This window comes from Microcebus murinus, chromosome 16 (assembly GCF_040939455.1).
Source record: "Microcebus murinus isolate Inina chromosome 16, M.murinus_Inina_mat1.0, whole genome shotgun sequence".
NCBI classification, from domain to species: Eukaryota; Metazoa; Chordata; class Mammalia; order Primates; family Cheirogaleidae; genus Microcebus; species Microcebus murinus.
In genome coordinates, this window is record NC_134119.1 from 55790873 (window position 1) to 55925211 (window position 134339).

At 62.8% G+C, this 134339-nt stretch overlaps 17 non-coding genes and 17 pseudogenes across 17 annotated transcripts; all 34 read left to right on the forward strand.

The window, feature by feature from the left end:
• The first annotated feature begins 1543 nt into the window (after positions 1-1543).
• LOC142861313 (uncharacterized) lies at positions 1544-1662 on the forward strand (annotated as a pseudogene).
• Positions 1663-5560: 3898 nt separating this feature from the next.
• Positions 5561-5679, forward strand: LOC142861314 (uncharacterized; annotated as a pseudogene).
• Positions 5680-9563: 3884 nt separating this feature from the next.
• On the forward strand, positions 9564-9682 carry LOC142861315 (uncharacterized; annotated as a pseudogene).
• Positions 9683-13491: 3809 nt separating this feature from the next.
• Positions 13492-13610, forward strand: LOC142861316 (uncharacterized; annotated as a pseudogene).
• Positions 13611-17509: 3899 nt separating this feature from the next.
• On the forward strand, positions 17510-17628 carry LOC142861317 (uncharacterized; annotated as a pseudogene).
• A 3769-nt stretch (positions 17629-21397) lies between these two features.
• Positions 21398-21516, forward strand: LOC142861319 (uncharacterized; annotated as a pseudogene).
• A 3904-nt stretch (positions 21517-25420) lies between these two features.
• On the forward strand, positions 25421-25539 carry LOC142861320 (uncharacterized; annotated as a pseudogene).
• Positions 25540-29314: 3775 nt separating this feature from the next.
• Positions 29315-29433, forward strand: LOC142861321 (uncharacterized; annotated as a pseudogene).
• Positions 29434-33327: 3894 nt separating this feature from the next.
• On the forward strand, positions 33328-33446 carry LOC142861322 (uncharacterized; annotated as a pseudogene).
• A 3894-nt stretch (positions 33447-37340) lies between these two features.
• On the forward strand, positions 37341-37459 carry LOC142861324 (uncharacterized; annotated as a pseudogene).
• A 3893-nt stretch (positions 37460-41352) lies between these two features.
• On the forward strand, positions 41353-41471 carry LOC142861325 (uncharacterized; annotated as a pseudogene).
• A 3781-nt stretch (positions 41472-45252) lies between these two features.
• LOC142861406 (5S ribosomal RNA) lies at positions 45253-45371 on the forward strand. Its single transcript, XR_012912647.1, has one exon. It is a non-coding gene; the product is annotated as a 5S ribosomal RNA (ribosomal RNA).
• Positions 45372-49156: 3785 nt separating this feature from the next.
• LOC142861407 (5S ribosomal RNA) lies at positions 49157-49275 on the forward strand. The gene has a single exon (XR_012912648.1). It is a non-coding gene; the product is annotated as a 5S ribosomal RNA (ribosomal RNA).
• Positions 49276-53067: 3792 nt separating this feature from the next.
• Positions 53068-53186, forward strand: LOC142861411 (5S ribosomal RNA). Its single transcript, XR_012912652.1, has one exon. It is a non-coding gene; the product is annotated as a 5S ribosomal RNA (ribosomal RNA).
• A 3788-nt stretch (positions 53187-56974) lies between these two features.
• On the forward strand, positions 56975-57093 carry LOC142861422 (5S ribosomal RNA). Its single transcript, XR_012912657.1, has one exon. It is a non-coding gene; the product is annotated as a 5S ribosomal RNA (ribosomal RNA).
• Positions 57094-60879: 3786 nt separating this feature from the next.
• Positions 60880-60998, forward strand: LOC142861433 (5S ribosomal RNA). The gene has a single exon (XR_012912665.1). It is a non-coding gene; the product is annotated as a 5S ribosomal RNA (ribosomal RNA).
• A 3784-nt stretch (positions 60999-64782) lies between these two features.
• Positions 64783-64901, forward strand: LOC142861444 (5S ribosomal RNA). Its single transcript, XR_012912674.1, has one exon. It is a non-coding gene; the product is annotated as a 5S ribosomal RNA (ribosomal RNA).
• Positions 64902-68687: 3786 nt separating this feature from the next.
• LOC142861455 (5S ribosomal RNA) lies at positions 68688-68806 on the forward strand. The gene has a single exon (XR_012912684.1). It is a non-coding gene; the product is annotated as a 5S ribosomal RNA (ribosomal RNA).
• A 3787-nt stretch (positions 68807-72593) lies between these two features.
• LOC142861466 (5S ribosomal RNA) lies at positions 72594-72712 on the forward strand. The gene has a single exon (XR_012912693.1). It is a non-coding gene; the product is annotated as a 5S ribosomal RNA (ribosomal RNA).
• A 3805-nt stretch (positions 72713-76517) lies between these two features.
• On the forward strand, positions 76518-76636 carry LOC142861478 (5S ribosomal RNA). The gene has a single exon (XR_012912704.1). It is a non-coding gene; the product is annotated as a 5S ribosomal RNA (ribosomal RNA).
• A 3784-nt stretch (positions 76637-80420) lies between these two features.
• LOC142861489 (5S ribosomal RNA) lies at positions 80421-80539 on the forward strand. Its single transcript, XR_012912715.1, has one exon. It is a non-coding gene; the product is annotated as a 5S ribosomal RNA (ribosomal RNA).
• A 3788-nt stretch (positions 80540-84327) lies between these two features.
• LOC142861500 (5S ribosomal RNA) lies at positions 84328-84446 on the forward strand. The gene has a single exon (XR_012912725.1). It is a non-coding gene; the product is annotated as a 5S ribosomal RNA (ribosomal RNA).
• A 3789-nt stretch (positions 84447-88235) lies between these two features.
• On the forward strand, positions 88236-88354 carry LOC142861511 (5S ribosomal RNA). The gene has a single exon (XR_012912736.1). It is a non-coding gene; the product is annotated as a 5S ribosomal RNA (ribosomal RNA).
• Positions 88355-92138: 3784 nt separating this feature from the next.
• Positions 92139-92257, forward strand: LOC142861522 (5S ribosomal RNA). Its single transcript, XR_012912747.1, has one exon. It is a non-coding gene; the product is annotated as a 5S ribosomal RNA (ribosomal RNA).
• Positions 92258-96043: 3786 nt separating this feature from the next.
• LOC142861533 (5S ribosomal RNA) lies at positions 96044-96162 on the forward strand. The gene has a single exon (XR_012912759.1). It is a non-coding gene; the product is annotated as a 5S ribosomal RNA (ribosomal RNA).
• Positions 96163-99953: 3791 nt separating this feature from the next.
• LOC142861544 (5S ribosomal RNA) lies at positions 99954-100072 on the forward strand. Its single transcript, XR_012912770.1, has one exon. It is a non-coding gene; the product is annotated as a 5S ribosomal RNA (ribosomal RNA).
• A 3793-nt stretch (positions 100073-103865) lies between these two features.
• On the forward strand, positions 103866-103984 carry LOC142861550 (5S ribosomal RNA). Its single transcript, XR_012912774.1, has one exon. It is a non-coding gene; the product is annotated as a 5S ribosomal RNA (ribosomal RNA).
• Positions 103985-107792: 3808 nt separating this feature from the next.
• LOC142861266 (uncharacterized) lies at positions 107793-107911 on the forward strand (annotated as a pseudogene).
• A 3809-nt stretch (positions 107912-111720) lies between these two features.
• LOC142861229 (5S ribosomal RNA) lies at positions 111721-111839 on the forward strand. Its single transcript, XR_012912596.1, has one exon. It is a non-coding gene; the product is annotated as a 5S ribosomal RNA (ribosomal RNA).
• Positions 111840-115624: 3785 nt separating this feature from the next.
• On the forward strand, positions 115625-115743 carry LOC142861329 (uncharacterized; annotated as a pseudogene).
• A 3800-nt stretch (positions 115744-119543) lies between these two features.
• Positions 119544-119662, forward strand: LOC142861331 (uncharacterized; annotated as a pseudogene).
• Positions 119663-123465: 3803 nt separating this feature from the next.
• On the forward strand, positions 123466-123584 carry LOC142861332 (uncharacterized; annotated as a pseudogene).
• A 3807-nt stretch (positions 123585-127391) lies between these two features.
• Positions 127392-127510, forward strand: LOC142861267 (uncharacterized; annotated as a pseudogene).
• Positions 127511-131308: 3798 nt separating this feature from the next.
• On the forward strand, positions 131309-131427 carry LOC142861333 (uncharacterized; annotated as a pseudogene).
• Positions 131428-134339: the final 2912 nt, after the last annotated feature.

Sequence of the window (134339 nt, forward strand, 5' to 3'; positions counted from 1 at the left end):
CCTCTCTCAGCACGGGTCCCCCAGAAGGCTCCTTTGGGACCAGGATTCTCTTGCGGGTGACTCTTTAAGGTCTGGCCCCTGGATGGAGGGGCACCAGGAGTAGAGGAGCAGGAAGGGGAAGGGGGTGGCCATGCGAGGGGACACTTTCAGGCCAAGTCCCAGCTTCAGCCTGATCCTCCTGGGAACCCCGGGGTGGACATCACACCTCCTGGTTGCCCCGCTCTGAGACAAGGAGCCGGGCTTCGCATTCCCACAGCAGCCAGTCGTGGGCTGAGGACACCTGGGGCGTTGGGAACTCCCTGGCTTCTCCTTGGTTTAACATCTGGAGCTGCTTGGGAATCGTGCCGCCACACACGCCCGAGTGCAGGTGTCTTCTGCACAGACTGCGGGCCTGGCTCTTCTGAATGCCGCTAGCTCGCCACCCACCCACGGGTGAACCTGGTCAGGGTACTTTCTCTCAGGGGCAGACTGTGATCCGGGCGGGCTACCGGTGTCTCTGTTTGCTCCTTTCTTTCTTCCATTTCGGGAAAGGCTTCCTTACTGGGTGTGGAAATCTCCTATGCCTTTCCTCGCCTATTCTGTCAGCTTTCAAATTCTCTTTCGGTTGCCACCCTCACAGATGGATTAGGAAACTCTTTGCGGTGCACTCATTAGTGAAATGACCTCAATGACGCTGGAATCCAATATCTAATCGCCGATTTTTAGCGAGTCCACACGCCAGGGTGGTTGGGGTCCAATGCAGCCCCGGCCAGGCCCAGGCCCCTTGGACTGGGCCACAGGAGGACACAGAGGAGGGTCCCGGCCCCCACGGTAGCGGTGCGGGCAGTTCTCAAAGGGCTTGGGTGTTTTCCAGAGGGAGGAGATGGAGGGGACTGATTTCTTCAGTGCCCCACAAACCACGCCACCCCACCCCACCCATGGGACACGTCGAGAGAGAGAGAGAGAGAGAGAGAGAGAGAGAGAGAGAGAGAGAGAGAGAGAGAGAGAGAGAGAGAGAGAGAGAGTCACACACGCCCCATACACTCGCTCCCCTCCCCCGTGCGCTGTGCCCCAGCCCTGGCCCGGGGGAATAGGCGGCCGCCGGGCCACAGGGTGGGGGGCGCAGCTGAAAGGGGTTGTGGGGGAGGGCGGCCCCCGGCTGGGGTCAAAGGGCGAGCGCCCCGCCCGCCCGTGCGCAGTCAGCGGCCGCGGCGCGCTGGGGGTGGGGGGCGGGGAGGTGAAGGAGGCCAGGCGAGGAGAGGAGGGGGGCTGGAAGGGCTCCACCTTGGCGGGTCCAGCCGTGGAGGCGCATCTTGTGTGAGTGTGAGTGAGTGAGTGAGTGTGAGTGTGAGTGTGTGTGTATAGAGAGACAGCCCCCAACCCCGGCCCGCCGCTCCCTGCCCGCCCCGCCTGTCACCCCGGTCCCTCGGAGCCCGCCGGACCCGGCCGGCGAACTCAACAGAACTCAACAGGCCCGGCCCGGCGCGGGGCCTGGGGCGGGAGGAGGCGGCGGGGAAGCGCAGAGAGGCTCGGCTTCTTGAGCAGGGCAGGGGCGCCCTCCGCCGTCCACGGCCACACCACCCCGAACGCGCCCGATCCCGTCTGGTCTCGGAAGCTAAGCAGGGTGGGGCCTGGTTAGAACTTGGATGGGAGACCGCCCGGGAATCCCGGGTGCCGTAGGCTTCTTCTTCTTTTTTTTTTTTTTTTTGCCTCTGGTTCTGTCCCGTTTCTGGGAGTGCGGGGGCGGCCCGGGGTGGGGGTGACCCCCACCCTCAGCGACCGCCGCGGTGCCTGGCGCCCCAGCCCGCACCGTGGGGCCTCCTCTTGTCCCGAGCCGCGACACCGCCGCCACGCGGCAGCATGCGTGGCTTCTGGACTGTCAGGTCTCAGACCAAAGGTCTGCTCTGTGGGAACCGACACACGCTGGAGGAAACCTTGAGAGTCTGAGAGGGGAGGGAGTTCCAGAAGAAGGCCAGGATGTCATTTTGAGGGAGTATGTGACCAGAACTCGTCCCGTTGCTTTTGGGGTTCTATGGGCTACACGTAGGAATCTTTGGTGGTGGCACCTGATGTTGGGGGATCCGGAGTCACACCCAGACCTGCTCCACAGGCCTCCTTTTACTTTTCTCTTCGGATTCATTTTTTTTTTTTTTTTTTTTTTTTGAGACAGAGTCTCGGTTTGTTGCCCAGGCTAGAGTGAGTGCCGTGGCGTCAGCCTAGCTCACAGCAACTTCAAACTCCTGGGCTCGAGTGATCCTTCTGCCTCAGCCTCCCGGGTAGCTGGGACTGCAGGCATGCGCCACCATGCCCCGCTAATTCTTTATATATATATCAGTTGGCCAATTAATTTCTTTCTATTTATAGTAGAGACGGAGTCTCGCTCTTGCTCAGGCTGGTTTTGAACTCCTGACCTTGAGCAATCCGCCCGCCTCGGCCTCCCAAGAGCTAGGATTACAGGCGTGAGCCACAGCGCCCGGCCGGATTCATTATTTTTAAAAAGTGTCTCTTATCTCTATTATTGCATTTTCTTTCCTCTCTCTTTTCAAGCAGATGATGGGAGTCCAAGTATTAAGGTGACATGTGTTGCCCGTGCCCCCCTCCCCCCCCCGTGTTCTTATTCATTTACCTCTCATGTTGTTCCAGCATATTGTGGGGGCACCAATGTTAAGGTCGGGTGCGTTGCCCTCTCCCAGCCTCCCCCCTCGGGTCAGAGCTTCAAGTGCGCCCATCCCCCAGTCGGTGCGCACCCACCCCATTCCTAATGGATGTGTATGCCCATCCCCTCCCCCCACCCGCCCGACACCCACCCGAAGAAGGTGATTCCTCTGTGTCCACTTAGGTGTCCATCGGTTCGTACCCATTTGCTGGTGAGCGCGAGCACGTGGTGCTCGTGTGTCCATTCTTGGGATACTTGGCTTACTGGAACGGGTTCCAGCTCTGGCCAGGAGAACCACGAGAGGTGCCCCCTCACCGCTGCTCCTCATAGCCGAATAGCACTCCGTGGTATCCACGTGCCACATTTTATTTACCCACTCGTGGGTCGATGGGCACTCGGGTCGCTTCCAGGTCTTTGCGATTGTGACTTGTGCCCTGACTCTAACCCTAACCCTTACCCAGCCCGTCCCCTCCACGGCCCCTGCCTGACTGACTCCTTCCCGTCCTCTGCCCCTGCCTGACACGCTCCTCCCCGCCCGGGCCGTCACCGTCCTCGGCCCCTGCCTGACGGGGCTCCTCCGTCGCCTGGGCCTTCCAAGGGCTTGGTGTGGACGCTGGTTCCAGGACGCCCTCCCAGGAACCCGGTAGCAGGGCGGCCGCAGCGTCTCGCGCAACCCAACCGTACGCCGGCTGGCCGCCGTCGCTAAGTGGCCTGCGGGGGACGTGCTCCCGCTGTGCCGTGGGGGCCCAGCCTGGTGTCTTCTCTGAGGCCCCGCGGCTGCCGCTCCCCGCAAGGGGATAGCCGCGGAGGTGGGGACCGCCTCCTCATGGGGACGTACACCCAGCTCTCCACGTCGGATTCCGGGGCTCTCTGTCCTGCCAGAAGGCCCAGCTGGCCTGCGGGTCCTTAGAGTGGCAAAAACATCCGAAAACTGAGATTGAGGGTCCGGTGGGTGTCTGCACTTTTGTGCTGGGCACCCCAGGGAGGCCCGGGGGCTGGCTGGACAACGCGGTCTGCTGGGCTGGGGGGGGCGGTTTGGAGGAGCAACTGATGCCCTTTGCACTTTGGGTAGCAAGTGTCTGAGGTGTCTCTGGGCCCTGTGCCATGTGGGGGCGGGGGCGGGGGCGGGGTGGGAGGAGGAGGAGGAGGAGGAGGAGGAGGAGGAGGAGGAGGAGGAGGAGGTGGGAAGGGCCGTGGCCTGCAGTCGTGTTCCCCGGGGTGGCACAGCATGTGGCTTCTTCCACAGGCTGCTTGGCCTGGGCTCCCTGCACCTGGGCCTTTGGAGGACCGGCCCTGTGCTTGCCAACACTTCCTGCAGGGACCCAGAGCTGGGAGGTGGCATCTCTCAGCCCTGGGTCGGGCAGAGCCCCAGCGGGCCATGCCCACAACCTCTCTCAGCACGGGTCCCCCAGAAGGCTCCTTTGGGACCAGGATTCTCTTGCGGGTGACTCTTTAAGGTCTGGCCCCTGGATGGAGGGGCACCAGGAGTAGAGGAGCAGGAAGGGGAAGGGGGTGGCCATGCGAGGGGACACTTTCAGGCCAAGTCCCAGCTTCAGCCTGATCCTCCTGGGAACCCCGGGGTGGACATCACACCTCCTGGTTGCCCCGCTCTGAGACAAGGAGCCGGGCTTCGCATTCCCACAGCAGCCAGTCGTGGGCTGAGGACACCTGGGGCGTTGGGAACTCCCTGGCTTCTCCTTGGTTTAACATCTGGAGCTGCTTGGGAATCGTGCCGCCACACACGCCCGAGTGCAGGTGTCTTCTGCACAGACTGCGGGCCTGGCTCTTCTGAATGCCGCTAGCTCGCCACCCACCCACGGGTGAACCTGGTCAGGGTACTTTCTCTCAGGGGCAGACTGTGATCCGGGCGGGCTACCGGTGTCTCTGTTTGCTCCTTTCTTTCTTCCATTTCGGGAAAGGCTTCCTTACTGGGTGTGGAAATCTCCTATGCCTTTCCTCGCCTATTCTGTCAGCTTTCAAATTCTCTTTCGGTTGCCACCCTCACAGATGGATTAGGAAACTCTTTGCGGTGCACTCATTAGTGAAATGACCTCAATGACGCTGGAATCCAATATCTAATCGCCGATTTTTAGCGAGTCCACACGCCAGGGTGGTTGGGGTCCAATGCAGCCCCGGCCAGGCCCAGGCCCCTTGGACTGGGCCACAGGAGGACACAGAGGAGGGTCCCGGCCCCCACGGTAGCGGTGCGGGCAGTTCTCAAAGGGCTTGGGTGTTTTCCAGAGGGAGGAGATGGAGGGGACTGATTTCTTCAGCGCCCCACAAACCACGCCACCCCACCCCACCCATGGGACACGTCGAGAGAGAGAGAGAGAGAGAGAGAGAGAGAGAGAGAGAGAGAGAGAGAGAGAGAGAGAGAGAGAGAGAGAGAGACACGCCCCATACACTCGCTCCCCTCCCCCGTGCGCTGTGCCCCAGCCCTGGCCCGGGGGAATAGGCGGCCGCCGGGCCACAGGGTGGGGGGCGCAGCTGAAAGGGGTTGTGGGGGAGGGCGGCCCCCGGCTGGGGTCAAAGGGCGAGCGCCCCGCCCGCCCGTGCGCAGTCAGCGGCCGCGGCGCGCTGGGGGTGGGGGGCGGGGAGGTGAAGGAGGCCAGGCGAGGAGAGGAGGGGGGCTGGAAGGGCTCCACCTTGGCGGGTCCAGCCGTGGAGGCGCATCTTGTGTGAGTGTGAGTGAGTGAGTGAGTGTGAGTGTGAGTGTGTGTGTATAGAGAGACAGCCCCCAACCCCGGCCCGCCGCTCCCTGCCCGCCCCGCCTGTCACCCCCGTCCCTCGGAGCCCGCCGGACCCGGCCGGCGAACTCAACAGAACTCAACAGGCCCGGCCCGGCGCGGGGCCTGGGGCGGGAGGAGGCGGCGGGGAAGCGCAGAGAGGCTCGGCTTCTTGAGCGGGGCAGGGGCGCCCTCCGCCGTCCACGGCCACACCACCCCGAACGCGCCCGATCCCGTCTGGTCTCGGAAGCTAAGCAGGGTGGGGCCTGGTTAGAACTTGGATGGGAGACCGCCCGGGAATCCCGGGTGCCGTAGGCTTCTTCTTCTTTTTTTTTTTTTTTTTGCCTCTGGTTCTGTCCCGTTTCTGGGAGTGCGGGGGCGGCCCGGGGTGGGGGTGACCCCCACCCTCAGCGCCCGCCGCGGTGCCTGGCGCCCCAGCCCGCACCGTGGGGCCTCCTCTTGTCCCGAGCCGCGACACCGCCGCCACGCGGCAGCATGCGTGGCTTCTGGACTGTCAGGTCTCAGACCAAAGGTCTGCTCTGTGGGAACCGACACACGCTGGAGGAAACCTTGAGAGTCTGAGAGGGGAGGGAGTTCCAGAAGAAGGCCAGGATGTCATTTGGAGGGAGTATGTGACCAGAACTCGTCCCGTTGCTTTTGGGGTTCTATGGGCTACACGTAGGAATCTTTGGTGGTGGCACCTGATGTTGGGGGATCCGGAGTCACACCCAGACCTGCTCCACAGGCCTCCTTTTACTTTTCTCTTCGGATTCATTTTTTTTTTTTTTTTTTTTTTTTGAGACAGAGTCTCGGTTTGTTGCCCAGGCTAGAGTGAGTGCCGTGGCGTCAGCCTAGCTCACAGCAACTTCAAACTCCTGGGCTCGAGTGATCCTTCTGCCTCAGCCTCCCGGGTAGCTGGGACTGCAGGCATGCGCCACCATGCCCCGCTAATTCTTTATATATATATCAGTTGGCCAATTAATTTCTTTCTATTTATAGTAGAGACGGAGTCTCGCTCTTGCTCAGGCTGGTTTTGAACTCCTGACCTTGAGCAATCCGCCCGCCTCGGCCTCCCAAGAGCTAGGATTACAGGCGTGAGCCACAGCGCCCGGCCGGATTCATTATTTTTAAAAAGTGTCTCTTATCTCTATTATTGCATTTTCTTTTCTCTCTCTTTTCAAGCAGATGATGGGAGTCCAAGTATTAAGGTGACATGTGTTGCCCGTGCCCCCCTCCCCCCCCCGTGTTCTTATTCATTTACCTCTCATGTTGTTCCAGCATATTGTGGGGGCACCAATGTTAAGGTCGGGTGCGTTGCCCTCTCCCAGCCTCCCCCCTCGGGTCAGAGCTTCAAGTGCGCCCATCCCCCAGTCGGTGCGCACCCACCCCATTCCTAATGGATGTGTATGCCCATCCCCTCCCCCCACCCGCCCGACACCCACCCGAAGAAGGTGATTCCTCTGTGTCCACTTAGGTGTCCATCGGTTCGTACCCATTTGCTGGTGAGCGCGAGCACGTGGTGCTCGTGTGTCCATTCTTGGGATACTTGGCTTACTGGAACGGGTTCCAGCTCTGGCCAGGAGAACCACGAGAGGTGCCCCCTCACCGCTGCTCCTCATAGCCGAATAGCACTCCGTGGTGTCCACGTGCCACATTTTATTTACCCACTCGTGGGTCGATGGGCACTCGGGTCGCTTCCAGGTCTTTGCGATTGTGACTTGTGCCCTGACTCTAACCCTAACCCTTACCCAGCCCGTCCCCTCCACGGCCCCTGCCTGACTGACTCCTTCCCGTCCTCTGCCCCTGCCTGACACGCTCCTCCCCGCCCGGGCCGTCACCGTCCTCGGCCCCTGCCTGACGGGGCTCCTCCGTCGCCTGGGCCTTCCAAGGGCTTGGTGTGGACGCTGGTTCCAGGACGCCCTCCCAGGAACCCGGTAGCAGGGCGGCCGCAGCGTCTCGCGCAACCCAACCGTCCGCCGGCTGGCCGCCGTCGCTAAGTGGCCTGCGGGGGACGTGCTCCCGCTGTGCCGTGGGGGCCCAGCCTGGTGTCTTCTCTGAGGCCCCGGGGCTGCCGCTCCCCGCAAGGGGATAGCCGCGGAGGTGGGGACCGCCTCCTCATGGGGACGTACACCCAGCTCTCCACGTCGGATTCCGGGGCTCTCTGTCCTGCCAGAAGGCCCAGCTGGCCTGCGGGTCCTTAGAGTGGCAAAAACATCCGAAAACTGAGATTGAGGGTCCGGTGGGTGTCTGCACTTTTGTGCTGGGCACCCCAGGGAGGCCCGGGGGCTGGCTGGACAACGCGGTCTGCTGGGCTGGGGGGGGCGGTTTGGAGGAGCAACTGATGCCCTTTGCACTTTGGGTAGCAAGTGTCTGAGGTGTCTCTGGGCCCTGTGCCATGTGGGGGCGGGGGCGGGGGCGGGGTGGGAGGAGGAGGAGGAGGAGGAGGAGGAGGAGGAGGAGGAGGAGGTGGGAAGGGCCGTGGCCTGCAGTCGTGTTCCCCGGCGTGGCACAGCATGTGGCTTCTTCCACAGGCTGCTTGGCCTGGACTCCCTGCACCTGGGCCTTTGGAGGACTGGCCCTGTGCTTGCCAACACTTCCTGCAGGGACCCAGAGCTGGGAGGTGGCATCTCTCAGCCCTGGGTCGGGCAGAGCCCCAGCGGGCCATGCCCACAACCTCTCTCAGCACGGGTCCCCCAGAAGGCTCCTTTGGGACCAGGATTCTCTTGCGGGTGACTCTTTAAGGTCTGGCCCCTGGATGGAGGGGCACCAGGAGTAGAGGAGCAGGAAGGGGAAGGGGGTGGCCATGCGAGGGGACACTTTCAGGCCAAGTCCCAGCTTCAGCCTGATCCTCCTGGGAACCCCGGGGTGGACATCACACCTCCTGGTTGCCCCGCTCTGAGACAAGGAGCCGGGCTTCGCATTCCCACAGCAGCCAGTCGTGGGCTGAGGACACCTGGGGCGTTGGGAACTCCCTGGCTTCTCCTTGGTTTAACATCTGGAGCTGCTTGGGAATCGTGCCGCCACACACGCCCGAGTGCAGGTGTCTTCTGCACAGACTGCGGGCCTGGCTCTTCTGAATGCCGCTAGCTCGCCACCCACCCACGGGTGAACCTGGTCAGGGTACTTTCTCTCAGGGGCAGACTGTGATCCGGGCGGGCTACCGGTGTCTCTGTTTGCTCCTTTCTTTCTTCCATTTCGGGAAAGGCTTCCTTACTGGGTGTGGAAATCTCCTATGCCTTTCCTCGCCTATTCTGTCAGCTTTCAAATTCTCTTTCGGTTGCCACCCTCACAGATGGATTAGGAAACTCTTTGCGGTGCACTCATTAGTGAAATGACCTCAATGACGCTGGAATCCAATATCTAATCGCCGATTTTTAGCGAGTCCACACGCCAGGGTGGTTGGGGTCCAATGCAGCCCCGGCCAGGCCCAGGCCCCTTGGACTGGGCCACAGGAGGACACAGAGGAGGGTCCCGGCCCCCACGGTAGCGGTGCGGGCAGTTCTCAAAGGGCTTGGGTGTTTTCCAGAGGGAGGAGATGGAGGGGACTGATTTCTTCAGCGCCCCACAAACCACGCCACCCCACCCCACCCATGGGACACGTCGAGAGAGAGAGAGAGAGAGAGAGAGAGAGAGAGAGAGAGAGAGAGAGAGAGAGAGAGAGAGACACGCCCCATACACTCGCTCCCCTCCCCCGTGCGCTGTGCCCCAGCCCTGGCCCGGGGGAATAGGCGGCCGCCGGGCCACAGGGTGGGGGGCGCAGCTGAAAGGGGTTGTGGGGGAGGGCGGCCCCCGGCTGGGGTCAAAGGGCGAGCGCCCCGCCCGCCCGTGCAAAGTCAGCGGCCGCGGCGCGCTGGGGGTGGGGGGCGGGGAGGTGAAGGAGGCCAGGCGAGGAGAGGAGGGGGGCTGGAAGGGCTCCACCTTGGCGGGTCCAGCCGTGGAGGCGCATCTTGTGTGAGTGTGAGTGAGTGAGTGAGTGAGTGTGAGTGTGAGTGTGTGTGTATAGAGAGACAGCCCCCAACCCCGGCCCGCCGCTCCCTGCCCGCCCCGCCTGTCACCCCCGTCCCTCGGAGCCCGCCGGACCCGGCCGGCGAACTCAACAGAACTCAACAGGCCCGGCCCGGCGCGGGGCCTGGGGCGGGAGGAGGCGGCGGGGAAGCGCAGAGAGGCTCGGCTTCTTGAGCGGGGCAGGGGCGCCCTCCGCCGTCCACGGCCACACCACCCCGAACGCGCCCGATCCCGTCTGGTCTCGGAAGCTAAGCAGGGTGGGGCCTGGTTAGAACTTGGATGGGAGACCGCCCGGGAATCCCGGGTGCCGTAGGCTTCTTCTTCTTTTTTTTTTTTTTTTTGCCTCTGGTTCTGTCCCGTTTCTGGGAGTGCGGGGGCGGCCCGGGGTGGGGGTGACCCCCACCCTCAGCGCCCGCCGCGGTGCCTGGCGCCCCAGCCCGCACCGTGGGGCCTCCTCTTGTCCCGAGCCGCGACACCGCCGCCACGCGGCAGCATGCGTGGCTTCTGGACTGTCAGGTCTCAGACCAAAGGTCTGCTCTGTGGGAACCGACACACGCTGGAGGAAACCTTGAGAGTCTGAGAGGGGAGGGAGTTCCAGAAGAAGGCCAGGATGTCATTTTGAGGGAGTATGTGACCAGAACTCGTCCCGTTGCTTTTGGGGTTCTATGGGCTACACGTAGGAATCTTTGGTGGTGGCACCTGATGTTGGGGGATCCGGAGTCACACCCAGACCTGCTCCACAGGCCTCCTTTTACTTTTCTCTTCGGATTCATTTTTTTTTTTTTTTTTTTTGAGACAGAGTCTCGGTTTGTTGCCCAGGCTAGAGTGAGTGCCGTGGCGTCAGCCTAGCTCACAGCAACTTCAAACTCCTGGGCTCGAGTGATCCTTCTGCCTCAGCCTCCCGGGTAGCTGGGACTGCAGGCATGCGCCACCATGCCCCGCTAATTCTTTATATATATATCAGTTGGCCAATTAATTTCTTTCTATTTATAGTAGAGACGGAGTCTCGCTCTTGCTCAGGCTGGTTTTGAACTCCTGACCTTGAGCAATCCGCCCGCCTCGGCCTCCCAAGAGCTAGGATTACAGGCGTGAGCCACAGCGCCCGGCCGGATTCATTATTTTTAAAAAGTGTCTCTTATCTCTATTATTGCATTTTCTTTCCTCTCTCTTTTCAAGCAGATGATGGGAGTCCAAGTATTAAGGTGACATGTGTTGCCCGTGCCCCCCTCCCCCCCCCCGTGTTCTTATTCATTTACCTCTCATGTTGTTCCAGCATATTGTGGGGGCACCAATGTTAAGGTCGGGTGCGTTGCCCTCTCCCAGCCTCCCCCCTCGGGTCAGAGCTTCAAGTGCGCCCATCCCCCAGTCGGTGCGCACCCACCCCATTCCTAATGGATGTGTATGCCCATCCCCTCCCCCCACCCGCCCGACACCCACCCGAAGAAGGTGATTCCTCTGTGTCCACTTAGGTGTCCATCGGTTCGTACCCATTTGCTGGTGAGCGCGAGCACGTGGTGCTCGTGTGTCCATTCTTGGGATACTTGGCTTACTGGAACGGGTTCCAGCTCTGGCCAGGAGAACCACGAGAGGTGCCCCCTCACCGCTGCTCCTCATAGCCGAATAGCACTCCGTGGTGTCCACGCGCCACATTTTATTTACCCACTCGTGGGTCGATGGGCACTCGGGTCGCTTCCAGGTCTTTGCGATTGTGACTTGTGCCCTGACTCTAACCCTAACCCTTACCCAGCCCGTCCCCTCCACGGCCCCTGCCTGACTGACTCCTTCCCGTCCTCTGCCCCTGCCTGACACGCTCCTCCCCGCCCGGGCCGTCACCGTCCGCAGCGACTCGCGCAACCCAACCGTCCGCCGGCTGGCCGCCGTCGCTAAGTGGCCTGCGGGGGACGTGCTCCCGCTGTGCCGTGGGGGCCCAGCCTGGTGTCTTCTCTGAGGCCCCGCGGCTGCCGCTCCCCGCAAGGGGATAGCCGCGGAGGTGGGGACCGCCTCCTCATGGGGACGTACACCCAGCTCTCCACGTCGGATTCCGGGGCTCTCTGTCCTGCCAGAAGGCCCAGCTGGCCTGCGGGTCCTTAGAGTGGCAAAAACATCCGAAAACTGAGATTGAGGGTCCGGTGGGTGTCTGCACTTTTGTGCTGGGCACCCCAGGGAGGCCCGGGGGCTGGCTGGACAACGCGGTCTGCTGGGCTGGGGGGGGCGGTTTGGAGGAGCAACTGATGCCCTTTGCACTTTGGGTAGCAAGTGTCTGAGGTGTCTCTGGGCCCTGTGCCATGTGGGGGCGGGGGCGGGGGCGGGGTGGGAGGAGGAGGAGGAGGAGGAGGAGGAGGAGGAGGAGGAGGAGGAGGAGGAGGTGGGAAGGGCCGTGGCCTGCAGTCGTGTTCCCCGGGGTGGCACAGCATGTGGCTTCTTCCACAGGCTGCTTGGCCTGGGCTCCCTGCACCTGGGCCTTTGGAGGACCGGCCCTGTGCTTGCCAACACTTCCTGCAGGGACCCAGAGCTGGGAGGTGGCATCTCTCAGCCCTGGGTCGGGCAGAGCCCCAGCGGGCCATGCCCACAACCTCTCTCAGCACGGGTCCCCCAGAAGGCTCCTTTGGGACCAGGATTCTCTTGCGGGTGACTCTTTAAGGTCTGGCCCCTGGATGGAGGGGCACCAGGAGTAGAGGAGCAGGAAGGGGAAGGGGGTGGCCATGCGAGGGGACACTTTCAGGCCAAGTCCCAGCTTCAGCCTGATCCTCCTGGGAACCCCGGGGTGGACATCACACCTCCTGGTTGCCCCGCTCTGAGACAAGGAGCCGGGCTTCGCATTCCCACAGCAGCCAGTCGTGGGCTGAGGACACCTGGGGCGTTGGGAACTCCCTGGCTTCTCCTTGGTTTAACATCTGGAGCTGCTTGGGAATCGTGCCGCCACACACGCCCGAGTGCAGGTGTCTTCTGCACAGACTGCGGGCCTGGCTCTTCTGAATGCCGCTAGCTCGCCACCCACCCACGGGTGAACCTGGTCAGGGTACTTTCTCTCAGGGGCAGACTGTGATCCGGGCGGGCTACCGGTGTCTCTGTTTGCTCCTTTCTTTCTTCCATTTCGGGAAAGGCTTCCTTACTGGGTGTGGAAATCTCCTATGCCTTTCCTCGCCTATTCTGTCAGCTTTCAAATTCTCTTTCGGTTGCCACCCTCACAGATGGATTAGGAAACTCTTTGCGGTGCACTCATTAGTGAAATGACCTCAATGACGCTGGAATCCAATATCTAATCGCCGATTTTTAGCGAGTCCACACGCCAGGGTGGTTGGGGTCCAATGCAGCCCCGGCCAGGCCCAGGCCCCTTGGACTGGGCCACAGGAGGACACAGAGGAGGGTCCCGGCCCCCACGGTAGCGGTGCGGGCAGTTCTCAAAGGGCTTGGGTGTTTTCCAGAGGGAGGAGATGGAGGGGACTGATTTCTTCAGTGCCCCACAAACCACGCCACCCCACCCCACCCATGGGACACGTCGAGAGAGAGAGAGAGAGAGAGAGAGAGAGAGAGAGAGAGAGAGAGAGAGAGAGAGAGAGAGAGAGAGAGAGAGAGAGAGAGAGAGTCACACACGCCCCATACACTCGCTCCCCTCCCCCGTGCGCTGTGCCCCAGCCCTGGCCCGGGGGAATAGGCGGCCGCCGGGCCACAGGGTGGGGGGCGCAGCTGAAAGGGGTTGTGGGGGAGGGCGGCCCCCGGCTGGGGTCAAAGGGCGAGCGCCCCGCCCGCCCGTGCGCAGTCAGCGGCCGCGGCGCGCTGGGGGTGGGGGGCGGGGAGGTGAAGGAGGCCAGGCGAGGAGAGGAGGGGGGCTGGAAGGGCTCCACCTTGGCGGGTCCAGCCGTGGAGGCGCATCTTGTGTGAGTGTGAGTGAGTGAGTGAGTGTGAGTGTGAGTGTGTGTGTATAGAGAGACAGCCCCCAACCCCGGCCCGCCGCTCCCTGCCCGCCCCGCCTGTCACCCCGGTCCCTCGGAGCCCGCCGGACCCGGCCGGCGAACTCAACAGAACTCAACAGGCCCGGCCCGGCGCGGGGCCTGGGGCGGGAGGAGGCGGCGGGGAAGCGCAGAGAGGCTCGGCTTCTTGAGCAGGGCAGGGGCGCCCTCCGCCGTCCACGGCCACACCACCCCGAACGCGCCCGATCCCGTCTGGTCTCGGAAGCTAAGCAGGGTGGGGCCTGGTTAGAACTTGGATGGGAGACCGCCCGGGAATCCCGGGTGCCGTAGGCTTCTTCTTCTTTTTTTTTTTTTTTTTGCCTCTGGTTCTGTCCCGTTTCTGGGAGTGCGGGGGCGGCCCGGGGTGGGGGTGACCCCCACCCTCAGCGACCGCCGCGGTGCCTGGCGCCCCAGCCCGCACCGTGGGGCCTCCTCTTGTCCCGAGCCGCGACACCGCCGCCACGCGGCAGCATGCGTGGCTTCTGGACTGTCAGGTCTCAGACCAAAGGTCTGCTCTGTGGGAACCGACACACGCTGGAGGAAACCTTGAGAGTCTGAGAGGGGAGGGAGTTCCAGAAGAAGGCCAGGATGTCATTTTGAGGGAGTATGTGACCAGAACTCGTCCCGTTGCTTTTGGGGTTCTATGGGCTACACGTAGGAATCTTTGGTGGTGGCACCTGATGTTGGGGGATCCGGAGTCACACCCAGACCTGCTCCACAGGCCTCCTTTTACTTTTCTCTTCGGATTCATTTTTTTTTTTTTTTTTTTTTTTTGAGACAGAGTCTCGGTTTGTTGCCCAGGCTAGAGTGAGTGCCGTGGCGTCAGCCTAGCTCACAGCAACTTCAAACTCCTGGGCTCGAGTGATCCTTCTGCCTCAGCCTCCCGGGTAGCTGGGACTGCAGGCATGCGCCACCATGCCCCGCTAATTCTTTATATATATATCAGTTGGCCAATTAATTTCTTTCTATTTATAGTAGAGACGGAGTCTCGCTCTTGCTCAGGCTGGTTTTGAACTCCTGACCTTGAGCAATCCGCCCGCCTCGGCCTCCCAAGAGCTAGGATTACAGGCGTGAGCCACAGCGCCCGGCCGGATTCATTATTTTTAAAAAGTGTCTCTTATCTCTATTATTGCATTTTCTTTCCTCTCTCTTTTCAAGCAGATGATGGGAGTCCAAGTATTAAGGTGACATGTGTTGCCCGTGCCCCCCTCCCCCCCCCCGTGTTCTTATTCATTTACCTCTCATGTTGTTCCAGCATATTGTGGGGGCACCAATGTTAAGGTCGGGTGCGTTGCCCTCTCCCAGCCTCCCCCCTCGGGTCAGAGCTTCAAGTGCGCCCATCCCCCAGTCGGTGCGCACCCACCCCATTCCTAATGGATGTGTATGCCCATCCCCTCCCCCCACCCGCCCGACACCCACCCGAAGAAGGTGATTCCTCTGTGTCCACTTAGGTGTCCATCGGTTCGTACCCATTTGCTGGTGAGCGCGAGCACGTGGTGCTCGTGTGTCCATTCTTGGGATACTTGGCTTACTGGAACGGGTTCCAGCTCTGGCCAGGAGAACCACGAGAGGTGCCCCCTCACCGCTGCTCCTCATAGCCGAATAGCACTCCGTGGTATCCACGTGCCACATTTTATTTACCCACTCGTGGGTCGATGGGCACTCGGGTCGCTTCCAGGTCTTTGCGATTGTGACTTGTGCCCTGACTCTAACCCTAACCCTTACCCAGCCCGTCCCCTCCACGGCCCCTGCCTGACTGACTCCTTCCCGTCCTCTGCCCCTGCCTGACACGCTCCTCCCCGCCCGGGCCGTCACCGTCCTCGGCCCCTGCCTGACGGGGCTCCTCCGTCGCCTGGGCCTTCCAAGGGCTTGGTGTGGACGCTGGTTCCAGGACGCCCTCCCATGAACCCGGTAGCAGGGCGGCCGCAGCGTCTCGCGCAACCCAACCGTACGCCGGCTGGCCGCCGTCGCTAAGTGGCCTGCGGGGGACGTGCTCCCGCTGTGCCGTGGGGGCCCAGCCTGGTGTCTTCTCTGAGGCCCCGCGGCTGCCGCTCCCCGCAAGGGGATAGCCGCGGAGGTGGGGACCGCCTCCTCATGGGGACGTACACCCAGCTCTCCACGTCGGATTCCGGGGCTCTCTGTCCTGCCAGAAGGCCCAGCTGGCCTGCGGGTCCTTAGAGTGGCAAAAACATCCGAAAACTGAGATTGAGGGTCAGGTGGGTGTCTGCACTTTTGTGCTGGGCACCCCAGGGAGGCCCGGGGGCTGGCTGGACAACGCGGTCTGCTGGGCTGGGGGGGGCGGTTTGGAGGAGCAACTGATGCCCTTTGCACTTTGGGTAGCAAGTGTCTGAGGTGTCTCTGGGCCCTGTGCCATGTGGGGGCGGGGGCGGGGGCGGGGTGGGAGGAGGAGGAGGAGGAGGAGGAGGAGGAGGAGGAGGAGGAGGAGGAGGTGGGAAGGGCCTTGGCCTGCAGTCGTGTTCCCCGGGGTGGCACAGCATGTGGCTTCTTCCACAGGCTGCTTGGCCTGGGCTCCCTGCACCTGGGCCTTTGGAGGACCGGCCCTGTGCTTGCCAACACTTCCTGCAGGGACCCAGAGCTGGGAGGTGGCATCTCTCAGCCCTGGGTCGGGCAGAGCCCCAGCGGGCCATGCCCACAACCTCTCTCAGCACGGGTCCCCCAGAAGGCTCCTTTGGGACCAGGATTCTCTTGCGGGTGACTCTTTAAGGTCTGGCCCCTGGATGGAGGGGCACCAGGAGTAGAGGAGCAGGAAGGGGAAGGGGGTGGCCATGCGAGGGGACACTTTCAGGCCAAGTCCCAGCTTCAGCCTGATCCTCCTGGGAACCCCGGGGTGGACATCACACCTCCTGGTTGCCCCGCTCTGAGACAAGGAGCCGGGCTTCGCATTCCCACAGCAGCCAGTCGTGGGCTGAGGACACCTGGGGCGTTGGGAACTCCCTGGCTTCTCCTTGGTTTAACATCTGGAGCTGCTTGGGAATCGTGCCGCCACACACGCCCGAGTGCAGGTGTCTTCTGCACAGACTGCGGGCCTGGCTCTTCTGAATGCCGCTAGCTCCCCACCCACCCACGGGTGAACCTGGTCAGGGTACTTTCTCTCAGGGGCAGACTCTGATCCGGGCGGGCTACCGGTGTCTCTGTTTGCTCCTTTCTTTCTTCCATTTCGGGAAAGGCTTCCTTACTGGGTGTGGAAATCTCCTATGCCTTTCCTCGCCTATTCTGTCAGCTTTCAAATTCTCTTTCGGTTGCCACCCTCACAGATGGATTAGGAAACTCTTTGCGGTGCACTCATTAGTGAAATGACCTCAATGACGCTGGAATCCAATATCTAATCGCCGATTTTTAGCGAGTCCACACGCCAGGGTGGTTGGGGTCCAATGCAGCCCCGGCCAGGCCCAGGCCCCTTGGACTGGGCCACAGGAGGACACAGAGGAGGGTCCCGGCCCCCACGGTAGCGGTGCGGGCAGTTCTCAAAGGGCTTGGGTGTTTTCCAGAGGGAGGAGATGGAGGGGACTGATTTCTTCAGCGCCCCACAAACCACGCCACCCCACCGCACCCATGGGACACGTCGAGAGAGAGAGAGAGAGAGAGAGAGAGAGAGAGAGAGAGAGAGAGAGAGAGAGAGAGAGAGAGAGAGAGAGACACACGCCCCATACACTCGCTCCCCTCCCCCGTGCGCTGTGCCCCAGCCCTGGCCTGGGGGAATAGGCGGCCGCCGGGCCACAGGGTGGGGGGCGCAGCTGAAAGGGGTTGTGGGGGAGGGCGGCCCCCGGCTGGGGTCAAAGGGCGAGCGCCCCGCCCGCCCGTGCGCAGTCAGCGGCCGCGGCGCGCTGGGGGTGGGGGGCGGGGAGGTGAAGGAGGCCAGGCGAGGAGAGGAGGGGGGCTGGAAGGGCTCCACCTTGGCGGGTCCAGCCGTGGAGGCGCATCTTGTGTGAGTGTGAGTGAGTGAGTGAGTGTGAGTGTGAGTGTGTGTGTATAGAGAGACAGCCCCCAACCCCGGCCCGCCGCTCCCTGCCCGCCCCGCCTGTCACCCCCGTCCCTCGGAGCCCGCCGGACCCGGCCGGCGAACTCAACAGAACTCAACAGGCCCGGCCCGGCGCGGGGCCTGGGGCGGGAGGAGGCGGCGGGGAAGCGCAGAGAGGCTCGGCTTCTTGAGCGGGGCAGGGGCGCCCTCCGCCGTCCACGGCCACACCACCCCGAACGCGCCCGATCCCGTCTGGTCTCGGAAGCTAAGCAGGGTGGGGCCTGGTTAGAACTTGGATGGGAGACCGCCCGGGAATCCCGGGTGCCGTAGGCTTCTTCTTCTTTTTTTTTTTTTTTTTTGCCTCTGGTTCTGTCCCGTTTCTGGGAGTGCGGGGGCGGCCCGGGGTGGGGGTGACCCCCACCCTCAGCGCCCGCCGCGGTGCCTGGCGCCCCAGCCCGCACCGTGGGGCCTCCTCTTGTCCCGAGCCGCGACACCGCCGCCACGCGGCAGCATGCGTGGCTTCTGGACTGTCAGGTCTCAGACCAAAGGTCTGCTCTGTGGGAACCGACACACGCTGGAGGAAACCTTGAGAGTCTGAGAGGGGAGGGAGTTCCAGAAGAAGGCCAGGATGTCATTTGGAGGGAGTATGTGACCAGAACTCGTCCCGTTGCTTTTGGGGTTCTATGGGCTACACGTAGGAATCTTTGGTGGTGGCACCTGATGTTGGGGGATCCGGAGTCACACCCAGACCTGCTCCACAGGCCTCCTTTTACTTTTCTCTTCGGATTCATTTTTTTTTTTTTTTTTTTTTTTTTGAGACAGAGTCTCGGTTTGTTGCCCAGGCTAGAGTGAGTGCCGTGGCGTCAGCCTAGCTCACAGCAACTTCAAACTCCTGGGCTCGAGTGATCCTTCTGCCTCAGCCTCCCGGGTAGCTGGGACTGCAGGCATGCGCCACCATGCCCCGCTAATTCTTTATATATATATCAGTTGGCCAATTAATTTCTTTCTATTTATAGTAGAGACGGGGTCTCGCTCTTGCTCAGGCTGGTTTTGAACTCCTGACCTTGAGCAATCCGCCCGCCTCGGCCTCCCAAGAGCTAGGATTACAGGCGTGAGCCACAGCGCCCGGCCGGATTCATTATTTTTAAAAAGTGTCTCTTATCTCTATTATTGCATTTTCTTTTCTCTCTCTTTTCAAGCAGATGATGGGAGTCCAAGTATTAAGGTGACATGTGTTGCCCGTGCCCCCCTCCCCCCCCCGTGTTCTTATTCATTTACCTCTCATGTTGTTCCAGCATATTGTGGGGGCACCAATGTTAAGGTCGGGTGCGTTGCCCTCTCCCAGCCTCCCCCCTCGGGTCAGAGCTTCAAGTGCGCCCATCCCCCAGTCGGTGCGCACCCACCCCATTCCTAATGGATGTGTATGCCCATCCCCTCCCCCCACCCGCCCGACACCCACCCGAAGAAGGTGATTCCTCTGTGTCCACTTAGGTGTCCATCGGTTCGTACCCATTTGCTGGTGAGCGCGAGCACGTGGTGCTCGTGTGTCCATTCTTGGGATACTTGGCTTACTGGAACGGGTTCCAGCTCTGGCCAGGAGAACCACGAGAGGTGCCCCCTCACCGCTGCTCCTCATAGCCGAATAGCACTCCGTGGTGTCCACGCGCCACATTTTATTTACCCACTCGTGGGTCGATGGGCACTCGGGTCGCTTCCAGGTCTTTGCGATTGTGACTTGTGCCCTGACTCTAACCCTAACCCTTACCCAGCCCGTCCCCTCCACGGCCCCTGCCTGACTGACTCCTTCCCGTCCTCTGCCCCTGCCTGACACGCTCCTCCCCGCCCGGGCCGTCACCGTCCGCAGCGTCTCGCGCAACCCAACCGTCCGCCGGCTGGCCGCCATCGCTAAGTGGCCTGCGGGGGACGTGCTCCCGCTGTGCCGTGGGGGCCCAGCCTGGTGTCTTCTCTGAGGCCCCGCGGCTGCCGCTCCCCGCAAGGGGATAGCCGCGGAGGTGGGGACCGCCTCCTCATGGGGACGTACACCCAGCTCTCCACGTCGGATTCCGGGGCTCTCTGTCCTGCCAGAAGGCCCAGCTGGCCTGCGGGTCCTTAGAGTGGCAAAAACATCCGAAAACTGAGATTGAGGGTCCGGTGGGTGTCTGCACTTTTGTGCTGGGCACCCCAGGGAGGCCCGGGGGCTGGCTGGACAACGCGGTCTGCTGGGCTGCGGGGGGCGGTTTGGAGGAGCAACTGATGCCCTTTGCACTTTGGGTAGCAAGTGTCTGAGGTGTCTCTGGGCCCTGTGCCATGTGGGGGCGGGGGCGGGGGCGGGGTGGGAGGAGGAGGAGGAGGAGGAGGAGGAGGAGGAGGAGGAGGAGGTGGGAAGGGCCGTGGCCTGCAGTCGTGTTCCCCGGGGTGGCACAGCATGTGGCTTCTTCCACAGGCTGCTTGGCCTGGGCTCCCTGCACCTGGGCCTTTGGAGGACTGGCCCTGTGCTTGCCAACACTTCCTGCAGGGACCCAGAGCTGGGAGGTTGCATCTCTCAGCCCTGGGTCGGGCAGAGCCCCAGCGGGCCATGCCCACAACCTCTCTCAGCACGGGTCCCCCAGAAGGCTCCTTTGGGACCAGGATTCTCTTGCGGGTGACTCTTTAAGGTCTGGCCCCTGGATGGAGGGGCACCAGGAGTAGAGGAGCAGGAAGGGGAAGGGGGTGGCCATGCGAGGGGACACTTTCAGGCCAAGTCCCAGCTTCAGCCTGATCCTCCTGGGAACCCCGGGGTGGACATCACACCTCCTGGTTGCCCCGCTCTGAGACAAGGAGCCGGGCTTCGCATTCCCACAGCAGCCAGTCGTGGGCTGAGGACACCTGGGGCGTTGGGAACTCCCTGGCTTCTCCTTGGTTTAACATCTGGAGCTGCTTGGGAATCGTGCCGCCACACACGCCCGAGTGCAGGTGTCTTCTGCACAGACTGCGGGCCTGGCTCTTCTGAATGCCGCTAGCTCGCCACCCACCCACGGGTGAACCTGGTCAGGGTACTTTCTCTCAGGGGCAGACTGTGATCCGGGCGGGCTACCGGTGTCTCTGTTTGCTCCTTTCTTTCTTCCATTTCGGGAAAGGCTTCCTTACTGGGTGTGGAAATCTCCTATGCCTTTCCTCGCCTATTCTGTCAGCTTTCAAATTCTCTTTCGGTTGCCACCCTCACAGATGGATTAGGAAACTCTTTGCGGTGCACTCATTAGTGAAATGACCTCAATGACGCTGGAATCCAATATCTAATCGCCGATTTTTAGCGAGTCCACACGCCAGGGTGGTTGGGGTCCAATGCAGCCCCGGCCAGGCCCAGGCCCCTTGGACTGGGCCACAGGAGGACACAGAGGGGGGTCCCGGCCCCCACGGTAGCGGTGCGGGCAGTTCTCAAAGGGCTTGGGTGTTTTCCAGAGGGAGGAGATGGAGGGGACTGATTTCTTCAGCGCCCCACAAACCACGCCACCCCACCCCACCCATGGGACACGTCGAGAGAGAGAGAGAGAGAGAGAGAGAGAGAGAGAGAGAGAGAGAGAGAGAGACACACGCCCCATACACTCGCTCCCCTCCCCCGTGCGCTGTGCCCCAGCCCTGGCCCGGGGGAATAGGCGGCCGCCGGGCCACAGGGTGGGGGGCGCAGCTGAAAGGGGTTGTGGGGGAGGGCGGCCCCCGGCTGGGGTCAAAGGGCGAGCGCCCCGCCCGCCCGTGCGCAGTCAGCGGCCGCGGCGCGCTGGGGGTGGGGGGCGGGGAGGTGAAGGAGGCCAGGCGAGGAGAGGAGGGGGGCTGGAAGGGCTCCACCTTGGCGGGTCCAGCCGTGGAGGCGCATCTTGTGTGAGTGTGAGTGAGTGAGTGAGTGTGAGTGTGAGTGTGTGTGTATAGAGAGACAGCCCCCAACCCCGGCCCGCCGCTCCCTGCCCGCCCCGCCTGTCACCCCGGTCCCTCGGAGCCCGCCGGACCCGGCCGGCGAACTCAACAGAACTCAACAGGCCCGGCCCGGCGCGGGGCCTGGGGCGGGAGGAGGCGGCGGGGAAGCGCAGAGAGGCTCGGCTTCTTGAGCAGGGCAGGGGCGCCCTCCGCCGTCCACGGCCACACCACCCCGAACGCGCCCGATCCCGTCTGGTCTCGGAAGCTAAGCAGGGTGGGGCCTGGTTAGAACTTGGATGGGAGACCGCCCGGGAATCCCGGGTGCCGTAGGCTTCTTCTTCTTTTTTTTTTTTTTTTTGCCTCTGGTTCTGTCCCGTTTCTGGGAGTGCGGGGGCGGCCCGGGGTGGGGGTGACCCCCACCCTCAGCGACCGCCGCGGTGCCTGGCGCCCCAGCCCGCACCGTGGGGCCTCCTCTTGTCCCGAGCCGCGACACCGCCGCCACGCGGCAGCATGCGTGGCTTCTGGACTGTCAGGTCTCAGACCAAAGGTCTGCTCTGTGGGAACCGACACACGCTGGAGGAAACCTTGAGAGTCTGAGAGGGGAGGGAGTTCCAGAAGAAGGCCAGGATGTCATTTTGAGGGAGTATGTGACCAGAACTCGTCCCGTTGCTTTTGGGGTTCTATGGGCTACACGTAGGAATCTTTGGTGGTGGCACCTGATGTTGGGGGATCCGGAGTCACACCCAGACCTGCTCCACAGGCCTCCTTTTACTTTTCTCTTCGGATTCATTTTTTTTTTTTTTTTTTTTTTTGAGACAGAGTCTCGGTTTGTTGCCCAGGCTAGAGTGAGTGCCGTGGCGTCAGCCTAGCTCACAGCAACTTCAAACTCCTGGGCTCGAGTGATCCTTCTGCCTCAGCCTCCCGGGTAGCTGGGACTGCAGGCATGCGCCACCATGCCCCGCTAATTCTTTATATATATATCAGTTGGCCAATTAATTTCTTTCTATTTATAGTAGAGACGGAGTCTCGCTCTTGCTCAGGCTGGTTTTGAACTCCTGACCTTGAGCAATCCGCCCGCCTCGGCCTCCCAAGAGCTAGGATTACAGGCGTGAGCCACAGCGCCCGGCCGGATTCATTATTTTTAAAAAGTGTCTCTTATCTCTATTATTGCATTTTCTTTCCTCTCTCTTTTCAAGCAGATGATGGGAGTCCAAGTATTAAGGTGACATGTGTTGCCCGTGCCCCCCTCCCCCCCCCCGTGTTCTTATTCATTTACCTCTCATGTTGTTCCAGCATATTGTGGGGGCACCAATGTTAAGGTCGGGTGCGTTGCCCTCTCCCAGCCTCCCCCCTCGGGTCAGAGCTTCAAGTGCGCCCATCCCCCAGTCGGTGCGCACCCACCCCATTCCTAATGGATGTGTATGCCCATCCCCTCCCCCCACCCGCCCGACACCCACCCGAAGAAGGTGATTCCTCTGTGTCCACTTAGGTGTCCATCGGTTCGTACCCATTTGCTGGTGAGCGCGAGCACGTGGTGCTCGTGTGTCCATTCTTGGGATACTTGGCTTACTGGAACGGGTTCCAGCTCTGGCCAGGAGAACCACGAGAGGTGCCCCCTCACCGCTGCTCCTCATAGCCGAATAGCACTCCGTGGTATCCACGTGCCACATTTTATTTACCCACTCGTGGGTCGATGGGCACTCGGGTCGCTTCCAGGTCTTTGCGATTGTGACTTGTGCCCTGACTCTAACCCTAACCCTTACCCAGCCCGTCCCCTCCACGGCCCCTGCCTGACTGACTCCTTCCCGTCCTCTGCCCCTGCCTGACACGCTCCTCCCCGCCCGGGCCGTCACCGTCCTCGGCCCCTGCCTGACGGGGCTCCTCCGTCGCCTGGGCCTTCCAAGGGCTTGGTGTGGACGCTGGTTCCAGGACGCCCTCCCAGGAACCCGGTAGCAGGGCGGCCGCAGCGTCTCGCGCAACCCAACCGTACCCCGGCTGGCCGCCGTCGCTAAGTGGCCTGCGGGGGACGTGCTCCCGCTGTGCCGTGGGGGCCCAGCCTGGTGTCTTCTCTGAGGCCCCGCGGCTGCCGCTCCCCGCAAGGGGATAGCCGCGGAGGTGGGGACCGCCTCCTCATGGGGACGTACACCCAGCTCTCCACGTCGGATTCCGGGGCTCTCTGTCCTGCCAGAAGGCCCAGCTGGCCTGCGGGTCCTTAGAGTGGCAAAAACATCCGAAAACTGAGATTGAGGGTCAGGTGGGTGTCTGCACTTTTGTGCTGGGCACCCCAGGGAGGCCCGGGGGCTGGCTGGACAACGCGGTCTGCTGGGCTGGGGGGGGCGGTTTGGAGGAGCAACTGATGCCCTTTGCACTTTGGGTAGCAAGTGTCTGAGGTGTCTCTGGGCCCTGTGCCATGTGGGGGCGGGGGCGGGGGCGGGGTGGGAGGAGGAGGAGGAGGAGGAGGAGGAGGAGGAGGAGGAGGAGGAGGAGGTGGGAAGGGCCGTGGCCTGCAGTCGTGTTCCCCGGGGTGGCACAGCATGTGGCTTCTTCCACAGGCTGCTTGGCCTGGGCTCCCTGCACCTGGGCCTTTGGAGGACCGGCCCTGTGCTTGCCAACACTTCCTGCAGGGACCCAGAGCTGGGAGGTGGCATCTCTCAGCCCTGGGTCGGGCAGAGCCCCAGCGGGCCATGCCCACAACCTCTCTCAGCACGGGTCCCCCAGAAGGCTCCTTTGGGACCAGGATTCTCTTGCGGGTGACTCTTTAAGGTCTGGCCCCTGGATGGAGGGGCACCAGGAGTAGAGGAGCAGGAAGGGGAAGGGGGTGGCCATGCGAGGGGACACTTTCAGGCCAAGTCCCAGCTTCAGCCTGATCCTCCTGGGAACCCCGGGGTGGACATCACACCTCCTGGTTGCCCCGCTCTGAGACAAGGAGCCGGGCTTCGCATTCCCACAGCAGCCAGTCGTGGGCTGAGGACACCTGGGGCGTTGGGAACTCCCTGGCTTCTCCTTGGTTTAACATCTGGAGCTGCTTGGGAATCGTGCCGCCACACACGCCCGAGTGCAGGTGTCTTCTGCACAGACTGCGGGCCTGGCTCTTCTGAATGCCGCTAGCTCCCCACCCACCCACGGGTGAACCTGGTCAGGGTACTTTCTCTCAGGGGCAGACTCTGATCCGGGCGGGCTACCGGTGTCTCTGTTTGCTCCTTTCTTTCTTCCATTTCGGGAAAGGCTTCCTTACTGGGTGTGGAAATCTCCTATGCCTTTCCTCGCCTATTCTGTCAGCTTTCAAATTCTCTTTCGGTTGCCACCCTCACAGATGGATTAGGAAACTCTTTGCGGTGCACTCATTAGTGAAATGACCTCAATGACGCTGGAATCCAATATCTAATCGCCGATTTTTAGCGAGTCCACACGCCAGGGTGGTTGGGGTCCAATGCAGCCCCGGCCAGGCCCAGGCCCCTTGGACTGGGCCACAGGAGGACACAGAGGAGGGTCCCGGCCCCCACGGTAGCGGTGCGGGCAGTTCTCAAAGGGCTTGGGTGTTTTCCAGAGGGAGGAGATGGAGGGGACTGATTTCTTCAGCGCCCCACAAACCACGCCACCCCACCCCACCCATGGGACACGTCGAGAGAGAGAGAGAGAGAGAGAGAGAGAGAGAGAGAGAGAGAGAGAGAGAGAGAGAGAGAGAGAGAGAGAGAGAGAGACACACGCCCCATACACTCGCTCCCCTCCCCCGTGCGCTGTGCCCCAGCCCTGGCCTGGGGGAATAGGCGGCCGCCGGGCCACAGGGTGGGGGGCGCAGCTGAAAGGGGTTGTGGGGGAGGGCGGCCCCCGGCTGGGGTCAAAGGGCGAGCGCCCCGCCCGCCCGTGCGCAGTCAGCGGCCGCGGCGCGCTGGGGGTGGGGGGCGGGGAGGTGAAGGAGGCCAGGCGAGGAGAGGAGGGGGGCTGGAAGGGCTCCACCTTGGCGGGTCCAGCCGTGGAGGCGCATCTTGTGTGAGTGTGAGTGAGTGAGTGAGTGTGAGTGTGAGTGTGTGTGTATAGAGAGACAGCCCCCAACCCCGGCCCGCCGCTCCCTGCCCGCCCCGCCTGTCACCCCCGTCCCTCGGAGCCCGCCGGACCCGGCCGGCGAACTCAACAGAACTCAACAGGCCCGGCCCGGCGCGGGGCCTGGGGCGGGAGGAGGCGGCGGGGAAGCGCAGAGAGGCTCGGCTTCTTGAGCGGGGCAGGGGCGCCCTCCGCCGTCCACGGCCACACCACCCCGAACGCGCCCGATCCCGTCTGGTCTCGGAAGCTAAGCAGGGTGGGGCCTGGTTAGAACTTGGATGGGAGACCGCCCGGGAATCCCGGGTGCCGTAGGCTTCTTCTTCTTTTTTTTTTTTTTTTTGCCTCTGGTTCTGTCCCCTTTCTGGGAGTGCGGGGGCGGCCCGGGGTGGGGGTGACCCCCACCCTCAGCGCCCGCCGCGGTGCCTGGCGCCCCAGCCCGCACCGTGGGGCCTCCTCTTGTCCCGAGCCGCGACACCGCCGCCACGCGGCAGCATGCGTGGCTTCTGGACTGTCAGGTCTCAGACCAAAGGTCTGCTCTGTGGGAACCGACACACGCTGGAGGAAACCTTGAGAGTCTGAGAGGGGAGGGAGTTCCAGAAGAAGGCCAGGATGTCATTTTGAGGGAGTATGTGACCAGAACTCGTCCCGTTGCTTTTGGGGTTCTATGGGCTACACGTAGGAATCTTTGGTGGTGGCACCTGATGTTGGGGGATCCGGAGTCACACCCAGACCTGCTCCACAGGCCTCCTTTTACTTTTCTCTTCGGATTCATTTTTTTTTTTTTTTTTTTTTTTTGAGACAGAGTCTCGGTTTGTTGCCCAGGCTAGAGTGAGTGCCGTGGCGTCAGCCTAGCTCACAGCAACTTCAAACTCCTGGGCTCGAGTGATCCTTCTGCCTCAGCCTCCCGGGTAGCTGGGACTGCAGGCATGCGCCACCATGCCCCGCTAATTCTTTATATATATATCAGTTGGCCAATTAATTTCTTTCTATTTATAGTAGAGACGGGGTCTCGCTCTTGCTCAGGCTGGTTTTGAACTCCTGACCTTGAGCAATCCGCCCGCCTCGGCCTCCCAAGAGCTAGGATTACAGGCGTGAGCCACAGCGCCCGGCCGGATTCATTATTTTTAAAAAGTGTCTCTTATCTCTATTATTGCATTTTCTTTTCTCTCTCTTTTCAAGCAGATGATGGGAGTCCAAGTATTAAGGTGACATGTGTTGCCCGTGCCCCCCTCCCCCCCCCGTGTTCTTATTCATTTACCTCTCATGTTGTTCCAGCATATTGTGGGGGCACCAATGTTAAGGTCGGGTGCGTTGCCCTCTCCCAGCCTCCCCCCTCGGGTCAGAGCTTCAAGTGCGCCCATCCCCCAGTCGGTGCGCACCCACCCCATTCCTAATGGATGTGTATGCCCATCCCCTCCCCCCACCCGCCCGACACCCACCCGAAGAAGGTGATTCCTCTGTGTCCACTTAGGTGTCCATCGGTTCGTACCCATTTGCTGGTGAGCGCGAGCACGTGGTGCTCGTGTGTCCATTCTTGGGATACTTGGCTTACTGGAACGGGTTCCAGCTCTGGCCAGGAGAACCACGAGAGGTGCCCCCTCACCGCTGCTCCTCATAGCCGAATAGCACTCCGTGGTGTCCACGCGCCACATTTTATTTACCCACTCGTGGGTCGATGGGCACTCGGGTCGCTTCCAGGTCTTTGCGATTGTGACTTGTGCCCTGACTCTAACCCTAACCCTTACCCAGCCCGTCCCCTCCACGGCCCCTGCCTGACTGACTCCTTCCCGTCCTCTGCCCCTGCCTGACACGCTCCTCCCCGCCCGGGCCGTCACCGTCCGCAGCGTCTCGCGCAACCCAACCGTCCGCTGGCTGGCCGCCATCGCTAAGTGGCCTGCGGGGGACGTGCTCCCGCTGTGCCGTGGGGGCCCAGCCTGGTGTCTTCTCTGAGGCCCCGCGGCTGCCGCTCCCCGCAAGGGGATAGCCGCGGAGGTGGGGACCGCCTCCTCATGGGGACGTACACCCAGCTCTCCACGTCGGATTCCGGGGCTCTCTGTCCTGCCAGAAGGCCCAGCTGGCCTGCGGGTCCTTAGAGTGGCAAAAACATCCGAAAACTGAGATTGAGGGTCCGGTGGGTGTCTGCACTTTTGTGCTGGGCACCCCAGGGAGGCCCGGGGGCTGGCTGGACAACGCGGTCTGCTGGGCTGGGGGGGGCGGTTTGGAGGAGCAACTGATGCCCTTTGCACTTTGGGTAGCAAGTGTCTGAGGTGTCTCTGGGCCCTGTGCCATGTGGGGGCGGGGGCGGGGGCGGGGTGGGAGGAGGAGGAGGAGGAGGAGGAGGAGGAGGAGGAGGAGGAGGTGGGAAGGGCCGTGGCCTGCAGTCGTGTTCCCCGGGGTGGCACAGCATGTGGCTTCTTCCACAGGCTGCTTGGCCTGGGCTCCCTGCACCTGGGCCTTTGGAGGACTGGCCCTGTGCTTGCCAACACTTCCTGCAGGGACCCAGAGCTGGGAGGTTGCATCTCTCAGCCCTGGGTCGGGCAGAGCCCCAGCGGGCCATGCCCACAACCTCTCTCAGCACGGGTCCCCCAGAAGGCTCCTTTGGGACCAGGATTCTCTTGCGGGTGACTCTTTAAGGTCTGGCCCCTGGATGGAGGGGCACCAGGAGTAGAGGAGCAGGAAGGGGAAGGGGGTGGCCATGCGAGGGGACACTTTCAGGCCAAGTCCCAGCTTCAGCCTGATCCTCCTGGGAACCCCGGGGTGGACATCACACCTCCTGGTTGCCCCGCTCTGAGACAAGGAGCCGGGCTTCGCATTCCCACAGCAGCCAGTCGTGGGCTGAGGACACCTGGGGCGTTGGGAACTCCCTGGCTTCTCCTTGGTTTAACATCTGGAGCTGCTTGGGAATCGTGCCGCCACACACGCCCGAGTGCAGGTGTCTTCTGCACAGACTGCGGGCCTGGCTCTTCTGAATGCCGCTAGCTCGCCACCCACCCACGGGTGAACCTGGTCAGGGTACTTTCTCTCAGGGGCAGACTGTGATCCGGGCGGGCTACCGGTGTCTCTGTTTGCTCCTTTCTTTCTTCCATTTCGGGAAAGGCTTCCTTACTGGGTGTGGAAATCTCCTATGCCTTTCCTCGCCTATTCTGTCAGCTTTCAAATTCTCTTTCGGTTGCCACCCTCACAGATGGATTAGGAAACTCTTTGCGGTGCACTCATTAGTGAAATGACCTCAATGACGCTGGAATCCAATATCTAATCGCCGATTTTTAGCGAGTCCACACGCCAGGGTGGTTGGGGTCCAATGCAGCCCCGGCCAGGCCCAGGCCCCTTGGACTGGGCCACAGGAGGACACAGAGGGGGGTCCCGGCCCCCACGGTAGCGGTGCGGGCAGTTCTCAAAGGGCTTGGGTGTTTTCCAGAGGGAGGAGATGGAGGGGACTGATTTCTTCAGCGCCCCACAAACCACGCCACCCCACCCCACCCATGGGACACGTCGAGAGAGAGAGAGAGAGAGAGAGAGAGAGAGAGAGAGAGAGAGAGAGAGAGAGAGAGAGACACACGCCCCATACACTCGCTCCCCTCCCCCGTGCGCTGTGCCCCAGCCCTGGCCCGGGGGAATAGGCGGCCGCCGGGCCACAGGGTGGGGGGCGCAGCTGAAAGGGGTTGTGGGGGAGGGCGGCCCCCGGCTGGGGTCAAAGGGCGAGCGCCCCGCCCGCCCGTGCGCAGTCAGCGGCCGCGGCGCGCTGGGGGTGGGGGGCGGGGAGGTGAAGGAGGCCAGGCGAGGAGAGGAGGGGGGCTGGAAGGGCTCCACCTTGGCGGGTCCAGCCGTGGAGGCGCATCTTGTGTGAGTGTGAGTGAGTGAGTGAGTGTGAGTGTGAGTGTGTGTGTATAGAGAGACAGCCCCCAACCCCGGCCCGCCGCTCCCTGCCCGCCCCGCCTGTCACCCCGGTCCCTCGGAGCCCGCCGGACCCGGCCGGCGAACTCAACAGAACTCAACAGGCCCGGCCCGGCGCGGGGCCTGGGGCGGGAGGAGGCGGCGGGGAAGCGCAGAGAGGCTCGGCTTCTTGAGCGGGGCAGGGGCGCCCTCCGCCGTCCACGGCCACACCACCCCGAACGCGCCCGATCCCGTCTGGTCTCGGAAGCTAAGCAGGGTGGGGCCTGGTTAGAACTTGGATGGGAGACCGCCCGGGAATCCCGGGTGCCGTAGGCTTCTTCTTCTTTTTTTTTTTTTTTTTGCCTCTGGTTCTGTCCCGTTTCTGGGAGTGCGGGGGCGGCCCGGGGTGGGGGTGACCCCCACCCTCAGCGCCCGCCGCGGTGCCTGGCGCCCCAGCCCGCACCGTGGGGCCTCCTCTTGTCCCGAGCCGCGACACCGCCGCCACGCGGCAGCATGCGTGGCTTCTGGACTGTCAGGTCTCAGACCAAAGGTCTGCTCTGTGGGAACCGACACACGCTGGAGGAAACCTTGAGAGTCTGAGAGGGGAGGGAGTTCCAGAAGAAGGCCAGGATGTCATTTTGAGGGAGTATGTGACCAGAACTCGTCCCGTTGCTTTTGGGGTTCTATGGGCTACACGTAGGAATCTTTGGTGGTGGCACCTGATGTTGGGGGATCCGGAGTCACACCCAGACCTGCTCCACAGGCCTCCTTTTACTTTTCTCTTCGGATTCATTTTTTTTTTTTTTTTTTTTTTGAGACAGAGTCTCGGTTTGTTGCCCAGGCTAGAGTGAGTGCCGTGGCGTCAGCCTAGCTCACAGCAACTTCAAACTCCTGGGCTCGAGTGATCCTTCTGCCTCAGCCTCCCGGGTAGCTGGGACTGCAGGCATGCGCCACCATGCCCCGCTAATTCTTTATATATATATCAGTTGGCCAATTAATTTCTTTCTATTTATAGTAGAGACGGAGTCTCGCTCTTGCTCAGGCTGGTTTTGAACTCCTGACCTTGAGCAATCCGCCCGCCTCGGCCTCCCAAGAGCTAGGATTACAGGCGTGAGCCACAGCGCCCGGCCGGATTCATTATTTTTAAAAAGTGTCTCTTATCTCTATTATTGCATTTTCTTTCCTCTCTCTTTTCAAGCAGATGATGGGAGTCCAAGTATTAAGGTGACATGTGTTGCCCGTGCCCCCCTCCCACCCCCCCCCGTGTTCTTATTCATTTACCTCTCATGTTGTTCCAGCATATTGTGGGGGCACCAATGTTAAGGTCGGGTGCGTTGCCCTCTCCCAGCCTCCCCCCTCGGGTCAGAGCTTCAAGTGCGCCCATCCCCCAGTCGGTGCGCACCCACCCCATTCCTAATGGATGTGTATGCCCATCCCCTCCCCCCACCCGCCCGACACCCACCCGAAGAAGGTGATTCCTCTGTGTCCACTTAGGTGTCCATCGGTTCGTACCCATTTGCTGGTGAGCGCGAGCACGTGGTGCTCGTGTGTCCATTCTTGGGATACTTGGCTTACTGGAACGGGTTCCAGCTCTGGCCAGGAGAACCACGAGAGGTGCCCCCTCACCGCTGCTCCTCATAGCCGAATAGCACTCCGTGGTGTCCACGCGCCACATTTTATTTACCCACTCGTGGGTCGATGGGCACTCGGGTCGCTTCCAGGTCTTTGCGATTGTGACTTGTGCCCTGACTCTAACCCTAACCCTTACCCAGCCCGTCCCCTCCACGGCCCCTGCCTGACTGACTCCTTCCCGTCCTCTGCCCCTGCCTGACACGCTCCTCCCCGCCCGGGCCGTCACCGTCCTCGGCCCCTGCCTGACGGGGCTCCTCCGTCGCCTGGGCCTTCCAAGGGCTTGGTGTGGACGCTGGTTCCAGGACGCCCTCCCAGGAACCCGGTAGCAGGGCGGCCGCAGCGTCTCGCGCAACCCAACCGTACGCCGGCTGGCCGCCGTCGCTAAGTGGCCTGCGGGGGACGTGCTCCCGCTGTGCCGTGGGGGCCCAGCCTGGTGTCTTCTCTGAGGCCCCGCGGCTGCCGCTCCCCGCAAGGGGATAGCCGCGGAGGTGGGGACCGCCTCCTCATGGGGACGTACACCCAGCTCTCCACGTCGGATTCTGGGGCTCTCTGTCCTGCCAGAAGGCCCAGCTGGCCTGCGGGTCCTTAGAGTGGCAAAAACATCCGAAAACTGAGATTGAGGGTCCGGTGGGTGTCTGCACTTTTGTGCTGGGCACCCCAGGGAGGCCCGGGGGCTGGCTGGACAACGCGGTCTGCTGGGCTGGGGGGGGCGGTTTGGAGGAGCAACTGATGCCCTTTGCACTTTGGGTAGCAAGTGTCTGAGGTGTCTCTGGGCCCTGTGCCATGTGGGGGCGGGGGCGGGGGCGGGGTGGGAGGAGGAGGAGGAGGAGGAGGAGGAGGAGGAGGAGGAGGAGGTGGGAAGGGCCGTGGCCTGCAGTCGTGTTCCCCGGGGTGGCACAGCATGTGGCTTCTTCCACAGGCTGCTTGGCCTGGGCTCCCTGCACCTGGGCCTTTGGAGGACTGGCCCTGTGCTTGCCAACACTTCCTGCAGGGACCCAGAGCTGGGAGGTGGCATCTCTCAGCCCTGGGTCGGGCAGAGCCCCAGCGGGCCATGCCCACAACCTCTCTCAGCACGGGTCCCCCAGAAGGCTCCTTTGGGACCAGGATTCTCTTGCGGGTGACTCTTTAAGGTCTGGCCCCTGGATGGAGGGGCACCAGGAGTAGAGGAGCAGGAAGGGGAAGGGGGTGGCCATGCGAGGGGACACTTTCAGGCCAAGTCCCAGCTTCAGCCTGATCCTCCTGGGAACCCCGGGGTGGACATCACACCTCCTGGTTGCCCCGCTCTGAGACAAGGAGCCGGGCTTCGCATTCCCACAGCAGCCAGTCGTGGGCTGAGGACACCTGGGGCGTTGGGAACTCCCTGGCTTCTCCTTGGTTTAACATCTGGAGCTGCTTGGGAATCGTGCCGCCACACACGCCCGAGTGCAGGTGTCTTCTGCACAGACTGCGGGCCTGGCTCTTCTGAATGCCGCTAGCTCGCCACCCACCCACGGGTGAACCTGGTCAGGGTACTTTCTCTCAGGGGCAGACTGTGATCCGGGCGGGCTACCGGTGTCTCTGTTTGCTCCTTTCTTTCTTCCATTTCGGGAAAGGCTTCCTTACTGGGTGTGGAAATCTCCTATGCCTTTCCTCGCCTATTCTGTCAGCTTTCAAATTCTCTTTCGGTTGCCACCCTCACAGATGGATTAGGAAACTCTTTGCGGTGCACTCATTAGTGAAATGACCTCAATGACGCTGGAATCCAATATCTAATCGCCGATTTTTAGCGAGTCCACACGCCAGGGTGGTTGGGGTCCAATGCAGCCCCGGCCAGGCCCAGGCCCCTTGGACTGGGCCACAGGAGGACACAGAGGGGGGTCCCGGCCCCCACGGTAGCGGTGCGGGCAGTTCTCAAAGGGCTTGGGTGTTTTCCAGAGGGAGGAGATGGAGGGGACTGATTTCTTCAGCGCCCCACAAACCACGCCACCCCACCCCACCCATGGGACACGTCGAGAGAGAGAGAGAGAGAGAGAGAGAGAGAGAGAGAGAGAGAGAGAGAGAGAGAGAGAGAGAGAGAGAGTCACACACGCCCCATACACTCGCTCCCCTCCCCCGTGCGCTGTGCCCCAGCCCTGGCCCGGGGGAATAGGCGGCCGCCGGGCCACAGGGTGGGGGGCGCAGCTGAAAGGGGTTGTGGGGGAGGGCGGCCCCCGGCTGGGGTCAAAGGGCGAGCGCCCCGCCCGCCCGTGCGCAGTCAGCGGCCGCGGCGCGCTGGGGGTGGGGGGCGGGGAGGTGAAGGAGGCCAGGCGAGGAGAGGAGGGGGGCTGGAAGGGCTCCACCTTGGCGGGTCCAGCCGTGGAGGCGCATCTTGTGTGAGTGTGAGTGAGTGAGTGAGTGTGAGTGTGAGTGTGTGTGTATAGAGAGACAGCCCCCAACCCCGGCCCGCCGCTCCCTGCCCGCCCCGCCTGTCACCCCGGTCCCTCGGAGCCCGCCGGACCCGGCCGGCGAACTCAACAGAACTCAACAGGCCCGGCCCGGCGCGGGGCCTGGGGCGGGAGGAGGCGGCGGGGAAGCGCAGAGAGGCTCGGCTTCTTGAGCGGGGCAGGGGCGCCCTCCGCCGTCCACGGCCACACCACCCCGAACGCGCCCGATCCCGTCTGGTCTCGGAAGCTAAGCAGGGTGGGGCCTGGTTAGAACTTGGATGGGAGACCGCCCGGGAATCCCGGGTGCCGTAGGCTTCTTCTTCTTTTTTTTTTTTTTTTTGCCTCTGGTTCTGTCCCGTTTCTGGGAGTGCGGGGGCGGCCCGGGGTGGGGGTGACCCCCACCCTCAGCGCCCGCCGCGGTGCCTGGCGCCCCAGCCCGCACCGTGGGGCCTCCTCTTGTCCCGAGCCGCGACACCGCCGCCACGCGGCAGCATGCGTGGCTTCTGGACTGTCAGGTCTCAGACCAAAGGTCTGCTCTGTGGGAACCGACACACGCTGGAGGAAACCTTGAGAGTCTGAGAGGGGAGGGAGTTCCAGAAGAAGGCCAGGATGTCATTTTGAGGGAGTATGTGACCAGAACTCGTCCCGTTGCTTTTGGGGTTCTATGGGCTACACGTAGGAATCTTTGGTGGTGGCACCTGATGTTGGGGGATCCGGAGTCACACCCAGACCTGCTCCACAGGCCTCCTTTTACTTTTCTCTTCGGATTCATTTTTTTTTTTTTTTTTTTTTTGAGACAGAGTCTCGGTTTGTTGCCCAGGCTAGAGTGAGTGCCGTGGCGTCAGCCTAGCTCACAGCAACTTCAAACTCCTGGGCTCGAGTGATCCTTCTGCCTCAGCCTCCCGGGTAGCTGGGACTGCAGGCATGCGCCACCATGCCCCGCTAATTCTTTATATATATATCAGTTGGCCAATTAATTTCTTTCTATTTATAGTAGAGACGGAGTCTCGCTCTTGCTCAGGCTGGTTTTGAACTCCTGACCTTGAGCAATCCGCCCGCCTCGGCCTCCCAAGAGCTAGGATTACAGGCGTGAGCCACAGCGCCCGGCCGGATTCATTATTTTTAAAAAGTGTCTCTTATCTCTATTATTGCATTTTCTTTCCTCTCTCTTTTCAAGCAGATGATGGGAGTCCAAGTATTAAGGTGACATGTGTTGCCCGTGCCCCCCTCCCACCCCCCCCCGTGTTCTTATTCATTTACCTCTCATGTTGTTCCAGCATATTGTGGGGGCACCAATGTTAAGGTCGGGTGCGTTGCCCTCTCCCAGCCTCCCCCCTCGGGTCAGAGCTTCAAGTGCGCCCATCCCCCAGTCGGTGCGCACCCACCCCATTCCTAATGGATGTGTATGCCCATCCCCTCCCCCCACCCGCCCGACACCCACCCGAAGAAGGTGATTCCTCTGTGTCCACTTAGGTGTCCATCGGTTCGTACCCATTTGCTGGTGAGCGCGAGCACGTGGTGCTCGTGTGTCCATTCTTGGGATACTTGGCTTACTGGAACGGGTTCCAGCTCTGGCCAGGAGAACCACGAGAGGTGCCCCCTCACCGCTGCTCCTCATAGCCGAATAGCACTCCGTGGTGTCCACGCGCCACATTTTATTTACCCACTCGTGGGTCGATGGGCACTCGGGTCGCTTCCAGGTCTTTGCGATTGTGACTTGTGCCCTGACTCTAACCCTAACCCTTACCCAGCCCGTCCCCTCCACGGCCCCTGCCTGACTGACTCCTTCCCGTCCTCTGCCCCTGCCTGACACGCTCCTCCCCGCCCGGGCCGTCACCGTCCTCGGCCCCTGCCTGACGGGGCTCCTCCGTCGCCTGGGCCTTCCAAGGGCTTGGTGTGGACGCTGGTTCCAGGACGCCCTCCCAGGAACCCGGTAGCAGGGCGGCCGCAGCGTCTCGCGCAACCCAACCGTACGCCGGCTGGCCGCCGTCGCTAAGTGGCCTGCGGGGGACGTGCTCCCGCTGTGCCGTGGGGGCCCAGCCTGGTGTCTTCTCTGAGGCCCCGCGGCTGCCGCTCCCCGCAAGGGGATAGCCGCGGAGGTGGGGACCGCCTCCTCATGGGGACGTACACCCAGCTCTCCACGTCGGATTCTGGGGCTCTCTGTCCTGCCAGAAGGCCCAGCTGGCCTGCGGGTCCTTAGAGTGGCAAAAACATCCGAAAACTGAGATTGAGGGTCCGGTGGGTGTCTGCACTTTTGTGCTGGGCACCCCAGGGAGGCCCGGGGGCTGGCTGGACAACGCGGTCTGCTGGGCTGGGGGGGGCGGTTTGGAGGAGCAACTGATGCCCTTTGCACTTTGGGTAGCAAGTGTCTGAGGTGTCTCTGGGCCCTGTGCCATGTGGGGGCGGGGGCGGGGGCGGGGTGGGAGGAGGAGGAGGAGGAGGAGGAGGAGGAGGAGGAGGAGGAGGTGGGAAGGGCCGTGGCCTGCAGTCGTGTTCCCCGGGGTGGCACAGCATGTGGCTTCTTCCACAGGCTGCTTGGCCTGGGCTCCCTGCACCTGGGCCTTTGGAGGACTGGCCCTGTGCTTGCCAACACTTCCTGCAGGGACCCAGAGCTGGGAGGTGGCATCTCTCAGCCCTGGGTCGGGCAGAGCCCCAGCGGGCCATGCCCACAACCTCTCTCAGCACGGGTCCCCCAGAAGGCTCCTTTGGGACCAGGATTCTCTTGCGGGTGACTCTTTAAGGTCTGGCCCCTGGATGGAGGGGCACCAGGAGTAGAGGAGCAGGAAGGGGAAGGGGGTGGCCATGCGAGGGGACACTTTCAGGCCAAGTCCCAGCTTCAGCCTGATCCTCCTGGGAACCCCGGGGTGGACATCACACCTCCTGGTTGCCCCGCTCTGAGACAAGGAGCCGGGCTTCGCATTCCCACAGCAGCCAGTCGTGGGCTGAGGACACCTGGGGCGTTGGGAACTCCCTGGCTTCTCCTTGGTTTAACATCTGGAGCTGCTTGGGAATCGTGCCGCCACACACGCCCGAGTGCAGGTGTCTTCTGCACAGACTGCGGGCCTGGCTCTTCTGAATGCCGCTAGCTCGCCACCCACCCACGGGTGAACCTGGTCAGGGTACTTTCTCTCAGGGGCAGACTGTGATCCGGGCGGGCTACCGGTGTCTCTGTTTGCTCCTTTCTTTCTTCCATTTCGGGAAAGGCTTCCTTACTGGGTGTGGAAATCTCCTATGCCTTTCCTCGCCTATTCTGTCAGCTTTCAAATTCTCTTTCGGTTGCCACCCTCACAGATGGATTAGGAAACTCTTTGCGGTGCACTCATTAGTGAAATGACCTCAATGACGCTGGAATCCAATATCTAATCGCCGATTTTTAGCGAGTCCACACGCCAGGGTGGTTGGGGTCCAATGCAGCCCCGGCCAGGCCCAGGCCCCTTGGACTGGGCCACAGGAGGACACAGAGGGGGGTCCCGGCCCCCACGGTAGCGGTGCGGGCAGTTCTCAAAGGGCTTGGGTGTTTTCCAGAGGGAGGAGATGGAGGGGACTGATTTCTTCAGCGCCCCACAAACCACGCCACCCCACCCCACCCATGGGACACGTCGAGAGAGAGAGAGAGAGAGAGAGAGAGAGAGAGAGAGAGAGAGAGAGAGAGAGAGAGAGAGAGAGAGAGTCACACACGCCCCATACACTCGCTCCCCTCCCCCGTGCGCTGTGCCCCAGCCCTGGCCCGGGGGAATAGGCGGCCGCCGGGCCACAGGGTGGGGGGCGCAGCTGAAAGGGGTTGTGGGGGAGGGCGGCCCCCGGCTGGGGTCAAAGGGCGAGCGCCCCGCCCGCCCGTGCGCAGTCAGCGGCCGCGGCGCGCTGGGGGTGGGGGGCGGGGAGGTGAAGGAGGCCAGGCGAGGAGAGGAGGGGGGCTGGAAGGGCTCCACCTTGGCGGGTCCAGCCGTGGAGGCGCATCTTGTGTGAGTGTGAGTGAGTGAGTGAGTGTGAGTGTGAGTGTGTGTGTATAGAGAGACAGCCCCCAACCCCGGCCCGCCGCTCCCTGCCCGCCCCGCCTGTCACCCCGGTCCCTCGGAGCCCGCCGGACCCGGCCGGCGAACTCAACAGAACTCAACAGGCCCGGCCCGGCGCGGGGCCTGGGGCGGGAGGAGGCGGCGGGGAAGCGCAGAGAGGCTCGGCTTCTTGAGCGGGGCAGGGGCGCCCTCCGCCGTCCACGGCCACACCACCCCGAACGCGCCCGATCCCGTCTGGTCTCGGAAGCTAAGCAGGGTGGGGCCTGGTTAGAACTTGGATGGGAGACCGCCCGGGAATCCCGGGTGCCGTAGGCTTCTTCTTCTTTTTTTTTTTTTTTTTGCCTCTGGTTCTGTCCCGTTTCTGGGAGTGCGGGGGCGGCCCGGGGTGGGGGTGACCCCCACCCTCAGCGCCCGCCGCGGTGCCTGGCGCCCCAGCCCGCACCGTGGGGCCTCCTCTTGTCCCGAGCCGCGACACCGCCGCCACGCGGCAGCATGCGTGGCTTCTGGACTGTCAGGTCTCAGACCAAAGGTCTGCTCTGTGGGAACCGACACACGCTGGAGGAAACCTTGAGAGTCTGAGAGGGGAGGGAGTTCCAGAAGAAGGCCAGGATGTCATTTTGAGGGAGTATGTGACCAGAACTCGTCCCGTTGCTTTTGGGGTTCTATGGGCTACACGTAGGAATCTTTGGTGGTGGCACCTGATGTTGGGGGATCCGGAGTCACACCCAGACCTGCTCCACAGGCCTCCTTTTACTTTTCTCTTCGGATTCATTTTTTTTTTTTTTTTTTTGAGACAGAGTCTCGGTTTGTTGCCCAGGCTAGAGTGAGTGCCGTGGCGTCAGCCTAGCTCACAGCAACTTCAAACTCCTGGGCTCGAGTGATCCTTCTGCCTCAGCCTCCCGGGTAGCTGGGACTGCAGGCATGCGCCACCATGCCCCGCTAATTCTTTATATATATATCAGTTGGCCAATTAATTTCTTTCTATTTATAGTAGAGACGGAGTCTCGCTCTTGCTCAGGCTGGTTTTGAACTCCTGACCTTGAGCAATCCGCCCGCCTCGGCCTCCCAAGAGCTAGGATTACAGGCGTGAGCCACAGCGCCCGGCCGGATTCATTATTTTTAAAAAGTGTCTCTTATCTCTATTATTGCATTTTCTTTCCTCTCTCTTTTCAAGCAGATGATGGGAGTCCAAGTATTAAGGTGACATGTGTTGCCCGTGCCCCCCTCCCCCCCCCCCGTGTTCTTATTCATTTACCTCTCATGTTGTTCCAGCATATTGTGGGGGCACCAATGTTAAGGTCGGGTGCGTTGCCCTCTCCCAGCCTCCCCCCTCGGGTCAGAGCTTCAAGTGCGCCCATCCCCCAGTCGGTGCGCACCCACCCCATTCCTAATGGATGTGTATGCCCATCCCCTCCCCCCACCCGCCCGACACCCACCCGAAGAAGGTGATTCCTCTGTGTCCACTTAGGTGTCCATCGGTTCGTACCCATTTGCTGGTGAGCGCGAGCACGTGGTGCTCGTGTGTCCATTCTTGGGATACTTGGCTTACTGGAACGGGTTCCAGCTCTGGCCAGGAGAACCACGAGAGGTGCCCCCTCACCGCTGCTCCTCATAGCCGAATAGCACTCCGTGGTGTCCACGTGCCACATTTTATTTACCCACTCGTGGGTCGATGGGCACTCGGGTCGCTTCCAGGTCTTTGCGATTGTGACTTGTGCCCTGACTCTAACCCTAACCCTTACCCAGCCCGTCCCCTCCACGGCCCCTGCCTGACTGACTCCTTCCCGTCCTCTGCCCCTGCCTGACACGCTCCTCCCCGCCCGGGCCGTCACCGTCCTCGGCCCCTGCCTGACGGGGCTCCTCCGTCGCCTGGGCCTTCCAAGGGCTTGGTGTGGACGCTGGTTCCAGGACGCCCTCCCAGGAACCCGGTAGCAGGGCGGCCGCAGCGTCTCGCGCAACCCAACCGTACGCCGGCTGGCCGCCGTCGCTAAGTGGCCTGCGGGGGACGTGCTCCCGCTGTGCCGTGGGGGCCCAGCCTGGTGTCTTCTCTGAGGCCCCGCGGCTGCCGCTCCCCGCAAGGGGATAGCCGCGGAGGTGGGGACCGCCTCCTCATGGGGACGTACACCCAGCTCTCCACGTCGGATTCTGGGGCTCTCTGTCCTGCCAGAAGGCCCAGCTGGCCTGCGGGTCCTTAGAGTGGCAAAAACATCCGAAAACTGAGATTGAGGGTCCGGTGGGTGTCTGCACTTTTGTGCTGGGCACCCCAGGGAGGCCCGGGGGCTGGCTGGACAACGCGGTCTGCTGGGCTGGGGGGGGCGGTTTGGAGGAGCAACTGATGCCCTTTGCACTTTGGGTAGCAAGTGTCTGAGGTGTCTCTGGGCCCTGTGCCATGTGGGGGCGGGGGCGGGGGCGGGGTGGGAGGAGGAGGAGGAGGAGGAGGAGGAGGAGGAGGAGGAGGAGGTGGGAAGGGCCGTGGCCTGCAGTCGTGTTCCCCGGGGTGGCACAGCATGTGGCTTCTTCCACAGGCTGCTTGGCCTGGGCTCCCTGCACCTGGGCCTTTGGAGGACTGGCCCTGTGCTTGCCAACACTTCCTGCAGGGACCCAGAGCTGGGAGGTGGCATCTCTCAGCCCTGGGTCGGGCAGAGCCCCAGCGGGCCATGCCCACAACCTCTCTCAGCACGGGTCCCCCAGAAGGCTCCTTTGGGACCAGGATTCTCTTGCGGGTGACTCTTTAAGGTCTGGCCCCTGGATGGAGGGGCACCAGGAGTAGAGGAGCAGGAAGGGGAAGGGGGTGGCCATGCGAGGGGACACTTTCAGGCCAAGTCCCAGCTTCAGCCTGATCCTCCTGGGAACCCCGGGGTGGACATCACACCTCCTGGTTGCCCCGCTCTGAGACAAGGAGCCGGGCTTCGCATTCCCACAGCAGCCAGTCGTGGGCTGAGGACACCTGGGGCGTTGGGAACTCCCTGGCTTCTCCTTGGTTTAACATCTGGAGCTGCTTGGGAATCGTGCCGCCACACACGCCCGAGTGCAGGTGTCTTCTGCACAGACTGCGGGCCTGGCTCTTCTGAATGCCGCTAGCTCGCCACCCACCCACGGGTGAACCTGGTCAGGGTACTTTCTCTCAGGGGCAGACTGTGATCCGGGCGGGCTACCGGTGTCTCTGTTTGCTCCTTTCTTTCTTCCATTTCGGGAAAGGCTTCCTTACTGGGTGTGGAAATCTCCTATGCCTTTCCTCGCCTATTCTGTCAGCTTTCAAATTCTCTTTCGGTTGCCACCCTCACAGATGGATTAGGAAACTCTTTGCGGTGCACTCATTAGTGAAATGACCTCAATGACGCTGGAATCCAATATCTAATCGCCGATTTTTAGCGAGTCCACACGCCAGGGTGGTTGGGGTCCAATGCAGCCCCGGCCAGGCCCAGGCCCCTTGGACTGGGCCACAGGAGGACACAGAGGGGGGTCCCGGCCCCCACGGTAGCGGTGCGGGCAGTTCTCAAAGGGCTTGGGTGTTTTCCAGAAGGAGGAGATGGAGGGGACTGATTTCTTCAGCGCCCCACAAACCACGCCACCCCACCCCACCCATGGGACACGTCGAGAGAGAGAGAGAGAGAGAGAGAGAGAGAGAGAGAGAGAGAGAGAGAGAGAGAGAGAGAGAGAGAGAGAGAGTCACACACGCCCCATACACTCGCTCCCCTCCCCCGTGCGCTGTGCCCCAGCCCTGGCCCGGGGGAATAGGCGGCCACCGGGCCACAGGGTGGGGGGCGCAGCTGAAAGGGGTTGTGGGGGAGGGCGGCCCCCGGCTGGGGTCAAAGGGCGAGCGCCCCGCCCGCCCGTGCGCAGTCAGCGGCCGCGGCGCGCTGGGGGTGGGGGGCGGGGAGGTGAAGGAGGCCAGGCGAGGAGAGGAGGGGGGCTGGAAGGGCTCCACCTTGGCGGGTCCAGCCGTGGAGGCGCATCTTGTGTGAGTGTGAGTGAGTGAGTGAGTGTGAGTGTGAGTGTGTGTGTATAGAGAGACAGCCCCCAACCCCGGCCCGCCGCTCCCTGCCCGCCCCGCCTGTCACCCCCGTCCCTCGGAGCCCGCCGGACCCGGCCGGCGAACTCAACAGAACTCAACAGGCCCGGCCCGGCGCGGGGCCTGGGGCGGGAGGAGGCGGCGGGGAAGCGCAGAGAGGCTCGGCTTCTTGAGCGGGGCAGGGGCGCCCTCCGCCGTCCACGGCCACACCACCCCGAACGCGCCCGATCCCGTCTGGTCTCGGAAGCTAAGCAGGGTGGGGCCTGGTTAGAACTTGGATGGGAGACCGCCCGGGAATCCCGGGTGCCGTAGGCTTCTTCTTCTTTTTTTTTTTTTTTTTGCCTCTGGTTCTGTCCCGTTTCTGGGAGTGCGGGGGCGGCCCGGGGTGGGGGTGACCCCCACCCTCAGCGCCCGCCGCGGTGCCTGGCGCCCCAGCCCGCACCGTGGGGCCTCCTCTTGTCCCGAGCCGCGACACCGCCGCCACGCGGCAGCATGCGTGGCTTCTGGACTGTCAGGTCTCAGACCAAAGGTCTGCTCTGTGGGAACCGACACACGCTGGAGGAAACCTTGAGAGTCTGAGAGGGGAGGGAGTTCCAGAAGAAGGCCAGGATGTCATTTTGAGGGAGTATGTGACCAGAACTCGTCCCGTTGCTTTTGGGGTTCTATGGGCTACACGTAGGAATCTTTGGTGGTGGCACCTGATGTTGGGGGATCCGGAGTCACACCCAGACCTGCTCCACAGGCCTCCTTTTACTTTTCTCTTCGGATTCATTATTTTTAAAAAGTGTCTCTTACCTCTAGGATTGCATTTTCTTTTCTCTCTCTTTTCAAGCAGATGATGGGAGTACAAGTATTCAGGTGACATGTGTTGCCCGTGCCGCCCTCCCCCCTGTGTTCTTTTTTTTTTTTTTTTTTTGAGACAGAGTCTCGTTTTGCTGCCCAGGCTAGAGTGAGTGCCATGGCGTCAGCCTAGCTCACAGCAACCTCAATCTCCGGGCTCAAGCAATCCTGCTGCCTCAGCCTCCCGAGTAGTTGGGACTACAGGCATGCACCACCACGCCCGGCTGTGTTTTTCTATATATATTAGTTGGCCAATTAATTTCTTTCTATTTTTAGTAGAGACGGGGTCTCGCTCTTGCTCAGGCTGGTTTCAAACTCCTGACCTGGAGCAATCCGCCCGCCTCGGCCTCCCAGAGAGCTAGGATTACAGGCGTGAGCCACCGCGCCCGGCCCCCCCTGTGTTCTTATTCATGTACCTCTCATGTTGTTCCAGCGTATTGTGGGGGTACCAATGTTAAGGTCGGGTGCCTTGCCCTCTCCAAGCCTCCCCCCTCGGGTCAGAGCTTCAAGTGCGCCCATCCCCCAGTCGGTGCGCACCCACCCCATGCCTAATGGATGTGTATGCCCCTCCCCTCCCCCCACCCGCCCGACACCCACCCGATGAAGGTGATTCCTCTCTGTCCACTTAGGCGTCCATCCGTTCGTACCAATTTGCCGGTGAGCGCGCTCACGTGGTGCTCGTGTGTCCATTCTTGGGATACTTGGCTTACTGGAACGGGTTCCAGCTCTGGCCAGGAGAACACGAGAGGCGCCCTCTCACCGCTGCTCCTCACAGCCGAATGGCAGTCCGTGGTGTCCACGCGCCACATTTTATTGATGCACTCCTGGATGGATGGGCACTCGGGTCGCTTCCACGTCTTTGGGATTGTGAATTGTGCCCTAACTGTCACCCTAACCCTTACCCAGCCCGTCTCCTCTGCCCCTGCCTGACGCACTCCTCCCCGGCCAGGCCCGTCACTGTCCTGGGCCCCCGCCTGACCGGCTCCTCCCCGCCCGGCCTGTCACCGTCCTCTGCCCCTGCCTGACACGCTCCTTCCCGCCCGGCCTCTCACCGTCCTCGGCCCCTGCCTGACCGGCTCCTCCGTCGCCTGGGCCTTCCAAGGGCTTGGTGTGGATGCTGCTTCCAGGAAGCCCTCCAGAAACCCGGCAGCAGGGTGGCCGCAGCAGTCTCCAGCAGCCGTCCCTAAGTCGCGTGAGTGCGGGGGACGTGCCCCCGCTGTGCCGCGGGGGCCCAGCCTGGTGTCTTCCCTGAGGCCCTGCGGCTGCCGGCTGGGCTGCCGCTCCCCGCAAGGGGAGAGCCGCGGAGGTGGGGACCGCCTCCTGATGGGGACGTACACGCAGCTCTCCACGTCGGATTCCGGGGCTCTCTGTCCTGCCCGAAGGCCCAGCTGGCCTGCGGGTCCTTAGAGTGGCAGAAACCTCCGAAAACTGAGACTGAGGGTCCGGTGGGTGTCTGCACTTTTGTGCTGGGCACCCCAGGGAGGCCCGGGGGCTGGCTGGACAACGTGGTCTGCTGGGCGGGGGGGGGGGGGGGGGGGTTGGAGGAGCAACTGATGCCCTTTGCACTTTGGGTAGCAAGAGTCTGAGGTGTCTCTGAGCCCTGTGCCCTGTGGGGGCGGGGCGGGGGGGAGGAGGAGGAGGAGGAGGAGGAGGAGGTGGGAAGGGCCGGGGCCTGCAGTCCTGTTCCCGGGGTGGCACGGCAAGTGGCTTCTTCCACAGGCTGCTTGGCCTGGGCTCCCTGCACCTGGGCCTTTGGAGGACCGGCCCTGTGCTTGCCAACACTTCCTGCAGGGACCCAGAGCTGGGAGGTGGCATCTCTCAGCCCTGGGTCGGGCAGAGCCCCAGCGGGCCATGCCCACAACCTCTCTCAGCACCGGTCCCCCAGAAGGCTCCTTTGGGACCAGGATTCTCTTGCGGTGACTCTTTAAGGTCTGGCCCCTGGATGGAGGGGCACCAGGAGTAGAGGAGCAGGAAGGGGAAGGGGGTGGCCATGCGAGGGGACACTTGGAGGCCAAGTCCCAGCTTCAGCCTGATCCTCCTGGGAACCCCGCTCTGAGACAAGGAGCCGGGCTTCGCATTCCCACAGCAGCCAGTCGTGGGCTGAGGACACCTGGGGCGTTGGGAACTCCCTGGCTTCTCCTTGGTTTAACGTCTAGAGCTGCTTGTGAATCGCGCCGCCACACACACCCGAGCGCAGGTGTCTTCCGCACAGACTGCGGGCCTCGCTCTTCTGAATGCCGCTAGCTCGCCACCCACCCACGGGTGAACCTGGTCAGGGTGCTTTCTCTCAGGGGCAGACTCTTTTCCGGGCGGGCTACCGGTGTCTCTGTTTGCTCGTTTCTTTCTTCCATTTCGGGAAAGTCTTCCTTGCTGGGTGTGGAAATCTCCTATGCCTTCCCTCGCCTATTCTGTCAGCTTTAAAATTCTCTTTCAGTTGCCACCCTCACAGATGGATTAGGAAACTCTTTCCGGTGCACTCATTAGTGAAATGACCTCAAGGAAGCTGGAATCCAATATCTAATGGCCGATTTTTAGCGAGTCCACACGCCAGGGTGGTCGGGGTCCAATGCAGCCCCGGCCAGGCCCAGGCCCCTTGGACTGGGCCACAGGAGGACACGGAGGAGGGTCCCGGCCCCCACGAAGCGGTGCCGGCAGTTCTCCACGGGCTTGGGCGTTTTCCAGAGGTAGGAGATGGAGGGGACTGATTTCTTCAGCGCCCCCCAAACCACGCCACCCCACCCCACCCATGGGACACATCCCCAGAGAGAGACGCCCCATACACTGGCTGTGCCCCAGCCCTGGCCCGGGGGAATAGGCGGCAGCCCACCCACAGGGCGAGGGGGGGGCGCAGCTGAAAGGGGTTGTGGGGGAGGGCGGCCCCTGGCTGGGGTCAAAGGGCGAGCGTCCCGCGCGTGCGCAGTCAGCGGCAGCGACGCGCTGGGGGTGGGCAGCGGGTAGGTGAAGGAGGCCGGGCGAGGAGACGAGGGGGGCTGGGAGGGCTCCACCTTGGCGAGTCCAGCCGTGGAGGCGCATCTTGTGTGAGTGTGAGTGAGTGTGAGTGTGTGTGTGTGTGTAGAGAGAGACAGCCCCCCACCCCGCCCCGCCCCGCCCATCACCCCCGTCCCTGGGAGCCCGCGGGACCCGGCCGGCGAACTCAACCGGCCCGGCCCGGCGCGGGGCCTGGGGCGGGAGGCGGCGGCGGGGAAGCCCAGAGAGGCTCGGCTTCTCGAGCGGGGCAGGGGCGCCCTCCGCCGCCGTCTAGGGCCACACCACCCTGAACGCCCCCGATCTCGTCTGGTCTCGGAAGCTAAGCAGGGTCGGGCCTGGTTAGTACTTGGATGGGAGACCGCCTGGGAATACCGGGTGCCACAGGCTGCTGCTTTTTTTTTTTTTTTTTTTTTTTTTTTTGCCTCTTGTTCTGTCCCCTTTCTGGGAGCGCGGCGGCGGCCCGGGGTGGGGGTCACCCCCACCCTCAGCGCCCGCGCGCGCGGTGCCTGGCGCCCCAGCCCGCACCGTGGGGCCTCCTCTTGTCCCAAGCCGCGACACCGCCGCCACGCGGCAGCATGCGTGGCATCTGGACTGTCAGGTCTCAGACCAAAGGTCTGCTCTGTGGGAACCGACACGCTGGAGGAAACCTGGAGAGTCTGAGAGGGGAGGGAGTTCCAGAAGAAGGCCAGGATGTCATTTTGAGGGAGTATGTGACCAGAACTCGTCCCGTTGCTTTTGGGGTTCTATGGGCTACACGCAGGAATCTTTGGTGGTGGCACCTGATGTTGGGGGATCCGGAGTCACACCCAGACCTGCTCCACAGGCCTCCTTTTACTTTTCTCTTCGGATTCATTATTTTTAAAAAGTGTCTCTTACCTCTAGGATTGCATTTTCTTTTCTCTCTCTTTTCAAGCAGATGATGGGAGTACAAGTATTCAGGTGACATGTGTTGCCCGTGCCGCCCTCCCCCCTGTGTTCTTTTTTTTTTTTTTTTTTTTGAGACAGAGTCTCGTTTTGCTGCCCAGGCTAGAGTGAGTGCCATGGCGTCAGCCTAGCTCACAGCAACCTCAATCTCCGGGCTCAAGCAATCCTGCTGCCTCAGCCTCCCGAGTAGTTGGGACTACAGGCATGCACCACCACGCCCGGCTGTGTTTTTCTATATATATTAGTTGGCCAATTAATTTCTTTCTATTTTTAGTAGAGACGGGGTCTCGCTCTTGCTCAGGCTGGTTTCGAACTCCTGACCTGGAGCAATCCGCCCGCCTCGGCCTCCCAGAGAGCTAGGATTACAGGCGTGAGCCACCGCGCCCGGCCCCCCCTGTGTTCTTATTCATATACCTCTCATGTTGTTCCAGCGTATTGTGGGGGTACCAATGTTAAGGTCGGGTGCCTTGCCCTCTCCAAGCCTCCCCCCTCGGGTCAGAGCTTCAAGTGCGCCCATCCCCCAGTCGGTGCGCACCCACCCCATGCCTAATGGATGTGTATGCCCCTCCCCTCCCCCCACCCGCCCGACACCCACCCGATGAAGGTGATTCCTCTCTGTCCACTTAGGCGTCCATCCGTTCGTACCAATTTGCCGGTGAGCGCGCTCACGTGGTGCTCGTGTGTCCATTCTTGGGATACTTGGCTTACTGGAACGGGTTCCAGCTCTGGCCAGGAGAACACGAGAGGCGCCCTCTCACCGCTGCTCCTCACAGCCGAATGGCACTCCGTGGTGTCCACGCGCCACATTTTATTGATGCACTCCTGGATGGATGGGCACTCGGGTCGCTTCCACGTCTTTGGGATTGTGAATTGTGCCCTAACTGTCACCCTAACCCTTACCCAGCCCGTCTCCTCTGCCCCTGCCTGACGCACTCCTCCCCGGCCAGGCCCGTCACTGTCCTGGGCCCCCGCCTGACCGGCTCCTCCCCGCCCGGCCTGTCACCGTCCTCTGCCCCTGCCTGACACGCTCCTTCCCGCCCGGCCTCTCACCGTCCTCGGCCCCTGCCTGACCGGCTCCTCCGTCGCCTGGGCCTTCCAAGGGCTTGGTGTGGATGCTGCTTCCAGGAAGCCCTCCAGAAACCCGGCAGCAGGGTGGCCGCAGCAGTCTCCAGCAGCCGTCCCTAAGTCGCGTGAGTGCGGGGGACGTGCCCCCGCTGTGCCGCGGGGGCCCAGCCTGGTGTCTTCCCTGAGGCCCTGCGGCTGCCGGCTGGGCTGCCGCTCCCCGCAAGGGGAGAGCCGCGGAGGTGGGGACCGCCTCCTGATGGGGACGTACACGCAGCTCTCCACGTCGGATTCCGGGGCTCTCTGTCCTGCCCGAAGGCCCAGCTGGCCTGCGGGTCCTTAGAGTGGCAAAAACCTCCGAAAACTGAGACTGAGGGTCCGGTGGGTGTCTGCACTTTTGTGCTGGGCACCCCAGGGAGGCCCGGGGGCTGGCTGGACAACGTGGTCTGCTGGGCGGGGGGGGGGAAGTTGGAGGAGCAACTGATGCCCTTTGCACTTTGGGTAGCAAGAGTCTGAGGTGTCTCTGAGCCCTGTGCCCTGTGGGGGCGGGGCGGGGGGGAGGAGGAGGAGGAGGAGGAGGAGGAGGTGGGAAGGGCCGGGGCCTGCAGTCCTGTTCCCGGGGTGGCACGGCAAGTGGCTTCTTCCACAGGCTGCTTGGCCTGGGCTCCCTGCACCTGGGCCTTTGGAGGACCGGCCCTGTGCTTGCCAACACTTCCTGCAGGGACCCAGAGCTGGGAGGTGGCATCTCTCAGCCCTGGGTCGGGCAGAGCCCCAGCGGGCCATGCCCACAACCTCTCTCAGCACCGGTCCCCCAGAAGGCTCCTTTGGGACCAGGATTCTCTTGCGGTGACTCTTTAAGGTCTGGCCCCTGGATGGAGGGGCACCAGGAGTAGAGGAGCAGGAAGGGGAAGGGGGTGGCCATGCGAGGGGACACTTGGAGGCCAAGTCCCAGCTTCAGCCTGATCCTCCTGGGAACCCCGCTCTGAGACAAGGAGCCGGGCTTCGCATTCCCACAGCAGCCAGTCGTGGGCTGAGGACACCTGGGGCGTTGGGAACTCCCTGGCTTCTCCTTGGTTTAACGTCTAGAGCTGCTTGTGAATCGCGCCGCCACACACACCCGAGCGCAGGTGTCTTCCGCACAGACTGCGGGCCTCGCTCTTCTGAATGCCGCTAGCTCGTCACCCACCCACGGGTGAACCTGGTCAGGGTGCTTTCTCTCAGGGGCAGACTCTTTTCCGGGCGGGCTACCGGTGTCTCTGTTTGCTCGTTTCTTTCTTCCATTTCGGGAAAGTCTTCCTTGCTGGGTGTGGAAATCTCCTATGCCTTCCCTCGCCTATTCTGTCAGCTTTAAAATTCTCTTTCAGTTGCCACCCTCACAGATGGATTAGGAAACTCTTTCCGGTGCACTCATTAGTGAAATGACCTCAAGGAAGCTGGAATCCAATATCTAATGGCCGATTTTTAGCGAGTCCACACGCCAGGGTGGTCGGGGTCCAATGCAGCCCCGGCCAGGCCCAGGCCCCTTGGACTGGGCCACAGGAGGACACGGAGGAGGGTCCCGGCCCCCACGAAGCGGTGCCGGCAGTTCTCCACGGGCTTGGGCGTTTTCCAGAGGTAGGAGATGGAGGGGACTGATTTCTTCAGCGCCCCCCAAACCACGCCACCCCACCCCACCCATGGGACACATCCCCAGAGAGAGACGCCCCATACACTGGCTGTGCCCCAGCCCTGGCCCGGGGGAATAGGCGGCAGCCCACCCACAGGGCGAGGGGGGGGCGCAGCTGAAAGGGGTTGTGGGGGAGGGCGGCCCCTGCCTGGGGTCAAAGGGCGAGCGTCCCGCGCGTGCGCAGTCAGCGGCAGCGACGCGCTGGGGGTGGGCAGCGGGTAGGTGAAGGAGGCCGGGCGAGGAGACGAGGGGGGCTGGGAGGGCTCCACCTTGGCGAGTCCAGCCGTGGAGGCGCATCTTGTGTGAGTGTGAGTGAGTGTGAGTGTGTGTGTGTGTGTAGAGAGAGACAGCCCCCCACCCCGCCCCGCCCCGCCCATCACCCCCGTCCCTGGGAGCCCGCGGGACCCGGCCGGCGAACTCAACCGGCCCGGCCCGGCGCGGGGCCTGGGGCGGGAGGCGGCGGCGGGGAAGCCCAGAGAGGCTCGGCTTCTCGAGCGGGGCAGGGGCGCCCTCCGCCGCCGTCTAGGGCCACACCACCCTGAACGCCCCCGATCTCGTCTGGTCTCGGAAGCTAAGCAGGGTCGGGCCTGGTTAGTACTTGGATGGGAGACCGCCTGGGAATACCGGGTGCCACAGGCTGCTGCTTTTTTTTTTTTTTTTTTTTTTTTTTATGCCTCTTGTTCTGTCCCCTTTCTGGGAGCGCGGCGGCGGCCCGGGGTGGGGGTCACCCCCACCCTCAGCGCCCGCGCGCGCGGTGCCTGGCGCCCCAGCCCGCACCGTGGGGCCTCCTCTTGTCCCAAGCCGCGACACCGCCGCCACGCGGCAGCATGCGTGGCATCTGGACTGTCAGGTCTCAGACCAAAGGTCTGCTCTGTGGGAACCGACACGCTGGAGGAAACCTGGAGAGTCTGAGAGGGGAGGGAGTTCCAGAAGAAGGCCAGGATGTCATTTTGAGGGAGTATGTGACCAGAACTCGTCCCGTTGCTTTTGGGGTTCTATGGGCTACACGCAGGAATCTTTGGTGGTGGCACCTGATGTTGGGGGATCCGGAGTCACACCCAGACCTGCTCCACAGGCCTCCTTTTACTTTTCTCTTCGGATTCATTATTTTTAAAAAGTGTCTCTTACCTCTAGGATTGCATTTTCTTTTCTCTCTCTTTTCAAGCAGATGATGGGAGTACAAGTATTCAGGTGACATGTGTTGCCCGTGCCGCCCTCCCCCCTGTGTTCTTTTTTTTTTTTTTTTTTTGAGACAGAGTCTCGTTTTGCTGCCCAGGCTAGAGTGAGTGCCATGGCGTCAGCCTAGCTCACAGCAACCTCAATCTCCGGGCTCAAGCAATCCTGCTGCCTCAGCCTCCCGAGTAGTTGGGACTACAGGCATGCACCACCACGCCCGGCTGTGTTTTTCTATATATATTAGTTGGCCAATTAATTTCTTTCTATTTTTAGTAGAGACGGGGTCTCGCTCTTGCTCAGGCTGGTTTCAAACTCCTGACCTGGAGCAATCCGCCCGCCTCGGCCTCCCAGAGAGCTAGGATTACAGGCGTGAGCCACCGCGCCCGGCCCCCCCTGTGTTCTTATTCATATACCTCTCATGTTGTTCCAGCGTATTGTGGGGGTACCAATGTTAAGGTCGGGTGCCTTGCCCTCTCCAAGCCTCCCCCCTCGGGTCAGAGCTTCAAGTGCGCCCATCCCCCAGTCGGTGCGCACCCACCCCATGCCTAATGGATGTGTATGCCCCTCCCCTCCCCCCACCCGCCCGACACCCACCCGATGAAGGTGATTCCTCTCTGTCCACTTAGGCGTCCATCCGTTCGTACCAATTTGCCGGTGAGCGCGCTCACGTGGTGCTCGTGTGTCCATTCTTGGGATACTTGGCTTACTGGAACGGGTTCCAGCTCTGGCCAGGAGAACACGAGAGGCGCCCTCTCACCGCTGCTCCTCACAGCCGAATGGCACTCCGTGGTGTCCACGCGCCACATTTTATTGATGCACTCCTGGATGGATGGGCACTCGGGTCGCTTCCACGTCTTTGGGATTGTGAATTGTGCCCTAACTGTCACCCTAACCCTTACCCAGCCCGTCTCCTCTGCCCCTGCCTGACGCACTCCTCCCCGGCCAGGCCCGTCACTGTCCTGGGCCCCCGCCTGACCGGCTCCTCCCCGCCCGGCCTGTCACCGTCCTCTGCCCCTGCCTGACACGCTCCTTCCCGCCCGGCCTCTCACCGTCCTCGGCCCCTGCCTGACCGGCTCCTCCGTCGCCTGGGCCTTCCAAGGGCTTGGTGTGGATGCTGCTTCCAGGAAGCCCTCCAGAAACCCGGCAGCAGGGTGGCCGCAGCAGTCTCCAGCAGCCGTCCCTAAGTCGCGTGAGTGCGGGGGACGTGCCCCCGCTGTGCCGCGGGGGCCCAGCCTGGTGTCTTCCCTGAGGCCCTGCGGCTGCCGGCTGGGCTGCCGCTCCCCGCAAGGGGAGAGCCGCGGAGGTGGGGACCGCCTCCTGATGGGGACGTACACGCAGCTCTCCACGTCGGATTCCGGGGCTCTCTGTCCTGCCCGAAGGCCCAGCTGGCCTGCGGGTCCTTAGAGTGGCAAAAACCTCCGAAAACTGAGACTGAGGGTCCGGTGGGTGTCTGCACTTTTGTGCTGGGCACCCCAGGGAGGCCCGGGGGCTGGCTGGACAACGTGGTCTGCTGGGCGGGGGGGGGGGGGGGGGGTTGGAGGAGCAACTGATGCCCTTTGCACTTTGGGTAGCAAGAGTCTGAGGTGTCTCTGAGCCCTGTGCCCTGTGGGGGCGGGGCGGGGGGGAGGAGGAGGAGGAGGAGGAGGAGGAGGTGGTGGGAAGGGCCGGGGCCTGCAGTCCTGTTCCCGGGGTGGCACGGCAAGTGGCTTCTTCCACAGGCTGCTTGGCCTGGGCTCCCTGCACCTGGGCCTTTGGAGGACCGGCCCTGTGCTTGCCAACACTTCCTGCAGGGACCCAGAGCTGGGAGGTGGCATCTCTCAGCCCTGGGTCGGGCAGAGCCCCAGCGGGCCATGCCCACAACCTCTCTCAGCACCGGTCCCCCAGAAGGCTCCTTTGGGACCAGGATTCTCTTGCGGTGACTCTTTAAGGTCTGGCCCCTGGATGGAGGGGCACCAGGAGTAGAGGAGCAGGAAGGGGAAGGGGGTGGCCATGCGAGGGGACACTTGGAGGCCAAGTCCCAGCTTCAGCCTGATCCTCCTGGGAACCCCGCTCTGAGACAAGGAGCCGGGCTTCGCATTCCCACAGCAGCCAGTCGTGGGCTGAGGACACCTGGGGCGTTGGGAACTCCCTGGCTTCTCCTTGGTTTAACATCTAGAGCTGCTTGTGAATCGCGCCGCCACACACACCCGAGCGCAGGTGTCTTCCGCACAGACTGCGGGCCTCGCTCTTCTGAATGCCGCTAGCTCGCCACCCACCCACGGGTGAACCTGGTCAGGGTGCTTTCTCTCAGGGGCAGACTCTTTTCCGGGCGGGCTACCGGTGTCTCTGTTTGCTCGTTTCTTTCTTCCATTTCGGGAAAGTCTTCCTTGCTGGGTGTGGAAATCTCCTATGCCTTCCCTCGCCTATTCTGTCAGCTTTAAAATTCTCTTTCAGTTGCCACCCTCACAGATGGATTAGGAAACTCTTTCCGGTGCACTCATTAGTGAAATGACCTCAAGGAAGCTGGAATCCAATATCTAATGGCCGATTTTTAGCGAGTCCACACGCCAGGGTGGTCGGGGTCCAATGCAGCCCCGGCCAGGCCCAGGCCCCTTGGACTGGGCCACAGGAGGACACGGAGGAGGGTCCCGGCCCCCACGAAGCGGTGCCGGCAGTTCTCCACGGGCTTGGGCGTTTTCCAGAGGTAGGAGATGGAGGGGACTGATTTCTTCAGCGCCCCCCAAACCACGCCACCCCACCCCACCCATGGGACACATCCCCAGAGAGAGACGCCCCATACACTGGCTGTGCCCCAGCCCTGGCCCGGGGGAATAGGCGGCAGCCCACCCACAGGGCGAGGGGGGGGCGCAGCTGAAAGGGGTTGTGGGGGAGGGCGGCCCCTGGCTGGGGTCAAAGGGCGAGCGTCCCGCGCGTGCGCAGTCAGCGGCAGCGACGCGCTGGGGGTGGGCAGCGGGTAGGTGAAGGAGGCCGGGCGAGGAGACGAGGGGGGCTGGGAGGGCTCCACCTTGGCGAGTCCAGCCGTGGAGGCGCATCTTGTGTGAGTGTGAGTGAGTGTGAGTGTGTGTGTGTGTGTAGAGAGAGACAGCCCCCCACCCCGCCCCGCCCCGCCCATCACCCCCGTCCCTGGGAGCCCGCGGGACCCGGCCGGCGAACTCAACCGGCCCGGCCCGGCGCGGGGCCTGGGGCGGGAGGCGGCGGCGGGGAAGCCCAGAGAGGCTCGGCTTCTCGAGCGGGGCAGGGGCGCCCTCCGCCGCCGTCTAGGGCCACACCACCCTGAACGCCCCCGATCTCGTCTGGTCTCGGAAGCTAAGCAGGGTCGGGCCTGGTTAGTACTTGGATGGGAGACCGCCTGGGAATACCGGGTGCCACAGGCTGCTGCTTTTTTTTTTTTTTTTTTTTTTTTTTGCCTCTTGTTCTGTCCCCTTTCTGGGAGCGCGGCGGCGGCCCGGGGTGGGGGTCACCCCCACCCTCAGCGCCCGCGCGCGCGGTGCCTGGCGCCCCAGCCCGCACCGTGGGGCCTCCTCTTGTCCCAAGCCGCGACACCGCCGCCACGCGGCAGCATGCGTGGCATCTGGACTGTCAGGTCTCAGACCAAAGGTCTGCTCTGTGGGAACCGACACGCTGGAGGAAACCTGGAGAGTCTGAGAGGGGAGGGAGTTCCAGAAGAAGGCCAGGATGTCATTTTGAGGGAGTATGTGACCAGAACTCGTCCCGTTGCTTTTGGGGTTCTATGGGCTACACGCAGGAATCTTTGGTGGTGGCACCTGATGTTGGGGGATCCGGAGTCACACCCAGACCTGCTCCACAGGCCTCCTTTTACTTTTCTCTTCGGATTCATTATTTTTAAAAAGTGTCTCTTACCTCTAGGATTGCATTTTCTTTTCTCTCTCTTTTCAAGCAGATGATGGGAGTACAAGTATTCAGGTGACATGTGTTGCCCGTGCCGCCCTCCCCCCTGTGTTCTTTTTTTTTTTTTTTTTTGAGACAGAGTCTCGTTTTGCTGCCCAGGCTAGAGTGAGTGCCATGGCGTCAGCCTAGCTCACAGCAACCTCAATCTCCGGGCTCAAGCAATCCTGCTGCCTCAGCCTCCCGAGTAGTTGGGACTACAGGCATGCACCACCACGCCCGGCTGTGTTTTTCTATATATATTAGTTGGCCAATTAATTTCTTTCTATTTTTAGTAGAGACGGGGTCTCGCTCTTGCTCAGGCTGGTTTCGAACTCCTGACCTGGAGCAATCCGCCCGCCTCGGCCTCCCAGAGAGCTAGGATTACAGGCGTGAGCCACCGCGCCCGGCCCCCCCTGTGTTCTTATTCATATACCTCTCATGTTGTTCCAGCGTATTGTGGGGGTACCAATGTTAAGGTCGGGTGCCTTGCCCTCTCCAAGCCTCCCCCCTCGGGTCAGAGCTTCAAGTGCGCCCATCCCCCAGTCGGTGCGCACCCACCCCATGCCTAATGGATGTGTATGCCCCTCCCCTCCCCCCACCCGCCCGACACCCACCCGATGAAGGTGATTCCTCTCTGTCCACTTAGGCGTCCATCCGTTCGTACCAATTTGCCGGTGAGCGCGCTCACGTGGTGCTCGTGTGTCCATTCTTGGGATACTTGGCTTACTGGAACGGGTTCCAGCTCTGGCCAGGAGAACACGAGAGGCGCCCTCTCACCGCTGCTCCTCACAGCCGAATGGCACTCCGTGGTGTCCACGCGCCACATTTTATTGATGCACTCCTGGATGGATGGGCACTCGGGTCGCTTCCACGTCTTTGGGATTGTGAATTGTGCCCTAACTGTCACCCTAACCCTTACCCAGCCCGTCTCCTCTGCCCCTGCCTGACGCACTCCTCCCCGGCCAGGCCCGTCACTGTCCTGGGCCCCCGCCTGACCGGCTCCTCCCCGCCCGGCCTGTCACCGTCCTCTGCCCCTGCCTGACACGCTCCTTCCCGCCCGGCCTCTCACCGTCCTCGGCCCCTGCCTGACCGGCTCCTCCGTCGCCTGGGCCTTCCAAGGGCTTGGTGTGGATGCTGCTTCCAGGAAGCCCTCCAGAAACCCGGCAGCAGGGTGGCCGCAGCAGTCTCCAGCAGCCGTCCCTAAGTCGCGTGAGTGCGGGGGACGTGCCCCCGCTGTGCCGCGGGGGCCCAGCCTGGTGTCTTCCCTGAGGCCCTGCGGCTGCCGGCTGGGCTGCCGCTCCCCGCAAGGGGAGAGCCGCGGAGGTGGGGACCGCCTCCTGATGGGGACGTACACGCAGCTCTCCACGTCGGATTCCGGGGCTCTCTGTCCTGCCCGAAGGCCCAGCTGGCCTGCGGGTCCTTAGAGTGGCAAAAACCTCCGAAAACTGAGACTGAGGGTCCGGTGGGTGTCTGCACTTTTGTGCTGGGCACCCCAGGGAGGCCCGGGGGCTGGCTGGACAACGTGGTCTGCTGGGCGGGGGGGGGGGGGGGGGTTGGAGGAGCAACTGATGCCCTTTGCACTTTGGGTAGCAAGAGTCTGAGGTGTCTCTGAGCCCTGTGCCCTGTGGGGGCGGGGCGGGGGGGAGGAGGAGGAGGAGGAGGAGGAGGAGGTGGTGGGAAGGGCCGGGGCCTGCAGTCCTGTTCCCGGGGTGGCACGGCAAGTGGCTTCTTCCACAGGCTGCTTGGCCTGGGCTCCCTGCACCTGGGCCTTTGGAGGACCGGCCCTGTGCTTGCCAACACTTCCTGCAGGGACCCAGAGCTGGGAGGTGGCATCTCTCAGCCCTGGGTCGGGCAGAGCCCCAGCGGGCCATGCCCACAACCTCTCTCAGCACCGGTCCCCCAGAAGGCTCCTTTGGGACCAGGATTCTCTTGCGGTGACTCTTTAAGGTCTGGCCCCTGGATGGAGGGGCACCAGGAGTAGAGGAGCAGGAAGGGGAAGGGGGTGGCCATGCGAGGGGACACTTGGAGGCCAAGTCCCAGCTTCAGCCTGATCCTCCTGGGAACCCCGCTCTGAGACAAGGAGCCGGGCTTCGCATTCCCACAGCAGCCAGTCGTGGGCTGAGGACACCTGGGGCGTTGGGAACTCCCTGGCTTCTCCTTGGTTTAACATCTAGAGCTGCTTGTGAATCGCGCCGCCACACACACCCGAGCGCAGGTGTCTTCCGCACAGACTGCGGGCCTCGCTCTTCTGAATGCCGCTAGCTCGCCACCCACCCACGGGTGAACCTGGTCAGGGTGCTTTCTCTCAGGGGCAGACTCTTTTCCGGGCGGGCTACCGGTGTCTCTGTTTGCTCGTTTCTTTCTTCCATTTCGGGAAAGTCTTCCTTGCTGGGTGTGGAAATCTCCTATGCCTTCCCTCGCCTATTCTGTCAGCTTTAAAATTCTCTTTCAGTTGCCACCCTCACAGATGGATTAGGAAACTCTTTCCGGTGCACTCATTAGTGAAATGACCTCAAGGAAGCTGGAATCCAATATCTAATGGCCGATTTTTAGCGAGTCCACACGCCAGGGTGGTCGGGGTCCAATGCAGCCCCGGCCAGGCCCAGGCCCCTTGGACTGGGCCACAGGAGGACACGGAGGAGGGTCCCGGCCCCCACGAAGCGGTGCCGGCAGTTCTCCACGGGCTTGGGCGTTTTCCAGAGGTAGGAGATGGAGGGGACTGATTTCTTCAGCGCCCCCCAAACCACGCCACCCCACCCCACCCATGGGACACATCCCCAGAGAGAGACGCCCCATACACTGGCTGTGCCCCAGCCCTGGCCCGGGGGAATAGGCGGCAGCCCACCCACAGGGCGAGGGGGGGGCGCAGCTGAAAGGGGTTGTGGGGGAGGGCGGCCCCTGGCTGGGGTCAAAGGGCGAGCGTCCCGCGCGTGCGCAGTCAGCGGCAGCGACGCGCTGGGGGTGGGCAGCGGGTAGGTGAAGGAGGCCGGGCGAGGAGACGAGGGGGGCTGGGAGGGCTCCACCTTGGCGAGTCCAGCCGTGGAGGCGCATCTTGTGTGAGTGTGAGTGAGTGTGAGTGTGTGTGTGTGTGTAGAGAGAGACAGCCCCCCACCCCGCCCCGCCCCGCCCATCACCCCCGTCCCTGGGAGCCCGCGGGACCCGGCCGGCGAACTCAACCGGCCCGGCCCGGCGCGGGGCCTGGGGCGGGAGGCGGCGGCGGGGAAGCCCAGAGAGGCTCGGCTTCTCGAGCGGGGCAGGGGCGCCCTCCGCCGCCGTCTAGGGCCACACCACCCTGAACGCCCCCGATCTCGTCTGGTCTCGGAAGCTAAGCAGGGTCGGGCCTGGTTAGTACTTGGATGGGAGACCGCCTGGGAATACCGGGTGCCACAGGCTGCTGCTTTTTTTTTTTTTTTTTTTTTTTTTGCCTCTTGTTCTGTCCCCTTTCTGGGAGCGCGGCGGCGGCCCGGGGTGGGGGTCACCCCCACCCTCAGCGCCCGCGCGCGCGGTGCCTGGCGCCCCAGCCCGCACCGTGGGGCCTCCTCTTGTCCCAAGCCGCGACACCGCCGCCACGCGGCAGCATGCGTGGCATCTGGACTGTCAGGTCTCAGACCAAAGGTCTGCTCTGTGGGAACCGACACGCTGGAGGAAACCTGGAGAGTCTGAGAGGGGAGGGAGTTCCAGAAGAAGGCCAGGATGTCATTTTGAGGGAGTATGTGACCAGAACTCGTCCCGTTGCTTTTGGGGTTCTATGGGCTACACGCAGGAATCTTTGGTGGTGGCACCTGATGTTGGGGGATCCGGAGTCACACCCAGACCTGCTCCACAGGCCTCCTTTTACTTTTCTCTTCGGATTCATTATTTTTAAAAAGTGTCTCTTACCTCTAGGATTGCATTTTCTTTTCTCTCTCTTTTCAAGCAGATGATGGGAGTACAAGTATTCAGGTGACATGTGTTGCCCGTGCCGCCCTCCCCCCTGTGTTCTTTTTTTTTTTTTTTTTTGAGACAGAGTCTCGTTTTGCTGCCCAGGCTAGAGTGAGTGCCATGGCGTCAGCCTAGCTCACAGCAACCTCAATCTCCGGGCTCAAGCAATCCTGCTGCCTCAGCCTCCCGAGTAGTTGGGACTACAGGCATGCACCACCACGCCCGGCTGTGTTTTTCTATATATATTAGTTGGCCAATTAATTTCTTTCTATTTTTAGTAGAGACGGGGTCTCGCTCTTGCTCAGGCTGGTTTCGAACTCCTGACCTGGAGCAATCCGCCCGCCTCGGCCTCCCAGAGAGCTAGGATTACAGGCGTGAGCCACCGCGCCCGGCCCCCCCTGTGTTCTTATTCATATACCTCTCATGTTGTTCCAGCGTATTGTGGGGGTACCAATGTTAAGGTCGGGTGCCTTGCCCTCTCCAAGCCTCCCCCCTCGGGTCAGAGCTTCAAGTGCGCCCATCCCCCAGTCGGTGCGCACCCACCCCATGCCTAATGGATGTGTATGCCCCTCCCCTCCCCCCACCCGCCCGACACCCACCCGATGAAGGTGATTCCTCTCTGTCCACTTAGGCGTCCATCCGTTCGTACCAATTTGCCGGTGAGCGCGCTCACGTGGTGCTCGTGTGTCCATTCTTGGGATACTTGGCTTACTGGAACGGGTTCCAGCTCTGGCCAGGAGAACACGAGAGGCGCCCTCTCACCGCTGCTCCTCACAGCCGAATGGCACTCCGTGGTGTCCACGCGCCACATTTTATTGATGCACTCCTGGATGGATGGGCACTCGGGTCGCTTCCACGTCTTTGGGATTGTGAATTGTGCCCTAACTGTCACCCTAACCCTTACCCAGCCCGTCTCCTCTGCCCCTGCCTGACGCACTCCTCCCCGGCCAGGCCCGTCACTGTCCTGGGCCCCCGCCTGACCGGCTCCTCCCCGCCCGGCCTGTCACCGTCCTCTGCCCCTGCCTGACACGCTCCTTCCCGCCCGGCCTCTCACCGTCCTCGGCCCCTGCCTGACCGGCTCCTCCGTCGCCTGGGCCTTCCAAGGGCTTGGTGTGGATGCTGCTTCCAGGAAGCCCTCCAGAAACCCGGCAGCAGGGTGGCCGCAGCAGTCTCCAGCAGCCGTCCCTAAGTCGCGTGAGTGCGGGGGACGTGCCCCCGCTGTGCCGCGGGGGCCCAGCCTGGTGTCTTCCCTGAGGCCCTGCGGCTGCCGGCTGGGCTGCCGCTCCCCGCAAGGGGAGAGCCGCGGAGGTGGGGACCGCCTCCTGATGGGGACGTACACGCAGCTCTCCACGTCGGATTCCGGGGCTCTCTGTCCTGCCCGAAGGCCCAGCTGGCCTGCGGGTCCTTAGAGTGGCAGAAACCTCCGAAAACTGAGACTGAGGGTCCGGTGGGTGTCTGCACTTTTGTGCTGGGCACCCCAGGGAGGCCCGGGGGCTGGCTGGACAACGTGGTCTGCTGGGCGGGGGGGGGGGGGGGGGGGTTGGAGGAGCAACTGATGCCCTTTGCACTTTGGGTAGCAAGAGTCTGAGGTGTCTCTGAGCCCTGTGCCCTGTGGGGGCGGGGCGGGGGGGAGGAGGAGGAGGAGGAGGAGGAGGAGGTGGGAAGGGCCGGGGCCTGCAGTCCTGTTCCCGGGGTGGCACGGCAAGTGGCTTCTTCCACAGGCTGCTTGGCCTGGGCTCCCTGCACCTGGGCCTTTGGAGGACCGGCCCTGTGCTTGCCAACACTTCCTGCAGGGACCCAGAGCTGGGAGGTGGCATCTCTCAGCCCTGGGTCGGGCAGAGCCCCAGCGGGCCATGCCCACAACCTCTCTCAGCACCGGTCCCCCAGAAGGCTCCTTTGGGACCAGGATTCTCTTGCGGTGACTCTTTAAGGTCTGGCCCCTGGATGGAGGGGCACCAGGAGTAGAGGAGCAGGAAGGGGAAGGGGGTGGCCATGCGAGGGGACACTTGGAGGCCAAGTCCCAGCTTCAGCCTGATCCTCCTGGGAACCCCGCTCTGAGACAAGGAGCCGGGCTTCGCATTCCCACAGCAGCCAGTCGTGGGCTGAGGACACCTGGGGCGTTGGGAACTCCCTGGCTTCTCCTTGGTTTAACATCTAGAGCTGCTTGTGAATCGCGCCGCCACACACACCCGAGCGCAGGTGTCTTCCGCACAGACTGCGGGCCTCGCTCTTCTGAATGCCGCTAGCTCGCCACCCACCCACGGGTGAACCTGGTCAGGGTGCTTTCTCTCAGGGGCAGACTCTTTTCCGGGCGGGCTACCGGTGTCTCTGTTTGCTCGTTTCTTTCTTCCATTTCGGGAAAGTCTTCCTTGCTGGGTGTGGAAATCTCCTATGCCTTCCCTCGCCTATTCTGTCAGCTTTAAAATTCTCTTTCAGTTGCCACCCTCACAGATGGATTAGGAAACTCTTTCCGGTGCACTCATTAGTGAAATGACCTCAAGGAAGCTGGAATCCAATATCTAATGGCCGATTTTTAGCGAGTCCACACGCCAGGGTGGTCGGGGTCCAATGCAGCCCCGGCCAGGCCCAGGCCCCTTGGACTGGGCCACAGGAGGACACGGAGGAGGGTCCCGGCCCCCACGAAGCGGTGCCGGCAGTTCTCCACGGGCTTGGGCGTTTTCCAGAGGTAGGAGATGGAGGGGACTGATTTCTTCAGCGCCCCCCAAACCACGCCACCCCACCCCACCCATGGGACACATCCCCAGAGAGAGACGCCCCATACACTGGCTGTGCCCCAGCCCTGGCCCGGGGGAATAGGCGGCAGCCCACCCACAGGGCGAGGGGGGGGCGCAGCTGAAAGGGGTTGTGGGGGAGGGCGGCCCCTGCCTGGGGTCAAAGGGCGAGCGTCCCGCGCGTGCGCAGTCAGCGGCAGCGACGCGCTGGGGGTGGGCAGCGGGTAGGTGAAGGAGGCCGGGCGAGGAGACGAGGGGGGCTGGGAGGGCTCCACCTTGGCGAGTCCAGCCGTGGAGGCGCATCTTGTGTGAGTGTGAGTGAGTGTGAGTGTGTGTGTGTGTGTAGAGAGAGACAGCCCCCCACCCCGCCCCGCCCCGCCCATCACCCCCGTCCCTGGGAGCCCGCGGGACCCGGCCGGCGAACTCAACCGGCCCGGCCCGGCGCGGGGCCTGGGGCGGGAGGCGGCGGCGGGGAAGCCCAGAGAGGCTCGGCTTCTCGAGCGGGGCAGGGGCGCCCTCCGCCGCCGTCTAGGGCCACACCACCCTGAACGCCCCCGATCTCGTCTGGTCTCGGAAGCTAAGCAGGGTCGGGCCTGGTTAGTACTTGGATGGGAGACCGCCTGGGAATACCGGGTGCCACAGGCTGCTGCTTTTTTTTTTTTTTTTTTTTTTTTTGCCTCTTGTTCTGTCCCCTTTCTGGGAGCGCGGCGGCGGCCCGGGGTGGGGGTCACCCCCACCCTCAGCGCCCGCGCGCGCGGTGCCTGGCGCCCCAGCCCGCACCGTGGGGCCTCCTCTTGTCCCAAGCCGCGACACCGCCGCCACGCGGCAGCATGCGTGGCATCTGGACTGTCAGGTCTCAGACCAAAGGTCTGCTCTGTGGGAACCGACACGCTGGAGGAAACCTGGAGAGTCTGAGAGGGGAGGGAGTTCCAGAAGAAGGCCAGGATGTCATTTTGAGGGAGTATGTGACCAGAACTCGTCCCGTTGCTTTTGGGGTTCTATGGGCTACACGCAGGAATCTTTGGTGGTGGCACCTGATGTTGGGGGATCCGGAGTCACACCCAGACCTGCTCCACAGGCCTCCTTTTACTTTTCTCTTCGGATTCATTATTTTTAAAAAGTGTCTCTTACCTCTAGGATTGCATTTTCTTTTCTCTCTCTTTTCAAGCAGATGATGGGAGTACAAGTATTCAGGTGACATGTGTTGCCCGTGCCGCCCTCCCCCCTGTGTTCTTTTTTTTTTTTTTTTTTTGAGACAGAGTCTCGTTTTGCTGCCCAGGCTAGAGTGAGTGCCATGGCGTCAGCCTAGCTCACAGCAACCTCAATCTCCGGGCTCAAGCAATCCTGCTGCCTCAGCCTCCCGAGTAGTTGGGACTACAGGCATGCACCACCACGCCCGGCTGTGTTTTTCTATATATATTAGTTGGCCAATTAATTTCTTTCTATTTTTAGTAGAGACGGGGTCTCGCTCTTGCTCAGGCTGGTTTCGAACTCCTGACCTGGAGCAATCCGCCCGCCTCGGCCTCCCAGAGAGCTAGGATTACAGGCGTGAGCCACCGCGCCCGGCCCCCCCTGTGTTCTTATTCATATACCTCTCATGTTGTTCCAGCGTATTGTGGGGGTACCAATGTTAAGGTCGGGTGCCTTGCCCTCTCCAAGCCTCCCCCCTCGGGTCAGAGCTTCAAGTGCGCCCATCCCCCAGTCGGTGCGCACCCACCCCATGCCTAATGGATGTGTATGCCCCTCCCCTCCCCCCACCCGCCCGACACCCACCCGATGAAGGTGATTCCTCTCTGTCCACTTAGGCGTCCATCCGTTCGTACCAATTTGCCGGTGAGCGCGCTCACGTGGTGCTCGTGTGTCCATTCTTGGGATACTTGGCTTACTGGAACGGGTTCCAGCTCTGGCCAGGAGAACACGAGAGGCGCCCTCTCACCGCTGCTCCTCACAGCCGAATGGCACTCCGTGGTGTCCACGCGCCACATTTTATTGATGCACTCCTGGATGGATGGGCACTCGGGTCGCTTCCACGTCTTTGGGATTGTGAATTGTGCCCTAACTGTCACCCTAACCCTTACCCAGCCCGTCTCCTCTGCCCCTGCCTGACGCACTCCTCCCCGGCCAGGCCCGTCACTGTCCTGGGCCCCCGCCTGACCGGCTCCTCCCCGCCCGGCCTGTCACCGTCCTCTGCCCCTGCCTGACACGCTCCTTCCCGCCCGGCCTCTCACCGTCCTCGGCCCCTGCCTGACCGGCTCCTCCGTCGCCTGGGCCTTCCAAGGGCTTGGTGTGGATGCTGCTTCCAGGAAGCCCTCCAGAAACCCGGCAGCAGGGTGGCCGCAGCAGTCTCCAGCAGCCGTCCCTAAGTAGCGTGAGTGCGGGGGACGTGCCCCCGCTGTGCCGCGGGGGCCCAGCCTGGTGTCTTCCCTGAGGCCCTGCGGCTGCCGGCTGGGCTGCCGCTCCCCGCAAGGGGAGAGCCGCGGAGGTGGGGACCGCCTCCTGATGGGGACGTACACGCAGCTCTCCACGTCGGATTCCGGGGCTCTCTGTCCTGCCCGAAGGCCCAGCTGGCCTGCGGGTCCTTAGAGTGGCAGAAACCTCCGAAAACTGAGACTGAGGGTCCGGTGGGTGTCTGCACTTTTGTGCTGGGCACCCCAGGGAGGCCCGGGGGCTGGCTGGACAACGTGGTCTGCTGGGCGGGGGGGGGGGGGGGGTTGGAGGAGCAACTGATGCCCTTTGCACTTTGGGTAGCAAGAGTCTGAGGTGTCTCTGAGCCCTGTGCCCTGTGGGGGCGGGGCGGGGGGGAGGAGGAGGAGGAGGAGGAGGAGGAGGTGGGAAGGGCTGGGGCCTGCAGTCCTGTTCCCGGGGTGGCACGGCAAGTGGCTTCTTCCACAGGCTGCTTGGCCTGGGCTCCCTGCACCTGGGCCTTTGGAGGACCGGCCCTGTGCTTGCCAACACTTCCTGCAGGGACCCAGAGCTGGGAGGTGGCATCTCTCAGCCCTGGGTCGGGCAGAGCCCCAGCGGGCCATGCCCACAACCTCTCTCAGCACCGGTCCCCCAGAAGGCTCCTTTGGGACCAGGATTCTCTTGCGGTGACTCTTTAAGGTCTGGCCCCTGGATGGAGGGGCACCAGGAGTAGAGGAGCAGGAAGGGGAAGGGGGTGGCCATGCGAGGGGACACTTTGAGGCCAAGTCCCAGCTTCAGCCTGATCCTCCTGGGAACCCCGCTCTGAGACAAGGAGCCGGGCTTCGCATTCCCACAGCAGCCAGTCGTGGGCTGAGGACACCTGGGGCGTTGGGAACTCCCTGGCTTCTCCTGGGTTTAACGTCTAGAGCTGCTTGTGAATCGCGCCGCCACACACACCCGAGCGCAGGTGTCTTCCGCACAGACTGCGGGCCTCGCTCTTCTGAATGCCGCTAGCTCGCCACCCACCCACGGGTGAACCTGGTCAGGGTGCTTTCTCTCAGGGGCAGACTCTTTTCCGGGCGGGCTACCGGTGTCTCTGTTTGCTCGTTTCTTTCTTCCATTTCGGGAAAGTCTTCCTTGCTGGGTGTGGAAATCTCCTATGCCTTCCCTCGCCTATTCTGTCAGCTTTAAAATTCTCTTTCAGTTGCCACCCTCACAGATGGATTAGGAAACTCTTTCCGGTGCACTCATTAGTGAAATGACCTCAAGGAAGCTGGAATCCAATATCTAATGGCCGATTTTTAGCGAGTCCACACGCCAGGGTGGTCGGGGTCCAATGCAGCCCCGGCCAGGCCCAGGCCCCTTGGACTGGGCCACAGGAGGACACGGAGGAGGGTCCCGGCCCCCACGAAGCGGTGCCGGCAGTTCTCCACGGGCTTGGGCGTTTTCCAGAGGTAGGAGATGGAGGGGACTGATTTCTTCAGCGCCCCCCAAACCACGCCACCCCACCCCACCCATGGGACACATCCCCAGAGAGAGACGCCCCATACACTGGCTGTGCCCCAGCCCTGGCCCGGGGGAATAGGCGGCAGCCCACCCACAGGGCGAGGGGGGGGCGCAGCTGAAAGGGGTTGTGGGGGAGGGCGGCCCCTGGCTGGGGTCAAAGGGCGAGCGTCCCGCGCGTGCGCAGTCAGCGGCAGCGACGCGCTGGGGGTGGGCAGCGGGTAGGTGAAGGAGGCCGGGCGAGGAGACGAGGGGGGCTGGGAGGGCTCCACCTTGGCGAGTCCAGCCGTGGAGGCGCATCTTGTGTGAGTGTGAGTGAGTGTGAGTGTGTGTGTGTGTGTAGAGAGAGACAGCCCCCCACCCCGCCCCGCCCCGCCCATCACCCCCGTCCCTGGGAGCCCGCGGGACCCGGCCGGCGAACTCAACCGGCCCGGCCCGGCGCGGGGCCTGGGGCGGGAGGCGGCGGCGGGGAAGCCCAGAGAGGCTCGGCTTCTCGAGCGGGGCAGGGGCGCCCTCCGCCGCCGTCTAGGGCCACACCACCCTGAACGCCCCCGATCTCGTCTGGTCTCGGAAGCTAAGCAGGGTCGGGCCTGGTTAGTACTTGGATGGGAGACCGCCTGGGAATACCGGGTGCCACAGGCTGCTGCTTTTTTTTTTTTTTTTTTTTTTTTTTTTGCCTCTTGTTCTGTCCCCTTTCTGGGAGCGCGGCGGCGGCCCGGGGTGGGGGTCACCCCCACCCTCAGCGCCCGCGCGCGCGGTGCCTGGCGCCCCAGCCCGCACCGTGGGGCCTCCTCTTGTCCCAAGCCGCGACACCGCCGCCACGCGGCAGCATGCGTGGCATCTGGACTGTCAGGTCTCAGACCAAAGGTCTGCTCTGTGGGAACCGACACGCTGGAGGAAACCTGGAGAGTCTGAGAGGGGAGGGAGTTCCAGAAGAAGGCCAGGATGTCATTTTGAGGGAGTATGTGACCAGAACTCGTCCCGTTGCTTTTGGGGTTCTATGGGCTACACGCAGGAATCTTTGGTGGTGGCACCTGATGTTGGGGGATCCGGAGTCACACCCAGACCTGCTCCACAGGCCTCCTTTTACTTTTCTCTTCGGATTCATTATTTTTAAAAAGTGTCTCTTACCTCTAGGATTGCATTTTCTTTTCTCTCTCTTTTCAAGCAGATGATGGGAGTACAAGTATTCAGGTGACATGTGTTGCCCGTGCCGCCCTCCCCCCTGTGTTCTTTTTTTTTTTTTTTTTTTTGAGACAGAGTCTCGTTTTGCTGCCCAGGCTAGAGTGAGTGCCATGGCGTCAGCCTAGCTCACAGCAACCTCAATCTCCGGGCTCAAGCAATCCTGCTGCCTCAGCCTCCCGAGTAGTTGGGACTACAGGCATGCACCACCACGCCCGGCTGTGTTTTTCTATATATATTAGTTGGCCAATTAATTTCTTTCTATTTTTAGTAGAGACGGGGTCTCGCTCTTGCTCAGGCTGGTTTCGAACTCCTGACCTGGAGCAATCCGCCCGCCTCGGCCTCCCAGAGAGCTAGGATTACAGGCGTGAGCCACCGCGCCCGGCCCCCCCTGTGTTCTTATTCATATACCTCTCATGTTGTTCCAGCGTATTGTGGGGGTACCAATGTTAAGGTCGGGTGCCTTGCCCTCTCCAAGCCTCCCCCCTCGGGTCAGAGCTTCAAGTGCGCCCATCCCCCAGTCGGTGCGCACCCACCCCATGCCTAATGGATGTGTATGCCCCTCCCCTCCCCCCACCCGCCCGACACCCACCCGATGAAGGTGATTCCTCTCTGTCCACTTAGGCGTCCATCCGTTCGTACCAATTTGCCGGTGAGCGCGCTCACGTGGTGCTCGTGTGTCCATTCTTGGGATACTTGGCTTACTGGAACGGGTTCCAGCTCTGGCCAGGAGAACACGAGAGGCGCCCTCTCACCGCTGCTCCTCACAGCCGAATGGCACTCCGTGGTGTCCACGCGCCACATTTTATTGATGCACTCCTGGATGGATGGGCACTCGGGTCGCTTCCACGTCTTTGGGATTGTGAATTGTGCCCTAACTGTCACCCTAACCCTTACCCAGCCCGTCTCCTCTGCCCCTGCCTGACGCACTCCTCCCCGGCCAGGCCCGTCACTGTCCTGGGCCCCCGCCTGACCGGCTCCTCCCCGCCCGGCCTGTCACCGTCCTCTGCCCCTGCCTGACACGCTCCTTCCCGCCCGGCCTCTCACCGTCCTCGGCCCCTGCCTGACCGGCTCCTCCGTCGCCTGGGCCTTCCAAGGGCTTGGTGTGGATGCTGCTTCCAGGAAGCCCTCCAGAAACCCGGCAGCAGGGTGGCCGCAGCAGTCTCCAGCAGCCGTCCCTAAGTCGCGTGAGTGCGGGGGACGTGCCCCCGCTGTGCCGCGGGGGCCCAGCCTGGTGTCTTCCCTGAGGCCCTGCGGCTGCCGGCTGGGCTGCCGCTCCCCGCAAGGGGAGAGCCGCGGAGGTGGGGACCGCCTCCTGATGGGGACGTACACGCAGCTCTCCACGTCGGATTCCGGGGCTCTCTGTCCTGCCCGAAGGCCCAGCTGGCCTGCGGGTCCTTAGAGTGGCAAAAACCTCCGAAAACTGAGACTGAGGGTCCGGTGGGTGTCTGCACTTTTGTGCTGGGCACCCCAGGGAGGCCCGGGGGCTGGCTGGACAACGTGGTCTGCTGGGCGGGGGGGGGGGAAGTTGGAGGAGCAACTGATGCCCTTTGCACTTTGGGTAGCAAGAGTCTGAGGTGTCTCTGAGCCCTGTGCCCTGTGGGGGCGGGGCGGGGGGGAGGAGGAGGAGGAGGAGGAGGAGGAGGTGGGAAGGGCCGGGGCCTGCAGTCCTGTTCCCGGGGTGGCACGGCAAGTGGCTTCTTCCACAGGCTGCTTGGCCTGGGCTCCCTGCACCTGGGCCTTTGGAGGACCGGCCCTGTGCTTGCCAACACTTCCTGCAGGGACCCAGAGCTGGGAGGTGGCATCTCTCAGCCCTGGGTCGGGCAGAGCCCCAGCGGGCCATGCCCACAACCTCTCTCAGCACCGGTCCCCCAGAAGGCTCCTTTGGGACCAGGATTCTCTTGCGGTGACTCTTTAAGGTCTGGCCCCTGGATGGAGGGGCACCAGGAGTAGAGGAGCAGGAAGGGGAAGGGGGTGGCCATGCGAGGGGACACTTGGAGGCCAAGTCCCAGCTTCAGCCTGATCCTCCTGGGAACCCCGCTCTGAGACAAGGAGCCGGGCTTCGCATTCCCACAGCAGCCAGTCGTGGGCTGAGGACACCTGGGGCGTTGGGAACTCCCTGGCTTCTCCTTGGTTTAACGTCTAGAGCTGCTTGTGAATCGCGCCGCCACACACACCCGAGCGCAGGTGTCTTCCGCACAGACTGCGGGCCTCGCTCTTCTGAATGCCGCTAGCTCGTCACCCACCCACGGGTGAACCTGGTCAGGGTGCTTTCTCTCAGGGGCAGACTCTTTTCCGGGCGGGCTACCGGTGTCTCTGTTTGCTCGTTTCTTTCTTCCATTTCGGGAAAGTCTTCCTTGCTGGGTGTGGAAATCTCCTATGCCTTCCCTCGCCTATTCTGTCAGCTTTAAAATTCTCTTTCAGTTGCCACCCTCACAGATGGATTAGGAAACTCTTTCCGGTGCACTCATTAGTGAAATGACCTCAAGGAAGCTGGAATCCAATATCTAATGGCCGATTTTTAGCGAGTCCACACGCCAGGGTGGTCGGGGTCCAATGCAGCCCCGGCCAGGCCCAGGCCCCTTGGACTGGGCCACAGGAGGACACGGAGGAGGGTCCCGGCCCCCACGAAGCGGTGCCGGCAGTTCTCCACGGGCTTGGGCGTTTTCCAGAGGTAGGAGATGGAGGGGACTGATTTCTTCAGCGCCCCCCAAACCACGCCACCCCACCCCACCCATGGGACACATCCCCAGAGAGAGACGCCCCATACACTGGCTGTGCCCCAGCCCTGGCCCGGGGGAATAGGCGGCAGCCCACCCACAGGGCGAGGGGGGGGCGCAGCTGAAAGGGGTTGTGGGGGAGGGCGGCCCCTGCCTGGGGTCAAAGGGCGAGCGTCCCGCGCGTGCGCAGTCAGCGGCAGCGACGCGCTGGGGGTGGGCAGCGGGTAGGTGAAGGAGGCCGGGCGAGGAGACGAGGGGGGCTGGGAGGGCTCCACCTTGGCGAGTCCAGCCGTGGAGGCGCATCTTGTGTGAGTGTGAGTGAGTGTGAGTGTGTGTGTGTGTGTAGAGAGAGACAGCCCCCCACCCCGCCCCGCCCCGCCCATCACCCCCGTCCCTGGGAGCCCGCGGGACCCGGCCGGCGAACTCAACCGGCCCGGCCCGGCGCGGGGCCTGGGGCGGGAGGCGGCGGCGGGGAAGCCCAGAGAGGCTCGGCTTCTCGAGCGGGGCAGGGGCGCCCTCCGCCGCCGTCTAGGGCCACACCACCCTGAACGCCCCCGATCTCGTCTGGTCTCGGAAGCTAAGCAGGGTCGGGCCTGGTTAGTACTTGGATGGGAGACCGCCTGGGAATACCGGGTGCCACAGGCTGCTGCTTTTTTTTTTTTTTTTTTTTTTTTTTATGCCTCTTGTTCTGTCCCCTTTCTGGGAGCGCGGCGGCGGCCCGGGGTGGGGGTCACCCCCACCCTCAGCGCCCGCGCGCGCGGTGCCTGGCGCCCCAGCCCGCACCGTGGGGCCTCCTCTTGTCCCAAGCCGCGACACCGCCGCCACGCGGCAGCATGCGTGGCATCTGGACTGTCAGGTCTCAGACCAAAGGTCTGCTCTGTGGGAACCGACACGCTGGAGGAAACCTGGAGAGTCTGAGAGGGGAGGGAGTTCCAGAAGAAGGCCAGGATGTCATTTTGAGGGAGTATGTGACCAGAACTCGTCCCGTTGCTTTTGGGGTTCTATGGGCTACACGCAGGAATCTTTGGTGGTGGCACCTGATGTTGGGGGATCCGGAGTCACACCCAGACCTGCTCCACAGGCCTCCTTTTACTTTTCTCTTCGGATTCATTATTTTTAAAAAGTGTCTCTTACCTCTAGGATTGCATTTTCTTTTCTCTCTCTTTTCAAGCAGATGATGGGAGTACAAGTATTCAGGTGACATGTGTTGCCCGTGCCGCCCTCCCCCCTGTGTTCTTTTTTTTTTTTTTTTTTTGAGACAGAGTCTCGTTTTGCTGCCCAGGCTAGAGTGAGTGCCATGGCGTCAGCCTAGCTCACAGCAACCTCAATCTCCGGGCTCAAGCAATCCTGCTGCCTCAGCCTCCCGAGTAGTTGGGACTACAGGCATGCACCACCACGCCCGGCTGTGTTTTTCTATATATATTAGTTGGCCAATTAATTTCTTTCTATTTTTAGTAGAGACGGGGTCTCGCTCTTGCTCAGGCTGGTTTCAAACTCCTGACCTGGAGCAATCCGCCCGCCTCGGCCTCCCAGAGAGCTAGGATTACAGGCGTGAGCCACCGCGCCCGGCCCCCCCTGTGTTCTTATTCATATACCTCTCATGTTGTTCCAGCGTATTGTGGGGGTACCAATGTTAAGGTCGGGTGCCTTGCCCTCTCCAAGCCTCCCCCCTCGGGTCAGAGCTTCAAGTGCGCCCATCCCCCAGTCGGTGCGCACCCACCCCATGCCTAATGGATGTGTATGCCCCTCCCCTCCCCCCACCCGCCCGACACCCACCCGATGAAGGTGATTCCTCTCTGTCCACTTAGGCGTCCATCCGTTCGTACCAATTTGCCGGTGAGCGCGCTCACGTGGTGCTCGTGTGTCCATTCTTGGGATACTTGGCTTACTGGAACGGGTTCCAGCTCTGGCCAGGAGAACACGAGAGGCGCCCTCTCACCGCTGCTCCTCACAGCCGAATGGCACTCCGTGGTGTCCACGCGCCACATTTTATTGATGCACTCCTGGATGGATGGGCACTCGGGTCGCTTCCACGTCTTTGGGATTGTGAATTGTGCCCTAACTGTCACCCTAACCCTTACCCAGCCCGTCTCCTCTGCCCCTGCCTGACGCACTCCTCCCCGGCCAGGCCCGTCACTGTCCTGGGCCCCCGCCTGACCGGCTCCTCCCCGCCCGGCCTGTCACCGTCCTCTGCCCCTGCCTGACACGCTCCTTCCCGCCCGGCCTCTCACCGTCCTCGGCCCCTGCCTGACCGGCTCCTCCGTCGCCTGGGCCTTCCAAGGGCTTGGTGTGGATGCTGCTTCCAGGAAGCCCTCCAGAAACCCGGCAGCAGGGTGGCCGCAGCAGTCTCCAGCAGCCGTCCCTAAGTCGCGTGAGTGCGGGGGACGTGCCCCCGCTGTGCCGCGGGGGCCCAGCCTGGTGTCTTCCCTGAGGCCCTGCGGCTGCCGGCTGGGCTGCCGCTCCCCGCAAGGGGAGAGCCGCGGAGGTGGGGACCGCCTCCTGATGGGGACGTACACGCAGCTCTCCACGTCGGATTCCGGGGCTCTCTGTCCTGCCCGAAGGCCCAGCTGGCCTGCGGGTCCTTAGAGTGGCAAAAACCTCCGAAAACTGAGACTGAGGGTCCGGTGGGTGTCTGCACTTTTGTGCTGGGCACCCCAGGGAGGCCCGGGGGCTGGCTGGACAACGTGGTCTGCTGGGCGGGGGGGGGGGGGTTGGAGGAGCAACTGATGCCCTTTGCACTTTGGGTAGCAAGAGTCTGAGGTGTCTCTGAGCCCTGTGCCCTGTGGGGGCGGGGCGGGGGGGAGGAGGAGGAGGAGGAGGAGGAGGAGGTGGAGGGAAGGGCCGGGGCCTGCAGTCCTGTTCCCGGGGTGGCACGGCAAGTGGCTTCTTCCACAGGCTGCTTGGCCTGGGCTCCCTGCACCTGGGCCTTTGGAGGACCGGCCCTGTGCTTGCCAACACTTCCTGCAGGGACCCAGAGCTGGGAGGTGGCATCTCTCAGCCCTGGGTCGGGCAGAGCCCCAGCGGGCCATGCCCACAACCTCTCTCAGCACCGGTCCCCCAGAAGGCTCCTTTGGGACCAGGATTCTCTTGCGGTGACTCTTTAAGGTCTGGCCCCTGGATGGAGGGGCACCAGGAGTAGAGGAGCAGGAAGGGGAAGGGGGTGGCCATGCGAGGGGACACTTGGAGGCCAAGTCCCAGCTTCAGCCTGATCCTCCTGGGAACCCCGCTCTGAGACAAGGAGCCGGGCTTCGCATTCCCACAGCAGCCAGTCGTGGGCTGAGGACACCTGGGGCGTTGGGAACTCCCTGGCTTCTCCTTGGTTTAACATCTAGAGCTGCTTGTGAATCGCGCCGCCACACACACCCGAGCGCAGGTGTCTTCCGCACAGACTGCGGGCCTCGCTCTTCTGAATGCCGCTGGCTCGCCACCCACCCACGGGTGAACCTGGTCAGGGTGCTTTCTCTCAGGGGCAGACTCTTTTCCGGGCGGGCTACCGGTGTCTCTGTTTGCTCGTTTCTTTCTTCCATTTCGGGAAAGTCTTCCTTGCTGGGTGTGGAAATCTCCTATGCCTTCCCTCGCCTATTCTGTCAGCTTTAAAATTCTCTTTCAGTTGCCACCCTCACAGATGGATTAGGAAACTCTTTCCGGTGCACTTATTAGTGAAATGACCTCAAGGAAGCTGGAATCCAATATCTAATGGCCGATTTTTAGCGAGTCCACACGCCAGGGTGGTCGGGGTCCAATGCAGCCCCGGCCAGGCCCAGGCCCCTTGGACTGGGCCACAGGAGGACACGGAGGAGGGTCCCGGCCCCCACGAAGCGGTGCCGGCAGTTCTCCACGGGCTTGGGCGTTTTCCAGAGGTAGGAGATGGAGGGGACTGATTTCTTCAGCGCCCCCCAAACCACGCCACCCCACCCCACCCATGGGACACATCCCCAGAGAGAGACGCCCCATACACTGGCTGTGCCCCAGCCCTGGCCCGGGGGAATAGGCGGCAGCCCACCCACAGGGCGAGGGGGGGGCGCAGCTGAAAGGGGTTGTGGGGGAGGGCGGCCCCTGGCTGGGGTCAAAGGGCGAGCGTCCCGCGCGTGCGCAGTCAGCGGCAGCGACGCGCTGGGGGTGGGCAGCGGGTAGGTGAAGGAGGCCGGGCGAGGAGACGAGGGGGGCTGGGAGGGCTCCACCTTGGCGAGTCCAGCCGTGGAGGCGCATCTTGTGTGAGTGTGAGTGAGTGTGAGTGTGTGTGTGTGTGTAGAGAGAGACAGCCCCCCACCCCGCCCCGCCCCGCCCATCACCCCCGTCCCTGGGAGCCCGCGGGACCCGGCCGGCGAACTCAACCGGCCCGGCCCGGCGCGGGGCCTGGGGCGGGAGGCGGCGGCGGGGAAGCCCAGAGAGGCTCGGCTTCTCGAGCGGGGCAGGGGCGCCCTCCGCCGCCGTCTAGGGCCACACCACCCTGAACGCCCCCGATCTCGTCTGGTCTCGGAAGCTAAGCAGGGTCGGGCCTGGTTAGTACTTGGATGGGAGACCGCCTGGGAATACCGGGTGCCACAGGCTGCTGCTTTTTTTTTTTTTTTTTTTTTTTTTTGCCTCTTGTTCTGTCCCCTTTCTGGGAGCGCGGCGGCGGCCCGGGGTGGGGGTCACCCCCACCCTCAGCGCCCGCGCGCGCGGTGCCTGGCGCCCCAGCCCGCACCGTGGGGCCTCCTCTTGTCCCAAGCCGCGACACCGCCGCCACGCGGCAGCATGCGTGGCATCTGGACTGTCAGGTCTCAGACCAAAGGTCTGCTCTGTGGGAACCGACACGCTGGAGGAAACCTTGAGAGTCTGAGAGGGGAGGGAGTTCCAGAAGAAGGCCAGGATGTCATTTTGAGGGAGTATGTGACCAGAACTCGTCCCGTTGCTTTTGGGGTTCTATGGGCTACACGCAGGAATCTTTGGTGGTGGCACCTGATGTTGGGGGATCCGGAGTCACACCCAGACCTGCTCCACAGGCCTCCTTTTACTTTTCTCTTCGGATTCATTATTTTTAAAAAGTGTCTCTTACCTCTAGGATTGCATTTTCTTTTCTCTCTCTTTTCAAGCAGATGATGGGAGTACAAGTATTCAGGTGACATGTGTTGCCCGTGCCGCCCTCCCCCCTGTGTTCTTTTTTTTTTTTTTTTTTTGAGACAGAGTCTCGTTTTGCTGCCCAGGCTAGAGTGAGTGCCATGGCGTCAGCCTAGCTCACAGCAACCTCAATCTCCGGGCTCAAGCAATCCTGCTGCCTCAGCCTCCCGAGTAGTTGGGACTACAGGCATGCACCACCACGCCCGGCTGTGTTTTTCTATATATATTAGTTGGCCAATTAATTTCTTTCTATTTTTAGTAGAGACGGGGTCTCGCTCTTGCTCAGGCTGGTTTCGAACTCCTGACCTGGAGCAATCCGCCCGCCTCGGCCTCCCAGAGAGCTAGGATTACAGGCGTGAGCCACCGCGCCCGGCCCCCCCTGTGTTCTTATTCATATACCTCTCATGTTGTTCCAGCGTATTGTGGGGGTACCAATGTTAAGGTCGGGTGCCTTGCCCTCTCCAAGCCTCCCCCCTCGGGTCAGAGCTTCAAGTGCGCCCATCCCCCAGTCGGTGCGCACCCACCCCATGCCTAATGGATGTGTATGCCCCTCCCCTCCCCCCACCCGCCCGACACCCACCCGATGAAGGTGATTCCTCTCTGTCCACTTAGGCGTCCATCCGTTCGTACCAATTTGCCGGTGAGCGCGCTCACGTGGTGCTCGTGTGTCCATTCTTGGGATACTTGGCTTACTGGAACGGGTTCCAGCTCTGGCCAGGAGAACACGAGAGGCGCCCTCTCACCGCTGCTCCTCACAGCCGAATGGCACTCCGTGGTGTCCACGCGCCACATTTTATTGATGCACTCCTGGATGGATGGGCACTCGGGTCGCTTCCACGTCTTTGGGATTGTGAATTGTGCCCTAACTGTCACCCTAACCCTTACCCAGCCCGTCTCCTCTGCCCCTGCCTGACGCACTCCTCCCCGGCCAGGCCCGTCACTGTCCTGGGCCCCCGCCTGACCGGCTCCTCCCCGCCCGGCCTGTCACCGTCCTCTGCCCCTGCCTGACACGCTCCTTCCCGCCCGGCCTCTCACCGTCCTCGGCCCCTGCCTGACCGGCTCCTCCGTCGCCTGGGCCTTCCAAGGGCTTGGTGTGGATGCTGCTTCCAGGAAGCCCTCCAGAAACCCGGCAGCAGGGTGGCCGCAGCAGTCTCCAGCAGCCGTCCCTAAGTCGCGTGAGTGCGGGGGACGTGCCCCCGCTGTGCCGCGGGGGCCCAGCCTGGTGTCTTCCCTGAGGCCCTGCGGCTGCCGGCTGGGCTGCCGCTCCCCGCAAGGGGAGAGCCGCGGAGGTGGGGACCGCCTCCTGATGGGGACGTACACGCAGCTCTCCACGTCGGATTCCGGGGCTCTCTGTCCTGCCCGAAGGCCCAGCTGGCCTGCGGGTCCTTAGAGTGGCAGAAACCTCCGAAAACTGAGACTGAGGGTCCGGTGGGTGTCTGCACTTTTGTGCTGGGCACCCCAGGGAGGCCCGGGGGCTGGCTGGACAACGTGGTCTGCTGGGCGGGGGGGGGGGGGGGGGGGGGGGGGGTTGGAGGAGCAACTGATGCCCTTTGCACTTTGGGTAGCAAGAGTCTGAGGTGTCTCTGAGCCCTGTGCCCTGTGGGGGCGGGGCGGGGGGGAGGAGGAGGAGGAGGAGGAGGAGGAGGTGGGAAGGGCCGGGGCCTGCAGTCCTGTTCCCGGGGTGGCACGGCAAGTGGCTTCTTCCACAGGCTGCTTGGCCTGGGCTCCCTGCACCTGGGCCTTTGGAGGACCGGCCCTGTGCTTGCCAACACTTCCTGCAGGGACCCAGAGCTGGGAGGTGGCATCTCTCAGCCCTGGGTCGGGCAGAGCCCCAGCGGGCCATGCCCACAACCTCTCTCAGCACCGGTCCCCCAGAAGGCTCCTTTGGGACCAGGATTCTCTTGCGGTGACTCTTTAAGGTCTGGCCCCTGGATGGAGGGGCACCAGGAGTAGAGGAGCAGGAAGGGGAAGGGGGTGGCCATGCGAGGGGACACTTGGAGGCCAAGTCCCAGCTTCAGCCTGATCCTCCTGGGAACCCCGCTCTGAGACAAGGAGCCGGGCTTCGCATTCCCACAGCAGCCAGTCGTGGGCTGAGGACACCTGGGGCGTTGGGAACTCCCTGGCTTCTCCTTGGTTTAACATCTAGAGCTGCTTGTGAATCGCGCCGCCACACACACCCGAGCGCAGGTGTCTTCCGCACAGACTGCGGGCCTCGCTCTTCTGAATGCCGCTAGCTCGCCACCCACCCACGGGTGAACCTGGTCAGGGTGCTTTCTCTCAGGGGCAGACTCTTTTCCGGGCGGGCTACCGGTGTCTCTGTTTGCTCGTTTCTTTCTTCCATTTCGGGAAAGTCTTCCTTGCTGGGTGTGGAAATCTCCTATGCCTTCCCTCGCCTATTCTGTCAGCTTTAAAATTCTCTTTCAGTTGCCACCCTCACAGATGGATTAGGAAACTCTTTCCGGTGCACTCATTAGTGAAATGACCTCAAGGAAGCTGGAATCCAATATCTAATGGCCGATTTTTAGCGAGTCCACACGCCAGGGTGGTCGGGGTCCAATGCAGCCCCGGCCAGGCCCAGGCCCCTTGGACTGGGCCACAGGAGGACACGGAGGAGGGTCCCGGCCCCCACGAAGCGGTGCCGGCAGTTCTCCACGGGCTTGGGCGTTTTCCAGAGGTAGGAGATGGAGGGGACTGATTTCTTCAGCGCCCCCCAAACCACGCCACCCCACCCCACCCATGGGACACATCCCCAGAGAGAGACGCCCCATACACTGGCTGTGCCCCAGCCCTGGCCCGGGGGAATAGGCGGCAGCCCACCCACAGGGCGAGGGGGGGGCGCAGCTGAAAGGGGTTGTGGGGGAGGGCGGCCCCTGCCTGGGGTCAAAGGGCGAGCGTCCCGCGCGTGCGCAGTCAGCGGCAGCGACGCGCTGGGGGTGGGCAGCGGGTAGGTGAAGGAGGCCGGGCGAGGAGACGAGGGGGGCTGGGAGGGCTCCACCTTGGCGAGTCCAGCCGTGGAGGCGCATCTTGTGTGAGTGTGAGTGAGTGTGAGTGTGTGTGTGTGTGTAGAGAGAGACAGCCCCCCACCCCGCCCCGCCCCGCCCCGCCCCGCCCATCACCCCCGTCCCTGGGAGCCCGCGGGACCCGGCCGGCGAACTCAACCGGCCCGGCCCGGCGCGGGGCCTGGGGCGGGAGGCGGCGGCGGGGAAGCCCAGAGAGGCTCGGCTTCTCGAGCGGGGCAGGGGCGCCCTCCGCCGCCGTCTAGGGCCACACCACCCTGAACGCCCCCGATCTCGTCTGGTCTCGGAAGCTAAGCAGGGTCGGGCCTGGTTAGTACTTGGATGGGAGACCGCCTGGGAATACCGGGTGCCACAGGCTGCTGCTTTTTTTTTTTTTTTTTTTTTTTTTGCCTCTTGTTCTGTCCCCTTTCTGGGAGCGCGGCGGCGGCCCGGGGTGGGGGTCACCCCCACCCTCAGCGCCCGCGCGCGCGGTGCCTGGCGCCCCAGCCCGCACCGTGGGGCCTCCTCTTGTCCCAAGCCGCGACACCGCCGCCACGCGGCAGCATGCGTGGCATCTGGACTGTCAGGTCTCAGACCAAAGGTCTGCTCTGTGGGAACCGACACGCTGGAGGAAACCTGGAGAGTCTGAGAGGGGAGGGAGTTCCAGAAGAAGGCCAGGATGTCATTTTGAGGGAGTATGTGACCAGAACTCGTCCCGTTGCTTTTGGGGTTCTATGGGCTACACGCAGGAATCTTTGGTGGTGGCACCTGATGTTGGGGGATCCGGAGTCACACCCAGACCTGCTCCACAGGCCTCCTTTTACTTTTCTCTTCGGATTCATTATTTTTAAAAAGTGTCTCTTACCTCTAGGATTGCATTTTCTTTTCTCTCTCTTTTCAAGCAGATGATGGGAGTACAAGTATTCAGGTGACATGTGTTGCCCGTGCCGCCCTCCCCCCTGTGTTCTTTTTTTTTTTTTTTTTTGAGACAGAGTCTCGTTTTGCTGCCCAGGCTAGAGTGAGTGCCATGGCGTCAGCCTAGCTCACAGCAACCTCAATCTCCGGGCTCAAGCAATCCTGCTGCCTCAGCCTCCCGAGTAGTTGGGACTACAGGCATGCACCACCACGCCCGGCTGTGTTTTTCTATATATATTAGTTGGCCAATTAATTTCTTTCTATTTTTAGTAGAGACGGGGTCTCGCTCTTGCTCAGGCTGGTTTCGAACTCCTGACCTGGAGCAATCCGCCCGCCTCGGCCTCCCAGAGAGCTAGGATTACAGGCGTGAGCCACCGCGCCCGGCCCCCCCTGTGTTCTTATTCATATACCTCTCATGTTGTTCCAGCGTATTGTGGGGGTACCAATGTTAAGGTCGGGTGCCTTGCCCTCTCCAAGCCTCCCCCCTCGGGTCAGAGCTTCAAGTGCGCCCATCCCCCAGTCGGTGCGCACCCACCCCATGCCTAATGGATGTGTATGCCCCTCCCCTCCCCCCACCCGCCCGACACCCACCCGATGAAGGTGATTCCTCTCTGTCCACTTAGGCGTCCATCCGTTCGTACCAATTTGCCGGTGAGCGCGCTCACGTGGTGCTCGTGTGTCCATTCTTGGGATACTTGGCTTACTGGAACGGGTTCCAGCTCTGGCCAGGAGAACACGAGAGGCGCCCTCTCACCGCTGCTCCTCACAGCCGAATGGCACTCCGTGGTGTCCACGCGCCACATTTTATTGATGCACTCCTGGATGGATGGGCACTCGGGTCGCTTCCACGTCTTTGGGATTGTGAATTGTGCCCTAACTGTCACCCTAACCCTTACCCAGCCCGTCTCCTCTGCCCCTGCCTGACGCACTCCTCCCCGGCCAGGCCCGTCACTGTCCTGGGCCCCCGCCTGACCGGCTCCTCCCCGCCCGGCCTGTCACCGTCCTCTGCCCCTGCCTGACACGCTCCTTCCCGCCCGGCCTCTCACCGTCCTCGGCCCCTGCCTGACCGGCTCCTCCGTCGCCTGGGCCTTCCAAGGGCTTGGTGTGGATGCTGCTTCCAGGAAGCCCTCCAGAAACCCGGCAGCAGGGTGGCCGCAGCAGTCTCCAGCAGCCGTCCCTAAGTAGCGTGAGTGCGGGGGACGTGCCCCCGCTGTGCCGCGGGGGCCCAGCCTGGTGTCTTCCCTGAGGCCCTGCGGCTGCCGGCTGGGCTGCCGCTCCCCGCAAGGGGAGAGCCGCGGAGGTGGGGACCGCCTCCTGATGGGGACGTACACGCAGCTCTCCACGTCGGATTCCGGGGCTCTCTGTCCTGCCCGAAGGCCCAGCTGGCCTGCGGGTCCTTAGAGTGGCAGAAACCTCCGAAAACTGAGACTGAGGGTCCGGTGGGTGTCTGCACTTTTGTGCTGGGCACCCCAGGGAGGCCCGGGGGCTGGCTGGACAACGTGGTCTGCTGGGCGGGGGGGGGGGGGGGGGTTGGAGGAGCAACTGATGCCCTTTGCACTTTGGGTAGCAAGAGTCTGAGGTGTCTCTGAGCCCTGTGCCCTGTGGGGGCGGGGCGGGGGGGAGGAGGAGGAGGAGGAGGAGGAGGAGGTGGGAAGGGCCGGGGCCTGCAGTCCTGTTCCCGGGGTGGCACGGCAAGTGGCTTCTTCCACAGGCTGCTTGGCCTGGGCTCCCTGCACCTGGGCCTTTGGAGGACCGGCCCTGTGCTTGCCAACACTTCCTGCAGGGACCCAGAGCTGGGAGGTGGCATCTCTCAGCCCTGGGTCGGGCAGAGCCCCAGCGGGCCATGCCCACAACCTCTCTCAGCACCGGTCCCCCAGAAGGCTCCTTTGGGACCAGGATTCTCTTGCGGTGACTCTTTAAGGTCTGGCCCCTGGATGGAGGGGCACCAGGAGTAGAGGAGCAGGAAGGGGAAGGGGGTGGCCATGCGAGGGGACACTTGGAGGCCAAGTCCCAGCTTCAGCCTGATCCTCCTGGGAACCCCGCTCTGAGACAAGGAGCCGGGCTTCGCATTCCCACAGCAGCCAGTCGTGGGCTGAGGACACCTGGGGCGTTGGGAACTCCCTGGCTTCTCCTTGGTTTAACATCTAGAGCTGCTTGTGAATCGCGCCGCCACACACACCCGAGCGCAGGTGTCTTCCGCACAGACTGCGGGCCTCGCTCTTCTGAATGCCGCTAGCTCGCCACCCACCCACGGGTGAACCTGGTCAGGGTGCTTTCTCTCAGGGGCAGACTCTTTTCCGGGCGGGCTACCGGTGTCTCTGTTTGCTCGTTTCTTTCTTCCATTTCGGGAAAGTCTTCCTTGCTGGGTGTGGAAATCTCCTATGCCTTCCCTCGCCTATTCTGTCAGCTTTAAAATTCTCTTTCAGTTGCCACCCTCACAGATGGATTAGGAAACTCTTTCCGGTGCACTCATTAGTGAAATGACCTCAAGGAAGCTGGAATCCAATATCTAATGGCCGATTTTTAGCGAGTCCACACGCCAGGGTGGTCGGGGTCCAATGCAGCCCCGGCCAGGCCCAGGCCCCTTGGACTGGGCCACAGGAGGACACGGAGGAGGGTCCCGGCCCCCACGAAGCGGTGCCGGCAGTTCTCCACGGGCTTGGGCGTTTTCCAGAGGTAGGAGATGGAGGGGACTGATTTCTTCAGCGCCCCCCAAACCACGCCACCCCACCCCACCCATGGGACACATCCCCAGAGAGAGACGCCCCATACACTGGCTGTGCCCCAGCCCTGGCCCGGGGGAATAGGCGGCAGCCCACCCACAGGGCGAGGGGGGGGCGCAGCTGAAAGGGGTTGTGGGGGAGGGCGGCCCCTGGCTGGGGTCAAAGGGCGAGCGTCCCGCGCATGCGCAGTCAGCGGCAGCGACGCGCTGGGGGTGGGCAGCGGGTAGGTGAAGGAGGCCGGGCGAGGAGACGAGGGGGGCTGGGAGGGCTCCACCTTGGCGAGTCCAGCCGTGGAGGCGCATCTTGTGTGAGTGTGAGTGAGTGTGAGTGTGTGTGTGTGTGTAGAGAGAGACAGCCCCCCACCCCGCCCCGCCCCGCCCATCACCCCCGTCCCTGGGAGCCCGCGGGACCCGGCCGGCGAACTCAACCGGCCCGGCCCGGCGCGGGGCCTGGGGCGGGAGGCGGCGGCGGGGAAGCCCAGAGAGGCTCGGCTTCTCGAGCGGGGCAGGGGCGCCCTCCGCCGCCGTCTAGGGCCACACCACCCTGAACGCCCCCGATCTCGTCTGGTCTCGGAAGCTAAGCAGGGTCGGGCCTGGTTAGTACTTGGATGGGAGACCGCCTGGGAATACCGGGTGCCACAGGCTGCTGCTTTTTTTTTTTTTTTTTTTTTTTTGCCTCTTGTTCTGTCCCCTTTCTGGGAGCGCGGCGGCGGCCCGGGGTGGGGGTCACCCCCACCCTCAGCGCCCGCGCGCGCGGTGCCTGGCGCCCCAGCCCGCACCGTGGGGCCTCCTCTTGTCCCAAGCCGCGACACCGCCGCCACGCGGCAGCATGCGTGGCATCTGGACTGTCAGGTCTCAGACCAAAGGTCTGCTCTGTGGGAACCGACACGCTGGAGGAAACCTGGAGAGTCTGAGAGGGGAGGGAGTTCCAGAAGAAGGCCAGGATGTCATTTTGAGGGAGTATGTGACCAGAACTCGTCCCGTTGCTTTTGGGGTTCTATGGGCTACACGCAGGAATCTTTGGTGGTGGCACCTGATGTTGGGGGATCCGGAGTCACACCCAGACCTGCTCCACAGGCCTCCTTTTACTTTTCTCTTCGGATTCATTATTTTTAAAAAGTGTCTCTTACCTCTAGGATTGCATTTTCTTTTCTCTCTCTTTTCAAGCAGATGATGGGAGTACAAGTATTCAGGTGACATGTGTTGCCCGTGCCGCCCTCCCCCCTGTGTTCTTTTTTTTTTTTTTTTTTTGAGACAGAGTCTCGTTTTGCTGCCCAGGCTAGAGTGAGTGCCATGGCGTCAGCCTAGCTCACAGCAACCTCAATCTCCGGGCTCAAGCAATCCTGCTGCCTCAGCCTCCCGAGTAGTTGGGACTACAGGCATGCACCACCACGCCCGGCTGTGTTTTTCTATATATATTAGTTGGCCAATTAATTTCTTTCTATTTTTAGTAGAGACGGGGTCTCGCTCTTGCTCAGGCTGGTTTCGAACTCCTGACCTGGAGCAATCCGCCCGCCTCGGCCTCCCAGAGAGCTAGGATTACAGGCGTGAGCCACCGCGCCCGGCCCCCCCTGTGTTCTTATTCATATACCTCTCATGTTGTTCCAGCGTATTGTGGGGGTACCAATGTTAAGGTCGGGTGCCTTGCCCTCTCCAAGCCTCCCCCCTCGGGTCAGAGCTTCAAGTGCGCCCATCCCCCAGTCGGTGCGCACCCACCCCATGCCTAATGGATGTGTATGCCCCTCCCCTCCCCCCACCCGCCCGACACCCACCCGATGAAGGTGATTCCTCTCTGTCCACTTAGGCGTCCATCCGTTCGTACCAATTTGCCGGTGAGCGCGCTCACGTGGTGCTCGTGTGTCCATTCTTGGGATACTTGGCTTACTGGAACGGGTTCCAGCTCTGGCCAGGAGAACACGAGAGGCGCCCTCTCACCGCTGCTCCTCACAGCCGAATGGCACTCCGTGGTGTCCACGCGCCACATTTTATTGATGCACTCCTGGATGGATGGGCACTCGGGTCGCTTCCACGTCTTTGGGATTGTGAATTGTGCCCTAACTGTCACCCTAACCCTTACCCAGCCCGTCTCCTCTGCCCCTGCCTGACGCACTCCTCCCCGGCCAGGCCCGTCACTGTCCTGGGCCCCCGCCTGACCGGCTCCTCCCCGCCCGGCCTGTCACCGTCCTCTGCCCCTGCCTGACACGCTCCTTCCCGCCCGGCCTCTCACCGTCCTCGGCCCCTGCCTGACCGGCTCCTCCGTCGCCTGGGCCTTCCAAGGGCTTGGTGTGGATGCTGCTTCCAGGAAGCCCTCCAGAAACCCGGCAGCAGGGTGGCCGCAGCAGTCTCCAGCAGCCGTCCCTAAGTCGCGTGAGTGCGGGGGACGTGCCCCCGCTGTGCCGCGGGGGCCCAGCCTGGTGTCTTCCCTGAGGCCCTGCGGCTGCCGGCTGGGCTGCCGCTCCCCGCAAGGGGAGAGCCGCGGAGGTGGGGACCGCCTCCTGATGGGGACGTACACGCAGCTCTCCACGTCGGATTCCGGGGCTCTCTGTCCTGCCCGAAGGCCCAGCTGGCCTGCGGGTCCTTAGAGTGGCAGAAACCTCCGAAAACTGAGACTGAGGGTCCGGTGGGTGTCTGCACTTTTGTGCTGGGCACCCCAGGGAGGCCCGGGGGCTGGCTGGACAACGTGGTCTGCTGGGCGGGGGGGGGGGGGGGGGGGGGTTGGAGGAGCAACTGATGCCCTTTGCACTTTGGGTAGCAAGAGTCTGAGGTGTCTCTGAGCCCTGTGCCCTGTGGGGGCGGGGCGGGGGGGAGGAGGAGGAGGAGGAGGAGGAGGAGGTGGGAAGGGCCGGGGCCTGCAGTCCTGTTCCCGGGGTGGCACGGCAAGTGGCTTCTTCCACAGGCTGCTTGGCCTGGGCTCCCTGCACCTGGGCCTTTGGAGGACCGGCCCTGTGCTTGCCAACACTTCCTGCAGGGACCCAGAGCTGGGAGGTGGCATCTCTCAGCCCTGGGTCGGGCAGAGCCCCAGCGGGCCATGCCCACAACCTCTCTCAGCACCGGTCCCCCAGAAGGCTCCTTTGGGACCAGGATTCTCTTGCGGTGACTCTTTAAGGTCTGGCCCCTGGATGGAGGGGCACCAGGAGTAGAGGAGCAGGAAGGGGAAGGGGGTGGCCATGCGAGGGGACACTTGGAGGCCAAGTCCCAGCTTCAGCCTGATCCTCCTGGGAACCCCGCTCTGAGACAAGGAGCCGGGCTTCGCATTCCCACAGCAGCCAGTCGTGGGCTGAGGACACCTGGGGCGTTGGGAACTCCCTGGCTTCTCCTTGGTTTAACATCTAGAGCTGCTTGTGAATCGCGCCGCCACACACACCCGAGCGCAGGTGTCTTCCGCACAGACTGCGGGCCTCGCTCTTCTGAATGCCGCTAGCTCGCCACCCACCCACGGGTGAACCTGGTCAGGGTGCTTTCTCTCAGGGGCAGACTCTTTTCCGGGCGGGCTACCGGTGTCTCTGTTTGCTCGTTTCTTTCTTCCATTTCGGGAAAGTCTTCCTTGCTGGGTGTGGAAATCTCCTATGCCTTCCCTCGCCTATTCTGTCAGCTTTAAAATTCTCTTTCAGTTGCCACCCTCACAGATGGATTAGGAAACTCTTTCCGGTGCACTCATTAGTGAAATGACCTCAAGGAAGCTGGAATCCAATATCTAATGGCCGATTTTTAGCGAGTCCACACGCCAGGGTGGTCGGGGTCCAATGCAGCCCCGGCCAGGCCCAGGCCCCTTGGACTGGGCCACAGGAGGACACGGAGGAGGGTCCCGGCCCCCACGAAGCGGTGCCGGCAGTTCTCCACGGGCTTGGGCGTTTTCCAGAGGTAGGAGATGGAGGGGACTGATTTCTTCAGCGCCCCCCAAACCACGCCACCCCACCCCACCCATGGGACACATCCCCAGAGAGAGACGCCCCATACACTGGCTGTGCCCCAGCCCTGGCCCGGGGGAATAGGCGGCAGCCCACCCACAGGGCGAGGGGGGGGCGCAGCTGAAAGGGGTTGTGGGGGAGGGCGGCCCCTGGCTGGGGTCAAAGGGCGAGCGTCCCGCGCATGCGCAGTCAGCGGCAGCGACGCGCTGGGGGTGGGCAGCGGGTAGGTGAAGGAGGCCGGGCGAGGAGACGAGGGGGGCTGGGAGGGCTCCACCTTGGCGAGTCCAGCCGTGGAGGCGCATCTTGTGTGAGTGTGAGTGAGTGTGAGTGTGTGTGTGTGTGTAGAGAGAGACAGCCCCCCACCCCGCCCCGTCCCGCCCATCACCCCCGTCCCTGGGAGCCCGCGGGACCCGGCCGGCGAACTCAACCGGCCCGGCCCGGCGCGGGGCCTGGGGCGGGAGGCGGCGGCGGGGAAGCCCAGAGAGGCTCGGCTTCTCGAGCGGGGCAGGGGCGCCCTCCGCCGCCGTCTAGGGCCACACCACCCTGAACGCCCCCGATCTCGTCTGGTCTCGGAAGCTAAGCAGGGTCGGGCCTGGTTAGTACTTGGATGGGAGACCGCCTGGGAATACCGGGTGCCACAGGCTGCTGCTTTTTTTTTTTTTTTTTTTTTTTGCCTCTTGTTCTGTCCCCTTTCTGGGAGCGCGGCGGCGGCCCGGGGTGGGGGTCACCCCCACCCTCAGCGCCCGCGCGCGCGGTGCCTGGCGCCCCAGCCCGCACCGTGGGGCCTCCTCTTGTCCCAAGCCGCGACACCGCCGCCACGCGGCAGCATGCGTGGCATCTGGACTGTCAGGTCTCAGACCAAAGGTCTGCTCTGTGGGAACCGACACGCTGGAGGAAACCTTGGAGAGTCTGAGAGGGGAGGGAGTTCCAGAGAAGGCCAGGATGTCATTTTGAGGGAGTATGTGACCAGAAACTCGTCCCGTTGCTTTTGGGGTTCTATGGGCTACACGCAGGAATCTTTGGTGGTGGCACCTGATGTTGGGGGATCCGAGTCACACCCAGACCTGCTCCACAGCCTCCTTTTACTTTTTCTCTTCGGATTCATTATTTTTAAAAAGTGTCTCTTACCTCTAGGATTGCATTTTCTTTTCTCTCTCTTTTCAAGCAGATGATGGGAGTACAAGTATTCAGGTGACATGTGTTGCCCGTGCCGCCCTCCCCCCTGTGTTCTTTTTTTTTTTTTTTTTTTGAGACAGAGTCTCGTTTTGCTGCCCAGGCTAGAGTGAGTGCCATGGCGTCAGCCTAGCTCACAGCAACCTCAATCTCCGGGCTCAAGCAATCCTGCTGCCTCAGCCTCCCGAGTAGTTGGGACTACAGGCATGCACCACCACGCCCGGCTGTGTTTTTCTATATATATTAGTTGGCCAATTAATTTCTTTCTATTTTTAGTAGAGACGGGGTCTCGCTCTTGCTCAGGCTGGTTTCGAACTCCTGACCTGGAGCAATCCGCCCGCCTCGGCCTCCCAGAGAGCTAGGATTACAGGCGTGAGCCACCGCGCCCGGCCCCCCCTGTGTTCTTATTCATATACCTCTCATGTTGTTCCAGCGTATTGTGGGGGTACCAATGTTAAGGTCGGGTGCCTTGCCCTCTCCAAGCCTCCCCCCTCGGGTCAGAGCTTCAAGTGCGCCCATCCCCCAGTCGGTGCGCACCCACCCCATGCCTAATGGATGTGTATGCCCCTCCCCTCCCCCCACCCGCCCGACACCCACCCGATGAAGGTGATTCCTCTCTGTCCACTTAGGCGTCCATCCGTTCGTACCAATTTGCCGGTGAGCGCGCTCACGTGGTGCTCGTGTGTCCATTCTTGGGATACTTGGCTTACTGGAACGGGTTCCAGCTCTGGCCAGGAGAACACGAGAGGCGCCCTCTCACCGCTGCTCCTCACAGCCGAATGGCACTCCGTGGTGTCCACGCGCCACATTTTATTGATGCACTCCTGGATGGATGGGCACTCGGGTCGCTTCCACGTCTTTGGGATTGTGAATTGTGCCCTAACTGTCACCCTAACCCTTACCCAGCCCGTCTCCTCTGCCCCTGCCTGACGCACTCCTCCCCGGCCAGGCCCGTCACTGTCCTGGGCCCCCGCCTGACCGGCTCCTCCCCGCCCGGCCTGTCACCGTCCTCTGCCCCTGCCTGACACGCTCCTTCCCGCCCGGCCTCTCACCGTCCTCGGCCCCTGCCTGACCGGCTCCTCCGTCGCCTGGGCCTTCCAAGGGCTTGGTGTGGATGCTGCTTCCAGGAAGCCCTCCAGAAACCCGGCAGCAGGGTGGCCGCAGCAGTCTCCAGCAGCCGTCCCTAAGTCGCGTGAGTGCGGGGGACGTGCCCCCGCTGTGCCGCGGGGGCCCAGCCTGGTGTCTTCCCTGAGGCCCTGCGGCTGCCGGCTGGGCTGCCGCTCCCCGCAAGGGGAGAGCCGCGGAGGTGGGGACCGCCTCCTGATGGGGACGTACACGCAGCTCTCCACGTCGGATTCCGGGGCTCTCTGTCCTGCCCGAAGGCCCAGCTGGCCTGCGGGTCCTTAGAGTGGCAGAAACCTCCGAAAACTGAGACTGAGGGTCCGGTGGGTGTCTGCACTTTTGTGCTGGGCACCCCAGGGAGGCCCGGGGGCTGGCTGGACAACGTGGTCTGCTGGGCGGGGGGGGGGGGGGGGGGGGTTGGAGGAGCAACTGATGCCCTTTGCACTTTGGGTAGCAAGAGTCTGAGGTGTCTCTGAGCCCTGTGCCCTGTGGGGGCGGGGCGGGGGGGAGGAGGAGGAGGAGGAGGAGGAGGAGGAGGTGGGAAGGGCCGGGGCCTGCAGTCCTGTTCCCGGGGTGGCACGGCAAGTGGCTTCTTCCACAGGCTGCTTGGCCTGGGCTCCCTGCACCTGGGCCTTTGGAGGACCGGCCCTGTGCTTGCCAACACTTCCTGCAGGGACCCAGAGCTGGGAGGTGGCATCTCTCAGCCCTGGGTCGGGCAGAGCCCCAGCGGGCCATGCCCACAACCTCTCTCAGCACCGGTCCCCCAGAAGGCTCCTTTGGGACCAGGATTCTCTTGCGGTGACTCTTTAAGGTCTGGCCCCTGGATGGAGGGGCACCAGGAGTAGAGGAGCAGGAAGGGGAAGGGGGTGGCCATGCGAGGGGACACTTGGAGGCCAAGTCCCAGCTTCAGCCTGATCCTCCTGGGAACCCCGCTCTGAGACAAGGAGCCGGGCTTCGCATTCCCACAGCAGCCAGTCGTGGGCTGAGGACACCTGGGGCGTTGGGAACTCCCTGGCTTCTCCTTGGTTTAACATCTAGAGCTGCTTGTGAATCGCGCCGCCACACACACCCGAGCGCAGGTGTCTTCCGCACAGACTGCGGGCCTCGCTCTTCTGAATGCCGCTAGCTCGCCACCCACCCACGGGTGAACCTGGTCAGGGTGCTTTCTCTCAGGGGCAGACTCTTTTCCGGGCGGGCTACCGGTGTCTCTGTTTGCTCGTTTCTTTCTTCCATTTCGGGAAAGTCTTCCTTGCTGGGTGTGGAAATCTCCTATGCCTTCCCTCGCCTATTCTGTCAGCTTTAAAATTCTCTTTCAGTTGCCACCCTCACAGATGGATTAGGAAACTCTTTCCGGTGCACTCATTAGTGAAATGACCTCAAGGAAGCTGGAATCCAATATCTAATGGCCGATTTTTAGCGAGTCCACACGCCAGGGTGGTCGGGGTCCAATGCAGCCCCGGCCAGGCCCAGGCCCCTTGGACTGGGCCACAGGAGGACACGGAGGAGGGTCCCGGCCCCCACGAAGCGGTGCCGGCAGTTCTCCACGGGCTTGGGCGTTTTCCAGAGGTAGGAGATGGAGGGGACTGATTTCTTCAGCGCCCCCCAAACCACGCCACCCCACCCCACCCATGGGACACATCCCCAGAGAGAGACGCCCCATACACTGGCTGTGCCCCAGCCCTGGCCCGGGGGAATAGGCGGCAGCCCACCCACAGGGCGAGGGGGGGGCGCAGCTGAAAGGGGTTGTGGGGGAGGGCGGCCCCTGGCTGGGGTCAAAGGGCGAGCGTCCCGCGCGTGCGCAGTCAGCGGCAGCGACGCGCTGGGGGTGGGCAGCGGGTAGGTGAAGGAGGCCGGGCGAGGAGACGAGGGGGGCTGGGAGGGCTCCACCTTGGCGAGTCCAGCCGTGGAGGCGCATCTTGTGTGAGTGTGAGTGAGTGTGAGTGTGTGTGTGTGTGTAGAGAGAGACAGCCCCCCACCCCGCCCCGCCCCGCCCATCACCCCCGTCCCTGGGAGCCCGCGGGACCCGGCCGGCGAACTCAACCGGCCCGGCCCGGCGCGGGGCCTGGGGCGGGAGGCGGCGGCGGGGAAGCCCAGAGAGGCTCGGCTTCTCGAGCGGGGCAGGGGCGCCCTCCGCCGCCGTCTAGGGCCACACCACCCTGAACGCCCCCGATCTCGTCTGGTCTCGGAAGCTAAGCAGGGTCGGGCCTGGTTAGTACTTGGATGGGAGACCGCCTGGGAATACCGGGTGCCACAGGCTGCTGCTTTTTTTTTTTTTTTTTTTTTTTTGCCTCTTGTTCTGTCCCCTTTCTGGGAGCGCGGCGGCGGCCCGGGGTGGGGGTCACCCCCACCCTCAGCGCCCGCGCGCGCGGTGCCTGGCGCCCCAGCCCGCACCGTGGGGCCTCCTCTTGTCCCAAGCCGCGACACCGCCGCCACGCGGCAGCATGCGTGGCATCTGGACTGTCAGGTCTCAGACCAAAGGTCTGCTCTGTGGGAACCGACACGCTGGAGGAAACCTGGAGAGTCTGAGAGGGGAGGGAGTTCCAGAAGAAGGCCAGGATGTCATTTTGAGGGAGTATGTGACCAGAACTCGTCCCGTTGCTTTTGGGGTTCTATGGGCTACACGCAGGAATCTTTGGTGGTGGCACCTGATGTTGGGGGATCCGGAGTCACACCCAGACCTGCTCCACAGGCCTCCTTTTACTTTTCTCTTCGGATTCATTATTTTTAAAAAGTGTCTCTTACCTCTAGGATTGCATTTTCTTTTCTCTCTCTTTTCAAGCAGATGATGGGAGTACAAGTATTCAGGTGACATGTGTTGCCCGTGCCGCCCTCCCCCCTGTGTTCTTTTTTTTTTTTTTTTTTTGAGACAGAGTCTCGTTTTGCTGCCCAGGCTAGAGTGAGTGCCATGGCGTCAGCCTAGCTCACAGCAACCTCAATCTCCGGGCTCAAGCAATCCTGCTGCCTCAGCCTCCCGAGTAGTTGGGACTACAGGCATGCACCACCACGCCCGGCTGTGTTTTTCTATATATATTAGTTGGCCAATTAATTTCTTTCTATTTTTAGTAGAGACGGGGTCTCGCTCTTGCTCAGGCTGGTTTCGAACTCCTGACCTGGAGCAATCCGCCCGCCTCGGCCTCCCAGAGAGCTAGGATTACAGGCGTGAGCCACCGCGCCCGGCCCCCCCTGTGTTCTTATTCATATACCTCTCATGTTGTTCCAGCGTATTGTGGGGGTACCAATGTTAAGGTCGGGTGCCTTGCCCTCTCCAAGCCTCCCCCCTCGGGTCAGAGCTTCAAGTGCGCCCATCCCCCAGTCGGTGCGCACCCACCCCATGCCTAATGGATGTGTATGCCCCTCCCCTCCCCCCACCCGCCCGACACCCACCCGATGAAGGTGATTCCTCTCTGTCCACTTAGGCGTCCATCCGTTCGTACCAATTTGCCGGTGAGCGCGCTCACGTGGTGCTCGTGTGTCCATTCTTGGGATACTTGGCTTACTGGAACGGGTTCCAGCTCTGGCCAGGAGAACACGAGAGGCGCCCTCTCACCGCTGCTCCTCACAGCCGAATGGCACTCCGTGGTGTCCACGCGCCACATTTTATTGATGCACTCCTGGATGGATGGGCACTCGGGTCGCTTCCACGTCTTTGGGATTGTGAATTGTGCCCTAACTGTCACCCTAACCCTTACCCAGCCCGTCTCCTCTGCCCCTGCCTGACGCACTCCTCCCCGGCCAGGCCCGTCACTGTCCTGGGCCCCCGCCTGACCGGCTCCTCCCCGCCCGGCCTGTCACCGTCCTCTGCCCCTGCCTGACACGCTCCTTCCCGCCCGGCCTCTCACCGTCCTCGGCCCCTGCCTGACCGGCTCCTCCGTCGCCTGGGCCTTCCAAGGGCTTGGTGTGGATGCTGCTTCCAGGAAGCCCTCCAGAAACCCGGCAGCAGGGTGGCCGCAGCAGTCTCCAGCAGCCGTCCCTAAGTCGCGTGAGTGCGGGGGACGTGCCCCCGCTGTGCCGCGGGGGCCCAGCCTGGTGTCTTCCCTGAGGCCCTGCGGCTGCCGGCTGGGCTGCCGCTCCCCGCAAGGGGAGAGCCGCGGAGGTGGGGACCGCCTCCTGATGGGGACGTACACGCAGCTCTCCACGTCGGATTCCGGGGCTCTCTGTCCTGCCCGAAGGCCCAGCTGGCCTGCGGGTCCTTAGAGTGGCAGAAACCTCCGAAAACTGAGACTGAGGGTCCGGTGGGTGTCTGCACTTTTGTGCTGGGCACCCCAGGGAGGCCCGGGGGCTGGCTGGACAACGTGGTCTGCTGGGCGGGGGGGGGGGGGGGGGGGGGGGGTTGGAGGAGCAACTGATGCCCTTTGCACTTTGGGTAGCAAGAGTCTGAGGTGTCTCTGAGCCCTGTGCCCTGTGGGGGCGGGGCGGGGGGGAGGAGGAGGAGGAGGAGGAGGTGGGAAGGGCCGGGGCCTGCAGTCCTGTTCCCGGGGTGGCACGGCAAGTGGCTTCTTCCACAGGCTGCTTGGCCTGGGCTCCCTGCACCTGGGCCTTTGGAGGACCGGCCCTGTGCTTGCCAACACTTCCTGCAGGGACCCAGAGCTGGGAGGTGGCATCTCTCAGCCCTGGGTCGGGCAGAGCCCCAGCGGGCCATGCCCACAACCTCTCTCAGCACCGGTCCCCCAGAAGGCTCCTTTGGGACCAGGATTCTCTTGCGGTGACTCTTTAAGGTCTGGCCCCTGGATGGAGGGGCACCAGGAGTAGAGGAGCAGGAAGGGGAAGGGGGTGGCCATGCGAGGGGACACTTGGAGGCCAAGTCCCAGCTTCAGCCTGATCCTCCTGGGAACCCCGCTCTGAGACAAGGAGCCGGGCTTCGCATTCCCACAGCAGCCAGTCGTGGGCTGAGGACACCTGGGGCGTTGGGAACTCCCTGGCTTCTCCTTGGTTTAACATCTAGAGCTGCTTGTGAATCGCGCCGCCACACACACCCGAGCGCAGGTGTCTTCCGCACAGACTGCGGGCCTCGCTCTTCTGAATGCCGCTAGCTCGCCACCCACCCACGGGTGAACCTGGTCAGGGTGCTTTCTCTCAGGGGCAGACTCTTTTCCGGGCGGGCTACCGGTGTCTCTGTTTGCTCGTTTCTTTCTTCCATTTCGGGAAAGTCTTCCTTGCTGGGTGTGGAAATCTCCTATGCCTTCCCTCGCCTATTCTGTCAGCTTTAAAATTCTCTTTCAGTTGCCACCCTCACAGATGGATTAGGAAACTCTTTCCGGTGCACTCATTAGTGAAATGACCTCAAGGAAGCTGGAATCCAATATCTAATGGCCGATTTTTAGCGAGTCCACACGCCAGGGTGGTCGGGGTCCAATGCAGCCCCGGCCAGGCCCAGGCCCCTTGGACTGGGCCACAGGAGGACACGGAGGAGGGTCCCGGCCCCCACGAAGCGGTGCCGGCAGTTCTCCACGGGCTTGGGCGTTTTCCAGAGGTAGGAGATGGAGGGGACTGATTTCTTCAGCGCCCCCCAAACCACGCCACCCCACCCCCCCATGGGACACATCCCCAGAGAGAGACGCCCCATACACTGGCTGTGCCCCAGCCCTGGCCCGGGGGAATAGGCGGCAGCCCACCCACAGGGCGAGGGGGGGGCGCAGCTGAAAGGGGTTGTGGGGGAGGGCGGCCCCTGGCTGGGGTCAAAGGGCGAGCGTCCCGCGCATGCGCAGTCAGCGGCAGCGACGCGCTGGGGGTGGGCAGCGGGTAGGTGAAGGAGGCCGGGCGAGGAGACGAGGGGGGCTGGGAGGGCTCCACCTTGGCGAGTCCAGCCGTGGAGGCGCATCTTGTGTGAGTGTGAGTGAGTGTGAGTGTGTGTGTGTGTGTAGAGAGAGACAGCCCCCCACCCCGCCCCGCCCCGCCCATCACCCCCGTCCCTGGGAGCCCGCGGGACCCGGCCGGCGAACTCAACCGGCCCGGCCCGGCGCGGGGCCTGGGGCGGGAGGCGGCGGCGGGGAAGCCCAGAGAGGCTCGGCTTCTCGAGCGGGGCAGGGGCGCCCTCCGCCGCCGTCTAGGGCCACACCACCCTGAACGCCCCCGATCTCGTCTGGTCTCGGAAGCTAAGCAGGGTCGGGCCTGGTTAGTACTTGGATGGGAGACCGCCTGGGAATACCGGGTGCCACAGGCTGCTGCTTTTTTTTTTTTTTTTTTTTTTTTGCCTCTTGTTCTGTCCCCTTTCTGGGAGCGCGGCGGCGGCCCGGGGTGGGGGTCACCCCCACCCTCAGCGCCCGCGCGCGCGGTGCCTGGCGCCCCAGCCCGCACCGTGGGGCCTCCTCTTGTCCCAAGCCGCGACACCGCCGCCACGCGGCAGCATGCGTGGCATCTGGACTGTCAGGTCTCAGACCAAAGGTCTGCTCTGTGGGAACCGACACGCTGGAGGAAACCTGGAGAGTCTGAGAGGGGAGGGAGTTCCAGAAGAAGGCCAGGATGTCATTTTGAGGGAGTATGTGACCAGAACTCGTCCCGTTGCTTTTGGGGTTCTATGGGCTACACGCAGGAATCTTTGGTGGTGGCACCTGATGTTGGGGGATCCGGAGTCACACCCAGACCTGCTCCACAGGCCTCCTTTTACTTTTCTCTTCGGATTCATTATTTTTAAAAAGTGTCTCTTACCTCTAGGATTGCATTTTCTTTTCTCTCTCTTTTCAAGCAGATGATGGGAGTACAAGTATTCAGGTGACATGTGTTGCCCGTGCCGCCCTCCCCCCTGTGTTCTTTTTTTTTTTTTTTTTTTGAGACAGAGTCTCGTTTTGCTGCCCAGGCTAGAGTGAGTGCCATGGCGTCAGCCTAGCTCACAGCAACCTCAATCTCCGGGCTCAAGCAATCCTGCTGCCTCAGCCTCCCGAGTAGTTGGGACTACAGGCATGCACCACCACGCCCGGCTGTGTTTTTCTATATATATTAGTTGGCCAATTAATTTCTTTCTATTTTTAGTAGAGACGGGGTCTCGCTCTTGCTCAGGCTGGTTTCGAACTCCTGACCTGGAGCAATCCGCCCGCCTCGGCCTCCCAGAGAGCTAGGATTACAGGCGTGAGCCACCGCGCCCGGCCCCCCCTGTGTTCTTATTCATATACCTCTCATGTTGTTCCAGCGTATTGTGGGGGTACCAATGTTAAGGTCGGGTGCCTTGCCCTCTCCAAGCCTCCCCCCTCGGGTCAGAGCTTCAAGTGCGCCCATCCCCCAGTCGGTGCGCACCCACCCCATGCCTAATGGATGTGTATGCCCCTCCCCTCCCCCCACCCGCCCGACACCCACCCGATGAAGGTGATTCCTCTCTGTCCACTTAGGCGTCCATCCGTTCGTACCAATTTGCCGGTGAGCGCGCTCACGTGGTGCTCGTGTGTCCATTCTTGGGATACTTGGCTTACTGGAACGGGTTCCAGCTCTGGCCAGGAGAACACGAGAGGCGCCCTCTCACCGCTGCTCCTCACAGCCGAATGGCACTCCGTGGTGTCCACGCGCCACATTTTATTGATGCACTCCTGGATGGATGGGCACTCGGGTCGCTTCCACGTCTTTGGGATTGTGAATTGTGCCCTAACTGTCACCCTAACCCTTACCCAGCCCGTCTCCTCTGCCCCTGCCTGACGCACTCCTCCCCGGCCAGGCCCGTCACTGTCCTGGGCCCCCGCCTGACCGGCTCCTCCCCGCCCGGCCTGTCACCGTCCTCTGCCCCTGCCTGACACGCTCCTTCCCGCCCGGCCTCTCACCGTCCTCGGCCCCTGCCTGACCGGCTCCTCCGTCGCCTGGGCCTTCCAAGGGCTTGGTGTGGATGCTGCTTCCAGGAAGCCCTCCAGAAACCCGGCAGCAGGGTGGCCGCAGCAGTCTCCAGCAGCCGTCCCTAAGTCGCGTGAGTGCGGGGGACGTGCCCCCGCTGTGCCGCGGGGGCCCAGCCTGGTGTCTTCCCTGAGGCCCTGCGGCTGCCGGCTGGGCTGCCGCTCCCCGCAAGGGGAGAGCCGCGGAGGTGGGGACCGCCTCCTGATGGGGACGTACACGCAGCTCTCCACGTCGGATTCCGGGGCTCTCTGTCCTGCCCGAAGGCCCAGCTGGCCTGCGGGTCCTTAGAGTGGCAGAAACCTCCGAAAACTGAGACTGAGGGTCCGGTGGGTGTCTGCACTTTTGTGCTGGGCACCCCAGGGAGGCCCGGGGGCTGGCTGGACAACGTGGTCTGCTGGGCGGGGGGGGGGGGGGGGGGGTTGGAGGAGCAACTGATGCCCTTTGCACTTTGGGTAGCAAGAGTCTGAGGTGTCTCTGAGCCCTGTGCCCTGTGGGGGCGGGGCGGGGGGGAGGAGGAGGAGGAGGAGGAGGAGGAGGTGGGAAGGGCCGGGGCCTGCAGTCCTGTTCCCGGGGTGGCACGGCAAGTGGCTTCTTCCACAGGCTGCTTGGCCTGGGCTCCCTGCACCTGGGCCTTTGGAGGACCGGCCCTGTGCTTGCCAACACTTCCTGCAGGGACCCAGAGCTGGGAGGTGGCATCTCTCAGCCCTGGGTCGGGCAGAGCCCCAGCGGGCCATGCCCACAACCTCTCTCAGCACCGGTCCCCCAGAAGGCTCCTTTGGGACCAGGATTCTCTTGCGGTGACTCTTTAAGGTCTGGCCCCTGGATGGAGGGGCACCAGGAGTAGAGGAGCAGGAAGGGGAAGGGGGTGGCCATGCGAGGGGACACTTGGAGGCCAAGTCCCAGCTTCAGCCTGATCCTCCTGGGAACCCCGCTCTGAGACAAGGAGCCGGGCTTCGCATTCCCACAGCAGCCAGTCGTGGGCTGAGGACACCTGGGGCGTTGGGAACTCCCTGGCTTCTCCTTGGTTTAACATCTAGAGCTGCTTGTGAATCGCGCCGCCACACACACCCGAGCGCAGGTGTCTTCCGCACAGACTGCGGGCCTCGCTCTTCTGAATGCCGCTAGCTCGCCACCCACCCACGGGTGAACCTGGTCAGGGTGCTTTCTCTCAGGGGCAGACTCTTTTCCGGGCGGGCTACCGGTGTCTCTGTTTGCTCGTTTCTTTCTTCCATTTCGGGAAAGTCTTCCTTGCTGGGTGTGGAAATCTCCTATGCCTTCCCTCGCCTATTCTGTCAGCTTTAAAATTCTCTTTCAGTTGCCACCCTCACAGATGGATTAGGAAACTCTTTCCGGTGCACTCATTAGTGAAATGACCTCAAGGAAGCTGGAATCCAATATCTAATGGCCGATTTTTAGCGAGTCCACACGCCAGGGTGGTCGGGGTCCAATGCAGCCCCGGCCAGGCCCAGGCCCCTTGGACTGGGCCACAGGAGGACACGGAGGAGGGTCCCGGCCCCCACGAAGCGGTGCCGGCAGTTCTCCACGGGCTTGGGCGTTTTCCAGAGGTAGGAGATGGAGGGGACTGATTTCTTCAGCGCCCCCCAAACCACGCCACCCCACCCCACCCATGGGACACATCCCCAGAGAGAGACGCCCCATACACTGGCTGTGCCCCAGCCCTGGCCCGGGGGAATAGGCGGCAGCCCACCCACAGGGCGAGGGGGGGGCGCAGCTGAAAGGGGTTGTGGGGGAGGGCGGCCCCTGGCTGGGGTCAAAGGGCGAGCGTCCCGCGCATGCGCAGTCAGCGGCAGCGACGCGCTGGGGGTGGGCAGCGGGTAGGTGAAGGAGGCCGGGCGAGGAGACGAGGGGGGCTGGGAGGGCTCCACCTTGGCGAGTCCAGCCGTGGAGGCGCATCTTGTGTGAGTGTGAGTGAGTGTGAGTGTGTGTGTGTGTGTAGAGAGAGACAGCCCCCCACCCCGCCCCGCCCCGCCCATCACCCCCGTCCCTGGGAGCCCGCGGGACCCGGCCGGCGAACTCAACCGGCCCGGCCCGGCGCGGGGCCTGGGGCGGGAGGCGGCGGCGGGGAAGCCCAGAGAGGCTCGGCTTCTCGAGCGGGGCAGGGGCGCCCTCCGCCGCCGTCTAGGGCCACACCACCCTGAACGCCCCCGATCTCGTCTGGTCTCGGAAGCTAAGCAGGGTCGGGCCTGGTTAGTACTTGGATGGGAGACCGCCTGGGAATACCGGGTGCCACAGGCTGCTGCTTTTTTTTTTTTTTTTTTTTTTTTGCCTCTTGTTCTGTCCCCTTTCTGGGAGCGCGGCGGCGGCCCGGGGTGGGGGTCACCCCCACCCTCAGCGCCCGCGCGCGCGGTGCCTGGCGCCCCAGCCCGCACCGTGGGGCCTCCTCTTGTCCCAAGCCGCGACACCGCCGCCACGCGGCAGCATGCGTGGCATCTGGACTGTCAGGTCTCAGACCAAAGGTCTGCTCTGTGGGAACCGACACGCTGGAGGAAACCTGGAGAGTCTGAGAGGGGAGGGAGTTCCAGAAGAAGGCCAGGATGTCATTTTGAGGGAGTATGTGACCAGAACTCGTCCCGTTGCTTTTGGGGTTCTATGGGCTACACGCAGGAATCTTTGGTGGTGGCACCTGATGTTGGGGGATCCGGAGTCACACCCAGACCTGCTCCACAGGCCTCCTTTTACTTTTCTCTTCGGATTCATTATTTTTAAAAAGTGTCTCTTACCTCTAGGATTGCATTTTCTTTTCTCTCTCTTTTCAAGCAGATGATGGGAGTACAAGTATTCAGGTGACATGTGTTGCCCGTGCCGCCCTCCCCCCTGTGTTCTTTTTTTTTTTTTTTTTTTGAGACAGAGTCTCGTTTTGCTGCCCAGGCTAGAGTGAGTGCCATGGCGTCAGCCTAGCTCACAGCAACCTCAATCTCCGGGCTCAAGCAATCCTGCTGCCTCAGCCTCCCGAGTAGTTGGGACTACAGGCATGCACCACCACGCCCGGCTGTGTTTTTCTATATATATTAGTTGGCCAATTAATTTCTTTCTATTTTTAGTAGAGACGGGGTCTCGCTCTTGCTCAGGCTGGTTTCGAACTCCTGACCTGGAGCAATCCGCCCGCCTCGGCCTCCCAGAGAGCTAGGATTACAGGCGTGAGCCACCGCGCCCGGCCCCCCCTGTGTTCTTATTCATATACCTCTCATGTTGTTCCAGCGTATTGTGGGGGTACCAATGTTAAGGTCGGGTGCCTTGCCCTCTCCAAGCCTCCCCCCTCGGGTCAGAGCTTCAAGTGCGCCCATCCCCCAGTCGGTGCGCACCCACCCCATGCCTAATGGATGTGTATGCCCCTCCCCTCCCCCCACCCGCCCGACACCCACCCGATGAAGGTGATTCCTCTCTGTCCACTTAGGCGTCCATCCGTTCGTACCAATTTGCCGGTGAGCGCGCTCACGTGGTGCTCGTGTGTCCATTCTTGGGATACTTGGCTTACTGGAACGGGTTCCAGCTCTGGCCAGGAGAACACGAGAGGCGCCCTCTCACCGCTGCTCCTCACAGCCGAATGGCACTCCGTGGTGTCCACGCGCCACATTTTATTGATGCACTCCTGGATGGATGGGCACTCGGGTCGCTTCCACGTCTTTGGGATTGTGAATCGTGCCCTAACTGTCACCCTAACCCTTACCCAGCCCGTCTCCTCTGCCCCTGCCTGACGCACTCCTCCCCGGCCAGGCCCGTCACTGTCCTGGGCCCCCGCCTGACCGGCTCCTCCCCGCCCGGCCTGTCACCGTCCTCTGCCCCTGCCTGACACGCTCCTTCCCGCCCGGCCTCTCACCGTCCTCGGCCCCTGCCTGACCGGCTCCTCCGTCGCCTGGGCCTTCCAAGGGCTTGGTGTGGATGCTGCTTCCAGGAAGCCCTCCAGAAACCCGGCAGCAGGGTGGCCGCAGCAGTCTCCAGCAGCCGTCCCTAAGTCGCGTGAGTGCGGGGGACGTGCCCCCGCTGTGCCGCGGGGGCCCAGCCTGGTGTCTTCCCTGAGGCCCTGCGGCTGCCGGCTGGGCTGCCGCTCCCCGCAAGGGGAGAGCCGCGGAGGTGGGGACCGCCTCCTGATGGGGACGTACACGCAGCTCTCCACGTCGGATTCCGGGGCTCTCTGTCCTGCCCGAAGGCCCAGCTGGCCTGCGGGTCCTTAGAGTGGCAGAAACCTCCGAAAACTGAGACTGAGGGTCCGGTGGGTGTCTGCACTTTTGTGCTGGGCACCCCAGGGAGGCCCGGGGGCTGGCTGGACAACGTGGTCTGCTGGGCGGGGGGGGGGGGGGGGGGTTGGAGGAGCAACTGATGCCCTTTGCACTTTGGGTAGCAAGAGTCTGAGGTGTCTCTGAGCCCTGTGCCCTGTGGGGGCGGGGCGGGGGGGAGGAGGAGGAGGAGGAGGAGGAGGAGGTGGGAAGGGCCGGGGCCTGCAGTCCTGTTCCCGGGGTGGCACGGCAAGTGGCTTCTTCCACAGGCTGCTTGGCCTGGGCTCCCTGCACCTGGGCCTTTGGAGGACCGGCCCTGTGCTTGCCAACACTTCCTGCAGGGACCCAGAGCTGGGAGGTGGCATCTCTCAGCCCTGGGTCGGGCAGAGCCCCAGCGGGCCATGCCCACAACCTCTCTCAGCACCGGTCCCCCAGAAGGCTCCTTTGGGACCAGGATTCTCTTGCGGTGACTCTTTAAGGTCTGGCCCCTGGATGGAGGGGCACCAGGAGTAGAGGAGCAGGAAGGGGAAGGGGGTGGCCATGCGAGGGGACACTTGGAGGCCAAGTCCCAGCTTCAGCCTGATCCTCCTGGGAACCCCGCTCTGAGACAAGGAGCCGGGCTTCGCATTCCCACAGCAGCCAGTCGTGGGCTGAGGACACCTGGGGCGTTGGGAACTCCCTGGCTTCTCCTTGGTTTAACATCTAGAGCTGCTTGTGAATCGCGCCGCCACACACACCCGAGCGCAGGTGTCTTCCGCACAGACTGCGGGCCTCGCTCTTCTGAATGCCGCTAGCTCGCCACCCACCCACGGGTGAACCTGGTCAGGGTGCTTTCTCTCAGGGGCAGACTCTTTTCCGGGCGGGCTACCGGTGTCTCTGTTTGCTCGTTTCTTTCTTCCATTTCGGGAAAGTCTTCCTTGCTGGGTGTGGAAATCTCCTATGCCTTCCCTCGCCTATTCTGTCAGCTTTAAAATTCTCTTTCAGTTGCCACCCTCACAGATGGATTAGGAAACTCTTTCCGGTGCACTCATTAGTGAAATGACCTCAAGGAAGCTGGAATCCAATATCTAATGGCCGATTTTTAGCGAGTCCACACGCCAGGGTGGTCGGGGTCCAATGCAGCCCCGGCCAGGCCCAGGCCCCTTGGACTGGGCCACAGGAGGACACGGAGGAGGGTCCCGGCCCCCACGAAGCGGTGCCGGCAGTTCTCCACGGGCTTGGGCGTTTTCCAGAGGTAGGAGATGGAGGGGACTGATTTCTTCAGCGCCCCCCAAACCACGCCACCCCACCCCACCCATGGGACACATCCCCAGAGAGAGACGCCCCATACACTGGCTGTGCCCCAGCCCTGGCCCGGGGGAATAGGCGGCAGCCCACCCACAGGGCGAGGGGGGGGCGCAGCTGAAAGGGATTGTGGGGGAGGGCGGCCCCTGGCTGGGGTCAAAGGGCGAGCGTCCCGCGCGTGCGCAGTCAGCGGCAGCGACGCGCTGGGGGTGGGCAGCGGGTAGGTGAAGGAGGCCGGGCGAGGAGACGAGGGGGGCTGGGAGGGCTCCACCTTGGCGAGTCCAGCCGTGGAGGCGCATCTTGTGTGAGTGTGAGTGAGTGTGAGTGTGTGTGTGTGTGTGTGTGTAGAGAGAGACAGCCCCCCACCCCGCCCCGCCCCGCCCATCACCCCCGTCCCTGGGAGCCCGCGGGACCCGGCCGGCGAACTCAACCGGCCCGGCCCGGCGCGGGGCCTGGGGCGGGAGGCGGCGGCGGGGAAGCCCAGAGAGGCTCGGCTTCTCGAGCGGGGCAGGGGCGCCCTCCGCCGCCGTCTAGGGCCACACCACCCTGAACGCCCCCGATCTCGTCTGGTCTCGGAAGCTAAGCAGGGTCGGGCCTGGTTAGTACTTGGATGGGAGACCGCCTGGGAATACCGGGTGCCACAGGCTGCTGCTTTTTTTTTTTTTTTTTTTTTTTTTTTGCCTCTTGTTCTGTCCCCTTTCTGGGAGCGCGGCGGCGGCCCGGGGTGGGGGTCACCCCCACCCTCAGCGCCCGCGCGCGCGGTGCCTGGCGCCCCAGCCCGCACCGTGGGGCCTCCTCTTGTCCCAAGCCGCGACACCGCCGCCACGCGGCAGCATGCGTGGCATCTGGACTGTCAGGTCTCAGACCAAAGGTCTGCTCTGTGGGAACCGACACGCTGGAGGAAACCTGGAGAGTCTGAGAGGGGAGGGAGTTCCAGAAGAAGGCCAGGATGTCATTTTGAGGGAGTATGTGACCAGAACTCGTCCCGTTGCTTTTGGGGTTCTATGGGCTACACGCAGGAATCTTTGGTGGTGGCACCTGATGTTGGGGGATCCGGAGTCACACCCAGACCTGCTCCACAGGCCTCCTTTTACTTTTCTCTTCGGATTCATTATTTTTAAAAAGTGTCTCTTACCTCTAGGATTGCATTTTCTTTTCTCTCTCTTTTCAAGCAGATGATGGGAGTACAAGTATTCAGGTGACATGTGTTGCCCGTGCCGCCCTCCCCCCTGTGTTCTTTTTTTTTTTTTTTTTTTTTGAGACAGAGTCTCGTTTTGCTGCCCAGGCTAGAGTGAGTGCCATGGCGTCAGCCTAGCTCACAGCAACCTCAATCTCCGGGCTCAAGCAATCCTGCTGCCTCAGCCTCCCGAGTAGTTGGGACTACAGGCATGCACCACCACGCCCGGCTGTGTTTTTCTATATATATTAGTTGGCCAATTAATTTCTTTCTATTTTTAGTAGAGACGGGGTCTCGCTCTTGCTCAGGCTGGTTTCGAACTCCTGACCTGGAGCAATCCGCCCGCCTCGGCCTCCCAGAGAGCTAGGATTACAGGCGTGAGCCACCGCGCCCGGCCCCCCCTGTGTTCTTATTCATATACCTCTCATGTTGTTCCAGCGTATTGTGGGGGTACCAATGTTAAGGTCGGGTGCCTTGCCCTCTCCAAGCCTCCCCCCTCGGGTCAGAGCTTCAAGTGCGCCCATCCCCCAGTCGGTGCGCACCCACCCCATGCCTAATGGATGTGTATGCCCCTCCCCTCCCCCCACCCGCCCGACACCCACCCGATGAAGGTGATTCCTCTCTGTCCACTTAGGCGTCCATCCGTTCGTACCAATTTGCCGGTGAGCGCGCTCACGTGGTGCTCGTGTGTCCATTCTTGGGATACTTGGCTTACTGGAACGGGTTCCAGCTCTGGCCAGGAGAACACAAGAGGCGCCCTCTCACCGCTGCTCCTCACAGCCGAATGGCACTCCGTGGTGTCCACGCGCCACATTTTATTGATGCACTCCTGGATGGATGGGCACTCGGGTCGCTTCCACGTCTTTGGGATTGTGAATTGTGCCCTAACTGTCACCCTAACCCTTACCCAGCCCGTCTCCTCTGCCCCTGCCTGACGCACTCCTCCCCGGCCAGGCCCGTCACTGTCCTGGGCCCCCGCCTGACCGGCTCCTCCCCGCCCGGCCTGTCACCGTCCTCTGCCCCTGCCTGACACGCTCCTTCCCGCCCGGCCTCTCACCGTCCTCGGCCCCTGCCTGACCGGCTCCTCCGTCGCCTGGGCCTTCCAAGGGCTTGGTGTGGATGCTGCTTCCAGGAAGCCCTCCAGAAACCCGGCAGCAGGGTGGCCGCAGCAGTCTCCAGCAGCCGTCCCTAAGTCGCGTGAGTGCGGGGGACGTGCCCCCGCTGTGCCGCGGGGGCCCAGCCTGGTGTCTTCCCTGAGGCCCTGCGGCTGCCGGCTGGGCTGCCGCTCCCCGCAAGGGGAGAGCCGCGGAGGTGGGGACCGCCTCCTGATGGGGACGTACACGCAGCTCTCCACGTCGGATTCCGGGGCTCTCTGTCCTGCCCGAAGGCCCAGCTGGCCTGCGGGTCCTTAGAGTGGCAAAAACCTCCGAAAACTGAGACTGAGGGTCCGGTGGGTGTCTGCACTTTTGTGCTGGGCACCCCAGGGAGGCCCGGGGGCTGGCTGGACAACGTGGTCTGCTGGGCGGGGGGGGGGGGGGGGGGTTGGAGGAGCAACTGATGCCCTTTGCACTTTGGGTAGCAAGAGTCTGAGGTGTCTCTGAGCCCTGTGCCCTGTGGGGGCGGGGCGGGGGGGAGGAGGAGGAGGAGGAGGAGGAGGAGGTGGTGGGAAGGGCCGGGGCCTGCAGTCCTGTTCCCGGGGTGGCACGGCAAGTGGCTTCTTCCACAGGCTGCTTGGCCTGGGCTCCCTGCACCTGGGCCTTTGGAGGACCGGCCCTGTGCTTGCCAACACTTCCTGCAGGGACCCAGAGCTGGGAGGTGGCATCTCTCAGCCCTGGGTCGGGCAGAGCCCCAGCGGGCCATGCCCACAACCTCTCTCAGCACCGGTCCCCCAGAAGGCTCCTTTGGGACCAGGATTCTCTTGCGGTGACTCTTTAAGGTCTGGCCCCTGGATGGAGGGGCACCAGGAGTAGAGGAGCAGGAAGGGGAAGGGGGTGGCCATGCGAGGGGACACTTGGAGGCCAAGTCCCAGCTTCAGCCTGATCCTCCTGGGAACCCCGCTCTGAGACAAGGAGCCGGGCTTCGCATTCCCACAGCAGCCAGTCGTGGGCTGAGGACACCTGGGGCGTTGGGAACTCCCTGGCTTCTCCTTGGTTTAACATCTAGAGCTGCTTGTGAATCGCGCCGCCACACACACCCGAGCGCAGGTGTCTTCCGCACAGACTGCGGGCCTCGCTCTTCTGAATGCCGCTAGCTCGCCACCCACCCACGGGTGAACCTGGTCAGGGTGCTTTCTCTCAGGGGCAGACTCTTTTCCGGGCGGGCTACCGGTGTCTCTGTTTGCTCGTTTCTTTCTTCCATTTCGGGAAAGTCTTCCTTGCTGGGTGTGGAAATCTCCTATGCCTTCCCTCGCCTATTCTGTCAGCTTTAAAATTCTCTTTCAGTTGCCACCCTCACAGATGGATTAGGAAACTCTTTCCGGTGCACTCATTAGTGAAATGACCTCCAGGAAGCTGGAATCCAATATCTAATGGCCGATTTTTAGCGAGTCCACACGCCAGGGTGGTCGGGGTCCAATGCAGCCCCGGCCAGGCCCAGGCCCCTTGGACTGGGCCACAGGAGGACACGGAGGAGGGTCCCGGCCCCCACGAAGCGGTGCCGGCAGTTCTCCACGGGCTTGGGCGTTTTCCAGAGGTAGGAGATGGAGGGGACTGATTTCTTCAGCGCCCCCCAAACCACGCCACCCCACCCCACCCATGGGACACATCCCCAGAGAGAGACGCCCCATACACTGGCTGTGCCCCAGCCCTGGCCCGGGGGAATAGGCGGCAGCCCACCCACAGGGCGAGGGGGGGGCGCAGCTGAAAGGGGTTGTGGGGGAGGGCGGCCCCTGGCTGGGGTCAAAGGGCGAGCGTCCCGCGCGTGCGCAGTCAGCGGCAGCGACGCGCTGGGGGTGGGCAGCGGGTAGGTGAAGGAGGCCGGGCGAGGAGACGAGGGGGGCTGGGAGGGCTCCACCTTGGCGAGTCCAGCCGTGGAGGCGCATCTTGTGTGAGTGTGAGTGAGTGTGAGTGTGTGTGTGTGTGTAGAGAGAGACAGCCCCCCACCCCGCCCCGCCCCGCCCATCACCCCCGTCCCTGGGAGCCCGCGGGACCCGGCCGGCGAACTCAACCGGCCCGGCCCGGCGCGGGGCCTGGGGCGGGAGGCGGCGGCGGGGAAGCCCAGAGAGGCTCGGCTTCTCGAGCGGGGCAGGGGCGCCCTCCGCCGCCGTCTAGGGCCACACCACCCTGAACGCCCCCGATCTCGTCTGGTCTCGGAAGCTAAGCAGGGTCGGGCCTGGTTAGTACTTGGATGGGAGACCGCCTGGGAATACCGGGTGCCACAGGCTGCTGCTTTTTTTTTTTTTTTTTTTTTTTTTGCCTCTTGTTCTGTCCCCTTTCTGGGAGCGCGGCGGCGGCCCGGGGTGGGGGTCACCCCCACCCTCAGCGCCCGCGCGCGCGGTGCCTGGCGCCCCAGCCCGCACCGTGGGGCCTCCTCTTGTCCCAAGCCGCGACACCGCCGCCACGCGGCAGCATGCGTGGCATCTGGACTGTCAGGTCTCAGACCAAAGGTCTGCTCTGTGGGAACCGACACGCTGGAGGAAACCTGGAGAGTCTGAGAGGGGAGGGAGTTCCAGAAGAAGGCCAGGATGTCATTTTGAGGGAGTATGTGACCAGAACTCGTCCCGTTGCTTTTGGGGTTCTATGGGCTACACGCAGGAATCTTTGGTGGTGGCACCTGATGTTGGGGGATCCGGAGTCACACCCAGACCTGCTCCACAGGCCTCCTTTTACTTTTCTCTTCGGATTCATTATTTTTAAAAAGTGTCTCTTACCTCTAGGATTGCATTTTCTTTTCTCTCTCTTTTCAAGCAGATGATGGGAGTACAAGTATTCAGGTGACATGTGTTGCCCGTGCCCCCCTCCCCCCTGTGTTCTTTTTTTTTTTTTTTTTTTTTGAGACAGAGTCTCGTTTTGCTGCCCAGGCTAGAGTGAGTGCCATGGCGTCAGTCTAGCTCACAGCAACCTCAATCTCCGGGCTCAAGCAATCCTGCTGCCTCAGCCTCCCGAGTAGTTGGGACTACAGGCATGCACCACCACGCCCGGCTGTGTTTTTCTATATATATTAGTTGGCCAATTAATTTCTTTCTATTTTTAGTAGAGACGGGGTCTCGCTCTTGCTCAGGCTGGTTTCGAACTCCTGACCTGGAGCAATCCGCCCGCCTCGGCCTCCCAGAGAGCTAGGATTACAGGCGTGAGCCACCGCGCCCGGCCCCCCCTGTGTTCTTATTCATATACCTCTCATGTTGTTCCAGCGTATTGTGGGGGTACCAATGTTAAGGTCGGGTGCCTTGCCCTCTCCAAGCCTCCCCCCTCGGGTCAGAGCTTCAAGTGCGCCCATCCCCCAGTCGGTGCGCACCCACCCCATGCCTAATGGATGTGTATGCCCCTCCCCTCCCCCCACCCGCCCGCCCGACACCCACCCGATGAAGGTGATTCCTCTCTGTCCACTTAGGCGTCCATCCGTTCGTACCAGTTTGCTGGTGAGCGCGCTCACGTGGTGCCCGTGTGTCCATTCTTGGGATTCTTGGCTTACTGGAACGGGTTCCAGCTCTGGCCAGGAGAACACGAGAGGCGCCCTCTCACCGCTGCTCCTCACAGCCGAATGGCACTCCGTGGTGTCCACGCGCCACATTTTATTGATGCACTCCTGGATGGATGGGCACTCGGGTCGCTTCCACGTCTTTGGGATTGTGAATTGTGCCCTAACTGTAACCCTAACCCTTACCCAGCCCGTCTCCTCTGCCCCTGCCTGACGCACTCCTCCCCGGCCAGGCCCGTCACTGTCCTGGGCCCCCGCCTGACCGGCTCCTCCCCGCCCGGCCGGTCACCGTCCTCTGCCCCTGCCTGACACGCTCCTTCCCGCCCGGCCTCTCACCGTCCTCGGCCCCTGCCTGACCGGCTCCTCCGTCGCCTGGGCCTTCCAAGGGCTTGGTGTGGATGCTGCTTCCAGGAAGCCCTCCAGAAACCCGGCAGCAGGGTGGCCGCAGCAGTCTCCAGCAGCCGTCCCTAAGTCGCGTGAGTGCGGGGGACGTGCCCCCGCTGTGCCGCGGGGGCCCAGCCTGGTGTCTTCCCTGAGGCCCTGCGGCTGCCGGCTGGGCTGCGGCTCCCCGCAAGGGGAGAGCCGCGGAGGTGGGGACCGCCTCCTGATGGGGACGTACACGCAGCTCTCCACGTCGGATTCCAGGGCTCTCTGTCCTGCCCGAAGGCCCAGCTGGCCTGCGGGTCCTTAGAGTGGCAAAAACCTCCGAAAACTGAGACTGAGGGTCCGGTGGGTGTCTGCACTTTTGTGCTGGGCACCCCAGGGAGGCCCGGGGGCTGGCTGGACAACGCGGTCTGCTCGGCCGCGGGGGGGGGGTTGGAGGAGCAACTGATGCCCTTTGCACTTTGGGTAGCAAGAGTCTGAGGTGTCTCTGAGCCCTGTGCCCTGTGGGGGCGGGGCGGGGGGGAGGAGGAGGAGGAGGAGGAGGAGGAGGAGGTGGGAAGGGCCGGGGCCTGCAGTCCTGTTCCCGGGGTGGCACGGCAAGTGGCTTCTTCCACAGGCTGCTTGGCCTGGGCTCCCTGCACCTGGGCCTTTGGAGGACCGGCCCTGTGCTTGCCAACACTTCCTGCAGGGACCCAGAGCTGGGAGGTGGCATCTCTCAGCCCTGGGTCGGGCAGAGCCCCAGCGGGCCATGCCCACAACCTCTCTCAGCACCGGTCCCCCAGAAGGCTCCTTTGGGACCAGGATTCTCTTGCGGTGACTCTTTAAGGTCTGGCCCCTGGATGGAGGGGCACCAGGAGTAGAGGAGCAGGAAGGGGAAGGGGGTGGCCATGCGAGGGGACACTTTGAGGCCAAGTCCCAGCTTCAGCCTGATCCTCCTGGGAACCCCGCTCTGAGACAAGGAGCCGGGCTTCGCATTCCCACAGCAGCCAGTCGTGGGCTGAGGACACCTGGGGCGTTGGGAACTCCCTGGCTTCTCCTGGGTTTAACGTCTAGAGCTGCTTGTGAATCGCGCCGCCACACACACCCGAGCGCAGGTGTCTTCCGCACAGACTGCGGGCCTCGCTCTTCTGAATGCCGCTAGCTCGCCACCCACCCACGGGTGAACCTGGTCAGGGTGCTTTCTCTCAGGGGCAGACTCTTTTCCGGGCGGGCTACCGGTGTCTCTGTTTGCTCGTTTCTTTCTTCCATTTCGGGAAAGTCTTCCTTGCTGGGTGTGGAAATCTCCTATGCCTTCCCTCGCCTATTCTGTCAGCTTTAAAATTCTCTTTCAGTTGCCACCCTCACAGATGGATTAGGAAACTCTTTCCGGTGCACTCATTAGTGAAATGACCTCCAGGAAGCTGGAATCCAATATCTAATGGCCGATTTTTAGCGAGTCCACACGCCAGGGTGGTCGGGGTCCAATGCAGCCCCGGCCAGGCCCAGGCCCCTTGGACTGGGCCACAGGAGGACACGGAGGAGGGTCCCGGCCCCCACGAAGCGGTGCCGGCAGTTCTCCACGGGCTTGGGCGTTTTCCAGAGGTAGGAGATGGAGGGGACTGATTTCTTCAGCGCCCCCCAAACCACGCCACCCCACCCCACCCCACCCATGGGACACATCCCCAGAGAGAGACGCCCCATACACTGGCTGTGCCCCAGCCCTGGCCCGGGGGAATAGGCGGCAGCCCACCCACAGGGCGAGGGAAGGGGGGCGCAGCTGAAAGGGGTTGTGGGGGAGGGCGGCCCCTGGCTGGGGTCAAAGGGCGAGCGTCCCGCGCGTGCGCAGTCAGCGGCAGCGACGCGCTGGGGGTGGGCAGCGGGTAGGTGAAGGAGGCCGGGCGAGGAGACGAGGGGGGCTGGGAGGGCTCCACCTTGGCGAGTCCAGCCGTGGAGGCGCATGTTGTGTGAGTGTGAGTGAGTGTGAGTGTGTGTGTGTGTGTATAGAGAGACAGCCCCCCACCCCGCCCCGCCCCGCCCCGCCCATCACCCCCGTCCCTGGGAGCCCGCGGGACCTGGCCGGCGAACTCAAACGGCCCGGCCCGGCCCGGCGCGGGGCCTGGGGCGGGAGGCGGCGGCGGGGAAGCCCAGAGAGGCTCGGCTTCTCGAGCGGGGCAGGGGCGCCCTCCGCCGCCGTCTAGGGCCACACCACCCTGAACGCCCCCGATCTCGTCTGGTCTCGGAAGCTAAGCAGGGTCGGGCCTGGTTAGTACTTGGATGGGAGACCGCCTCGGAATACCGGGTGCCACAGGCTGCTGCTTTTTTTTTTTTTTTTTTTTTCTTGCCTCTTGTTCTGTCCCCTTTCTGGGAGCGCGGCGGCGGCCCGGGGTGGGGGTCACCCCCACCCTCAGCGCCCGCGCGGTGCCTGGCGCCCCAGCCCGCACCGTGGGGCCTCCTCTTGTCCCAAGCCGCGACACCGCGGCCACGCGGCAGCATGCGTGGCATCTGGACTGTCAGGTCTCAGACCAAAGGTCTGCTCTGTGGGAACCGACACGCTGGAGGAAACCTTGAGAGTCTGAGAGGGGAGGGAGTTCCAGAAGAAGGCCAGGATGTCATTTTGAGGGAGTATGTGACCAGAACTCGTCCCGTTGCTTTTGGGGTTCTATGGGCTACACGCAGGAATCTTTGGTGGTGGCACCTGATGTTGGGGGATCCGGAGTCACACCCAGACCTGCTCCACAGGCCTCCTTTTACCTTTCTCTTCGGATTCATTATTTTTAAAAAGTGTCTCTTACCTCTAGGATTGCATTTTCTTTTCACTCTCTTTTCAAGCAGATGATGGGAGTACAAGTATTCAGGTGACATGTGTTGCCCGTGCCCCCCTCCCCCCTGTGTTCTTTTTTTTTTTTTTTTTTTTGAGACAGAGTCTCGTTTTGCTGCCCAGGCTAGAGTGAGTGCCATGGCGTCAGTCTAGCTCACAGCAACCTCAATCTCCGGGCTCAAGCAATCCTGCTGCCTCAGCCTCCCGAGTAGTTGGGACTACAGGCATGCACCACCACGCCCGGCTGTGTTTTTCTATATATATTAGTTGGCCAATTAATTTCTTTCTATTTTTAGTAGAGACGGGGTCTCGCTCTTGCTCAGGCTGGTTTCGAACTCCTGACCTGGAGCAATCCGCCCGCCTCGGCCTCCCAGAGAGCTAGGATTACAGGCGTGAGCCACCGCGCCCGGCCCCCACTGTGTTCTTATTCATATACCTCTCATGTTGTTCCAGCGTATTGTGGGGGTACCAATGTTAAGGTCGGGTGCCTTGCCCTCTCCAAGCCTCCCCCCTCGGGTCAGAGCTTCAAGTGCGCCCATCCCCCAGTCGGTGCGCACCCACCCCATGCCTAATGGATGTGTATGCCCCTCCCCTCCCCCCACCCGCCCGCCCGACACCCACCCGATGAAGGTGATTCCTCTCTGTCCACTTAGGCGTCCATCCGTTCGTACCAGTTTGCTGGTGAGCGCGCTCACGTGGTGCCCGTGTGTCCATTCTTGGGATACTTGGCTTACTGGAACGGGTTCCAGCTCTGGCCAGGAGAACACGAGAGGCGCCCTCTCACCGCTGCTCCTCACAGCCGAATGGCACTCCGTGGTGTCCACGCGCCACATTTTATTGATGCACTCCTGGATGGATGGGCACTCGGGTCGCTTCCACGTCTTTGGGATTGTGAATTGTGCCCTAACTGTAACCCTAACCCTTACCCAGCCCGTCTCCTCTGCCCCTGCCTGACGCACTCCTCCCCGGCCAGGCCCGTCACTGTCCTGGGCCCCCGCCTGACCGGCTCCTCCCCGCCCGGCCGGTCACCGTCCTCTGCCCCTGCCTGACACGCTCCTTCCCGCCCGGCCTCTCACCGTCCTCGGCCCCTGCCTGACCGGCTCCTCCGTCGCCTGGGCCTTCCAAGGGCTTGGTGTGGATGCTGCTTCCAGGAAGCCCTCCAGAAACCCGGCAGCAGGGTGGCCGCAGCAGTCTCCAGCAGCCGTCCCTAAGTCGCGTGAGTGCGGGGGACGTGCCCCCGCTGTGCCGCGGGGGCCCAGCCTGGTGTCTTCCCTGAGGCCCTGCGGCTGCCGGCTGGGCTGCGGCTCCCCGCAAGGGGAGAGCCGCGGAGGTGGGGACCGCCTCCTGATGGGGACGTACACGCAGCTCTCCACGTCGGATTCCGGGGCTCTCTGTCCTGCCCGAAGGCCCAGCTGGCCTGCGGGTCCTTAGAGTGGCAAAAACCTCCGAAAACTGAGACTGAGGGTCCGGTGGGTGTCTGCACTTTTGTGCTGGGCACCCCAGGGAGGCCCGGGGGCTGGCTGGACAACGCGGTCTGCTCGGCCGCGGGGGGGGGGGGTTGGAGGAGCAACTGATGCCCTTTGCACTTTGGGTAGCAAGAGTCTGAGGTGTCTCTGAGCCCTGTGCCCTGTGGGGGCGGGGCGGGGGGGAGGAGGAGGAGGAGGAGGAGGAGGAGGAGGTGGGAAGGGCCGGGGCCTGCAGTCCTGTTCCCGGGGTGGCACGGCAAGTGGCTTCTTCCACAGGCTGCTTGGCCTGGGCTCCCTGCACCTGGGCCTTTGGAGGACCGGCCCTGTGCTTGCCAACACTTCCTGCAGGGACCCAGAGCTGGGAGGTGGCATCTCTCAGCCCTGGGTCGGGCAGAGCCCCAGCGGGCCATGCCCACAACCTCTCTCAGCACCGGTCCCCCAGAAGGCTCCTTTGGGACCAGGATTCTCTTGCGGTGACTCTTTAAGGTCTGGCCCCTGGATGGAGGGGCACCAGGAGTAGAGGAGCAGGAAGGGGAAGGGGGTGGCCATGCGAGGGGACACTTTGAGGCCAAGTCCCAGCTTCAGCCTGATCCTCCTGGGAACCCCGCTCTGAGACAAGGAGCCGGGCTTCGCATTCCCACAGCAGCCAGTCGTGGGCTGAGGACACCTGGGGCGTTGGGAACTCCCTGGCTTCTCCTTGGTTTAACATCTAGAGCTGCTTGTGAATCGCGCCGCCACACACACCCGAGCGCAGGTGTCTTCCGCACAGACTGCGGGCCTCGCTCTTCTGAATGCCGCTGGCTCGCCACCCACCCACGGGTGAACCTGGTCAGGGTGCTTTCTCTCAGGGGCAGACTCTTTTCCGGGCGGGCTACCGGTGTCTCTGTTTGCTCGTTTCTTTCTTCCATTTCGGGAAAGTCTTCCTTGCTGGGTGTGGAAATCTCCTATGCCTTCCCTCGCCTATTCTGTCAGCTTTAAAATTCTCTTTCAGTTGCCACCCTCACAGATGGATTAGGAAACTCTTTCCGGTGCACTCATTAGTGAAATGACCTCCAGGAAGCTGGAATCCAATATCTAATGGCCGATTTTTAGCGAGTCCACACGCCAGGGTGGTCGGGGTCCAATGCAGCCCCGGCCAGGCCCAGGCCCCTTGGACTGGGCCACAGGAGGACACGGAGGAGGGTCCCGGCCCCCACGAAGCGGTGCCGGCAGTTCTCCACGGGCTTGGGCGTTTTCCAGAGGTAGGAGATGGAGGGGACTGATTTCTTCAGCGCCCCCCAAACCACGCCACCCCACCCCACCCCACCCATGGGACACATCCCCAGAGAGAGACGCCCCATACACTGGCTGTGCCCCAGCCCTGGCCCGGGGGAATAGGCGGCAGCCCACCCACAGGGCGAGGGAAGGGGGGCGCAGCTGAAAGGGGTTGTGGGGGAGGGCGGCCCCTGGCTGGGGTCAAAGGGCGAGCGTCCCGCGCGTGCGCAGTCAGCGGCAGCGACGCGCTGGGGGTGGGCAGCGGGTAGGTGAAGGAGGCCGGGCGAGGAGACGAGGGGGGCTGGGAGGGCTCCACCTTGGCGAGTCCAGCCGTGGAGGCGCATCTTGTGTGAGTGTGAGTGAGTGTGAGTGTGTGTGTGTGTGTATAGAGAGACAGCCCCCCACCCCGCCCCGCCCCGCCCCGCCCCGCCCATCACCCCCGTCCCTGGGAGCCCGCGGGACCTGGCCGGCGAACTCAAACGGCCCGGCCCGGCCCGGCACGGGGCCTGGGGCGGGAGGCGGCGGCGGGGAAGCCCAGAGAGGCTCGGCTTCTCGAGCGGGGCAGGGGCGCCCTCCGCCGCCGTCTAGGGCCACACCACCCTGAACGCCCCCGATCTCGTCTGGTCTCGGAAGCTAAGCAGGGTCGGGCCTGGTTAGTACTTGGATGGGAGACCGCCTGGGAATACCAGGTGCCACAGGCTGCTGCTTTTTTTTTTTTTTTGCCTCTTGTTCTGTCCCCTTTCTGGGAGCGCGGCGGCGGCCCGGGGTGGGGGTCACCCCCACCCTCAGCGCCCGCGCGGTGCCTGGCGCCCCAGCCCGCACCGTGGGGCCTCCTCTTGTCCCAAGCCGCGACACCGCGGCCACGCGGCAGCATGCGTGGCATCTGGACTGTCAGGTCTCAGACCAAAGGTCTGCTCTGTGGGAACCGACACGCTGGAGGAAACCTTGAGAGTCTGAGAGGGGAGGGAGTTCCAGAAGAAGGCCAGGATGTCATTTTGAGGGAGTATGTGACCAGAACTCGTCCCGTTGCTTTTGGGGTTCTATGGGCTACACGCAGGAATCTTTGGTGGTGGCACCTGATGTTGGGGGATCCGGAGTCACACCCAGACCTGCTCCACAGGCCTCCTTTTACTTTTCTCTTCGGATTCATTATTTTTAAAAAGTGTCTCTTACCTCTAGGATTGCATTTTCTTTTCTCTCTCTTTTCAAGCAGATGATGGGAGTACAAGTATTCAGGTGACATGTGTTGCCCGTGCCGCCCTCCCCCCTGTGTTCTTTTTTTTTTTTTTTTGTGACAGAGTCTCGTTTTGCTGCCCAGGCTAGAGTGAGTGCCATGGCGTCAGCCTAGCTCACAGCAACCTCAATCTCCGGGCTCAAGCAATCCTGCTGCCTCAGCCTCCCGAGTAGTTGGGACTACAGGCATGCACCACCACGCCCGGCTGTGTTTTTCTATATATATTAGTTGGCCAATTAATTTCTTTCTATTTTTAGTAGAGACGGGGTCTCGCTCTTGCTCAGGCTGGTTTCGAACTCCTGACCTGGAGCAATCCGCCCGCCTCGGCCTCCCAGAGAGCTAGGATTACAGGCGTGAGCCACCGCGCCCGGCCCCCCCTGTGTTCTTATTCATATACCTCTCATGTTGTTCCAGCGTATTGTGGGGGTACCAATGTTAAGGTCGGGTGCCTTGCCCTCTCCAAGCCTCCCCCCTCGGGTCAGAGCTTCAAGTGCGCCCATCCCCCAGTCGGTGCGCACCCACCCCATGCCTAATGGATGTGTATGCCCCTCCCCTCCCCCCACCCGCCCGCCCGACACCCACCCGATGAAGGTGATTCCTCTCTGTCCACTTAGGCGTCCATCCGTTCGTACCAGTTTGCTGGTGAGCGCGCTCACGTGGTGCCCGTGTGTCCATTCTTGGGATACTTGGCTTACTGGAACGGGTTCCAGCTCTGGCCAGGAGAACACGAGAGGCGCCCTCTCACCGCTGCTCCTCACAGCCGAATGGCACTCCGTGGTGTCCACGCGCCACATTTTATTGATGCACTCCTGGATGGATGGGCACTCGGGTCGCTTCCACGTCTTTGGGATTGTGAATTGTGCCCTAACTGTAACCCTAATCCTTACCCAGCCCGTCTCCTCTGCCCCTGCCTGACGCACTCCTCCCCGGCCAGGCCCGTCACTGTCCTGGGCCCCCGCCTGACCGGCTCCTCCCCGCCCGGCCGGTCACCGTCCTCTGCCCCTGCCTGACACGCTCCTTCCCGCCCGGCCTCTCACCGTCCTCGGCCCCTGCCTGACCGGCTCCTCCGTCGCCTGGGCCTTCCAAGGGCTTGGTGTGGATGCTGCTTCCAGGAAGCCCTCCAGAAACCCGGCAGCAGGGTGGCCGCAGCAGTCTCCAGCAGCCGTCCCTAAGTCGCGTGAGTGCGGGGGACGTGCCCCCGCTGTGCCGCGGGGGCCCAGCCTGGTGTCTTCCCTGAGGCCCTGCGGCTGCCGGCTGGGCTGCGGCTCCCCGCAAGGGGAGAGCCGCGGAGGTGGGGACCGCCTCCTGATGGGGACGTACACGCAGCTCTCCACGTCGGATTCCGGGGCTCTCTGTCCTGCCCGAAGGCCCAGCTGGCCTGCGGGTCCTTAGAGTGGCAAAAACCTCCGAAAACTGAGACTGAGGGTCCGGTGGGTGTCTGCACTTTTGTGCTGGGCACCCCAGGGAGGCCCGGGGGCTGGCTGGACAACGCGGTCTGCTCGGCCGCGGGGGGGGGGGGGTTGGAGGAGCAACTGATGCCCTTTGCACTTTGGGTAGCAAGAGTCTGAGGTGTCTCTGAGCCCTGTGCCCTGTGGGGGCGGGGCGGGGGGGAGGAGGAGGAGGAGGAGGAGGAGGAGGTGGGAAGGGCCGGGGCCTGCAGTCCTGTTCCCGGGGTGGCACGGCAAGTGGCTTCTTCCACAGGCTGCTTGGCCTGGGCTCCCTGCACCTGGGCCTTTGGAGGACCGGCCCTGTGCTTGCCAACACTTCCTGCAGGGACCCAGAGCTGGGAGGTGGCATCTCTCAGCCCTGGGTCGGGCAGAGCCCCAGCGGGCCATGCCCACAACCTCTCTCAGCACCGGTCCCCCAGAAGGCTCCTTTGGGACCAGGATTCTCTTGCGGTGACTCTTTAAGGTCTGGCCCCTGGATGGAGGGGCACCAGGAGTAGAGGAGCAGGAAGGGGAAGGGGGTGGCCATGCGAGGGGACACTTTGAGGCCAAGTCCCAGCTTCAGCCTGATCCTCCTGGGAACCCCGCTCTGAGACAAGGAGCCGGGCTTCGCATTCCCACAGCAGCCAGTCGTGGGCTGAGGACACCTGGGGCGTTGGGAACTCCCTGGCTTCTCCTTGGTTTAACATCTAGAGCTGCTTGTGAATCGCGCCGCCACACACACCCGAGCGCAGGTGTCTTCCGCACAGACTGCGGGCGTCGCTCTTCTGAATGCCGCTGGCTCGCCACCCACCCACGGGTGAACCTGGTCAGGGTGCTTTCTCTCAGGGGCAGACTCTTTTCCGGGCGGGCTACCGGTGTCTCTGTTTGCTCGTTTCTTTCTTCCATTTCGGGAAAGTCTTCCTTGCTGGGTGTGGAAATCTCCTATGCCTTCCCTCGCCTATTCTGTCAGCTTTAAAATTCTCTTTCAGTTGCCACCCTCACAGATGGATTAGGAAACTCTTTCCGGTGCACTCATTAGTGAAATGACCTCCAGGAAGCTGGAATCCAATATCTAATGGCCGATTTTTAGCGAGTCCACACGCCAGGGTGGTCGGGGTCCAATGCAGCCCCGGCCAGGCCCAGGCCCCTTGGACTGGGCCACAGGAGGACACGGAGGAGGGTCCCGGCCCCCACGAAGCGGTGCCGGCAGTTCTCCACGGGCTTGGGCGTTTTCCAGAGGTAGGAGATGGAGGGGACTGATTTCTTCAGCGCCCCCCAAACCACGCCACCCCACCCCACCCCACCCATGGGACACATCCCCAGAGAGAGACGCCCCATACACTGGCTGTGCCCCAGCCCTGGCCCGGGGGAATAGGCGGCAGCCCACCCACAGGGCGAGGGAAGGGGGGCGCAGCTGAAAGGGGTTGTGGGGGAGGGCGGCCCCTGGCTGGGGTCAAAGGGCGAGCGTCCCGCGCGTGCGCAGTCAGCGGCAGCGACGCGCTGGGGGTGGGCAGCGGGTAGGTGAAGGAGGCCGGGCGAGGAGACGAGGGGGGCTGGGAGGGCTCCACCTTGGCGAGTCCAGCCGTGGAGGCGCATGTTGTGTGAGTGTGAGTGAGTGTGAGTGTGTGTGTGTGTGTATAGAGAGACAGCCCCCCCGCCCCGCCCCGCCCCGCCCATCACCCCCGTCCCTGGGAGCCCGCGGGACCCGGCCGGCGAACTCAAACGGCCCAGCCCGGCCCGGCGCGGGGCCTGGGGCGGGAGGCGGCGGCGGGGAAGCCCAGAGAGGCTCGGCTTCTCGAGCGGGGCAGGGGCGCCCTCCGCCGCCGTCTAGGGCCACACCACCCTGAACGCCCCCGATCTCGTCTGGTCTCGGAAGCTAAGCAGGGTCGGGCCTGGTTAGTACTTGGATGGGAGACCGCCTCCGAATACCGGGTGCCACAGGCTGCTGCTTTTTTTTTTTTTTTTTTTTTTCTTGCCTCTTGTTCTGTCCCCTTTCTGGGAGCGCCGCGGCGGCCCGGGGTGGGGGTCACCCCCACCCTCAGCGCCCGCGCGGTGCCTGGCGCCCCAGCCCGCACCGTGGGGCCTCCTCTTGTCCCAAGCCGCGACACCGCGGCCACGCGGCAGCATGCGTGGCATCTGGACTGTCAGGTCTCAGACCAAAGGTCTGCTCTGTGGGAACCGACACGCTGGAGGAAACCTTGAGAGTCTGAGAGGGGAGGGAGTTCCAGAAGAAGGCCAGGATGTCATTTTGAGGGAGTATGTGACCAGAACTCGTCCCGTTGCTTTTGGGGTTCTATGGGCTACACGCAGGAATCTTTGGTGGTGGCACCTGATGTTGGGGGATCCGGAGTCACACCCAGACCTGCTCCACAGGCCTCCTTTTACTTTTCTCTTCGGATTCATTATTTTTAAAAAGTGTCTCTTACCTCTAGGATTGCATTTTCTTTTCTCTCTCTTTTCAAGCAGATGATGGGAGTACAAGTATTCAGGTGACATGTGTTGCCCGTGCCCCCCTCCCCCCTGTGTTCTTTTTTTTTTTTTTTTTTTTTGAGACAGAGTCTCGTTTTGCTGCCCAGGCTAGAGTGAGTGCCATGGCGTCAGTCTAGCTCACAGCAACCTCAATCTCCGGGCTCAAGCAATCCTGCTGCCTCAGCCTCCCGAGTAGTTGGGACTACAGGCATGCACCACCACGCCCGGCTGTGTTTTTCTATATATATTAGTTGGCCAATTAATTTCTTTCTATTTTTAGTAGAGACGGGGTCTCGCTCTTGCTCAGGCTGGTTTCGAACTCCTGACCTGGAGCAATCCGCCCGCCTCGGCCTCCCAGAGAGCTAGGATTACAGGCGTGAGCCACCGCGCCCGGCCCCCCCTGTGTTCTTATTCATATACCTCTCATGTTGTTCCAGCGTATTGTGGGGGTACCAATGTTAAGGTCGGGTGCCTTGCCCTCTCCAAGCCTCCCCCCTCGGGTCAGAGCTTCAAGTGCGCCCATCCCCCAGTCGGTGCGCACCCACCCCATGCCTAATGGATGTGTATGCCCCTCCCCTCCCCCCACCCGCCCGCCCGACACCCACCCGATGAAGGTGATTCCTCTCTGTCCACTTAGGCGTCCATCCGTTCGTACCAGTTTGCTGGTGAGCGCGCTCACGTGGTGCCCGTGTGTCCATTCTTGGGATTCTTGGCTTACTGGAACGGGTTCCAGCTCTGGCCAGGAGAACACGAGAGGCGCCCTCTCACCGCTGCTCCTCACAGCCGAATGGCACTCCGTGGTGTCCACGCGCCACATTTTATTGATGCACTCCTGGATGGATGGGCACTCGGGTCGCTTCCACGTCTTTGGGATTGTGAATTGTGCCCTAACTGTAACCCTAACCCTTACCCAGCCCGTCTCCTCTGCCCCTGCCTGACGCACTCCTCCCCGTCCAGGCCCGTCACTGTCCTGGGCCCCCGCCTGACCGGCTCCTCCCCGCCCGGCCGGTCACCGTCCTCTGCCCCTGCCTGACACGCTCCTTCCCGCCCGGCCTCTCACCGTCCTCGGCCCCTGCCTGACCGGCTCCTCCGTCGCCTGGGCCTTCCAAGGGCTTGGTGTGGATGCTGCTTCCAGGAAGCCCTCCAGAAACCCGGCAGCAGGGTGGCCGCAGCAGTCTCCAGCAGCCGTCCCTAAGTCGCGTGAGTGCGGGGGACGTGCCCCCGCTGTGCCGCGGGGGCCCAGCCTGGTGTCTTCCCTGAGGCCCTGCGGCTGCCGGCTGGGCTGCGGCTCCCCGCAAGGGGAGAGCCGCGGAGGTGGGGACCGCCTCCTGATGGGGACGTACACGCAGCTCTCCACGTCGGATTCCAGGGCTCTCTGTCCTGCCCGAAGGCCCAGCTGGCCTGCGGGTCCTTAGAGTGGCAAAAACCTCCGAAAACTGAGACTGAGGGTCCGGTGGGTGTCTGCACTTTTGTGCTGGGCACCCCAGGGAGGCCCGGGGGCTGGCTGGACAACGCGGTCTGCTCGGCCGCGGGGGGGGGGTTGGAGGAGCAACTGATGCCCTTTGCACTTTGGGTAGCAAGAGTCTGAGGTGTCTCTGAGCCCTGTGCCCTGTGGGGGCGGGGCGGGGGGGAGGAGGAGGAGGAGGAGGAGGAGGAGGAGGTGGGAAGGGCCGGGGCCTGCAGTCCTGTTCCCGGGGTGGCACGGCAAGTGGCTTCTTCCACAGGCTGCTTGGCCTGGGCTCCCTGCACCTGGGCCTTTGGAGGACCGGCCCTGTGCTTGCCAACACTTCCTGCAGGGACCCAGAGCTGGGAGGTGGCATCTCTCAGCCCTGGGTCGGGCAGAGCCCCAGCGGGCCATGCCCACAACCTCTCTCAGCACCGGTCCCCCAGAAGGCTCCTTTGGGACCAGGATTCTCTTGCGGTGACTCTTTAAGGTCTGGCCCCTGGATGGAGGGGCACCAGGAGTAGAGGAGCAGGAAGGGGAAGGGGGTGGCCATGCGAGGGGACACTTTGAGGCCAAGTCCCAGCTTCAGCCTGATCCTCCTGGGAACCCCGCTCTGAGACAAGGAGCCGGGCTTCGCATTCCCACAGCAGCCAGTCGTGGGCTGAGGACACCTGGGGCGTTGGGAACTCCCTGGCTTCTCCTGGGTTTAACGTCTAGAGCTGCTTGTGAATCGCGCCGCCACACACACCCGAGCGCAGGTGTCTTCCGCACAGACTGCGGGCCTCGCTCTTCTGAATGCCGCTAGCTTGCCACCCACCCACGGGTGAACCTGGTCAGGGTGCTTTCTCTCAGGGGCAGACTCTTTTCCGGGCGGGCTACCGGTGTCTCTGTTTGCTCGTTTCTTTCTTCCATTTCGGGAAAGTCTTCCTTGCTGGGTGTGGAAATCTCCTATGCCTTCCCTCGCCTATTCTGTCAGCTTTAAAATTCTCTTTCAGTTGCCACCCTCACAGATGGATTAGGAAACTCTTTCCGGTGCACTCATTAGTGAAATGACCTCCAGGAAGCTGGAATCCAATATCTAATGGCCGATTTTTAGCGAGTCCACACGCCAGGGTGGTCGGGGTCCAATGCAGCCCCGGCCAGGCCCAGGCCCCTTGGACTGGGCCACAGGAGGACACGGAGGAGGGTCCCGGCCCCCACGAAGCGGTGCCGGCAGTTCTCCACGGGCTTGGGCGTTTTCCAGAGGTAGGAGATGGAGGGGACTGATTTCTTCAGCGCCCCCCAAACCACGCCACCCCACCCCACCCCACCCATGGGACACATCCCCAGAGAGAGACGCCCCATACACTGGCTGTGCCCCAGCCCTGGCCCGGGGGAATAGGCGGCAGCCCACCCACAGGGCGAGGGAAGGGGGGCGCAGCTGAAAGGGGTTGTGGGGGAGGGCGGCCCCTGGCTGGGGTCAAAGGGCGAGCGTCCCGCGCGTGCGCAGTCAGCGGCAGCGACGCGCTGGGGGTGGGCAGCGGGTAGGTGAAGGAGGCCGGGCGAGGAGACGAGGGGGGCTGGGAGGGCTCCACCTTGGCGAGTCCAGCCGTGGAGGCGCATGTTGTGTGAGTGTGAGTGAGTGTGAGTGTGTGTGTGTGTGTATAGAGAGACAGCCCCCCCGCCCCGCCCCGCCCCGCCCATCACCCCCGTCCCTGGGAGCCCGCGGGACCCGGCCGGCGAACTCAAACGGCCCAGCCCGGCCCGGCGCGGGGCCTGGGGCGGGAGGCGGCGGCGGGGAAGCCCAGAGAGGCTCGGCTTCTCGAGCGGGGCAGGGGCGCCCTCCGCCGCCGTCTAGGGCCACACCACCCTGAACGCCCCCGATCTCGTCTGGTCTCGGAAGCTAAGCAGGGTCGGGCCTGGTTAGTACTTGGATGGGAGACCGCCTCCGAATACCGGGTGCCACAGGCTGCTGCTTTTTTTTTTTTTTTTTTTTTTTCTTGCCTCTTGTTCTGTCCCCTTTCTGGGAGCGCCGCGGCGGCCCGGGGTGGGGGTCACCCCCACCCTCAGCGCCCGCGCGGTGCCTGGCGCCCCAGCCCGCACCGTGGGGCCTCCTCTTGTCCCAAGCCGCGACACCGCGGCCACGCGGCAGCATGCGTGGCATCTGGACTGTCAGGTCTCAGACCAAAGGTCTGCTCTGTGGGAACCGACACGCTGGAGGAAACCTTGAGAGTCTGAGAGGGGAGGGAGTTCCAGAAGAAGGCCAGGATGTCATTTTGAGGGAGTATGTGACCAGAACTCGTCCCGTTGCTTTTGGGGTTCTATGGGCTACACGCAGGAATCTTTGGTGGTGGCACCTGATGTTGGGGGATCCGGAGTCACACCCAGACCTGCTCCACAGGCCTCCTTTTACTTTTCTCTTCGGATTCATTATTTTTAAAAAGTGTCTCTTACCTCTAGGATTGCATTTTCTTTTCTCTCTCTTTTCAAGCAGATGATGGGAGTACAAGTATTCAGGTGACATGTGTTGCCCGTGCCCCCCTCCCCCCTGTGTTCTTTTTTTTTTTTTTTTTTTTTGAGACAGAGTCTCGTTTTGCTGCCCAGGCTAGAGTGAGTGCCATGGCGTCAGTCTAGCTCACAGCAACCTCAATCTCCGGGCTCAAGCAATCCTGCTGCCTCAGCCTCCCGAGTAGTTGGGACTACAGGCATGCACCACCACGCCCGGCTGTGTTTTTCTATATATATTAGTTGGCCAATTAATTTCTTTCTATTTTTAGTAGAGACGGGGTCTCGCTCTTGCTCAGGCTGGTTTCGAACTCCTGACCTGGAGCAATCCGCCCGCCTCGGCCTCCCAGAGAGCTAGGATTACAGGCGTGAGCCACCGCGCCCGGCCCCCCCTGTGTTCTTATTCATATACCTCTCATGTTGTTCCAGCGTATTGTGGGGGTACCAATGTTAAGGTCGGGTGCCTTGCCCTCTCCAAGCCTCCCCCCTCGGGTCAGAGCTTCAAGTGCGCCCATCCCCCAGTCGGTGCGCACCCACCCCATGCCTAATGGATGTGTATGCCCCTCCCCTCCCCCCACCCGCCCGCCCGACACCCACCCGATGAAGGTGATTCCTCTCTGTCCACTTAGGCGTCCATCCGTTCGTACCAGTTTGCTGGTGAGCGCGCTCACGTGGTGCCCGTGTGTCCATTCTTGGGATTCTTGGCTTACTGGAACGGGTTCCAGCTCTGGCCAGGAGAACACGAGAGGCGCCCTCTCACCGCTGCTCCTCACAGCCGAATGGCACTCCGTGGTGTCCACGCGCCACATTTTATTGATGCACTCCTGGATGGATGGGCACTCGGGTCGCTTCCACGTCTTTGGGATTGTGAATTGTGCCCTAACTGTAACCCTAACCCTTACCCAGCCCGTCTCCTCTGCCCCTGCCTGACGCACTCCTCCCCGGCCAGGCCCGTCACTGTCCTGGGCCCCCGCCTGACCGGCTCCTCCCCGCCCGGCCGGTCACCGTCCTCTGCCCCTGCCTGACACGCTCCTTCCCGCCCGGCCTCTCACCGTCCTCGGCCCCTGCCTGACCGGCTCCTCCGTCGCCTGGGCCTTCCAAGGGCTTGGTGTGGATGCTGCTTCCAGGAAGCCCTCCAGAAACCCGGCAGCAGGGTGGCCGCAGCAGTCTCCAGCAGCCGTCCCTAAGTCGCGTGAGTGCGGGGGACGTGCCCCCGCTGTGCCGCGGGGGCCCAGCCTGGTGTCTTCCCTGAGGCCCTGCGGCTGCCGGCTGGGCTGCGGCTCCCCGCAAGGGGAGAGCCGCGGAGGTGGGGACCGCCTCCTGATGGGGACGTACACGCAGCTCTCCACGTCGGATTCCAGGGCTCTCTGTCCTGCCCGAAGGCCCAGCTGGCCTGCGGGTCCTTAGAGTGGCAAAAACCTCCGAAAACTGAGACTGAGGGTCCGGTGGGTGTCTGCACTTTTGTGCTGGGCACCCCAGGGAGGCCCGGGGGCTGGCTGGACAACGCGGTCTGCTCGGCCGCGGGGGGGGGGGGTTGGAGGAGCAACTGATGCCCTTTGCACTTTGGGTAGCAAGAGTCTGAGGTGTCTCTGAGCCCTGTGCCCTGTGGGGGCGGGGCGGGGGGGAGGAGGAGGAGGAGGAGGAGGAGGAGGAGGTGGGAAGGGCCGGGGCCTGCAGTCCTGTTCCCGGGGTGGCACGGCAAGTGGCTTCTTCCACAGGCTGCTTGGCCTGGGCTCCCTGCACCTGGGCCTTTGGAGGACCGGCCCTGTGCTTGCCAACACTTCCTGCAGGGACCCAGAGCTGGGAGGTGGCATCTCTCAGCCCTGGGTCGGGCAGAGCCCCAGCGGGCCATGCCCACAACCTCTCTCAGCACCGGTCCCCCAGAAGGCTCCTTTGGGACCAGGATTCTCTTGCGGTGACTCTTTAAGGTCTGGCCCCTGGATGGAGGGGCACCAGGAGTAGAGGAGCAGGAAGGGGAAGGGGGTGGCCATGCGAGGGGACACTTTGAGGCCAAGTCCCAGCTTCAGCCTGATCCTCCTGGGAACCCCGCTCTGAGACAAGGAGCCGGGCTTCGCATTCCCACAGCAGCCAGTCGTGGGCTGAGGACACCTGGGGCGTTGGGAACTCCCTGGCTTCTCCTGGGTTTAACGTCTAGAGCTGCTTGTGAATCGCGCCGCCACACACACCCGAGCGCAGGTGTCTTCCGCACAGACTGCGGGCCTCGCTCTTCTGAATGCCGCTAGCTCGCCACCCACCCACGGGTGAACCTGGTCAGGGTGCTTTCTCTCAGGGGCAGACTCTTTTCCGGGCGGGCTACCGGTGTCTCTGTTTGCTCGTTTCTTTCTTCCATTTCGGGAAAGTCTTCCTTGCTGGGTGTGGAAATCTCCTATGCCTTCCCTCGCCTATTCTGTCAGCTTTAAAATTCTCTTTCAGTTGCCACCCTCACAGATGGATTAGGAAACTCTTTCCGGTGCACTCATTAGTGAAATGACCTCCAGGAAGCTGGAATCCAATATCTAATGGCCGATTTTTAGCGAGTCCACACGCCAGGGTGGTCGGGGTCCAATGCAGCCCCGGCCAGGCCCAGGCCCCTTGGACTGGGCCACAGGAGGACACGGAGGAGGGTCCCGGCCCCCACGAAGCGGTGCCGGCAGTTCTCCACGGGCTTGGGCGTTTTCCAGAGGTAGGAGATGGAGGGGACTGATTTCTTCAGCGCCCCCCAAACCACGCCACCCCACCCCACCCCACCCATGGGACACATCCCCAGAGAGAGACGCCCCATACACTGGCTGTGCCCCAGCCCTGGCCCGGGGGAATAGGCGGCAGCCCACCCACAGGGCGAGGGAAGGGGGGCGCAGCTGAAAGGGGTTGTGGGGGAGGGCGGCCCCTGGCTGGGGTCAAAGGGCGAGCGTCCCGCGCGTGCGCAGTCAGCGGCAGCGACGCGCTGGGGGTGGGCAGCGGGTAGGTGAAGGAGGCCGGGCGAGGAGACGAGGGGGGCTGGGAGGGCTCCACCTTGGCGAGTCCAGCCGTGGAGGCGCATGTTGTGTGAGTGTGAGTGAGTGTGAGTGTGTGTGTGTGTGTATAGAGAGACAGCCCCCCCGCCCCGCCCCGCCCCGCCCATCACCCCCGTCCCTGGGAGCCCGCGGGACCCGGCCGGCGAACTCAAACGGCCCAGCCCGGCCCGGCGCGGGGCCTGGGGCGGGAGGCGGCGGCGGGGAAGCCCAGAGAGGCTCGGCTTCTCGAGCGGGGCAGGGGCGCCCTCCGCCGCCGTCTAGGGCCACACCACCCTGAACGCCCCCGATCTCGTCTGGTCTCGGAAGCTAAGCAGGGTCGGGCCTGGTTAGTACTTGGATGGGAGACCGCCTCCGAATACCGGGTGCCACAGGCTGCTGCTTTTTTTTTTTTTTTTTTTTTTTCTTGCCTCTTGTTCTGTCCCCTTTCTGGGAGCGCCGCGGCGGCCCGGGGTGGGGGTCACCCCCACCCTCAGCGCCCGCGCGGTGCCTGGCGCCCCAGCCCGCACCGTGGGGCCTCCTCTTGTCCCAAGCCGCGACACCGCGGCCACGCGGCAGCATGCGTGGCATCTGGACTGTCAGGTCTCAGACCAAAGGTCTGCTCTGTGGGAACCGACACGCTGGAGGAAACCTTGAGAGTCTGAGAGGGGAGGGAGTTCCAGAAGAAGGCCAGGATGTCATTTTGAGGGAGTATGTGACCAGAACTCGTCCCGTTGCTTTTGGGGTTCTATGGGCTACACGCAGGAATCTTTGGTGGTGGCACCTGATGTTGGGGGATCCGGAGTCACACCCAGACCTGCTCCACAGGCCTCCTTTTACTTTTCTCTTCGGATTCATTATTTTTAAAAAGTGTCTCTTACCTCTAGGATTGCATTTTCTTTTCTCTCTCTTTTCAAGCAGATGATGGGAGTACAAGTATTCAGGTGACATGTGTTGCCCGTGCCCCCCTCCCCCCTGTGTTCTTTTTTTTTTTTTTTTTTTTTGAGACAGAGTCTCGTTTTGCTGCCCAGGCTAGAGTGAGTGCCATGGCGTCAGTCTAGCTCACAGCAACCTCAATCTCCGGGCTCAAGCAATCCTGCTGCCTCAGCCTCCCGAGTAGTTGGGACTACAGGCATGCACCACCACGCCCGGCTGTGTTTTTCTATATATATTAGTTGGCCAATTAATTTCTTTCTATTTTTAGTAGAGACGGGGTCTCGCTCTTGCTCAGGCTGGTTTCGAACTCCTGACCTGGAGCAATCCGCCCGCCTCGGCCTCCCAGAGAGCTAGGATTACAGGCGTGAGCCACCGCGCCCGGCCCCCCCTGTGTTCTTATTCATATACCTCTCATGTTGTTCCAGCGTATTGTGGGGGTACCAATGTTAAGGTCGGGTGCCTTGCCCTCTCCAAGCCTCCCCCCTCGGGTCAGAGCTTCAAGTGCGCCCATCCCCCAGTCGGTGCGCACCCACCCCATGCCTAATGGATGTGTATGCCCCTCCCCTCCCCCCACCCGCCCGCCCGACACCCACCCGATGAAGGTGATTCCTCTCTGTCCACTTAGGCGTCCATCCGTTCGTACCAGTTTGCTGGTGAGCGCGCTCACGTGGTGCCCGTGTGTCCATTCTTGGGATTCTTGGCTTACTGGAACGGGTTCCAGCTCTGGCCAGGAGAACACGAGAGGCGCCCTCTCACCGCTGCTCCTCACAGCCGAATGGCACTCCGTGGTGTCCACGCGCCACATTTTATTGATGCACTCCTGGATGGATGGGCACTCGGGTCGCTTCCACGTCTTTGGGATTGTGAATTGTGCCCTAACTGTAACCCTAACCCTTACCCAGCCCGTCTCCTCTGCCCCTGCCTGACGCACTCCTCCCCGGCCAGGCCCGTCACTGTCCTGGGCCCCCGCCTGACCGGCTCCTCCCCGCCCGGCCGGTCACCGTCCTCTGCCCCTGCCTGACACGCTCCTTCCCGCCCGGCCTCTCACCGTCCTCGGCCCCTGCCTGACCGGCTCCTCCGTCGCCTGGGCCTTCCAAGGGCTTGGTGTGGATGCTGCTTCCAGGAAGCCCTCCAGAAACCCGGCAGCAGGGTGGCCGCAGCAGTCTCCAGCAGCCGTCCCTAAGTCGCGTGAGTGCGGGGGACGTGCCCCCGCTGTGCCGCGGGGGCCCAGCCTGGTGTCTTCCCTGAGGCCCTGCGGCTGCCGGCTGGGCTGCGGCTCCCCGCAAGGGGAGAGCCGCGGAGGTGGGGACCGCCTCCTGATGGGGACGTACACGCAGCTCTCCACGTCGGATTCCAGGGCTCTCTGTCCTGCCCGAAGGCCCAGCTGGCCTGCGGGTCCTTAGAGTGGCAAAAACCTCCGAAAACTGAGACTGAGGGTCCGGTGGGTGTCTGCACTTTTGTGCTGGGCACCCCAGGGAGGCCCGGGGGCTGGCTGGACAACGCGGTCTGCTCGGCCGCGGGGGGGGGGGGTTGGAGGAGCAACTGATGCCCTTTGCACTTTGGGTAGCAAGAGTCTGAGGTGTCTCTGAGCCCTGTGCCCTGTGGGGGCGGGGCGGGGGGGAGGAGGAGGAGGAGGAGGAGGAGGAGGAGGTGGGAAGGGCCGGGGCCTGCAGTCCTGTTCCCGGGGTGGCACGGCAAGTGGCTTCTTCCACAGGCTGCTTGGCCTGGGCTCCCTGCACCTGGGCCTTTGGAGGACCGGCCCTGTGCTTGCCAACACTTCCTGCAGGGACCCAGAGCTGGGAGGTGGCATCTCTCAGCCCTGGGTCGGGCAGAGCCCCAGCGGGCCATGCCCACAACCTCTCTCAGCACCGGTCCCCCAGAAGGCTCCTTTGGGACCAGGATTCTCTTGCGGTGACTCTTTAAGGTCTGGCCCCTGGATGGAGGGGCACCAGGAGTAGAGGAGCAGGAAGGGGAAGGGGGTGGCCATGCGAGGGGACACTTTGAGGCCAAGTCCCAGCTTCAGCCTGATCCTCCTGGGAACCCCGCTCTGAGACAAGGAGCCGGGCTTCGCATTCCCACAGCAGCCAGTCGTGGGCTGAGGACACCTGGGGCGTTGGGAACTCCCTGGCTTCTCCTGGGTTTAACGTCTAGAGCTGCTTGTGAATCGCGCCGCCACACACACCCGAGCGCAGGTGTCTTCCGCACAGACTGCGGGCCTCGCTCTTCTGAATGCCGCTAGCTCGCCACCCACCCACGGGTGAACCTGGTCAGGGTGCTTTCTCTCAGGGGCAGACTCTTTTCCGGGCGGGCTACCGGTGTCTCTGTTTGCTCGTTTCTTTCTTCCATTTCGGGAAAGTCTTCCTTGCTGGGTGTGGAAATCTCCTATGCCTTCCCTCTCCTATTCTGTCAGCTTTAAAATTCTCTTTCAGTTGCCACCCTCACAGATGGATTAGGAAACTCTTTCCGGTGCACTCATTAGTGAAATGACCTCCAGGAAGCTGGAATCCAATATCTAATGGCCGATTTTTAGCGAGTCCACACGCCAGGGTGGTCGGGGTCCAATGCAGCCCCGGCCAGGCCCAGGCCCCTTGGACTGGGCCACAGGAGGACACGGAGGAGGGTCCCGGCCCCCACGAAGCGGTGCCGGCAGTTCTCCACGGGCTTGGGCGTTTTCCAGAGGTAGGAGATGGAGGGGACTGATTTCTTCAGCGCCCCCCAAACCACGCCACCCCACCCCACCCCACCCATGGGACACATCCCCAGAGAGAGACGCCCCATACACTGGCTGTGCCCCAGCCCTGGCCCGGGGGAATAGGCGGCAGCCCACCCACAGGGCGAGGGAAGGGGGGCGCAGCTGAAAGGGGTTGTGGGGGAGGGCGGCCCCTGGCTGGGGTCAAAGGGCGAGCGTCCCGCGCGTGCGCAGTCAGCGGCAGCGACGCGCTGGGGGTGGGCAGCGGGTAGGTGAAGGAGGCCGGGCGAGGAGACGAGGGGGGCTGGGAGGGCTCCACCTTGGCGAGTCCAGCCGTGGAGGCGCATGTTGTGTGAGTGTGAGTGAGTGTGAGTGTGTGTGTGTGTGTATAGAGAGACAGCCCCCCACCCCGCCCCGCCCCGCCCCGCCCATCACCCCCGTCCCTGGGAGCCCGCGGGACCTGGCCGGCGAACTCAAACGGCCCGGCCCGGCCCGGCGCGGGGCCTGGGGCGGGAGGCGGCGGCGGGGAAGCCCAGAGAGGCTCGGCTTCTCGAGCGGGGCAGGGGCGCCCTCCGCCGCCGTCTAGGGCCACACCACCCTGAACGCCCCCGATCTCGTCTGGTCTCGGAAGCTAAGCAGGGTCGGGCCTGGTTAGTACTTGGATGGGAGACCGCCTCGGAATACCGGGTGCCACAGGCTGCTGCTTTTTTTTTTTTTTTTTTTTTCTTGCCTCTTGTTCTGTCCCCTTTCTGGGAGCGCGGCGGCGGCCCGGGGTGGGGGTCACCCCCACCCTCAGCGCCCGCGCGGTGCCTGGCGCCCCAGCCCGCACCGTGGGGCCTCCTCTTGTCCCAAGCCGCGACACCGCGGCCACGCGGCAGCATGCGTGGCATCTGGACTGTCAGGTCTCAGACCAAAGGTCTGCTCTGTGGGAACCGACACGCTGGAGGAAACCTTGAGAGTCTGAGAGGGGAGGGAGTTCCAGAAGAAGGCCAGGATGTCATTTTGAGGGAGTATGTGACCAGAACTCGTCCCGTTGCTTTTGGGGTTCTATGGGCTACACGCAGGAATCTTTGGTGGTGGCACCTGATGTTGGGGGATCCGGAGTCACACCCAGACCTGCTCCACAGGCCTCCTTTTACCTTTCTCTTCGGATTCATTATTTTTAAAAAGTGTCTCTTACCTCTAGGATTGCATTTTCTTTTCACTCTCTTTTCAAGCAGATGATGGGAGTACAAGTATTCAGGTGACATGTGTTGCCCGTGCCCCCCTCCCCCCTGTGTTCTTTTTTTTTTTTTTTTTTTGAGACAGAGTCTCGTTTTGCTGCCCAGGCTAGAGTGAGTGCCATGGCGTCAGTCTAGCTCACAGCAACCTCAATCTCCGGGCTCAAGCAATCCTGCTGCCTCAGCCTCCCGAGTAGTTGGGACTACAGGCATGCACCACCACGCCCGGCTGTGTTTTTCTATATATATTAGTTGGCCAATTAATTTCTTTCTATTTTTAGTAGAGACGGGGTCTCGCTCTTGCTCAGGCTGGTTTCGAACTCCTGACCTGGAGCAATCCGCCCGCCTCGGCCTCCCAGAGAGCTAGGATTACAGGCGTGAGCCACCGCGCCCGGCCCCCACTGTGTTCTTATTCATATACCTCTCATGTTGTTCCAGCGTATTGTGGGGGTACCAATGTTAAGGTCGGGTGCCTTGCCCTCTCCAAGCCTCCCCCCTCGGGTCAGAGCTTCAAGTGCGCCCATCCCCCAGTCGGTGCGCACCCACCCCATGCCTAATGGATGTGTATGCCCCTCCCCTCCCCCCACCCGCCCGCCCGACACCCACCCGATGAAGGTGATTCCTCTCTGTCCACTTAGGCGTCCATCCGTTCGTACCAGTTTGCTGGTGAGCGCGCTCACGTGGTGCCCGTGTGTCCATTCTTGGGATACTTGGCTTACTGGAACGGGTTCCAGCTCTGGCCAGGAGAACACGAGAGGCGCCCTCTCACCGCTGCTCCTCACAGCCGAATGGCACTCCGTGGTGTCCACGCGCCACATTTTATTGATGCACTCCTGGATGGATGGGCACTCGGGTCGCTTCCACGTCTTTGGGATTGTGAATTGTGCCCTAACTGTAACCCTAACCCTTACCCAGCCCGTCTCCTCTGCCCCTGCCTGACGCACTCCTCCCCGGCCAGGCCCGTCACTGTCCTGGGCCCCCGCCTGACCGGCTCCTCCCCGCCCGGCCGGTCACCGTCCTCTGCCCCTGCCTGACACGCTCCTTCCCGCCCGGCCTCTCACCGTCCTCGGCCCCTGCCTGACCGGCTCCTCCGTCGCCTGGGCCTTCCAAGGGCTTGGTGTGGATGCTGCTTCCAGGAAGCCCTCCAGAAACCCGGCAGCAGGGTGGCCGCAGCAGTCTCCAGCAGCCGTCCCTAAGTCGCGTGAGTGCGGGGGACGTGCCCCCGCTGTGCCGCGGGGGCCCAGCCTGGTGTCTTCCCTGAGGCCCTGCGGCTGCCGGCTGGGCTGCGGCTCCCCGCAAGGGGAGAGCCGCGGAGGTGGGGACCGCCTCCTGATGGGGACGTACACGCAGCTCTCCACGTCGGATTCCGGGGCTCTCTGTCCTGCCCGAAGGCCCAGCTGGCCTGCGGGTCCTTAGAGTGGCAAAAACCTCCGAAAACTGAGACTGAGGGTCCGGTGGGTGTCTGCACTTTTGTGCTGGGCACCCCAGGGAGGCCCGGGGGCTGGCTGGACAACGCGGTCTGCTCGGCCGCGGGGGGGGGGGTTGGAGGAGCAACTGATGCCCTTTGCACTTTGGGTAGCAAGAGTCTGAGGTGTCTCTGAGCCCTGTGCCCTGTGGGGGCGGGGCGGGGGGGAGGAGGAGGAGGAGGAGGAGGAGGAGGAGGTGGGAAGGGCCGGGGCCTGCAGTCCTGTTCCCGGGGTGGCACGGCAAGTGGCTTCTTCCACAGGCTGCTTGGCCTGGGCTCCCTGCACCTGGGCCTTTGGAGGACCGGCCCTGTGCTTGCCAACACTTCCTGCAGGGACCCAGAGCTGGGAGGTGGCATCTCTCAGCCCTGGGTCGGGCAGAGCCCCAGCGGGCCATGCCCACAACCTCTCTCAGCACCGGTCCCCCAGAAGGCTCCTTTGGGACCAGGATTCTCTTGCGGTGACTCTTTAAGGTCTGGCCCCTGGATGGAGGGGCACCAGGAGTAGAGGAGCAGGAAGGGGAAGGGGGTGGCCATGCGAGGGGACACTTTGAGGCCAAGTCCCAGCTTCAGCCTGATCCTCCTGGGAACCCCGCTCTGAGACAAGGAGCCGGGCTTCGCATTCCCACAGCAGCCAGTCGTGGGCTGAGGACACCTGGGGCGTTGGGAACTCCCTGGCTTCTCCTGGGTTTAACGTCTAGAGCTGCTTGTGAATCGCGCCGCCACACACACCCGAGCGCAGGTGTCTTCCGCACAGACTGCGGGCCTCGCTCTTCTGAATGCCGCTAGCTCGCCACCCACCCACGGGTGAACCTGGTCAGGGTGCTTTCTCTCAGGGGCAGACTCTTTTCCGGGCGGGCTACCGGTGTCTCTGTTTGCTCGTTTCTTTCTTCCATTTCGGGAAAGTCTTCCTTGCTGGGTGTGGAAATCTCCTATGCCTTCCCTCGCCTATTCTGTCAGCTTTAAAATTCTCTTTCAGTTGCCACCCTCACAGATGGATTAGGAAACTCTTTCCGGTGCACTCATTAGTGAAATGACCTCCAGGAAGCTGGAATCCAATATCTAATGGCCGATTTTTAGCGAGTCCACACGCCAGGGTGGTCGGGGTCCAATGCAGCCCCGGCCAGGCCCAGGCCCCTTGGACTGGGCCACAGGAGGACACGGAGGAGGGTCCCGGCCCCCACGAAGCGGTGCCGGCAGTTCTCCACGGGCTTGGGCGTTTTCCAGAGGTAGGAGATGGAGGGGACTGATTTCTTCAGCGCCCCCCAAACCACGCCACCCCACCCCACCCCACCCATGGGACACATCCCCAGAGAGAGACGCCCCATACACTGGCTGTGCCCCAGCCCTGGCCCGGGGGAATAGGCGGCAGCCCACCCACAGGGCGAGGGAAGGGGGGCGCAGCTGAAAGGGGTTGTGGGGGAGGGCGGCCCCTGGCTGGGGTCAAAGGGCGAGCGTCCCGCGCGTGCGCAGTCAGCGGCAGCGACGCGCTGGGGGTGGGCAGCGGGTAGGTGAAGGAGGCCGGGCGAGGAGACGAGGGGGGCTGGGAGGGCTCCACCTTGGCGAGTCCAGCCGTGGAGGCGCATGTTGTGTGAGTGTGAGTGAGTGTGAGTGTGTGTGTGTGTGTATAGAGAGACAGCCCCCCCGCCCCGCCCCGCCCCGCCCATCACCCCCGTCCCTGGGAGCCCGCGGGACCCGGCCGGCGAACTCAAACGGCCCAGCCCGGCCCGGCGCGGGGCCTGGGGCGGGAGGCGGCGGCGGGGAAGCCCAGAGAGGCTCGGCTTCTCGAGCGGGGCAGGGGCGCCCTCCGCCGCCGTCTAGGGCCACACCACCCTGAACGCCCCCGATCTCGTCTGGTCTCGGAAGCTAAGCAGGGTCGGGCCTGGTTAGTACTTGGATGGGAGACCGCCTCCGAATACCGGGTGCCACAGGCTGCTGCTTTTTTTTTTTTTTTTTTTTTTCTTGCCTCTTGTTCTGTCCCCTTTCTGGGAGCGCCGCGGCGGCCCGGGGTGGGGGTCACCCCCACCCTCAGCGCCCGCGCGGTGCCTGGCGCCCCAGCCCGCACCGTGGGGCCTCCTCTTGTCCCAAGCCGCGACACCGCGGCCACGCGGCAGCATGCGTGGCATCTGGACTGTCAGGTCTCAGACCAAAGGTCTGCTCTGTGGGAACCGACACGCTGGAGGAAACCTTGAGAGTCTGAGAGGGGAGGGAGTTCCAGAAGAAGGCCAGGATGTCATTTTGAGGGAGTATGTGACCAGAACTCGTCCCGTTGCTTTTGGGGTTCTATGGGCTACACGCAGGAATCTTTGGTGGTGGCACCTGATGTTGGGGGATCCGGAGTCACACCCAGACCTGCTCCACAGGCCTCCTTTTACTTTTCTCTTCGGATTCATTATTTTTAAAAAGTGTCTCTTACCTCTAGGATTGCATTTTCTTTTCTCTCTCTTTTCAAGCAGATGATGGGAGTACAAGTATTCAGGTGACATGTGTTGCCCGTGCCCCCCTCCCCCCTGTGTTCTTTTTTTTTTTTTTTTTTTTTGAGACAGAGTCTCGTTTTGCTGCCCAGGCTAGAGTGAGTGCCATGGCGTCAGTCTAGCTCACAGCAACCTCAATCTCCGGGCTCAAGCAATCCTGCTGCCTCAGCCTCCCGAGTAGTTGGGACTACAGGCATGCACCACCACGCCCGGCTGTGTTTTTCTATATATATTAGTTGGCCAATTAATTTCTTTCTATTTTTAGTAGAGACGGGGTCTCGCTCTTGCTCAGGCTGGTTTCGAACTCCTGACCTGGAGCAATCCGCCCGCCTCGGCCTCCCAGAGAGCTAGGATTACAGGCGTGAGCCACCGCGCCCGGCCCCCCCTGTGTTCTTATTCATATACCTCTCATGTTGTTCCAGCGTATTGTGGGGGTACCAATGTTAAGGTCGGGTGCCTTGCCCTCTCCAAGCCTCCCCCCTCGGGTCAGAGCTTCAAGTGCGCCCATCCCCCAGTCGGTGCGCACCCACCCCATGCCTAATGGATGTGTATGCCCCTCCCCTCCCCCCACCCGCCCGCCCGACACCCACCCGATGAAGGTGATTCCTCTCTGTCCACTTAGGCGTCCATCCGTTCGTACCAGTTTGCTGGTGAGCGCGCTCACGTGGTGCCCGTGTGTCCATTCTTGGGATTCTTGGCTTACTGGAACGGGTTCCAGCTCTGGCCAGGAGAACACGAGAGGCGCCCTCTCACCGCTGCTCCTCACAGCCGAATGGCACTCCGTGGTGTCCACGCGCCACATTTTATTGATGCACTCCTGGATGGATGGGCACTCGGGTCGCTTCCACGTCTTTGGGATTGTGAATTGTGCCCTAACTGTAACCCTAACCCTTACCCAGCCCGTCTCCTCTGCCCCTGCCTGACGCACTCCTCCCCGGCCAGGCCCGTCACTGTCCTGGGCCCCCGCCTGACCGGCTCCTCCCCGCCCGGCCGGTCACCGTCCTCTGCCCCTGCCTGACACGCTCCTTCCCGCCCGGCCTCTCACCGTCCTCGGCCCCTGCCTGACCGGCTCCTCCGTCGCCTGGGCCTTCCAAGGGCTTGGTGTGGATGCTGCTTCCAGGAAGCCCTCCAGAAACCCGGCAGCAGGGTGGCCGCAGCAGTCTCCAGCAGCCGTCCCTAAGTCGCGTGAGTGCGGGGGACGTGCCCCCGCTGTGCCGCGGGGGCCCAGCCTGGTGTCTTCCCTGAGGCCCTGCGGCTGCCGGCTGGGCTGCGGCTCCCCGCAAGGGGAGAGCCGCGGAGGTGGGGACCGCCTCCTGATGGGGACGTACACGCAGCTCTCCACGTCGGATTCCAGGGCTCTCTGTCCTGCCCGAAGGCCCAGCTGGCCTGCGGGTCCTTAGAGTGGCAAAAACCTCCGAAAACTGAGACTGAGGGTCCGGTGGGTGTCTGCACTTTTGTGCTGGGCACCCCAGGGAGGCCCGGGGGCTGGCTGGACAACGCGGTCTGCTCGGCCGCGGGGGGGGGGGGGTTGGAGGAGCAACTGATGCCCTTTGCACTTTGGGTAGCAAGAGTCTGAGGTGTCTCTGAGCCCTGTGCCCTGTGGGGGCGGGGCGGGGGGGAGGAGGAGGAGGAGGAGGAGGAGGAGGAGGTGGGAAGGGCCGGGGCCTGCAGTCCTGTTCCCGGGGTGGCACGGCAAGTGGCTTCTTCCACAGGCTGCTTGGCCTGGGCTCCCTGCACCTGGGCCTTTGGAGGACCGGCCCTGTGCTTGCCAACACTTCCTGCAGGGACCCAGAGCTGGGAGGTGGCATCTCTCAGCCCTGGGTCGGGCAGAGCCCCAGCGGGCCATGCCCACAACCTCTCTCAGCACCGGTCCCCCAGAAGGCTCCTTTGGGACCAGGATTCTCTTGCGGTGACTCTTTAAGGTCTGGCCCCTGGATGGAGGGGCACCAGGAGTAGAGGAGCAGGAAGGGGAAGGGGGTGGCCATGCGAGGGGACACTTTGAGGCCAAGTCCCAGCTTCAGCCTGATCCTCCTGGGAACCCCGCTCTGAGACAAGGAGCCGGGCTTCGCATTCCCACAGCAGCCAGTCGTGGGCTGAGGACACCTGGGGCGTTGGGAACTCCCTGGCTTCTCCTGGGTTTAACGTCTAGAGCTGCTTGTGAATCGCGCCGCCACACACACCCGAGCGCAGGTGTCTTCCGCACAGACTGCGGGCCTCGCTCTTCTGAATGCCGCTAGCTCGCCACCCACCCACGGGTGAACCTGGTCAGGGTGCTTTCTCTCAGGGGCAGACTCTTTTCCGGGCGGGCTACCGGTGTCTCTGTTTGCTCGTTTCTTTCTTCCATTTCGGGAAAGTCTTCCTTGCTGGGTGTG